Genomic DNA, 111,594 nt, shown 5'->3' with positions numbered 1-111,594 from the left:
GCACCCACTACCGCTGCTGCTGCTTCCATGTTCACTTTTCACCAGGTCCACCATTTTTCAAACGCAGCCACTGCCACCCACTCTAGTTGCTTCCATGTCCACATGCACCCACACGCACCCACTCTTGCTACTTCCATGTTCACTTTTCACCAAGTCCACCATTTTTCACATGCACCCACTCCTGCTGCTTCCATGTTCACTTTTCACCAGGTCTACCATTTTTCACATGCGCCCACTCCAGTTGGTTCCATGTCCACATGCACCCACATGCGCCCACTACTGCTGCTTCCATGTTCACTTTTCATAAGGTTTACCATTTTTCACATGCACCCACTCCAGTTGGTTCCATGTCCACATGCACCCACATGCGCCCACTACTGCTGCTTCCATGTTCACTTTTCAAAAGGTCTACCATTTTTCAAATTCACCCATTGCCACCCACTCCAGTTGCTTCCATGTCCACATGCACCCACTCCTGCTGCTTTCGTGTTCACTTATCGCCAGGTCCACCATTTTTCACATGCACCCACTACTGCTGCTTCCATGTTCACTTTTCACCAGGTCTACCATTTTTCACAGGCGCCCACTGCCACCCACTCCAGTTGCTTCCTTGTCCACATGCACCCACTCCTGCTGTTTCGTGTTCACTTATCACCAGGTCCACCATTTTTCACATGCACCCACTCCTGCTGCTGCTGCTTCCTTGTTCACTTTTCACCATGTCCACCATTTTTCACATGCACCTACTGCCACCCACTCCAGTTGCTTCCGTGTCCCCATGCACCCACTCCTGCTGCTTCCATGTTCACTTTTCACCAGGTCTACCATTTTTCACAGGCGCCCACTGCCACCCACTCCAGTTGCTTCGATGTCCACATGAACCCACTACTGCTGCTTCCTTGTTCACTCTTCAACATGTCAACCATTTTTCACATGCACCCACATGCACCCACTACTGCTGCTTCCATGTTCACTTTTCACCAGGTCCAAAATTTTTCACATGCACCCACTGCCACCCACATGCACCCACTACTGCTGCTTCCCTAATCACTTTTCAGCAGGTCCACCATTTTACACATGCACCCACATGCGCCCACTCCAGTTGCTTCCTTGTCCACATGCACCCACTACTGCTGCTTCCATGTTCACTTTTCACCATGTCCACCATTTTTCACATGCACCCACTCCTGCTGCTCCCATGTTCACTTTTCACCAGGTCTACCATTTTTCACATGCACCCACTCCAGTTGATTCCATGTCCACATGCACCCACATGCGCCCACTACTGCTGCTTCCATGTTCACTTTTCAAAAGGTTTACCATTTTTCACATGCACCCACTCCTGCTGCTTTCGTGTTCACTTATCACCAGGTCCACCATTTTTCACTTGCACCCACTGCCACCAACTCCTGTTTCTTCCATGTCCACATGCACCCACTCCTGCTGCTGCCGCTTCCATGTTCACTTTTCACCAGGTCCACCATTTTTCACATGCACCCACTCCTGCAGCTTCCATGTTCACTTTTCAACATGTCCACCATTTTTCCCATGCACCTACTGCCACCCACTCCAGTTGCTTCCATGTCCACATGCACCCACTACTGCTGCTTCCTTGTTCACTTTTGACCAGGTCCACCATTTTTCACATGCACCCACTACTACTGCTGCTGCTTCCACGTTCACTTTTCACCAGGTCCAAAATTTTTCACATGCATCCACTGCCACCCACATGCACCCACTACTGCTGCTTCCATAATCACTTTTCACCAGGTCCACCATTTTTCACATGCACCCACTGCCGCCCACTCCAGTTGCTTCCATGTCCACATGCACCCACTCCTGCTGCTTTCGTGTTCACTTTTCACCAGGTCTACCATTTCTCACATGCACCCACTGGCCCCCACTCCTATTGCGTCTATATTCACATGCACCCACTACTGCTGCTTCCATGTTCACTTTTCACCAGGTCTATCATTTTTCACATGCACCCACTGCCACCCACATGCACCCGCTACTGCTGCTGCTGCTTCCATGTTCACTTTTCACCAGGTCCACCATTTTTCACATGCACCCACTACTACTGCTGCTGCTTCCACGTTCACTTTTCACCAGGTCCACCATTTTTCACATGCACCCACTGCCACCCACTACAGTTGCTTCCATGTCCACATGCACCCACTGCTGCTGCTTCCATGTACACTTTTCACCAGGTCCACCATTGTTCACACGCATCACTGCCACCCAATGCCACTCACTCCAGTTGCATCCATATCAACATGCACCCACTCCTGCTGCTGCTGCTTCCATGTTCACTTTTCACCAGGTCCACCATTTTTCACATGCACCCACTCCAGCTGCTTCCATATCCACATGCACCCACTACTGCTGCTTCCATGTTCACTTTTCACCAGGTCCGCCATTTTTCGCATGCATCCACTCCAGTTGCTTCCATATCCACATGCACCCAATACTGCTGCTTCCATGTTCACTTTAACCAGGTCCACCATTTTTCACATGCACCCACTGCCACCCACATGCACCCACTACTGCTGCTTCCATGTTCACTTTTCACCAGGTCCGCCATTTTTCCCATGCATCCACTGCCACTTACTCCAGTTGCTTCCATGTCCACATACACCCACTACTGCGGCTGCTGCTTACATGTTCACTTGTCACCAGGTCCACCATTTTTCACATTCACCCATTGCCACCCAATCCAGTTGCTTCCATGTCCACAAACACCCACTCCTGCTGCTTCCATGTTCACTCTTCAACATGTCAACCATTTTTCACATGCGCCCACTGCCACCCACATGCACCCACTACTGCTGCTTCCATGTTCACTTTTCACCAGGTCCAAAATTTTTCACATGCACCCACGGCCAGCCACATGCACCCACTACTGCTGCTTCCCTAATCACTTTTCAGCAGGTCCACCATTTTACACATGCACCCACATGCGCCCACTACTGCTGCTTCCATAATCACTTTTCCCCAGGTCCACCATTTTTCACATGCACCCACTGCCGCCCACTCCAGTTGCTTCCATGTCCACATGCACCCACTACTGCTGCGTCCATGCTCACTTTTCACCATGTCCACCATTTTTCACATGCATCCACTGCCACCCAATGCCACCCATTCCAGTTGCTTCCATGTCCATATGCACCCACTCCTGCAGCTTCCATGTTCACATTTCACCAGGTCTACCATTTTTCACATGCACCCACTACTGCTGCTGCTGCTTCCATGTTCACTTTTCACCAGGTCCAAAATTTTTCACATGCACCCACTGCCACCCACATGCACCCACTACTGCTGCTTCCATAATCACTTTTCACCAGGTCCGCCATTTTTCACATGCATCCACTGCCATCTACTCCAGTTGCTTCCATGTCCACATACACCCACTACTGCGGCTGCTGCTTACATGTTCACTTGTCACCAGGTCCACCATTTTTCACATGCACCCACTACTGCTGCTTCCATGCTCACTTTTCTCCATGTCCACCATTTTTCAAATTCACCCATTGCCACCCACTCCAGTTGCTTCCATGTCCACATGCACCCACTACTGCTGCTTCCATGTTCACTTTTCACCATGTCCACCTTTTTCACAAGCATCCACTGCCACCCAATGCCACCCACTCCAGTTGCTTCCATGTCCATATGCAGCCACTCCTGCAGCTTCCATGTTCACATTTCACCAGGTCTACCATTTTTCACATGCACCCACTACTGCTGCTTCCATGTTCACTTTTCACCAGGTCCAAAATTTTTCACATGCATCCACTGCCACCCACATGCACCCACTACTGCTGCTTCCATAATCACTTTTCACCAGGTCCACCATTTTTCACATGCACCCACTGCCGCCCGCTCCAGTTGCTTCCATGTCCACATGCACCCACTACTGCTGCTTTCGTGTTCACTTTTCACCAGGTCTACCATTTTTCACATGCAGCCACTGCTACCCACTCCAGTTGCTTCCATGTCCACATGCGCCCACTACTGCTGTTGCTACTTCCATGTTCACTTTTCAAAAGGAGTACCTTTTTCACATGCACCCACTGCGGCCCACTCCAGTTGCTTCCATATCCACATGCACCCACTCCTGCTGCTTTCGTGTTCCCTTTTCACCAGGTCTACCATTTTTCACATGCAGCCACTGCTACCCACTCCAGTTGCTTCCATGTCCACATGCGCCCACTACTGCTGTTGCTACTTCCATGTTCACTTTTCAAAAGGGGTACCTTTTTACACATGCACCCACTGCCACCCACTCCAGTTGCTTCCATGTCCACATGTTCCCATATGAACCCACTAATGCTGCGTCCATGTTCACTTTTCACCATGTCCACCATTTTTCACATGCATCCACTGCCACCCAATGCCACGCACTCCAGTTGCTTCCATGTCCACATGCACCCACTCCTACAGCTTCCATGTCCACTTTTCAACATGTCAACCATTTTTCACATGCACCCACTGCTACCCACATGCACCCACTACTGCTGCTTCCATGTTCACTTTTCACCAGGTCCACCATTTTTCACATGCACCCACTCCTGCAGCTTCCATGTTCACTTTTCAACATGTCCACCATTTTTCCCATGCACCTACTGCCACCCACTCCAGTTGCTTCCATGTCCACATGCACCCACTACTGCTGCTTCCTTGTTCACTTTTGAACAGGTCCACCATTTTTCACATGCACCCACTACTACTGCTGCTGCTTCCACGTTCACTTTTCACCAGGTCCACCATTTTTCACATGCACCCACTACTGCTGCTTCCATGCTCACTTTTCTCCATGTCCACCATTTTTCAAATTCACCCATTGCCACCCACTCCAGTTGCTTCCATGTCCACATGCACCCACTACTGCTGCTTCCATGTTCACTTTTCACCATGTCCACCTTTTTCACAAGCATCCACTGCCACCCAATGCCACCCACTCCAGTTGCTTCCATGTCCATATGCAGCCACTTCTGCAGCTTCCATGTTCACATTTCACCAGGTCTACCATTTTTCACATGCACCCACTACTGCTGCTTCCATGTTCACTTTTCACCAGGTCCAAAATTTTTCACATGCATCCACTGCCACCCACATGCACCCACTACTGCTGCTTCCATAATCACTTTTCACCAGGTCCACCATTTTTCACATGCACCCACTGCCGCCCGCTCCAGTTGCTTCCATGTCCACATGCACCCACTCCTGCTGCTTTCGTGTTCACTTTTCACCAGGTCTACCATTTTTCACATGCAGCCACTGCTACCCACTCCAGTTGCTTCCATGTCCACATGCGCCCACTACTGCTGTTGCTACTTCCACGTTCACTTTTCAAAAGGAGTACCTTTTTCACATGCACCCACTGCGGCCCACTCCAGTTGCTTCCATATCCACATGCACCCACTCCTGCTGCTTTCGTGTTCCCTTTTCACCAGGTCTACCATTTTTCACATGCAGCCACTGCTACCCACTCCAGTTGCTTCCATGTCCACATGCGCCCACTACTGCTGTTGCTACTTCCATGTTCACTTTTCAAAAGGGGTACCTTTTTCACATGCACCCACTGCGGCCCACTCCAGTTGCTTCCATATCCACATGCACCCACTCCTGCTGCTTTCGTGTTCACTTTTCACCAGGTCTACCATTTTTCACATGCAGCCACTGCTACCCACTCCAGTTGCTTCCATGTCCACATGCGCCCACTACTGCTGTTGCTACTTCCATGTTCACTTTTCAAAAGGGGTACCTTTTTCACATGCACCCATTGCCACCCACTCCAGTTGCTTCCATGTCCACATGCACCCACTCCTGCTGCTTCCATGTTCACTTTTCACCAGGTCCTCCATTTATCACATGCATCGAGTGCCACCCTCTCCAGTTGCTTCCATGTCCACATGCACCCACTGCTGCTGCTTCCATGTACACTTTTCACCAGGTCCACCATTGTTCACACGCATCACTGCCTCCCAATGCCACTCCCTCCAGTTGCTTCCATATCAACATGCACCCACTCCTGCTGCTGCTGCTTCCATGTTCACTTTTCACCAGGTCCACCATTTTTCACAAGCACCCACTGCCACCCACATGCACCCACTACTGCTGCTTCCATGTTCACTTTTCACCAGGTCCGCCATTTTTCACATGTACCCACATGCACCCACTACTGCTGCATCCACTGCCACCCACATGCACCCACATGCACCCACTACTGCTGCTTCCATAATCACTTTTCACCAGGTCCACCTTTTTTCACATGCACCCACTGCCACCAACTCCAATTTTTCCATGCCCACATGCACCCACTACTGCTGCTTCCATGTTCACTTTTCACCAGGTCCACCATTTTTCACATGCACCCACATGCACCCACTACTGCTGCTTCCATAAGCACTTTTCCCCAGGTCCACCATTTTCACTAGCACCCACTGCCGCCCGCTCCAGTTGCTTCCATGTCCACATGCACCCACTCCTGCTGCTTTCGTGTTCACTTTTCACCAGGTCTACCATTTTTCACATGCACCCACTGCTACCCACTCCAGTTGCTTCCTTGTCCACATGCACCCACTCCTGCTGCTTTCGTGTTCACTTTTCACCAGGTCTACCATTTTTCACATGCAGCCAGTGCCACCCACTCCAGTTTCTTCCTTGTCCACATGCACCCACTACCGCTGCTGCTGCTTCCATGTTCACTTTTCACCAGGTCCACCATTTTTCAAACGCAGCCACTGCCACCCACTCTAGTTGCTTCCATGTCCACATGCACCCACACGCACCCACTCTTGCTACTTCCATGTTCACTTTTCACCAAGTCCACCATTTTTCACATGCACCCACTCCTGCTGCTTCCATGTTCACTTTTCACCAGGTCTACCATTTTTCACATGCGCCCACTCCAGTTGGTTCCATGTCCACATGCACCCACATGCGCCCACTACTGCTGCTTCCATGTTCACTTTTCATAAGGTTTACCATTTTTCACATGCACCCACTCCAGTTGGTTCCATGTCCACATGCACCCACTACCGCTGCTGCTGCTTCCATGTTCACTTTTCACCAGGTCCACCATTTTTCAAACGCAGCCACTGCCACCCACTCTAGTTGCTTCCATGTCCACATGCACCCACACGCACCCACTCTTGCTACTTCCATGTTCACTTTTCACCAAGTCCACCATTTTTCACATGCACCCACTCCTGCTGCTTCCATGTTCACTTTTCACCAGGTCCACCATTTTTCACATGTACCCACATGCACCCACTACTGCTGCTTCCATAATCACTTTTCACCAGGTCCACCTTTTTTCACATGCACCCACTGCCACCAACTCCAATTTTTCCATGCCCACATGCACCCACTACTGCTGCTTCCATGTTCACTTTTCACCAGGTCCACCATTTTTCACATGCACCCACTACTGCTGCTTCCATAAGCACTTTTCCCCAGGTCCACCATTTTCACATGCACCCACTGCCGCCCGCTCCAGTTGCTTCCATGTCCACATGCACCCACTCCTGCTGCTTTCGTGTTCACTTTTCACCAGGTCTACCATTTTTCACATGCACCCACTGCTACCCACTCCAGTTGCTTCCTTGTCCACATGCACCCAATCCTGCTGCTTTCGTGTTCACTTTTCACCAGGTCTACCATTTTTCACATGCAGCCAGAGCCACCCACTCCAGTTTCTTCCTTGTCCACATGCACCCACTACCGCTGCTGCTGCTTCCGTGTTCACTTTTCACCAGGTCCACCATTTTTCAAACGCAGCCACTGCCACCCACTCTAGTTGCTTCCATGTCCACATGCACCCACATGCACCCACTCTTGCTACTTCCATGTTCACTTTTCAAAAAGTCCACCATTTTTCACATGCACCCACTCCTGCTGCTTCCATGTTCACTTTTCACCAGGTCCACCATTTTTCAAATTCACCCATTGCCACCCACTCCAGTTGCTTCCATGTCCACATGCACCCACTCCTGCTGCTTTCGTGTTCACTTATCACCAGGTCCACCATTTTTCACATGCACCCACTACTGCTGCTTCCATGTTCACTTTTCACCAGGTCTACCATTTTTCACAGGCGCCCACTGCCACCCACACCAGTTGCTTCCTTGTCCACATGCACCCACTCCTGCTGTTTCGTGTTCACTTATCACCAGGTCCACCATTTTTCACATGCACCCACTCCTGCTGCTGCTGCTTCCTTGTTCACTTTTCACCATGTCCACCATTTTTCACATGCACCTACTGCCACCCACTCCAGTTGCTTCCGTGTCCACATGCACCCACTCCTGCTTCTTCCATGTTCACTTTTCACCAGGTCCACCATTTTTCACATGCACCCACTGCCACCAACTCCTGTTTCTTCCATGTCCACATGCACCCACTCCTGCTTCTGCTGCTTCCATGTTCACTTTTCACCAGGTCCACCATTTTTCAGATGAACCCACTGGCTCCCACTCCTATTGCGTCTATATTCACATGCACCAACTACTGCTGCTTCCATGTTCACTTTTCACCAGGTCTATCATTTTTCACATGCACCCACTGCCACCCACATGCACCCGCTACTGCTGCTGCTGCTTCCATGTTCACTTTTCACCAGGTCCACCATTTTTCACATGCACCCACTACTACTGCTGCTGCTTCCACGTTCACTTTTCACCAGGTCCACCATTTTTCACATGCTCCCACTACTGCTGCTTCCATGCTCACTTTTCTCCATGTCCACCATTTTTCAAATTCACCCATTGCCACCCACTCCAGTTGCTTCCATGTCCACATGCACCCACTACTGCTGCTTCCATGTTCACTTTTCACCAGGTCTACAATTATTCACATGCATCTACTGCCTCCCACTATAGTTGCTTCCATGTCCACATGCACCCACTCCTGCTGCTTCCATGTTCACTTTTCACCAGGTCCTCCATTTATCACATGCATCGAGTGCCACCCTCTCCAGTTGCTTCCATGTCCACATGCACCCACTCCTGCTGCTTCCATGTACACTTTTCACCAGGTCCACCATTGTTCACACGCATCACTGCCACCCAATGCCACTCACTCCAGTTGCTTCCATATCAACATGCACCCACTCCTGCTGCTGCTGCTTCCATGTTCACTTTTCACCAGGTCCACCATTTTTCACAAGCACCCACTGCCACCCACATGCACCCACTACTGCTGCTTCCATGTTCACTTTTCACCAGGTCCACCATTTTTCACATGCACCCACATGCACCCACTACTGCTGCATCCACTGCCACCCACATGCACCCACTACTGCTGCTTCCATGTTCACTTCTCACCAGGTCCACCACCATGCACCCACATGCACCCACTACTGCTGCTTCCATAATCACTTTTCACCAGGTCTACCATTTTTCACATGCACCCACTGCTACCCACTCCAGTTGCTTCCTTGTCCACATGCACCCACTCCTGCTGCTTTCGTGTTCACTCTTCACCATGTCCACCATTTTTCACATGCACCCACATGCACCCACTACTGCTGCATCCACTGCCACCCACATGCACCCACTACTGCTGCTTCCATGTTCACTTCTCACCAGGTCCACCACCATGCACCCACATGCACCCACTACTGCTGCTTCCATAATCACTTTTCACCAGGTCTACCATTTTTCACATGCACCCACTGCCGCCCACTCCAGTTGCTTCCATGTCCACATGCACCCACTCCTGCTGCTTTCGTGTTCACTTTTCACCAGGTCTACCATTTCTCACATGCACCCACTGCTACCCACTCCAGTTGCTTCCTTGTCCACATGCACCCACTCCTGCTGCTTTCGTGTTCACTCTTCACCATGTCCACCATTTTTCACGTGTACCCACTGCCACCCAAATGCACCCACTACTGCTGCTTCCATGTTCACTTTTCACCAGGTCCACCATTTTTCACATGCACCCACTACTGCTGCTTCCATAATCACTTTTCCCCAGGTCCACCATTTTTCACATGCACCCACTGCCGCCAGCTCCAGTTGCTTCCATGTCCACATGCACCCACTCCTGCTGCTTTCGTGTTCACTTTTCACCAGGTCTACCATTTTTCACATGCACCCACTTCTACCCACTCCAGTTTCTTCCTTGTCCACATGCACCCACTACTGCTGCTTCCATGTTCACTTTTCACCAGGTCTACCATTTTCCACGTGCACCTACTGCCACCCACTCCAGTTGCTTCCATGTCCATATGTATCCACTCCTGCTGCTGCTGCTTCCGTGTTCAGTTTTCACCAGGTCCACCATTTTTCACATGCGCCCACTGCCACCCTCTCCAGTTGCTTCCATGTCCACATGCACCCACTACTGCTGCTTCCCTGTTCACTTTTCACCATGTCCACCATTTTTCACATGCAACTACTGCCACCCACTCCAGTTGCTTCCATGTCCATATGCACCCACTCCTGCTGCTTCCATGTTCACTTTTCACCAGGTCCACCTTTTTTCACATGCACCCACTGCCACCAACTCCAATTTTTCCATGTCCCCATGCACCCACTACTGCTGCTTCCATGTTCACTTTTCACCAGGTCCTCCATTTAGCACATGCATCGACTGCTACCCTCTCCAGTTGCTTCCATGTCCACACGCACCCACTCCTGCTGCTTCCATGTACACTTTTCACCAGGTCCACCATTGTTCACATGCATCACTGCCACCCAATGCCACTCACTCCAGTTGCTTCCATATCCACATGCACCCACTCCTGCTGCTGCTGCTTCCATGTTCACTTTAACCAGGTCCACCATTTTTCACATGCACCCACTGCCACCCACATGCACCCACTACTGCTGCTTCCATGTTCACTTTTCACCAGGTCCGCCATTTTTCGCATGCATCCACTGCCACCTACTCCAGTTGCTTCCATGTCCACATGCACCCACTACTGCGGCTGCTGCTTCCATGTTCACTTGTCACCAGGTCCACCATTTTTCACATTCACCCATTGCCACCCAATCCAGTTGCTTCCATGTCTACAAACACCCACTCCTGCTGCTTCCATGTTCACTTTTCAACATGTCAACCATTTTGCACATGCTCCCACTGCCACCCACATGCACCCACTACTGCTGCGTCCATGTTCACTTTTCACCAGGTCCAAAATTTTTCACAAGCACCCACTGCCATCCACATGCACCCACTACTGCTGCTTCCATAATCACTTTTCCCCAGGTCCACCATTTTTCACATGCACCCACTCCAGTTGCTTCTATGTCCACATGCACCCACTACTGCTACTTTCATGTTCACTTTTCAAAAGGTGTACCTTTTTACACATGCACCCACTGCCACCCACTCCAGTTGCTTCCATGTCCACATGTTCCCATATGAACCCACTAATGCTGCGTCCATGTTCACTTTTCACCATGTCCACCATTTTTCACATGCATCCACTGCCACCCAATGCCACGCACTCCAGTTGCTTCCATGTCCACATGCACCCACTCCTGCAGCTTCCATGTCCACTTTTCAACATGTCAACCATTTTTCACATGCACCCACTGCTACCCACATGCACCCACTACTGCTGCTTCCATGTTCACTTTTCACCAGGTCCACCATTTTTCACATGCACCCACTCCTGCAGCTTCCATGTTCACTTTTCAACATGTCAACCTTTTTTCACATGCACCCACTTCCACCCACATGCACCCACTACTGCTGCTTCCATGTTCACTTTTCACCAGGTCCACCATTTTTCACATGCACCCACATGCACCCACTACTGCTGCTTCCATAAGCACTTTTCCCCAGGTCCACCATTTTCACATGCACCCACTGCCGCCCGCTCCAGTTGCTTCCATGTCCACATGCACCCACTCCTGCTGCTTTCGTGTTCACTTTTCACCAGGTCTACCATTTTTCACATGCACCCACTGCTACCCACTCCAGTTGCTTCCTTGTCCACAGGCACCCACTACTGCTGCTTCCATGTTCACTTTTCACCAGGTCCACCATTGTTCACATGCATCACTGCCACCCAATGACACTCACTCCAGTTGCTTCCATATCCACATGCACCCACTCCTGCTGCTGCTGCTTCCATGTTCACTTTTCACCAGGTCCACCATTTTTCACATGCACCCACTGCCGCCCACTCCAGTTGCTTCTATGTCCACATGCACCCACTACTGCTACTTTCATGTTCACTTTTCAAAAGGTGTACCTTTTTACACATGCACCCACTGCCACCCACTCCAGTTGCTTCCATGTCCACATGTTCCCATATGAACCCACTAATGCTGCGTCCATGTTCACTTTTCACCATGTCCACCATTTTTCACATGCATCCACTGCCACCCAATGCCACGCACTCCAGTTGCTTCCATGTCCACATGCACCCACTCCTGCAGCTTCCATGTCCACTTTTCAACATGTCAACCATTTTTCACATGCACCCACTGCTACCCACATGCACCCACTACTGCTGCTTCCATGTTCACTTTTCCCCAGGTCCACCATTTTTCACATGCACCCACTGCCGCCCGCTCCAGTTGCTTCCATGTCCACATGCACCCACTCCTGCTGCTTCCATAAGCACTTTTCACCAGGTCTACCATTTTTCACATGCACCCACTGCTACCCACTCCAGTTGCCTCCGTGTCCACAGGCACCCACTACTGCTGCTTCCATGTTCACTTTTCACCATGTCCACCATTTTTCACGTGCACCTACTGCCACCCACTCCAGTTGCTTCCATGTCCACATGCACCCACTACTGCTGCTTCAATGTTCACTTTTCACCAGGTCTACCGTTTTCCACGTGCACCTACTGCCACCCACTCCAGTTGCTTCCATGTCCATATGTATCCATTCCTGCTGCTGCTGCTTCCGTGTTCATTTTTCACCAGGTCCACCATTTTTCACATGCGCCCACTGCTTCCCACTCCAGTTGCTTCCATGTCCACATGCACCCACTACTGCTGCTTCCATGTTCACTTTTCACCATGTCCACTATTTTTCACGTGCACCTACTGCCACCCACTCCAGTTGCTTCCAGGTCCACATGCACCCACTACTGCTGCTTCAATGTTCACTTTTCACCAGGTCTACCATTTTCCACGTGCAGCTACTGCCACCCACTCCAGTTGCTTCCATGTCCACATGCACCCACTACTGCTGCTGCTGCTTCCATGTTCACTTTTCACCAGGTCGACCATTTTTCACATGCGCCCACTGCCACCCACTCCAGTTGCTTCCATGTCCACATGCGCCCACTACTGCTGCTTCCATGTTCACTTTAACCAGGTCCACCATTTTTCACGTGCACCTACTGCCACCCACTCCAGTTGCTTCCAGGTCCACATGCACCCACTACTGCTGCTTCAATGTTCACTTTTCACCAGGTCTACCATTTTCCACGTGCAGCTACTGCCACCCACTCCAGTTGCTTCCATGTCCACATGCACCCACTACTGCTGCTGCTGCTTCCATGTTCACTTTTCACCAGGTCCACCATTTTTCACATGCGCCCACTGCTTCCCACTCCAGTTGCTTCCATGTCCACATGCACCCACTACTGCTGCTTCCATGTTCACTTTTCACCATGTCCACTATTTTTCACGTGCACCTACTGCCACCCACTCCAGTTGCTTCCAGGTCCACATGCACCCACTACTGCTTCTTCAATGTTCACTTTTCACCAGGTCCACCATTTTTCACATGCGCCCACTGCCACCCACTCCAGTTGCTTCCATGTCCACATGCACCCACTACTGCTGCTTCCATGTTCACTTTTCACCATGTCCACTATTTTTCACGTGCACCTACTGCCACCCACTCCAGTTGCTTCCAGGTCCACATGCACCCTCTACTGCTGCTTCAATGTTCACTTTTCACCAGGTCTACCATTTTCCACGTGCAGCTACTGCCACCCACTCCAGTTGCTTCCATGTCCACATGCACCCACTACTGCTGCTGCTGCTTCCATGTTCACTTTTCACCAGGTCCACCATTTTTCACATGCGCCCACTGCCACCAACTCCAGTTTCTTCCATGTCCACATGCACCCACTACTGCTGCTTCCATGTTCACTTTTCAACATGTCTACCATTTTTCACATACACCCACTCCTGCTGCATCCATGTTCACTTTTCACCAGGTCGACCATTTTTCACATGCACCCACTCCAGTTGCTTCCATGTCCACATGCACCCACACCTGCTGCTTCCATGTTCACTTTTCACCAGGTCCACCTTTTTTCACATGCACCCACTGCCACCCACTCCTGCTGCTTCCATGTTCACTTTTCAGCCTGTCCACCATTTTTCACAAGCACCCACTCCCGTATCTCCATGTTCACATGCACCTACTTCCATGTCCACTTTTCATCACCTTCATCATCTATGTCCACCATTTTTAAGTTGCAGTTTTCACCAGGTTCCAATGAACATTCTTTTGGATTTGTCATGGGATGTCGTACTCATAAGTCACAGTTTCATATATATATATATGATTGTGTTTATTGATTTATATATAGAATCAATTTGTGTTTAATATCAAATAATCAAATAAAATCAAATAATGTTTTTAATATATTTATAAAAATTATAATGATATAGGCAGTCGTCGACTACACTTCGTACCGAATAGTTGTTTTAATTTTCGCTGCGTTGCTTCTCTCTCAGAGTGTTCTTACTCTCCACGTGCTTAGTGCAATTGACTTTCCTATAATTTTCTTGTGGTGAAGTGCAAAAATACAAAAAAAAAGCCTGAAGTGTTGATTTCTAATGGAAAATAATATTCCGTTCCCCTCGGGGAACCGATTTGACATACTATTTATATACATATAGTATTTCAATTCCCCCCCAAATCGAAACGAAAAAAAACAGCCAGTGCAAATAAAGACCTTTACCCATCCCTACCATCGCCAATCACCAAAACTGTTAACCAAAATGATCCAAAATGCATCATTATAAAATCCTCTGAAGAAAACAACAAAATTTCCAAGTATAGTGTGTTCGCTAAAAACAAAGCCCTTGACGGAATAAGTACAGAGTACAGCTCCGTAAGCATTCTCAAGATTTATTAGTACTTACAAAATCGAAAAAGGTGGCTGAAAAGTTCATGAAATGTAAAAATCTTGGTGGCTTATGCCCAATATCGGTGTCCCTCCACGAATCCCTTAACACGTGTAAAGGTACCATTTATGACAAAAACCTAGCCGAAACCGATGAAAAAGAAATTATTGAAGGCCTTAAATCGCAAGGAGTCGTAGGTGTCTACAAGTTTACCAAAAAAGTGAATGGAAATCCAATGCCAACAGGGCGAATGGTTCTTACATTTGACCTTTATAAAGTCCCCCAAGATATCGACGTTGCATGGTATTCCTTAAAAGTAGAAGAACATTTCCCAACACCAATGCGTTGTCGTAATTGTCAGCTTCTCGGTCATACCACTAAAAAATGCAACAACAACACCACCTGTGAGGTCTGCAATCTCCCTCCTCATACCCTTGAACTATGCCAACGCAAAATGTGCGCCAACAGCTTTGGTCCACACCCCGCGTCAGCTAGAGACTGTCCTAAATACCTTGAGCAAAAACAAATATTCAAAATTAAAACTCAAAATAAGTGTAACTTCTACGAAGCCAAGCGGCTATTCAAGATACAAAACCCGTTTTCTCTCAATGGAAAACAAACGTATGCATCCGCAATAACCTCCGAACCTTCCCCTGTCCTACTACCCAGTACAACCGCTGAAAATTCACCATCTCATCCTATCTCAAAAACAACAACTTCTGACACTTCTCAAAACACGGCAAATAACATAAACACGAATAAGCCACACGCACTCCCTTTACCCAAGCACTCACTCAACTCAGAAGATAATACCACAACACACTTCGCATCTCTCTCCCCCAACTTTCTTATAAATAACAAAACCACTACAGTACAAGAATCATCGTCTCTCGTAACACAGCCGAACACAACTAGCTCACTTACTCCAACATCTCACAGCATACCATCACATAACTTGAGCTCGTTTACAATAAATAACTTAGATATGAGTGCCCGGGCACTCACAGAGCATACGCCTCACCAATGCAAACTCGTTTAATAACTCAATCGAAAATCCAACTAACCAATGAAGTTGTCGAAGTTTTTCTTTTATTTGTTTGACCTTTTGCTTTATGTGGTGATTCCAATTTAGTTTGGAGTCCAAGTGAATTCCCAGATATTTAGTAGTTGATTCTATTGTAATTGCTTTATCATTTATTTTAATTGGAACTGCGGTAAATTTTGTTCTGTTAGTAAATATAACCTGTACGGTTTTGTCTTCATTTATTTTTAGGCACCAGTTATCAAACCATTCCTTAACTGCGTTTGTGTATCGCTGCAGTTTTTCAGTAGCGATAATTAAGCTTTTGTCTGACGCTAATAGTATTGTACCTATCGTCTGCGAACGTAGCAATTGAAGAATTAGTTTCGTCAGGAGGTGGTATATCTGCGGTGAATAAAACATATAGTAGAGGGCCAAGAACGCTTCCCTGCGGAACTCCAGCAGTTATTTGATGAATACCTGAACATTGATGGTCATATTTAATATAGAAGCTTCGGACGGTTAGATAGCTTTTTATGATGAGATAGTAGTCAAAAGGTAGCATTATTTTTATTTTGTGGAGTAAGCCTTCATGCCACACTTTGTCAAACGTTTTAGCTACGTCCAAAAATACTGCGGCACAGTATCGATTGTTTTCAAGGTCTGCTTGGATTTTATTTGTAATTCTATGGATCTGTTCAAAAGTCGAATGTTTTTTTCTAAATCCAAATTGACGATCCGGTATTATACGTTTTTGGTCTAGAAGTTGGCTTATCCGATCATGCAGTAATTTTTCAGCAATTTTAGATATTGTCGGTAATAAGCTTATTGGTCTATATGATGACACGGTAGTTGGATCTTTACCCGGTTTTGGCAATGCAATAATCTCTGCCACTTTCCAGAGCTTCGGAAAGTATTGTAAGCGAAACATTGCATTAAAAACGTTTCGCAAGTATATATATGCCTTGGTTGGTAGCTCCGCTAATGCTTTTCGTGTTATCATGTCATATCCGGGAGCTTTTTTATGTTTTATTCCTTTTTTGATGCAAGCTATTATTTCGTGTGTATTCGTCCTTTTTATTTTTGTAAAGTCATAGTGGAAATTGTTTTGGTTGTTGATTTTCTTTTCTTCGTCATTTGATAGAACTTTTTCGAAGTAAATTGCCAATGTTTTCGCTTTTTCCTCTTTTGGAACAGCCTCTTGTCATCTTTTTTTAGTGGTGGTTGATGTTTTATATGAGTTTTTAATTTTTTAGTACATTTCCATAAAGAGTAGTTTGTATCTTGATAGGGAGTCAGATTCTTCAAATAGTTTTCGATTTCTTTGTTATTTCTCTTATTTAAAGTATCCTTAAGAATTTTTATAGCTAGGTTTAGTTTTCTCTTGTCGTCAGGTGATCTAGTTTTTTGCCATCTTTTCCTTAACTTTCTTTTTTCTATAATTTGCTTTTTAATAGTAATGTCAGTTGCTGGTGTATTTGTTCTATTTGCTTGCTTTGGTGCCGATCTGATCCCTACTTCTAGTTGCGTTTTTAATATCACATTTGGTATAAGTTGATCGTCAATATGGTGGCGGAATTTTTCCCAGTTGGTTCTGTCATTAAGTATGCGAAAAGATGTATCTATAGATTTTATATGACTTACATATTCAAGTAATATCGGCGAGTGGTCAGAAGAAAGTTCATAGCACGACTGAATTGTCAATTGGTTATGGCTTATGTTTTTGGTTATGCAGAAATCGATCAAGTCTGAAATTTTCTTTACGTCAGTTGGCCAATAGGTAGGTTCTCCGGTACTTATAAAGCTGCAATTGTTTTTATTAATTGCGTTAATAAGAATACGCCCCTTTTTGTTGGAGAGTCTTGAGCCCAAATCAATGTGTTTTGCATTGAGATCTCCAGCTGCAATAAATCTATTGTTAAGCGTCTTTATGTATTTGTCATATTGATCCGAGTTTATTATGTGTCTAGGTGGACAGTATGTGGAGGAGATAAATACTGGTCCATTTTTGTCATAGATTTGTACTGTCGTGGATTGAAGATAAGGCGTCGAATATTGGAGTTGTTCATTGTGCGTTATGCTTGATTTAATAATTACACAGGCCTGCGAAATTTAACTTTTTTCAGTTTCTAGAATGGCTGTACTTGTTTCCTGTAGTTTTTTATGCGCTGAAAACGAATCTGACCTTCAAAGTGCTCCATCACGTCAGGATTTTTGGTAAATGAAGCCTAAAAGGTCAAAAAATGGCCATTTTAGCCATTTTTGATAATTTTTTTTGGGATAGAAAATTTTTTTTTTTCAATTTTCGACGAAAAGGACTCACACTATCTAACCCACGGGTACCGAGTCAGACACAGCCCTAACCCCTAGAAACCACCCCTACCATACCGCAAGCAAGTGTAGGGGTGTGGTGAGTCAGCACACTTATGGTGTGAGGCAAAATGTTAAGAAAAATAATACTCAATTCAAGAAAATTAGTAATCGACTATATCATGTCCATGCCATCTCAATCGATTTTCAGGTGTAGGAAAATTTAGAAACATGAAAATTTCAAAAAGCGATATCTCAGCGAAAAAAAAATGATATTTGAGCAAACTCAACGCCGTTTGAAAAAAGAAGGCTTGTATTTAAAGATGTCATCCTTTAATTTTGGTGAGAGAAAACATCTGCAAGGCTACATTACCTCAAATATTGGCAAAAACGGTGTTTTTTGCACTTTTAGGTTAGGATATCTCGAAAACCAGAGCTGATAGAGCAATTCTGAGGCCAGATTTGGATTCAGCGCATCATAAACCTTCGGAAATATATAGTCTGGTTTCTGGGTCTGAATGTTGGTTAAATTTTGTCGGCCTGTGTAATCATGTACGCGCTTCGCTAATGTAATGGTTGCTCCGCTTAGCAGCTCAAAATCATAAGACTAAATAAAGATAGCGAAAAAAACTTTTGGACAAAAATGTTTACAAAAGAATGCTCTATAAAAAAGCTCTAATGTATATTTTCCATAAAATCAATAAAAAAAAAGTTATTACGCTTGAAAAAAATGCATCCCTTCATTTTTCGCGTAATTTTGTTTATAACTTTTTTATGATTAATTTTACAATAAAAAGTTTTGAATGAAAGTTGTAGATAATATTATTATCTACAAAAAAGTATTTTACAAAATTTTCGTAACTTTCGAAATTCACGAGATAATCGCAAAAACCAGTTGCACCCTTATTTCCAAGATGGCGGCCGCGGGACACAACCCCCGACCCCGAAAACTCAAATTTAAGTTCACAGTGATGGGTTTTACATAATAAAACCATAAACTCGCATACTCCTAAAATTACTTAGTTGGCTATTTTTTTTGTCTCTTTTGACTGGACTAATAGATATCATATATGGTTGACACCTTTGTGGGTGAGTTTCGTGCTCTTTTAACCACAGGTTGCTTTTTTAGTGCAGCTGATTGTGTAGACGCTGACAAATGGGTCGCTAGCAGTAGTTCTGTTGATGCAGTTGTTGTTGTTGTAGAATTTAAAGAGACGGTTGAGCAAGTTGTAGATGTATTTGTAAGTCGTAGTTGTAGGCATACCAGTTGTGCTCATGCATGATGCAGAGAATACGGGACTGCTGATATGAGAACTTATGCTCTCTGCGCTCCATGGCGATAATGTAGAGCGCATATTGTTGTTGCAGCTTATGGGAGCTGACTGTGTTGACCCGTTTGCGTTTGATCCGCTCTGTGCTAAATTCGAGCGCGGCATTGAGAACTTTGGCAGTTTTTGGTATGTAGCGGCATTTTTTGCGGAGTAAGAACTTTCGTCTCACTTTTGGATTATATTCTCTCCCAAGGGGGAGAACGTAACACACTCATATTTATTTTGCCAGCTGCTTGGCTTGGTTTTAGTTTTTCTTTTTTTTTTAATTATCCAAATCCAATTGATCACACGATTACAAATACTATCAATCCCTCAGAAACTCTCTCCAATTACCAACTGCCCGATGACTACATGAATTATGTACATTACCAACCACTCTACATCTCTCAGGTTCAAGTTGATGATATAGAAATAGATCACGACGAGCCTACACTATGAGCTGTTTTCATTTAACAGCTTTTATAATGAATTATATTTAATATTATACATTATGGTACTTAATATTATACAATGGAATATTAAAGGATATCAAAACAACTACCAAGAATTAGAACTCTTAATAAAAAATAGCAGACCCCACGTTATATGTATCCAGGAAACTCACCTTAAACACAATTACCTTCCACATCCACCAATACAATACTCAGCGCATTTTCATAATTTCCCTCATATAACTAACGCTAAGCAAGGCTGTGGCATACTAGTGCACAATAGTATCCCACATAAAATCTTAAATATCACCTCTAACATCTCAGCAGTCGCCGTAGAAGTTAATCTTCAATATCCGGTAACCATTGTATCTATATACATTCCACCACTCCAAAAGTTTTCGGTCTCCGACATGGAGGCAATCACCTCATCAATTAACACACCTGTAGCTCTAGCCGGAGATTACAATAGCTGGAACCCCTATGGGGCTCACCTAAAGCCAATCCCAGAGGTATAGTAATAGAAGACTTTATACTGAGTTCAAACCTATATGTACTTAACAACAATAGCCCAACACACTTCTCTACACACAATACTTTCACATACGTAGACATAACTTTGTCGTCACCCCAATTACTCCCACTTACAACTTGGTACACGCTAAAAGATTTACACAACAGCGACCATTACCCAATAATATGCTTGATTTCATTCCCTTCAAACAATTCTTACAAAAACCCTAAGCCAGCTAGATTCAATACAGCTAAGGCTAACTGGGATAAATACCAAGTCGCTTAGCTCCAACCATCTATCAGAATTTACGCAAAGGAACAGTAATAAAGAAGTAGCGATTATCTCAAAAGCAATTAGAAATGCAGCAAATGTAGCTATACCAGCAACCTTCCACCCATATAGATCAAGGCAAGTCCCATGGTGGAGTCCCGCTTTAAGCGATCTCCATAAAGAAAAAGTTAAAGCCTGGAGGGAATATCAACAAATAAGAACTCTCGATTCTTTGATTAATTTAAAAAAAACAACGCCCTATTCAATAGGGAAAAGAAATCGGCCAAACGTAGAAGCTTTGAAAATTTCACGAAAGAAATTAGCCCAAACTCCGCAACGGCAACTATTTGGAAAAGAATGAAAACTCTCACAGGTACATATAACCCCACTAGCATTTCATCTATAAATATAAATAGTTCAAACATAACAAATAGAAGCGACGTATCTTTCGAATTCGCCTAACATTTTTCAAAATCTTCTGAAAATTCCAACTTCCCACCGCAATTCATCGCTTCTGCCCGAAACGTTACCACCACGCGCGCAAACGATAATACCGACAATCTAGCAAAACATCTCGAGACCGATATCAATTTCAGTGAACTGGAGTATGCTCCAAAATCGGTGAAAGGTACCACTCCGGGATTTGACAAAATTAATTACGAAATGCTAAAAAAAATACCGAAACCCACAAAGCTAAGACTACTCCAGCTCTACAATTCCATTTTCGACTCCGGAGTGATTCTACAAAGTTTTAAGACAGCCACAGTCATCCCAATACTCAAACCAAATAAAGAACCAAACGACTTAAGAAACTATAGGCCCATTTCACTAATTCCGTGCATGAGCAAAATCATGGAAAAAATAATCGCTACAAGGTTGATGTGGTATTTAAGTACCAAAAAGCTTCTATCTCCATTCCAAGTAGGATTTTAGTCCGGGAAAAGCACCTTAGATGCACTTCTCTTTCTCGATCATCCCATATGTAAAAATCTCTCAAAAAAGAATCATATTTCTATCCTTTCCGTAGATTTTGCCAAAGCATTTGACAACATCGGTTGTCACGTGGTCTTGCAAAAACTACAGGAATGGCAAATCGGCCCAAAAATTTTTGAATATGTGAAATCATTTCTGACAAAGAGAAAATTTTGTTGTAAAACAAATGACACCTTTTCCAAAACATTCCCTCTCCACAACGGAATTCCCCAAGGCTCGCCATTGTCGGTCACACTTTTCTTGGTGGCATTCGACGACATAAGCAGACTTATGAGTAAACACCGTAACATCAAGCACTGCTTATATGCCGACGACCTTTACCTCATTTCCACCCAAACAAAAACCTCAGACATTGAAGAGTCTTTCAATAAGGCCTTAAATGCCATAAACAACTGGTCACTACCATCAGGCGCCCCAATCTCCCTAAATAAATGCAAACATTTGCATATTTGTAAAAAACGAAATTGTAGCAAAAATAACGACTATACTATACCTAACGATAATAATATGAAAATATTAGGTGTAACATTTGATTCCAAATATAACTTTAAGTATCATTATTCTAATATAATATAAGGAACACACTAGCTACCAGGCTGAATATTATAAAATATCTATCCTCAAAAAAAAGTTATGTAATATACATACTAACACCTTAATCGATATCACCAAACTAACAATTCTGAGTAAAATTGACTATGGATTACAAATCTATGGCACCACCTCTAAAAATCACCTCAAGATGATCAAAGGCCCTTACCATTCTGCTGTGAGAAGAAGCCTAAGAGCATTTAGAACTACAATAATAAAGAACTTGCTAACCGAAGGGGGCTTTCAGACAATCGAATCCAGAATAAAATATCTCAGAAGCCGTATAATTTACAAACTCTACTCCTACTCACCAAACGTACTAAGTCGTGAAATCCAACTACTTAACAAACGAAAAACGGCCATAAAAAGAAAATCCGCCTTGTGTTAGATAAAGGAACTTGCAGAATTTCTCAAATTAAGTTTTTCCCCACCAAAACTTACGCCAGCAAAAATCCCACCATGGGAACTTGACAGCAAGATATTTATCAATGAGTTGACACTCCACCACAAAGACAAGACATGTCAATCTAATTTTCAAAAGCTATACACTAGCATCGTTACTCCACTAAAGCAGGGAGGATGGAGTTTTCTGTTTACCGACGGGCCAAAACAAAAAGACGGTGTATCATTTGCTGTTACAGACGAGAATGGTCTAACTCAGTCCCACGGATTACTACCACAATATGCAAACATATTTGACGCAGAACTACAGGCATTAATCTCAGCACTACAAATGGCCAAAGAAACCAACAAATGCAACGTGATATGTACAGACAGTAAATCGGTATTCCTAGCTTCCCAAAAATTTCACATAAGAGACAGCCCATTACAATCGGTGCAACAACTATAGGGTTTTTCAGTAAGAGCGCTTCAACTTTTGAACTTTTTTGAATAAAACACAAACGGTTTGACTTTTTTAACTAATTTTTTTTTTATTATCGAGTTTGAACATATACATTTAAGTATGAAATTCGATTTCTTTTGCATGACCACCGCGTGCACGTTTTACGAAGTCCAATCGTTGAACCCAATTTTCGACCACTCTTTTGCATAAATCGGCCGAAATTCCAGCAATTTCGCGTTCAATATTGGCTCTGAGCTCACAAATCGTCGCCGGCTTGTTACTGTAGACCAATGACTTCACATAACCCCAAAACGGGACGGCTTGTTAAATGGACCGTAAAATGGACGTAATGCTCTTAAAGTAGCAGCAACAGAACGATTATTTTCATAAAAAATTTGCACGATTTGTAATCGTTGCTCAAGTGTGTAGCGTTCCATGATGAAATGTATACTAATGAAGTTTACAAATGACAAGCGAAAAATAAAAAATATTGTGTCGTTCGTCCTCCCTATCGGAAAAAAGTTGAAGCGCACCTATTGAATAACCCATTACTTATGAGCGCATCACCAAAAATAAAACTGATGTGGATCCCATCTCACTCAGGCATTTTGGGCAATGAACAAGCAGACCTAGCTGCAAAATCCTCGTTAAAAGACTGTCTTCACGTCTTCATACCATTTGATGTGATGTCACTAAAAACCTATTACTCTAACGCTCTACGTAAACATCTTAATGAGGAATGGTCAACTTACACACATCCATACAAAGATATAAACCCTCTCGATGCACAGATCAAACTTCCAACCAACACTTCAACATGGGCCAACAGATGCTTCATACGCCTCAGATTGGGGCACACACTTATAACGCATGAATATATTTTGCAATCGAAATCTCAACCCAAGTGCCACTTCTGCAACAATAACAACCTAACAATTTAGCATATTTTATCAGATTTCCCAAATCTTCACGCTCAACGCTGTCAAGCATTTCAAACACAGAACACACTCCCGCTAATCCTACGACACCCCTTAGAATCTAATATAAGACTAATTGATAACTTTCTAAAAGATATTAAAATGGTTCACTTAATTTAAACCTTTAGAAATAAGTATTATAACCATATGACTAAGCCGATAGCCTTGGTAGCTTATGCTAAAAAGTTATTTTGTAATTTTAATTATAGATAACAAATAAATAATAAAAAAACTAGGGTCTGTCAGACTCGCGCACGGTAGAAGTGAAACTTCTAAGTTGGTTGTTCCATGCATGGGAGCCCCGGTTTAGATCTCTCCCCCCTCTCTCGTGTTAAATTCAGGTTTTAATTTTTTTTTTTTTCTATATCACTCCACATAAATTTGTACTATTTATTTTTGTCCTTATTAGCTTCAAATTTGACACTTGGGTGCAGTGTTGCACTTGACGCTGACATTTCTTTGCACTTCCAATGGTATTTTTTGCCTACTTTTGGCGCGTTAATCAATTTGCTTTGATCACCGAAACGGTTGAAATGTCATTTTACAACCTACTACTTCAACTATCGTCACTCGTTTGGCAAACGCACTCATTGTATCGCTTCGTATCCTCCATACCTACCATCTATTTACTTCACAGCAGTTTCTTATTGCTTTCCCGCTTACGCACATTCAATCGGCGCTTTATCTGATACTCACACACAGCACTCATTTGCACGGGCTATGGCTATCTATAATACCCGTTGTCGGTTGTCGATTGTCGGTTGCCTGCATGTCGCTAGTCTACTTCAATGCTTACTTGTGTGCTATATACATTTCAGTTCATATTATTTCGGGAGAGACGGCGTGTCTCGGTGGCTCCCTCACATCGTTCAGCGCTTGCGATGCGAGAGAGCGACAGAGAGAGCGAATAGGCGAGAGTGGGAAGGAGCAGCTGCTCCTTGACCCCGCCCATTTGACGGATTTCGGTAACGCTCCGAACTTACCGTTTCACTCGCCTATTTTCAATCTGCCTTGGGGCCCCCGACGCGCCTAAAGAAGTTTCACTTCAATAATATAATCATATATAATATTGATCTATTTATGATAGCAGGAGGATTTGAACTGAGATATTTGTTTCAAATGATTTTATGAATGAGCGTTTATACCATCTCGGCTATCATTGATATATTGTAAGGGGGGGGGTATCCAAATGTGTACTTAAGTATAATCGTTTCGAAAAAAGAATCTTCGAATTATGAATATTAATAGTGGTCAATTAATGTTAAATTCAATTAATGCAAACAGAAAAATGTTAAAATTTATGTAAGCGAACAGATAAATTCAAGTCAGTCAGGATAAAGAAACCCTGCAACATTTTGAAATCATTTCTTTGCTATTCATTTACATTTCAAAACGTTTAAAGTAGGCACAAATTATCAAATAATAAGAGGTGCGTAAAAAGAATACTTGTTAACTTCCACACCAAGAATACAAATATATGCTAATCAGAGACTTAATAATTCGTGCGAAATTTGGCTTGAATTCGCTAAAATTATGAAATGCATAAATCCTCGCTGGATTATTCTTTTTAATTGCCGATATCTAATGATAATTTATGTTAGCACGTCAATATACATACGCAAAAATACGCATCTGCATACGTACATATGGCAAATCAAATGAATATGCGTACAATAACAGAATGCAGATGCTTTAGAACTTTGCTGAAAGTCTTTCCTACCTTTGTATTTCTTAAAAAAAAAGTCTTCTCTGCTTTGCGTAGCTATTAAAATATACATATGTATGTACATATGTGATTATATAAAAAGAAAAATACACATCGGTTTTCTTAATATAGGGTTTTTCAGTAAGAGCGCTTCAACTTTTGAACTTTTTTGAATAAAACACAAACGGTTTGACTTTTTTAACTAATTTTTTTTTATTATCGAGTTTGAACATATACATTTAAGTATGAAATTCGATTTCTTTTGCATGACCACCGCGTGCACGTTTTACGAAGTCCAATCGTTGAACCCAATTTTCGACCACTCTTTTGCATAAATCGGCCGAAATTCCAGCAATTTCGCGTTCAATATTGGCTCTGAGCTCACAAATCGTCGCCGGCTTGTTACTGTAGACCAGTGGTCGCCAACCCGTCGATCGCGAGCTACCGGTAGCTCGCAAAGGCAATTCTGGGAGCTCGCACTGCTCACGTTGCAAAAAATCCAAAAGTCTGAAAATCATACCAGTATTAGCAAATTTCAGAAATTTTCATAATAAATAGATAAACAGCGGCAACACTGCGGTAAGCGATTTCGCGCCGACAAACACGACGCGAAGTCGCGTCTTCGTTCTAGGATCGGCTGGAACAGATTAGCGTGTTCGAGGATTTTTTGGCTTTATATATACGCAATGCACGTCGACATTGCGCTCAGTTTAATACTGAACGGCATTATCAACGTTCTGCGTGCAGCGGTTGGGTTAGAGTTCGAAACATTATGGCAAGCAGTAGTAAGAAGGCGAAGACTTACCATTTCCATTCGGAATGGGAAGAACAATACTTCTTCACAGAAGCTAAAGGCAAAAGTGTTTGTTTGTTATGTAATACATCTGTGTCAGTTCCTAAAAAAGGAAATATTGAGAGGCATCATAAAACTGTACATCCAGTTAATTGGACAACAGTCAATATTTTTGAAAACAATCGACAAAAATAAGGCTGCAACTGAAGCATCTTATCATGTTTCCCAGATAATTGCACAAAAGAAAATACCTTATGAAGACGGGGAAATCATAAAACAAGCATTTTTGGAAGCTGCAGATTCTTTATTCGCCAACTTTAGGAATAAAGACGAAATAGTGTCTGCTATAAAATCTATGCAACTTTCTGCTAATACAGTGATAAGGCGAGTAGAAGTAATGAGCAATGATATTTTTTTACTGTTAAGAAGTGACTTAGATAACTGTATTTATTTTTCACTGCAACTGGGTGAATCAATAGATGTAGTTGACACCTCACAGATGGCCATATTTGTCAGGATGGCTTTTAGTGATTTTACAATTAAAGAAGATCTTTTGAAGTTTATTCCACTCAAAGGACATACTACTGGGCTAGAGCTTTTTTCTCATTTAAAAAATCTCATCTCTTGTGAGAAAATTCCAATATCAAAAATGGTAGGCCTGACAACTGACGGTGCTCCAGCTATGGTGGGTTGTGATAAGGGGGTCGTGGCGCTATGTCATAAGGATGAAAGTTTTCCACAATTTCTTAGTTACCACTGTATTATACATCAGCAAGCATTATGTGGAAATTTTCTAAACTTGAACAACGTTATGAAACTGGTGGTGAAAATTGTGAACAAGATTAGAGCTCAAGCGTTACAAAGAAGATTATTTAAAACCTTGGCTGATGAAATTGACTGTCAATATGGAGATCAGAGGACGAGTGCTCAAACGTTTCAATGATGTCCTGCCTGCTATACTCCAATTTTTCAAAGAACGCGATGAACCGATTCCTGAGCTGGAAAATTCGACTTGGCTCAGAGATTTTGGTTTTCTTGTGGACATTACAGAGAAATTAAATGAGCTTAACCTGCAGCTTCAAGGCAGGGATAAAGAATTAGCGGAAATGATTTCTGATATAAATGCATTTATTACAAAACTTGAATTTTGGGAACAAAACCTAAAAAACCGCGATACTAAGCATTTTCCTATTCTTTCCAAAAAGATATCCAAAAATCTATTAGAGCCCTATGACAGTAAATATCATATGGAAATAGTTTCTAACTTGAAGGAAAACTTCAAAAATCGTTTCAAGGATTTCAGCAAAATTGCTTTAGTGACGCAATTTGTTGTTTCACCCTTCATGGATATTGATATACAACAGTTTGCAACTTGTGTTATGAACAACTTTGGCAGACATTGCAGACATTGCTGTGACAGAAATGGGACTGATTGCTTTTTAAAGCGAGTTGACTTTAAAATCTTTAGGTTCAAATACAAAATGTATATGGACTTTAGTAAGTAAATATAAGTATTCAGTTTTATGTCGTGTTGCGTTGAAAGTGAAAGCGTTATTCAGTTCAACTTATTTGTGTGAATCTTCTTTTTCCAATATGACAAATTACTTTGCCAGGTGCCAAAACCATAACGCCATAAATTTGCTGATCGAACTAACATATGGGTAACACTGTAATCGATTAGAAGTGTCATGCCGCAATTCCGTAGTCAGAATCATAACCATAGAGACCAATTGAATTTTGGTTTTTCGTCGTAACCATAACCAGTTGTATGGTGTTGCGTTGTGTTGCATTGTTGTTATCTTTTCTTTAGTTTCTGCACTTCGATCTGCACAAATGTGATAGTACTTATATGTAAATATCAGCTGCTTATGGCTATGGCACCAATAATTGATAACATAAATATCGTTATGGTTAAGGTTATGGCGCGTTTTACGTTGATTTATGTAATATATATTTCTTTGAACCTTTGAAATGAACCGAAGACCAAGCCTCTCGATCAACTATGTTAGGCTTATTATTATATAATACTCACTTAACATCGGTTACATCCCAATAGGAAGCACCATTTGATGTTTCATCCCAATGGATTTCGAGCCCGTGCATTCTTTGCCAACAACAACTAAACCAAACCTCCCCTGAAATAATACAATTGGATTCATTTGCATAACAAATTCAATTAAGGTCAATTTTATTTGTTCCTCCTTTTTACAATTTATTAAGCTAAAGTGTGAAAAAAATTTCGCTTTATTATACGTATGTATATGTATATTTTAAGTTACAATTATTATTAATGTTTTTGTTTTTGGTTTGTGAAAATTATATAGAAATGTAAATACGCAACTCTCAAAAACTAAAAAAGCGTTAATTATTTATATAAATTTAAATAAAAAATCTCCTATTTTTTATATAACTTTATATTTTTCCATTTCTAATTCTCTTCTGCTTTCAATTTTTTTTATTTCAGAAACTATTGCTAATATTTTAATTTTTTTAATTTTAAATACTAAATGACATTTAAAATGTTATTGTGCACGGTTATGATTTTTTTCCTCTTATGAGGTTCATAAATCACCTACGAATTTTATTGTGTTCAATGCTATTTGATATTAGTATTATTTTGCATTTTTATTAATGCACCATACAAATGTAGATTTTGAAGTTTTTCGATGATGATATTTTCTCGTCTATTTCCTTTGTGGTAATTAAAAAAATATTTTGCTAATATCAGTGATTTTGGGATCATTAGCCTTCATTAGTTTCAAACGCTTTTATTTCTGTGTATAACTTATGAAATGATAAAATCAGATCGAGCTCTTTATTGTCGTTAATATTTTGCCCTGAACTTTTATGCAATATATTCGATAAATAGAAAATTATGAAAAACTTGCCAAATATAATATATCGAATAACGAGCTGCATACGACAATAACGATCTCAGTCTGGATCCTATATATGATTTATGTAACATGCTCTAATTTTAATTGTTTTTAAAATAACAGTACTATTTGTATGTAAGTATGTATATGCCGGACACATATATATATACAGATACAGTATATCTGCTTATGGGATCGGATAAAGCATATCGGATAAATGAGCAATTAATGATGTTGAAATGTATGTATTTTCAAGTAAGGATGTCAAGTACAATTTAGTTCTTCGCATTTACGGCTATTAAATAAGAAAATGGGAAGTCAAAGATTGTAGTTAATATTTTGCGGTAGTTTTATGAAGGTAAAAAATTTAGCTTAGATATTGTTAAGAATATTCGTAAACTCTAGTACATATAGCCGGGGAAGTTGCTATTGAATAGAGTTTCTCCTTCCAACAAAAATTTCGAAAGATAAATAAAATAAAATTGGTATTTTCACACCTAAAACAATCAGCTCTAAGTTTTCTTGATATCAACATTTGTGAACATTTGAAAAACTAACTTGTTGCAGTTTCCGATAAAACGAATTATGATTAAAGGCACTCATACGTTTTGTAAGAAATATGTTTAGATATGAATTTCTTTCTGAAATACAATTTTTGTACGAAATTAAATTCAAGACTGGTGAAATTCGATAAACGTATATTTGGAATGATAATAAATCAACGGCTCCCTTCGAATTTGTATAGATAAGGACGCTGTATGAGTTCTTATTTATTTTAACAATTTTAAGTACTGGTGCAACTTTAATAAATCTATCTTCAGTAACCTGAAATATATCATACATTGAACAATTGAAAGATTACTCAATTCGAATGTTGGTGTATATTAAAATTGAAATGAATTATACAACCTGATATCGTTGTCAATTGTTTGACAAGATTACACATAAATTAAAATAGAGAAATGTACGTCATCAAAATTTACATTTCGGACTTGGAAGAAAGTTACCAAACCTGCCAGCTTAAGGGTAAACAAAATATCGAAATGAGCTTTACAATATTATATCTTTCGGTACGGTTATTCATAATCTATTTTGCGTGGTTAACTATTTATAAATGCCATTGCTAGAAATAAATTTATTTAACCTGCTTCAATATGCATACATTTGCACTCAATTTAGCTAATTTAATAGTATGTAACTGTTTTTGCGAGTGATAGAGTTTAGAAAGGATAATTTCATGGTAATTTTAAAAGTACTCATCTAAGAAGACATATTATCAGCTTTAGAAAATCGATAATGCGTGTAGCACTCCTAAATACAGTATATAAATGGGCAAATTTATAATTTTCGAATGGGCTGGAAAAGTGTTAAATCTTGCTCGATAGCTTTGTTGCTGCTTTTACAAGCAATTTTTTCGTCAAGTGAGCCGAGCAGAGGGATAGCGAACAGAGAAGTGGCGAAGAGAAGAGGGATTATATAATCAATAATGAATAACTGAATGTGACACGAAAATTAGAAACAACGTTTTTTTCAGCTACCAAAAACTTTAGTATGTGTGCTTGTTATAATGAAAAATATGTATTTAAATTATAAGATTATATATGTATATATATAATATATAATTCGCATGTACACCCTTTTTGGGTGTTTGGCTGAGCTCCTCCTCCTATTTGTGGCGTGCGTCTTGATGTTGTTCCATAAATGGAGCGACCTACGGTTTCAAGCTGACTCCGAACGGCAGATATTTTTTATGAGGAGCTTTTTCGTGGCAGAAAAACACTCGGAGGCCTGCCATTGCCTGCCGAGAGGCGACCGCTATTAGAAAAAAACGTTTTACCGATTTCCGAATGGTACTCACGCACCAACCCATTCAGATACGGTGGCCGCCATATTAAGATGAACTTTATATAAATTTATCAAATAGATTTTGCATCATTACAATTGAATAAATTTGTCATAAGTAAAAGTAATTTCCAGTTTAGATGAGTACCACTCATTTGTTCGTTTTTTCAAATGGTTGAGCCAAGTAAAGCACATAGTGTGTTTTGTAACTAAGTAGATTCTAGCTTGTTTTACTCAGTCGGCATCATATTATTATGCTTTTTGGTTTTGAAAGATACAAAACTAATGAAATAATTAAACTTTTTTATTTTTCTAATATTTACTAGTAGCGTGACGTTTGTGGTAAAATGAAAAGGCAATCTAAACCAAACATATGAACAATAGTGAAAGCAATTAACTATTATTCGTTTACGATGTTAAGATACATTCAAACAGATTCTATTTGATTATTATATGTATGTTCATTTTAATGCCGGGATTTTTCAATTTCTGTACTTGTGTTCTCGGTTTTGTTTGTTCGAAACTGGTGTTTTGTATTCACTTGTTGTATACAGGTGTATTTGTATGCAGTTCTTACATATTTATAACTTTACTTTTGTTAATTTTTATTTGCTTTTTTCATTTGCATATAATTTTTAAATTATAGTTTAAAGTTATTGAATTGCATTACAAAAATATATATACATATCTAGACGTTATAATTCATACGTCATTATAAGTTTTTACACAAATATGTATTTGGATTGGTACATACATATGTTCATCTGCTTATGCTTACACTGAGTATGAATGCAACATTTGCATCCCCCAAATACACAGATTGTGTGAGGGTTTATTTTAAATTGTTGCAGATAACGGTTGATATCGAGCAGTAAGGCATAATATTGAGCCGCTGCAGTTTTGTTAAAAAAAAAGTAATGAAAAGTAAGCACATACATATATTAATTCTTTTAAACCATTTAGCACACATAGTACAAGAGAAATGAGCGTATTTTATGCAGCTTTGTCAACGTATTTTATTGCCGAAATCTGTAACAATATCTTTTTCTTAGAAATAAAGCTTTTTATTTTCCTATTCAACGAATTTTTATTATAATAATTTTTTGTTGCTAGTTTTATTAGAATATCTAACGCGGTTTTATAGCTATAGCTAATTACAGTTTGCTGCCATTACACTTACAATCGCTTAAATACATAAATTATGGTTTTTGGGTTTAATCTTCATATGCACGAATAAGTTAATGTAAATAATTTTTTAGTGTATGAGTGTCTTGTTTTGGACTATTCTCTCGAATGTACATGCTTTTTATGCCCCTATGGTATTTTACAAATATATAAAGCTTAATGTTTTTGTGAAATAGCATTTTGTATTCAGCTTGATTTAGTTCTGCTTTACTTATTTACGAGTTGATGTTAGTAGTTTTAACGATTTTAACTACAAATAGTAGTTCATTTATTTTTAAATATATCTTTTTCGTCTCTATGCTATATAAATTATCGATTTATATAACTGTAATTCTCATTGTATTTTGTTTTTTTTTATTGCACTCAATACGCCGTTGCACAGATATTGATTTCGTTACCATTGCTAGTTAAGACTGCCAAAATTGTATGGTTCGTATCCTCTAGTTTTGAATTTCATATACTTGGAGAGAAGTAATATATTTACAAGTATGTTATCATCGAAAATATATTTGATTTTGACTAATCATTCGGTTGACGTTTTGATTTAATTTTTGGTGGTCGCAATGAGAATTATATGCTCGGCTGTATACTTTATCCAATTAAACGGACAAGTTTATTATTTGTATTTGCAGTTTTGCAAATAAATTACGGCTTTTAGTCGCGTTTAAGTCATCTCAGTTTTCACGATCCTTTTTAATATATATGTACATTTATTAACGAAATTTTACTAGTTTTTACACGTTTTTCTATTCCCTCTACTCATTTATTAATATTCGTTATTATTTTAGCAAAGTCTCCTTAGTGTGGTACTGCTAATATACGTGTTTATTAATTAAAGTTTTTAATATATTTTCATCCCACATTTAGTTTAATCTCGCCCGCCCCTCGAATTAAAATATTTTGCACCCGGTTGGTAGATTTTGGTTTACTTAATGAACTTATTTTCTGTATGTAGCGATTCGTAAACAGCTTAAAAATAATCAGTGAAGCAGTTTGGCGTTTGGGCTTGAATTGGCAGTAGCCGCAGTAGCCGTAATGCTCCTGCTTTTTTGGTAATTTATGATGCATATTGTTTACGCTGCAGTCGCAATAAAAAACAACGAAGGCTTTCTTATTTAAGCTCAACAAATGGCAAGTTGTTCGAATAAAAACAAGAAAATAAGAAAGAAATATGGTTAAGCAGTTTCAATTGTGAATAGCAATAACAAAGCTTTACTTGGTTGTTAATTATTTGCTTAAGTTAAGGAAATTAATAAAACTTGTCTGAAAGCGTCATAAATTAGAGTTGATTCGTGTTCTTCAAAATAAGCCATATCACGAGTTATTCCAGTCTGAATCCTTGAAAAAGAAATATACTTACATACATATATGGCATTTATATGGTAGTAAATATCGATTATAGTTTTTAGCTCACTATGTGGCGACTTTAAACAAAAAAGGCATAACCATTGCTAATGTGATGCCTTACTTTTTTATGTTTGCAGAACATGTATTCAAATGAATACATATACAAACTGAAGTATGCATTCATGAATAATGTTAATTTATTCTCTCATATCTCCTTAGAAATTGAAGTGATCACTGCAGTGATAAAATATGAAAATATCATAATGTAATAGTTGTTTAAGTAGCTATAAGCTATATGTTAATATAATTCCTTTCAGCTGGTTAAGCTACAAATGTTTATTTGAGCCACTAAAATACCTATGTAAATAAAAATCACACATATAAAGCAATGAAATGTACGTAGCGCTTAAGTTGTTAGCAACAAACTAAAAAAAAGGTTTTATGTATACCACATTTTTATTTGGGCGAATATTGCAGTCAAATATACAAATGTGTTTAGATTGGTACATCCATGTGTAGGAGTATATATGCATAAATCCCGATTTTATCAGTTTAAATATGATGCATTGGTTCTCGCTTCATTTGTACATACTTACATATGTACATTTGTATGTACATATTTATGCCAAAATAGAATATTATTGAATTGTTAAATATTATTTCGCGTAATTTTTCTTTGTTTTCATTGCATAAATACCGGATATGGGGAATTAATAGTTCTATATAACTTCCAAAATTTAGCAGTTTTGAATCGTCTGTTTATTTTTGTTGCAGTTTATAACTGTATTCCCACTAGAATTTCGTACTAAAAAATTGCTCGCACTTGCACATGTCTTGATGATAATCTACTACTTTATAGATATGCACCGCACAGAATGAAGGTGATTTGTCTTTATAACTTGTAGTTATTTACTCCTGTCAGTATTGTTCACATTCCATTTATTCTTCACCATGATGTCAGAAAGAAACTCGGGGATGTTTGTTTTCCTATTGTTATAATTTTAATTTTATCATTTTTTTGAATTAAGTTTGCTGTTTTCAACTTCTTATGTTCACCTGTAGATTTCTACTAATGTTATCATAACTCACTGTGTATCTCAGAATTCTTGATATATAACATTTTATAGAAGTTTTATTTTATTTTATTTTAATAGAAGTTTATGTCGACGCCTTTACATACATATGTAGGTTCTCTGGTTATAGAATTCTTTATTTTGCAAAATCACTTTTTATACAAATTTAACCTCAGTCGTTAATAGATTTTTAGATTAGCTCTTAATAACTGACCGCTTCATTACAAAAACATTATAATTTCAAATGTTTATCATTGCAGTAGTATTTTAATCCTTTCATTTCCGTTTTCATTTTCCATGCGCCCCAGCTCCAAGTCATGCTAGATGTTTGAATGAACGTGCTTGAATATTTTGTTTGCCATGCAGTTTTGTGTGGGACGTAAACTTCCTTGGTATTGTATTGGACAGTGTTTTATTTTCTTTTTAATTTAGAAATTGATAACAGTATGTGCAAGTATGTAAATATTTCTCTTGTTTCAAATTGAAGTGCATTTGATTTCAGAGATATGGCAGTAGGCTTTTTATTATAAGTTAATTATGCAAGTTTTTGTTTTCCGTTTCTTTTGCTTTAAAATTATAAAATCGAATGCTTCATATCGCTGTTGAACTTAAACAGAAACTTATTGAAAACTCTTTCTGTGCCAATATTAGATACATACATATATGCACAAATCTATTTATAAATCAGTTATCATAGTATAGTATTGTAATTAATGTTTTACAGTGAATCCTGGCAAATAAAATTATACTTACAACAATAAATAATTTTAAGGAATTAGAGTATTTAAAAGTTTACTTCTTATAGTAAATAATTTTTTAGAAATCTTAGAGTGATGAAACAGTCGTAGACTAAACACTTAAAAATTTAAATAAAACAATTTTTTCATTCATTTTACTTCCATTTGTGATTATAATGTAGTCGCAGTGGAGATGTTGAGTATTTGTATTGTTCTGCTTCCCACTTTTGGTTTTCGAAACATTAATTTTTGAACTGAAAGTACAAAAACTGCAGCTGTTTATAGTGATGCTGGTTCTTGTAGCTTTTATTGCAATTGAGGTTTCTTTTGCTGTACGCTGTCGTTGTTGTTGAATGTGGCAGAAAATTATTTTTGTTGATTTAGGTCAGTTCGATTAAGGTGCATCTTGGAGGGGGGGGCGAGGCCTGGCTCAGACGTCCGCCGTTCTCGACGTTATACTCGGTGAGCGCGAGTGTATTACAACCTTATGTCCGTTTTTAGTCACAAAGCCATCACTTTCGACCAATACGGCCGTTTGGCGGCCATTTTTACCGCTTGATCCGCTACCAGCTCCGTCACTCGCAAGGCCCGGACTTATTTCACTGCCATTGAGGCCCCTTTCTGGGCTGTTTACAGCGCTTATATTTCTATCCTGCGCCCCATCGCCTATGTCTCCACCAGTACCAGTATTTGTTCCATCACCATCACCATCACTATCACCATCACTATTACCATCACCATCAGCACCGTCACTTTTGGGAGTAAAGGTGTTTTCGACGTTTCCCTCAGTTTCGCCAGATGTACGTGATTTATATTTACGCCAGGCGTTTTGTATCAGGCGTGTACAATACTCTTCACGTTGTCGCCATAAAGTTGATGATACAGGTTCGTGCCCCTCGGCATCTGCCCTCGGTGCGATTTCGCCGATTTCACCTGTATCCTCTATAGGATTGCCTTTCCGTGCGAAAAAGTCTTTGGTAAGCGCATCCAAAATATCTACACAATACATCATATCTCCTCTGCAGATAGGTATATCCATAGATATGATTTTGTACTTGTTCGGTTTATGTATTTGAAGTGGCGGTTCCAAGACGTCCAAAAATTCAGAAAGCTGATCATAACGTATATATTGCGTACCTTCGGGGTCGAACTGCTGCCAAATTTCATAATACATGTCGTAATCATCATCGGTGAGACCTTCCTGTACGTCCTCGGTGGCCTGACTATAGTTTTCGAGAATGACAGCAATATACATATTAATAACTATCAAAAAGCTTATGACTAAGTATGAGAGAAGAAACGTTATTCCAACTGTTGCTGAACCACAATTCCCCGGATAGCCCTTGTCGTTGTCGGGTGGATCGCAATTTTCCTCATTGATAATAGCATCTAAAACGCCATCCCAACCGGCTGAGGTAGACATCTGTGTTCCGCAATACATAAAGCGGTTACAGAGTCCAATTAGTTGGTCCGATTGGGTGATTTTATTCAAATATGGGTTGACGAGGCGGGAAAAAAAGTTTAGAAATAAGTGAGTTTCATTAGTTAAATAGGTGCTTGAAGCTAACAGAACAAGATGGCAGCAAAATTCAATCAACTAATTTTAATTGTCCTAATTAAATATGTTTTCTTACTGCATTCTAGCTTTGGTTACACATATGTATGTAGGCTATTTATATTTATGTACGCAACAACACAATATATTTTATTTTAATATTGAAAACTACTTCAATTGAAGCTCTCGGAAGGTATGTCTATGTGCGAAAGCTAAATAGGCGAAAGGCTAGCATTTGTTCTATAACAACAGTTGGTATATTTGTACAATAGGTGTTAGCATAAAATCCAATTCAACGAAATTTCAATTTGCCTGTTTTGAGTATACATATCTACATACATATGTATGTAATTTGTTGATTTTTACTACGAATGCAGGAAAGCATTCAAAAGCAAAGGTGTATAGAAGATTGCCCCAGGGCTGAAGAAAATTTTAATATACATATATTTTGTAAAAATCTAATATTGAGCTATAATTGAAGCAACAAAAACAAACAATTGCTTAGAAAGCAAATATTATCAAAATAAAACTCATATCTATGTAATATATCAATAGCGTGTCAATTCAAGTACGAATAATGAGAACAGAATCTTTGCGTTCAGTAAATATTGGCGTATACAAGTACATATATCTATGTAATTTATTTGACACTTGGAAGCCTATAATTTTCACGCATTAATGAGGATTTTTTCATAAATAATATATTTGGCACTTGTTGAAAGAGCTTAATTAGACTAAAATGAAAGAGGTGCATGATGTATACAAAAAAAGAACAAACATACTAATTTATTATATAAAAACCATAAGAAACGAAGAGTAAAAATAAAGATTTTACAACTTTTTTACGCACTATATTCACATATGCAATTCTTAATAAAGTCAGGATATTATATTGAGACACATTATGTACTAACAATATCCCTTTTATAAAATGTAGCTATTTTGAAATTGTGGGATATTTATTTTGAGTGAAAGATATCCGAGAAAGCCAAGCTATGTTACGTAAATATATTTATATAATATAATGAAAATGTAAGACATTTTAGTTCACCACCGACATATTTTATACCTATGAGAAGCTCCTGACCTATAATTTGCGAAAAAACTCACGAATAGAAACTGGACAGCAGGCTATTCTGACAGCCTGGCTGCTCTGTTATCATATATAATTTTTTGTAACCACATATAAGCTGGCATGGAAATGTAAAGTTTAACCATGTTCAGTCGATTAATATTTCTTTTATCTAGGTCCTCGGTCATACGAGCATGGAAGAAATTAAAAAAATGGATGTATTTGATAAGAGCCTACTTGATTAAATGCGTAGCGCAAACACTGGGGTGCCTTTTTGGTCTAATACAAAGGGGAATTCAATTGTACTTTCTGGGACTAGCTAGCACCGGGGTGATACTTAGACATCACAACCTACTATATAAAACTGTAAATTAACCTTATTGGCCTAAATACTACAGAAGAGATACCTTTTTGCTATACAAATCATATTTGGAATTATAGCAACTATTATAAGGCAATGTTCATAATTTCCTGAGTGAATACTGGAGCTTAGTATAGGGCTTTCCAATAACAGGTGTTACAGGTCGTTAACGATTTGTATTGGCCGGAATTGGATAGTATTTATCTGGACAACGTTTATTTTCAACAAGATGGCGCTACGTGCCACACAAGCAACGAAACCATTGACTTTTTACGGGAAAAGTTTCCGGACCGTGTTATCTCTCGAAGAGGTGATCACAATTGGCCACCGAGATCTTGTGATTTAACACCTTGTGACTTTTTTCTTTGGGGCCACGTGATCAAAGATGGAATTCGTGAGGCTGTCGAGGACATAGGACAGCCACTTTGTAATTCGGTTATGGAAAATTTCATAAAAAGGATATTGTCCTGTTAGCGTGGCCGTGGTGGTCATTTTCCTGATGTTATTTTCCACTATTAACGGCATACCTTCCTCTTTATAATGAAATAAACATCCGATCATTTATATTAAAAAATAGCACTTTTCTTTGAATATCAAAATAACACCTCTTATTCATCATCTTCTTTTGGCTTTACAGGTCTTTGTGAGCTTTGGCCTGCTGCACATGGGACCTCCATACGTCTCGAACGTTTGCGACTTTTTTCCAGTTCGTTATCCTAAATTTCTTGATATCGCCCTCTTGTTCGTCGGTCCATCTTGTTCTCGGCCTTCCTCTTGTTCTAGTGTTGAACGCTCTGGCTTCTACGATTTTCTTCTGAGCCCTCGTACCGTTCATTCTTGTAATGTGACCCAGCCATCTTAATTCGCCCTTTATCAGTTGATCTAGCTTGTCACTCCATCTTATCCGCCACTCGCTGTGATCTTTGATTGCTCCGATTGCTTTGATTGTGAAGGGGTGTTAATGGAGTAGTGAAGGGGGTGTTAATGGAGTAGTAAAGCGATTATAACGCCTCTCCTATTCAACAATCAATCTCTCCTACACGCTGGTACATCCTGTCGGTATAACCCTATAACCACTTGGCTGAACTCCAGCACCACTGACGTAGGGCTGACAACCCACTCAGCGGAAACTTATTGTCATGAAAGCTACACAAAAGCCTCCGATAACAATACCTTTATTAAAAAACCCTATATATGGTCCGACAATCAACAAACTTTTGGTTTTCACAGTAATTGATTTGTGTAATTTTGGAATTCACTTATTTGGCTGTGACTATAATCGATGAGAAGTGCATTAAATGGTGTATGCACACATATTTAACACTCCCAACATGTTAATTTAGTATTTTTGTATAATGGCTAATAATATACAGTCAAAAAAAAGTTTTAATAAATAAATTACTTTTATTACCAGAGTATTCAAAGAAGGAAATTAAGATAATTTAAATAAAATAACCATATTAAGCGATTAAACAATAAATAAATGTGGATAAATTGAATGAGAATTTTTTTTAATGTTGCTAATTTAGCTTTTATCAACAACTACCATAGCTTAATCAACAATGTAACATTCCCCCTTTTGGGTGAGCGGATCAGTAGGGCAATGCACCAATTGCATTTCCAGGTTCTAATATACAAATTTATATCGGTGCACCACCATCATAACCGCACTCAGTTTTCCGCCAGTGAGAATATTACCCAACGACAACAACAACAGACAACATGAACGGAACATGAATTGTGGCGGCTTACCTGGAACAGCAATATCATACTCTGGCCAAATGTCTTAAAATTATAAACGTCGTTAATGCCACTTTTTTCCCGCACATGCATAAAAAATGACATCCCAAAAATAGCAAAGATGAACATGACGAGAAAGAGCAGCAGGCAAATGTTGAATAGAGCCGGCAAGGACATAGCTAGCGCGAACAACAATGTGCGGATACCTTTAGCACCTTTGACCAGACGCAGCACTCGGCCCACCTTTGCAACACGCACAACACGCAATAGCGTTGGAGATACGAAGTACTTTTCAATTATATCGCTAAGCACAAGACCTGTGGGAGAAGGAGTAAATGTTTTCGTCCAAAATAGAACGAAATGTAGAAAAAAAGTAGCAATATTAAGTGACATTAAGGCACATACGGCCGTGCCCAATCTTTTTTAATGCTAATACACAAAGGGAAGCTATATTAAATTTTAATACATAAAAAAATAATAAAAGCACCTACTTGCGATGTTTTCGCAACATTTAGAGTACAAAATAAAAATTTTGTGTATAGAGATATTTTTACACCATTTACGAGTATGACATTATTGCGAATAAAGAATAAAATACAGATCATATGTATATGTATAAATTTACTACAAATCGTTTACGGCTCAAAGACTAAAAGTAAAATATTATTAAATAAAAGACCGAAATATTCCTGTGAAAGCCATTAACTAAAGAAAGCGATATATGTACTAAAATATCATTACAACAACACTTAATGTAATCAGGATTTAAAAATAAATAAGTAATAACAAGTTTCGGCTTGGCTAAACACAACAAAATAAAAGTTCAACGCGTAAGCATAATACTCGCCGTGGTATACATACATATCAATGTATGTACATACATATGTATGTATTTAGCAGGTTGCTGTGTAAATAAGTTGAGAGCGATTTGTGAAGATGCGCGGTTACGCCAAGTGCAGTCATCTGATCGAACGATCGATGATTAATCGCATCAAGCCGATTAAAGTAGCGGCTTAAAAGAAAACGGATATAGTCCAGTGCCTTTGGCATTGGTTGGGTTAAGCCTGATTTGTGCATGGCGTTTAAGCATTTTTATCTTTAGATGTATTTTCGTTGAATGATACAACACTGAACATTTTCTGGCCTTCCTCAGCAATTATGTATTCCATTGAAACATTTTCATTACAGTTATTGGGAACGAGTACTTTTAAGGTTAAGCGATAATCCGCAGCATATATTTAGTGCCAAATATCATTATTAAATAGCTAAGCATTTAATTGAATAAGTGTGAGCATATATAATATTTTTATAACTACATTTTATTTATAATTTCTTCAGAAATTACTTATCAGAATGTCACACGTTGTTGAGCAAAAGGAAAGCTCTTCATTTAAATTATTGTATAAATTAACCATTTTTAGGTGCAAAACTCAAGGTAATTAAAATTTAATTTCAGCCTTTGCATAATTTCAATATTTTTGTTCACTGATTATATTATATATGGTTAACGGAATGAGTAGGTCTCGTATTATTGATCTAGTATTGAGGAGGGTAATTGTGGAAAAATTATGTCCACTAAATTTATCCAGCCTAAGTATATTGTGAGTAAATTGTAATATTATGAAATTACATATACAGTAGATTCTGTTTTTATGCGGTACATACGTTCCGCAAGAAACAGCATAAAAAAAGCTACCAGTTCTATAATAAAACTACGTTTCAAAAGTACTAAGAACCGCATAAATCTGAAATAATGTAATAAAATCGCATAAAAAAAGGGTACTAGTCCCATATTATAACTATAGACACGTTCCATAGACCGCATGAAACTGAAATAATTAAATAAAATCGCATAAGCAAAAAATTGTATTTTTGAAGATTATATCTTTATTTAAGAAACGTCAGAATCGAAAAACAAATTTACATCGTCAGAAATAGAATCAGACAATACCCGCTTGTTGCGCATTCGGTTAGGATTTGGCGTAAAATCCCTTCCGTCACTTGAGGAAATGTACACGTCTGATCTGGATGGTGATGCAGGTGGTTCCACACTTGTAGGGTTAGCATTTTTGATGTAATCTGTGATAAGTTTTTGCTTAGCTGGTTTAGAATCTTGTTTATATGTACAATTCGATAGGTCGACATGCATTTTTTAATTTAAAAAAAAACCGCACTATTTCAAACCCGCATAAAAACAGAATCTACTGTACTCGTATACCGAAAAGATAAAAAAAATAGCGGAACCTGAAATATTTTGGGTCTAAAAATTTTTAAGATGTTCTGCAAAGAATGAAATATTTTCGTAAATGCTACTAAGTATAAGCTCTCCCAATCATTGTATCACAAACTTCTTTATGTATGAGTGTAAAGAAGTATTAATAGTATCTTGAATCAAATGATGGAATCGTTTATTTTAAAATATTATAAGTTAAATTGGGGGCTTATATTTCGGGGATATTTTATTTGTACAGGAGTTACTATTTATATATGTATGTTACTAATATAAATGTACAAATATACATGTATGTGATTATATATTATCTTTTTATACGACGATATTACTATAACGCTCTATTCACTATTTTTGTGATTTATCCAAGGGGTCGCAAACTACTGACGTTGGGTGAATTTAAGTTTAGTTGCGACTTGCGTTCATAGTAAAGTACATAATTCCCATCGACAAAATGGACAAAAACCATTAAGAAGATTCAGCTAGCGCCCTATATTTGCAATATCTTACTTATTGGAGTATCACCATAAAAAATGGCTGGTTGGACTGCAAGGGCATACCAAAGTAGCTGTACTCTTATCGATGCACTTTCAGTAGAAAGGCTCAGTGCCTCTTTTAGTATGGGCCCTGCAATACCATTGCGACATACATAATTTTATATATGAATTATGTGTGCATTTATATATACATACATCCATTAGTCCAAAAATGCTGGACAAAAGCAAATAGAAGTAGAGCATCGTATTGGTATCTTTGGCTGAATCTGTATGTACCGCGTCCAAAGGTATCTTTCGCGGAATGCTAGCCATTTTTTTTTTACCTAAGATCCGAGATTTTTTCTTCGTTTATGGTTTCTTTCAACGTTTTAAGTTGACTACCCAGGTAGAACGAGACGTGTATTAATATATTCGACGATTTGATATCACTTTAGTTTCATTGTTTCCTTTCCATCAATATTCATATGCTTTACTCTTAAATAAACTCCTATAACTAATATATAACAACGGAAAAGTAAAATCAGCCAGCGGCGTCAAGCTATCTGCCTAATTTTTTTTAATGTACGTATTCTTTAATTTAGTGCAACATGAAAGCTAAAAATTTAATTTTAGAATTTAGCTAAGGGGCTTATGTATTAAGTCTGAATGGCGCAAAGCGCAAGTAATTTTATGATAGCTTTTTAGGTAATGCATATCACAATTTCTATATGCATATGTAATATGAATTCAAGCAGATAAAGTTAAGCTGGAAAGCTTTTAAAGCTTGCAAATAAAAAGGATCATACCACAACATATAAGCCAATTAACGTATTAAAGCTACTTAGGAAAATACAAATATTTCAGTTAAATGGTAAATATGTATGCTATTATCTTTAAATATTGGAAACGAGATTTTTATTTAAAGCTAAAAATAAACTCGTTTATGATTTTTAGCGAATAACGATTTGGTCCTACCGAAGTTATTGAAATAAGAAAATGTGCTATTTTAAAGCAAAAAAACTGTATTTTTCATAAACAACGCACAATAAGGTATTATTTTACATCAAGAAATGCTGTAATCAAAGTTTCATTCTTGCGAAGGTGTTATGAAAAAGAAGTTTTCTGTTTCACAATGTAGTAAAGCATATTTCAAGCCATCTTCTGTATAAGTAAACTCCATTAAATTTGGCATTTGAATTCGTCATCTATTTTATTTTAAATATTGATGAGTTGCCGTTTTATTCCGACAGTTTAAGCCATCAAATACCATAAACAATATAAATAAAAACAAAGCAAGTGGCCATTTGTGCTTTCGTATGTAATTTAATTTATGATTAAAAATTAAAGAAAATCATTTGGAAAGTAGTCAAAAAATGTAAAATAAAAAGAAAAAGCTTTAACTACCAACAACTACGGCCTTTAATTAAATCATAACTAATTTATAATTAAGGAATTAACTCACTATACTAATATAATATGCAGGTATAAATGCAAAAACTTTCACATCTTCAGCTTATTCGTTTATAGACTTCAATTGACTTAGAAATATTAGGAACATGATCATCTGCTTCGATATCGTTTTACTGTATGGACTATGTATCAGGTTGAAAATTTCGGAGGCTCTCCAAGAGGTGCATATCTCTTTTCAGGTATGGTGCAGTGTCATCTCGGCGGTTACGGTCATTTTCAAAACACTCAGAGTACGTTCGGGAATCTAAATATGACTGTGTGGTGTGGTTCCCTAAAAATTATTTTAGCAACACATTCAATAATTGGATATGCTCGAGCACTGTTTTGCGCAATAAGCTCGATAATTTTATTGACAGCCGATGTGGTGATGCAAGTTAGCTTCTATGGAGCTTCGATTCGATATCGTTAAACTCTTTTCGAGACCGATGCTATGCCCACAAACAATTGAGACACGAAATTGCCGAATTAGAGGCTGAAATGGTCGGAAATGTTGTGTAAAATTGGATCGAAAGGTTGGGTAACTGCAGGGCCAGACGAAGTAGCCACTTTAAGCAAATAGAAAGAAGTAAAAATCTTTGGAAAACATTGAACAGTTTTTGCAACAGCCCTGCTAATATGTTGTTCGTTCTCCTGCCGCTAGACATTTTTCCTCTTTTTAAATACGAACATTGATAATGGGAATAAAGTTCGTGCTTCTAGAAAAATGTATCAATTGAAGATAAGGGCATATTGTTTCTAAATATGTAAATTTTACATATGAGAAAGCTAGCTTGAACAAGTTTTTGTTAATTGATATAATTGAATACCATACAAATATTGTACATACATACAACTAAAATATAAAAATATCTATAAAATAACCACAACAAAAAGATAAACAGTTTATAAGCATGATTTGTTGTAATGTATTTAAACAAATTCAATGTTAAACAGTTACATTTGAAATCTGATATATTCAACACAACAGAAAAATAAACAAGTTGATGAAAAAATTATGAGGGATACTTAAGCACAACATTTAGCTTTCTGTACAATAGTACTCTTTTATATATTAATACAGTAAACAATTTACAACACTCGAATTCACGTAATTATGATAATACGGTACATAAAAAATAGCCAATGTGAATTTGAACGAAAATATACGTTTGTACATATGCGGACTATGGACGATCGGACAATGTATATTTATAGTTCGGTTGTTAGTAATTCGACATTTAAATTTTACATTTAACAGTTAAAATTTTAAATATTCAAAAGTAACAAATTACGAATTTACATATAAAACAAATATTTAAACCATAATTTTAGAATTACCACAAAGAAGACTTTTGGCTTTTACTTACCTAAGATGGATAAAATGACAACTACTACATCAAATAAATTCCATGGCTCTATAAAATAGTGATACCGTAAAGCGAATATTTTTAATAGACATTCGGAACTGAAAATAACTACGAATATCGCATTTAGATAGTCTAGGACAGCATTATATGTTTCGGACGCATCGTATCGATCGAGTGTCATGGTAAACATATTCAGGCCAATAAATAACATAATTATTATATCAAATTTTTTATCTGTAACTATTTCAAATACTATTGCTTGTGGACGCCACTGTAAGAGAAAAGAGAGAAACATAGAAAACAATGAATTCGCAATCATTTAGAATGATTTAAATTTTGGTATATTTGTATAAGCTTTTTGGTTAGCTTATACACACATGCGTGTGTTACAAATTTTTCATTTATATTTGTTATCTGTTATTGTTGATCTGTGCCAAATGCAACTTTTTTCTCAAGAATATAGTACGACTTGTATAATAATAAAAGTAAAAAAAATTCATTCGAAATGTTTTCATTATGCTTTTTTGTACTGCATAATTTTAAATACTAAAGAAAATATATTAAAACAACTGTGGAATATAAAGAATGATCGGTTGGCTTTCATTCCCAGGTTACATACGAGGGCGGGTCAATAAGTCCGTGACTTTTTGTATTTCTGACCTCTTTACTGAAAAAGAAATACTGCTGCTGTCAACAAGCATCTGTCAGTTGACTCCTGTCAAAATTTGAACGTGCTGCGTCAGTTAGTTTGTGTTTTACAGCTACCTTTATCAGACTAAGCAGTAATTTGAGGAGAAAATGGAAAAAACTGAATTTCGTGTGCTTATTAAGCCGATTCACCCTTAGAAACCCACTGTTTCGACTGTTTTTTGGTCTCTGGTGTGTGGTGATGGATCCATGCTTCGTCCACGGTTACAAAACAGCGCAAAAACTCCTCCATATTGCAATTAAACAACGCCAAACCTTCCTGTGAAGTTGTTACACGATTGCGTTTGTGGTCGACTGTGAATTACTGGGTAGTCTGATAAAGGTAGCTGTAAAACACAAACTAACTGACGCTGCACGTTCAAATTTTGGCAGGAGTCAACTAACAGATGCCTGTTGACAGGAGCAGTATTTATTTTTCAGTAAAGAGGTCAGAAATACAAAAAGTCACGGACTTATTGACCTGCCCTCGTACCTTCATCCAATCTATTGGTAATGTTTATTACGGAAATTGGATTTCTATAAAAATAAACGTGCATATATTTGCATTTTTATTATCTAGTGAAAAGTACAACTAGTTGTGAAAATTAGGAATAAACTATTCGATTCCCTTTCAAAATAATTAATTAATTCAGTTTACACATATTAAACAGAGTGTTTGTAAGAAAATGCATTTAAAAAAATTGCAATCGATATTTTTTAGGTGTTAAATTGTTTCACAAAACATGCATACAATAGTATAGTATTGTACATCTGTATCCATCTACTACGGTAGATAAGTTGGTTATCATGCTTGTACTTTTTATATTTCATTGATTTGAATTTGCAGTGCATGCAAATACATACATATCATATAAAATCTGTATTAAATATGTTGAGGAAATCTTTAAAATTTTAGTTTTTCGCTGGATTTATGTATGGCAGACATAAAAATGTTTAAGAACAGACAACCTCACAAGGAGTGCAGCTCTCAGATTGACATGTGTTTTGAATATACAGAATATGTACATTTTAAAGCAACTTTTTTAAATAACAGTGGAAGAATGGCATAACTTCTGATATATATTTATTATTATTTTTGTTTTTTTACTATACAATTCGACCACTTAACGCGGCTTGTGCACGCGCACATGCATCCGTTGCTATGGATGCAGATGTTTCGAAAATATTGCTAGATATATAGCTGGGCCCTCATTTGTTTGTCTTTAATTTTATTTCAATCTCAGCTACGCCATCAGTGTCTTAATTGAGGACGTACTGATTATTTTGTTCACGTTAAAAAAGGAAAACGAAAAATCATAATAAATCGCGCAACTTGGAAAAAAGTATTAACAATTGGCACAGATTTATGTATATAATTTATGGTCTCCTTCTTTTGAATTTATTGTATTTATCGATCGATATAACTCTATTTTAAAATTATTCTATTCTTCTTTTGTGTTAAAAATATGTAAGCCTTACCCTCGGTCTAGGAATGGCTTTTAATGGTTTTTTAGAGCCCATCTTTTTCATAGCATTATAGTACTTTTTCTGATCTTCTGTCATGAACATTTCTAATGATCCACCTGCTTTTTTCTTTTGCTCGTTAAAATTATCAATGATAACACCAATGAACAGATTGAGAGTGAAAAATGATCCAAATATAATGAAGAATACGAAATATAAATACATGTAGATATTCGTTTCACGGATTGGCTGCTTGCCCACCTGTTGAATGGTAACATATGTTTCATATCGGGTGTGCGTATGTTGGTAAAGGTGTTGGTATTGATGTATTTTTGGTGTTATGGTTTTTGTTGTTGATTTATTGATCGTGTTGTTGCAGGGGTTTTATAATTTTTTTTTAGTTTATTTGTTGGTTATTTAATTTCATAGTTTTTATGTTCGTTGCAGGTTTGTTTAAGACGTGCAGGTATGATGGGGAAATAGTGTAATAAGGTTGTTTGTTTTTGTAATTGTTAGCGGGAAAGAAAAAGAAAAAAAATAATATTAGTATTGTCTGAGATTAAAAAAGAAATAATTTTTGATTAATAAGCTAGCTCCGGAACATTTTTGAATTACCTCACGTGAGTCAATAGCGTCGTTCATAATAGGTATCCAGCCTTTAAACGTGGCCACTTGAAAAAGGCACAGATACGCATTACCTACATGATCAAAATTCATGGCTGAATTCACCCATGTGTAGTTCTCACTCTCGCAGGCATTGCGGTTTGGTATGATTTCGTGACTGAGTTTAGTGCCATTTTGGTCTTCGCACTGCAGTATAGTCGAGCCGTAGTTGGCAAAATAATAAACAGAGAATAATTATGTTAATATTTTATAAATTAAAATAACTATATTCACAATTTTATTCATACATGTACAGCACATTTTGATTTACTTTCGGCTTGACTTAATTAGGCAACATCTATGTATATATATACATACATACATATATATATATGTATCTTGAATTTAATAATAAACTATACTAAAATCAATTTCATTTTAGGTATTAATTTGTGCTAAAAAGAAAACGTTCGAGGTATATAAAACCGGCGGTTTTAGAAATAAAATACAAGTTCATATTGCTTTATTTTTCTTGTATCGGCTCCTAAATAAATTACTTTCAAGGTGAAAAATAAAAAAACATTTTTTTTTAAATGGTTATGTTGGTAGTGTTCACCCAAAAAGGGATACAAATGAATATAGGTTACGTAAGGAATTGAATATTTTTCATTTCGGAATTTAAAAAATATCTCCACTAACTTTTATTATAAGGTCTATAAAAAAAATTTGTTTTATGCATACTATAGCTATAGATAAAAATAATAGGGTTTTGGTGAAACCAATAACCAAAATTATTTGTCATTATTTAGTTGTACATATGTCTTTAGAGATCAATGGATGAAAATCAAGCATCAATTGCAATTTATAAATATTATACAAGGGTATATCTAATACGACACTTCCGTATATACTATGTATAATACTACTACAAAAATAGTAATAAGTATATCGAAGTATACGTTTTATTTATGAACGTTGGACAAAATTTGGGTAAAATTTAGTAGCCTTGTGATCCCGTCCTACCGAGTGCTACGTGTAACTTTAATTTAAACAAAAATTTAGGCTATAATTTCAATCATTAATCAAATAATAATGTATGTTTATGTTTATTAATTGCCAACCATTTACGAAAAATAGATGTAAAGATACGCTTTTTAACATGTTCATTTTTCTGGTATTCTGCCAAATCGTAATCGAATCAATGTATGGCCTGACTGATACAATCGTAGATCATAATTAAACATAACTGCTTCTGGGCTTTGATCTTACATTTATAGCAGCTATGCGCTTGTATGTTGTCGTAAATCAACCTAGTGGCTCTTCCACCACAAAGATGATTTAATAAAACATATGACAAATTTATAAATCATACTTTTTATGTTTTTTTTTATATTTTTTTCAAATTTGATTTCAACGTACCTTAAAATATTTTCCAGCAAAAAGCTGTACACCCATTATGGCAAAAATTAGCCAAAATATTAGACACACCAATAGCACATTGAAGATGGACGGTATAGCTTGAACCAATGCATTCACGACGACCTGTACATTCGAAACGATGGCAGCACCAGAGCCAATAATGGATACGTCGGCGGCCATATTTACGTAAGGTGATGTAAGAAATGGCAGTAATGAGATGGCGACGAATATATCGGTGCAGGGCATGAGTGGAATGGTTGAATGGCGATTGCATCCAGTTGAAAAATTTTGCGATAAATATATTGTGTTTATAATCGATACCATTTTGAATGTGAGAGAACACGAAGCGGGAATAAATTTAAACACATTTTAGTTTTAGAACTTCTGATCAACAATAAATATTGAGTAAACAATAATCCGGAAGAGTCGATGATGATAATGTTAATGATATTCATTCGACATTCAATATAATTGAATATATGTATGTATAATAATTCTGTTGATGGTAAAAGCATGCAGTGCTTATTTTCTTGTATTAACTAGGTTGGGTAACATGGACGCGAGAAATTTGGGTGCAGAGCCATAGCAAACACAACCATTTAGTAAATAAAAGCATGCATGAGAAACTTTCAATTTACATGTTGTAATAGGGTAAACCAACCTGCCAAATTATATCAGAAAGCAAATTCTTAAATTGTCTTCAGTAAAAAGCGTCTCTAACATAAATAATTAAACATATGTTATGAATGCAGAGAAAGCTCGATTACACATTTCAAAACCGCAGCAACAAAAAAAAACGAACTAAAATTCAATGAAACATACATACAATCAAATTATAAAACAAAATTGCAATACATATAGGAGTACTTTTTACAATCTGTGTTTAAAAAGGTCGAGTTTCTTTTATATTTAGTTTTGTGGAAAAGTTACGAAGTTTCGTTTACGTGTGGATGCACATCAAATCACGATAACTGATGGGATATTTATAGGACTAGCATTACATCTAGCAGATAGGAATATTAAATTGAACGAGCGTAATGATAGAATATGCGAAATTTCAATGAAATCCACTCTTGAAATGTAGGTATGTGTTGATGAAAGCAATGTTTTCTGTACTTATATATGTATGTATATCAAAATAAAAAGGTTTTAGGTACTTATTTGAGTTTGAATGTGCAGAAATGTATTCGTATATTATTTTATTAATGAGGGTTTATACATTGTAGTTGAATTTTGGGTGAGTTGTGAATTTAATTATTAAAACAAGAGAAAAACATGTGTAAAACATTGTTCTTGATAAAACCACTACCATTCTAATATTTTGCGATATATTTTGAAAATTAAAACCATACCAATTAAACAATCAATCAAATAGTTGATCAGTTAAATAATAAATAATTCGACTAACGTTAATGATGCATTTTTTCTTTTAAATGAGAGTTGACATTGTTTTGAATAATTTGATCTAAATTACTTAGTTTTGATGTTACTTTGTTTTCACTGTTTTTAAACGAATATAACGGTTGCATTAAAGAGAGAATATGATAATGAAAGTACGTACCCTCATGCCCTGCATTCGGGACATGGCACGTAGTGGTCTCAGTGCTCTTAACGTTCGCATAGTCTTGAAGGCTTGAATACCACCAGCTCCAGCAAGTGAAGCAACGAAGTTGATAAGCGACACCTAGTACCGGTTTTTCGAAAGTCATTATAAGCAAAGATTCTTTTCAAAACAAGGATCGGAAGTTGTATGTGTTTAAAGGGGTTATTTTTTTAATTTCAGTTATAGATTCTGTGGCTTGTGACATTGTGATTTTCGTATGCATTGGTAATCTGAAGCATTAATTTGTTTTTCTTATGGCTTCGTGTTTTTTGACTTTGGTGTAATTCGAACTGTCATTTCAAACGTCAACTGAATCTAAAAAGTTATTATTGTATAAGACGACACAAAAGAAAATAAAATAAACGGAACATAACGGAATGGCACAAAACAAATAGACATATAAAAACGAAGTCACAATCTTCTCAACCTTTATTTTTATTCAAAAACTGACTACGCCTTATAATTAGTTTCCTCTTGAAATAAATTAAATAAATTGTTGCGCATCCTGCTTATACTAATAAAGTTTACAAATTTAAAATAAGTACATTATCTTACAAAAAAGACATTAAGTCACATAAACAATTTATGAAAGCTATGCCTAAAAGAAATATATATGTAAAAAAAAGGTTGACGCCTTCCAACTCCCTCGTGGTGAGCATATATGTAGGTATTTGTAAGTACAAACTCAGCAATACTCTTTTTTAATGCCTTTGTGCTCAATCTGCAATGGTAATAAGGACTTATACGAAAATACTTACAGATTTATAATTTTCTAATTTCTTGTATGTTTAGAATTGAACTTTCCAATATAATCAAGGAAATTCTAACACATACATAATTGTCTAATTTCTTTTATGTTTAGAATTGCACTTTTCAAGATAATCAAGAAAGCTCATATATAAAATGAAGTTATTGTTTGTTTTTTGGATATTTTTTCCGAAATTGCTGTTAAACTCCACAATAGTCAAACACACATGCCAAATTTTGGAGAGATGGTGGTAAAGGGACTGGGACTGAAGATTGTAAGTAAAATGATTCGCATTTGCTAAAATTTGCATATTATTATTTACAAAGGGTTCCAGGGCAAATTAACCCAAATATTGGTTCCAACTTTTGCATATTAAGGGAAGCTAAGGAAGAACTAGTATAATCTTAGTCGTTTAAAAGATGGGCAAAAATACGAGTATCTATGTATATATATATATAATTATTTTTATAATGTGCATATGACATTGAATCGTATTTGTCTATTGTGGAGCAGTGAGCTCAGCGGTATGAGAAACTAGGCTGGCTTGTCGGAATTTTGACAAATTATTGCTCTAACTTTGCTGCCAGACTCAATGGAGAAGTGATTTGCATAGAATATGCCAAAACATGTGCACTATAGTAAAAGTTTTGATAGTCTATAACGCGAAATAACTTGCCCAAGACCAAGCGATTCTGAGAGTTAAAAATTTCGTGCTTAGGAGATATATTCTTTTAAGTAAAACACTGCCACCACTGCGTAGGCAAAGAAGCTTTTGTGCTTCCGGAAATATTTACAATTTAAACTACATACGTACATATATTAAATTCAGAAAGTAAAAACCAGGTATCCTATTTTACAAATAAATATATACTTGCGTATACATATGCACATTTACACTTGTGAAGTATAAGATATCTAGTTTTTGGCGAAGAAGATATCATACGTTTCGAAGAAAATTGTGATGGACGTAGAAACACTTACTACGAAATATCATGGTTGCAGTTAAGAAGTAGCCCGAATAAGCTTTATAGTACAGTGGATTTAAGTTACTTCAGTGCCTTGGTTTGCACAGCGATTGAATTTTGGTTTTTGGAACAGTGAGAGGAAGTAATGAACTGTGAAAATATTAATTACTTGTAGCAAGTTTTTTATGGGGCCGTGGCAGTACTATATTAATCTACAACTCTTAATGTGAAGGAAAGGCTTCTTTACGCAGGCAATTCTAATACACCAGACATTTAGTGATGGCTTTACAATATGAGCTTTAGAAACATCTTGAATTGTTTAACAATGCTTCTGTAAATATTTTACAACTATATTAATTACTACGTATCATCTAAATATTAGACAACTATATATTTTGAATACATTTCATTTCTCTGTTAACTCAAATAAAGAGGCGTATGTGGGAAAATTATGAACACTAAGGCATCTCGAGATACTATTGAGTATATATCTAATGCTATAGTTTTATGACTATCTATGTATAATATTGATGTACTTACATATCTATTCTATTTAGTATTTGTATGTGTAATAGTGCGGAAAATATCTTGATTAGTGTCAGCAAAGGGAAATAGCTATCTGACTAATTTTTTTTCATTTAGCAAACGATAGCACAAATAATAGAAAATAGTTTCAATTTGACGGTGGTCCGTAGCAGGCTACATGGATATTTTTTATTTCTAAAACTAATCTCTATTTTAAGTAATTTTAGCAATGTAGTTTGACACTGTACAAAAAAAATAATAATAACGGTTTAGTGTCTAATTTAATAATTATTTGAAAGTGTTATATATATTTATTTTCATGTTTCACACCCAAAGTTATATAACAACATCAAACAAAGAAAATGTTATTTGAAAAATGTGAATAGGACAAATTAAGTAAAATTACAATCGAAATAATTAAATGATGACTATGTGATTAGAAACAGGAAAATATAACTTTTGAATCTGGCCGAATATTTAACACATTAAATTACAACAAAAGCCCATATACATTTGACGTGATAGTGACACAGAGCATTTACAAGTACAATACAGTTAGTAGGTATGACAGTATCTTAGTCAGTTCGTTAAGAAAGAAATCGGCTAATCGAAGCTATTAATAAGAAGTTATATTCTTTTAAGAAATATAGCACCATTAAGCTTTAAATACTTTTTTAATATTTTTATATACAAAATGCAAGTTTTTTCAAAACTGAAACCCCAGGATAGGAAAAAGTTCCTTATCGTATATTGGGTTTATATAGATTAATAACACATAAGTTATAAGAAATTATTAATATTAAAATACTTGCTAAATGAGGAAGAAAAGAACATACATACATACATACATACATATATATGTAATGAACGTGTGTACATACATATGTATGTATAACCTATTCGTAGAGGTGCAAATGTATACGCCAGTGTGTGAACGATGCACAAAGAAGCTCTTAAGAATTGTATAGTATAATCATTGGATAACACTACCAATCTACGTATCAAATTTTCGAGATTTGGTATTTGCTGATTACGTTCTGTATGTTAGTACAAAAAAGAGTCTAACAAATTGGAAATTTCGACATGATTTAAATGAATGTAACATCGTTCATAACTTGCGCATATTTATTGAACGGAATTGACTAGTCAAAGCTTATGTAAAAGAACATAAACTATTTATCGTTGCTCCATTTCTTTCTAGTTATTACGTAACAATTCAAATACTTAAGTTTTGTAGTATAGCAAGTAAGTTAGTTTAAGTTAGAGTTGAACACGAAGAAGAAATTGTTGCAGCACAACACTCAATTAGGCGTAGTACGAAAGCACTGTTTGAAATGCATATTCAGCAACTACTTACTTTCATACCCTCCCAACGGGATACCGCACGCAACGGCCGAAGAGCACGCAACGTACGCATAGAGCGGAATGCCGGGACATCATCGGCTCCGGACCAAACCGCGGCCAAATTGATGAGTGAAAGCTAATTTACCGCATATTTAGCAAGGCGGAAGGGAGTGAAGGAAGAAGCATATACAATTTACTCTTAACATATCGTTGTATGAAGAAACAAAAAGGGAATTGCCTACTGTTATTATGTATAAACCAATACGTTAACCGAAGATCTAGGGGGCTTTAGAGGTTCAATTAAAATTCTAAGGCTAATATATTTCCGGCGATAAAAGCTTAACAAACTCCAATAAATAAAAACATGGTGGTAATAATTCAAAAGATAACTTGTAAAAGCACAACTTATATAAAACATATTTTAAATAAATAATTATAATTTAAATTTTTGTTTCATATTTATGTATTTCAAGTTCGTGTTTGGTTTTTGGATATTTTTCCTAACTAAAATGTATATTTGTACGTCTTTAGTGAAACAGTCTTAGTAAGAGTTATTCTGTATATCGACAAAATATAAGTATATTTGGTACATCGAAGCTCGTTTCTTTTGTAATTGTTTTAAAGTGATACAAATTTGAGTCCAAATCTGTAGTTTTATACAAAATTTTTGGAAAACGGTCTTACTTACCATTACGATGACGAAATCAAGCCAACACCACGCGTTCGTGAAGTAAACCTTGAAGCCGAGTGCCAACCATTTAATTAACATTTCTAAGAAAAATATAACCGTAAAAATTCTGTCCATGTAATAAAGAATATCCTGCAGTATAGGTCTTTGCGGGAGGTGGACATCTTCTAAGGCCTGTGTGGATTGAAACGTGGGATGAAAAGAGCAATCAGTTATATAATAAGATAGATTATGAAGTAGAATACACTTTATTACTATAATCCTATTATCCCAAGGATAATTTGATAAACAGATAATTTGGTTATTATAGCCAACTAAAATACAAGGCGTGGTGCACCAAACTAAGTTTTGTATCAATTATTCATATACTATTTAACATATAAACTTCAACGGAGTAATTGAAATGAATAATAAACGCAATTTACATATATATAACAATGATAAATGTTTATATTTATACATTAAACATGAGAAACTTACCAAAGCTAAGCTACTCATTAAAATCATAGTGATAACAGCTGTTTCAAAATATTTATTTTCAATTAATTGAAAAGTTTTCAGTCGTAAATTGCCCCATCCTTGCCAAAATGGCGAGTCCTCGTCACCAGCTAATATCGGAAACTTTTTATAATATGAGTCGGGGCAGCAATCTGCTGGGTATTCGTCCAGAATATCGGTTTCATTTGCTTGTATTATAATGTCTCCATCAAGTGGACCTTCTTCGCACTCTGCGTCCTCATCGAGTTCTTCATCAAGGCCAAGGTCCTCTTTGCTGGCATCACGTTTTTCTTCACCCTCCATTGTTTCGGCACTACCTTTATGGCTTTCATCTTTAAATGGGCGATTTTTATGGCTACCATATGAGTTAATGCTGGCAGTGTCGTCGTCCTGTAAGGACAAACCTCTATGGTTTAGCTCATGTTCCAGTCTATTGTCTTGGTGGTTAATTGAGTTGCCAATCATCTGCGGAAGAACAAGTATGATGGGTGTATATAGATATATGTTAAAGGTATTATTTTAATCAAGTTAGTTTAAATATTTACATTCTGGCATGACTTATGAACATTAGGGTGCATCACTCCCCATAAAAAAACAATATTTTTTTTCAATCGCAGTTATAAAATGTATTAAATTTTTAATACAATATAATATTTTGGAAAAATATTAGGACTTATGTGAGCTGAATCGATTTGAAAATATCTCCAAACATTGAGGTTTTTGTAAATAGCATCAGTTTTTAAAGCAGTTAATAGCAGAGTGTAAGCTCAAAAGAAAAGCATACAGAATTTTACCCACATAATTAAAAAAGCTCCTTATTTTGATTCCGTTGATATACAATAATTTTTAAACATTTTATACAGCGAACCTTCCATCTTCTTCTATTACCTGAAGTTATTTTTTGGACGAAATACTTTTAAATATTAATTGTATTTATAAAGAAGTAGAGGACGGAGTATTTTCCGATGAAGTAACCAAAATTTTCTTTGGGAGACACCCTATGTTCATATTTAGCACTGCATTCACCTACATACCTATGTACATATTTGACTGCATATAACAGATCAAGCCATCAAGTAAGGATATTTTTATTAAAGAATTACCGTTGCGTTATTCAAATATTTCGATTTTTTCGGCTTGTTGTTCTTCATATCGCCGTGTATGGTAAATTCCATGCCATCGCCAATTGCGACTTCTAGCTGGTTTTGCTCTTTCATTCCCTTCTTGATCAGACCGTCGGCAATAATTTCATCTTGACCCAACTCCAGCTCGTTGTCACCATGTTCTGTAGATATACAACGACAAACCCCTTTGCCTTCGTTTCCATTGATAGTATTCAATCGTTTAATTTCAAGTAAATTAATGGCAATACAGTTTTGTGTAAAAATGTTGGGTGTTGATTAACGATCGATCGACGGTAGATAGTGTGAAGCGAGTGACGAATGGCAGTAACCGATGGCAAACGAAAGCATATTCATATGATGATTGTGCAGATTGAATGAGAAGTTAAGGTTCAGGCATTAAAAATGTATTATATGTTAAATCCCAATTTGGAAAGATTTTCATCAGTGTAATTTTTTTATTGTTTTTCGTCGAAGAGCACATTCGTTCGTACAATGAAGCGTCGACATCCGTGTGCAATTGATTTTTATTTTTAGTTAAAGTTTTCAAATGAAATAAAATTTTATTGAATCTTATAAATTTGAATACATCGTTTTTGATACAACACAACACCTCAAAACTATAACGAAAAACATCATCCAACAAAAAGCTTTCGAGCATTTAATTTAATGGAGTAATGGATCTGCGTGTGGAATAAATGGTTTATACTTGTTTTATTATGTATTTATAGTTGCCAAGTCATTGTGAAGACAACATTAAAGTTTTGAGTGTTTGATCATATATTAAAAGCTTAACATTTATAGCTAAATTCACTGACAAATTTAGCTCAACAAATTTTCTACTGTCAGTTTTGTTGCTTTATAAATTCCTTCTTAATATGAAGCAGTTTTGAATTCACTAGTTGATGGGAATTTGGCAAAAGGATCTTTCCGTTTGCATATACATATTTTGCTTTCGCCATGCGCATAGGCATGTGTATGAAAAGTATTAACCATATAATGTGATGAAATTATTGCTTTATAGAGGTGTAAATATGAAAGAGAACTAAGTATATATAAACATATATGTATATATTAGGGTCCTTATTACTTTACCTATTTTTTATTTAACGTGGGGCACGTGTCATAATTTTAACCCATTCTAAGACATAAAAGACGTTAAGCATTTTTTGTACATATTTAAAGTAATGTTTAGAGGTAGGTATCTACAAATTGTAAAAAGTTTTTATAAATTTGATTATTATATTATTTAATTAGTTGAAAAAGAAATGGATAATGTAACATAAAAGAAAAGGTAGCTACAAGAAGAGATAAGTACTTTGTTTTAATAAATTCCTAGTCAATAAAAGCAAATTATACGCGCATAATGAAAATTGAAAAATAAGAAGGACCCTAATACATATGTATATAAAAGAAAGTATAAACTAAACGAAAATATACTATGTATTTATGTATACCAAAAGTAATTAAATGTATGACATTTTTTCAAATACATATATGATTTAGTTTTACGCATATTATTTTTTGTTGAGTTTAAAAATGAGGTAAAGTATATATTTGTGTCTAATGTTCGAACATTTGCAAAGTTTAAAATACTGAAACAAAATATAAACAGTAACAATAAGAAGGGTAAAATCCACTGTTTTACTATCGATTTCTCTAAAACAATTCAATAAGGTTCAAGAAAATCCAGACTAACCTAAAACATTATTACATTCAAGCCTTAGCCACATTGTATTTACTTTTACATTGTGAGGATTGCTTATGCTGCTTTTTTCTATTTGTGGGCCGGTAGAGTTTGCCAATAGTGTGGAAGAAATATTTGGAAGAGATACATGTAAGGGAATGAATTGTAGTGAATTCAAATGAAATACAAAGAGGACATACATACATATGTACGCAGTACGAAAGAAACAGATGTTGAAAATATTCATGACAAAGGCATTAAAAGAGGAACACTTAGAACGGCTAACCACGATTAAAGAAAAGCATTTAAAGTAATGCTGAAGTGCATTTAAAAACAAGCTACCATTACCAAATTGTACTCATACGAACTTCAGGCTCTGCACACTAAATCAATATAAAATTTAAGGAACAAATAGATTTTCTAAAGTCGAAGCACATATATAGATATTGTTTTTATGCTTTTTTAATTTGGAAAGAGGAAAACTGTCTTCAAATAGTTACACTCATATACATACATATATGTTTGAGAAGGAACGGAAAAGATTTTAAAGATAATCCAATTTATTTCATAATTATGATTTTTCGGAAATACAGTTTTTTTCTTTCCAAACAATAATTACAAAAAAAATGATTTTAGTCTTATTTTTAGTATTAACTTATTTCATTTACTCAGTATGTTGTAAAATAATCTAAAATGTTTACACAAATAGTATTAAGAAAGCTACGACAAAAAATAGGATGAATGTATATAAGTATACTAAAAATCGGGTGAGATTTGTACAATTTGCAAATCTTCAACTATTGGCCTTTAATAACGTTTTGAATGTTAATTCGGATATGACCGTTACTCTTTTATATTTTATCTATATGTTATTGCTTTATTATACGAATGCAAGTATATGTAGATAATTAAGAGTAGTAGAAAACAAGTGGATAAAAACCTTCGCTCCAAATCCAACTGATCTGGTTGATCCTCTCACCTGATGGTTGATCACTAATTTGATTTGTCAACTTGTTACGAATATAATTGAAACAACTGGAAAAATTACGCTTTATCCATGCTTTGAAACGTGATATCCTGTTAAATGCTTCGACGATTTTGTTCGTATCATTGTCGGCTGTCGGCGCCGATAGACTAGAGGAACCGAAATTAGACAAAAGCAGAGCTAAGAAAAGATTAAGCACCTGCCAATAAAACGTAAAATATAAATATTAACCGTTTGATGGTACTTGTCAAATATCAAAAAATACTTGAACCAAAGCACACTGAATAAGTAGTAGCAGTAGGGCAAAAGCAACAAGAGCTATATAGGTAAATACATATTTTGTTTTTTTCCTTTTGATCCCTAGAATGTCAAAATCTATAATTTCTACATGAATCATCTATATTTACATTTGGCAATTTAGACAATCGCAAAAAAAACAATGTGCCTTGTCTTTTACATATAATTTTTAATATAAAAAGGTATATACTATTTTCTTTTATACGTACGACCAAATTTCCAATTACGACCGTGGCCAGAAAGAACGGAATACAAGAGACATCACCGACATACATGCAGTCCCACATGGACTCGATCCACTCACCACATAATACGCGAAAAACGATCATAAATGAATGCATGAAATCAGTAAAATTCCAGCGTGGCAAATCACCATCTGGAAACCGATCCTGATTGTCTATGGATTTGAAAAAAAAATGTATTTTTTTATTAAACAGATAAATTTTGCATTAAATAATAAAAAAAAATAATGTACTGAAGCATACAAAGCGAGAAGGAACAAATTTAATCTAGATAAAAATAATCTAAGCAAGAGTGCAAAAAGTTGTATAAAGTTAATCTCTACAAAAAATGTATACGTAAAGAAAACGTAATCAAGTGTTGGCAAAATAACACTTAAAAAAATATGATTATACATACATATATATACGCTCATAGAATAATAGAAATATATCTTTATGTTTACGTTTTTTACTATATATACAATGTATTTTATAAAAGTAAAAAAGTATTTAAGATAACACAAGGGAGAAAGTACTTACGGGTGTTACAGGCATTTTCATTAATTGAATTAATGTACGAGATATTTCAAAGTAAATTGTAGAGTGACATTGAAAACCATAATATGTTTCAATACGTTTTGAAACTATCAGCTTAGATTTAGTGGAAATATTTTACTTTCCTTTAGTTTGAAGTAGTACTAATGCTAATAATCGGAAAGTTTGTTTGAAAGCAGCAATTGCATATTACAGATATTCATTTCAGAATTATGGATATTGTATCGACTCCATGGAAGTGACAGTCTTCTTTAACAAAAAATGTAACATTGTTATCTAAAATTTTGAAAATATGTAGCTTTTGGAGATCTAATATAAATTTGTTTTTATCTTTTTATTATTTGTTTTTATCTTTTAATAATAATATATTATAGGGTTTTTGCTTCTTGTTATTTTTACAGCGACAGCTCTTTCCCGCTGAAATTTATGACAGAAAGTCAGTACTAACTATATCACCCCAGAACGAAATGATTCGTTTTACACGTGAAAAACGTTTAGAAATATTGGAAAAATATTTTGTCAAGGTCAATGTTATGCAGCCCAAATGGGCGTTTCTTGAAAAGAAGACAAAATCATCTTTTCTGCACATTTTCATTCCGGTGGCTACTTTAACAAGCAAAACTGCTACATTTGGGGATCGGAAAACACGTGCGAGATAGTCGTAAAGCCAATTCATGCTCAGAGAGGGACAGTGGATTTTTTCTTTGAAAATGCTGCTGAAAATACCATTTCGGGATAGGCATTAGTGGGATGGGCTACCGAAAAAAATTGTTTTTGCTAAATTTTTAGAATAAAAATCAAGACACCATATGGATCACCTCAAAGTTTCTAAACGAAAAGCTCAAAATCTAATATTAAAAAAAAAATGTTGGTATAGTACTTGAGAAGAATTGTACGCTTTCGTATTATGAGACACATTGAATCTATTTTCATTAAAAAATTAATAGGTGTATGAGAGGAACAACATCATTGAGTGCGAAAAAATCATAGAGTAGATATGCATAAACACCTACGTCACAAGATTACTATAACAACAACATGGCTATTGTGCGCAGTAGCAACCTCATTTTGATCTACTTACCCGTATAGTTTTTTCCGAATAGTTGCATTCCCATTACAGCAAAGATGAAGATGATAATACAAAGGACAAATGTTAAGTTACCCAATGCACCCATTGTACGACCCATAATTGAAATTAGTAAATTTAAAGTTGGCCACGATTTAGCAAGTTTAAAAACACGAAGCTGTCATTTCGAAAATAGTAAATCCGATTCAGTTAAATTCGAGTTAGTTCAGGTTGGGGTGGCACATAGATTTGAATCAAATTTTGCGCATCAAAATGTCATATTTTTCCAATGCGATTAGTGTGATTAATTGTGCGGTTTATTGTTGTCAAAATGTGCCAGGATGGTTTCATGGTAATGGTTAGCATGAAATTTAGTAGTAAGCCGGGCAAAGCATTAGGAAAAAACGTTATAGAGTAAAAGTTAGGAAAATTATTAACAAATAGTTCAATTGTATAATTTTTCTTAAAAGTAGCAAGTGTTGGAATAAATTAATTTCGTATTATACAAGTACCTACTTGTTACAATATTTAATATAGAAACAAAATGCAGTATGTATTTAAGCAGTTTGCGATGTTTTCTTTCGGGCTTTGTATATTTTTGTTGAAATACTTGGGAGTGGAGTATAAATTGATACAGGTATGAGCATTTCAAGTGAGTTATTTTAAAATCTCTTGAAATTAAAAATATTTAATTTAAGCTTAAAGAAAAACGTGCTCAAAGCTTAAATATTAAAATGCTCGTAAATACATTAATGTATAAGACATATTAAATTGTTGGATTATTTTATATTCTTTGAATTTAATGTACATATATATGTACATATAAAAATTGTAATTAATACAGCAGACAAGGTGATTCTAATGCAATATTTGTAATTAAAGAACTGCAATTGAAAATTGAAATTATTGCGATTGCTTTCTCATATTCAGAAAATCTCTTTATAATTTACACGAGCTCCTAATACCTGTATAGTTCTTGCCAAATAATTGCATTCCCATTACAGCGAATATGAAGATAATGATACATAATACGAATGTTAAGTTGCCTAGGGCACCAACTGTGCGACCCATGATGGATATAAGCAAATTTAACGTTGGCCACGATTTGGCTAATTTAAAAACGCGCAACTGCAATTTATGGATCATAGTATGATTTAGATATGGAAATTAAAATTATATATCTTTAAATCGTTTATAGAAGATTCAGAAGTGTATAAAACTAGGTTAATAAATATAAAATTTAAGTACATACTTATTGGTACACAAATATTTAACAATAAATGTTGTAAGTATAGTATAGTATAGTATGAAGTATTTGCTTCATTGAAATTGTTTAAACTGACATTGAAATATAATCTTACCAATCGAAATGATCTCAAAACTGAAAGGCCTTGCACACCTTCCAGACCTAGTTCAAGAAGTGAAAGTGCGACGATAATAAAATCAAAGATATTCCAACCCTCTTGAAAGTAATATTTCGGACTCATTGCCATTAATTTCATAGTGGCCTCGATGGCAAAAGTCGCAGTAAAGAACTGAAATATTTATATTTAAGTAGAATGTTATTCATTGCAGTTACTCCCAGAAACTAACTAAAACTCACATAATTGCCGCTTTTTAATATTCTCTCCATCTCCTTGTTCATATCGTGGTGATCCATCGCCATAAACATTGTGTTCACAACAATACATAACGTAATAAAGAGCTCAACGAAGGGATCAAAAACGATTAGCGACACCCATTCTTGAAATTTCAACCACACCCAGCAACAATCCCATACACAAAAAATGTCAATCCCTCTAAGTATAGCCTCAAGAGCCTTTTCCTTGAATGTTGGGCCGTCCTCGTCATCGTCCTCTGTTGGGAAATAGTAAACGGAGACTGAACCATAAAGTTACAGATTAGTTAATTTTGACCAGCTTTGACTTCGTCGATTTTAAGTTTTATTTATTGGCACAGCTCCTTTCGCTTTTCGATATTTATTTATATTTATTTTATTCCTGTGCGCTTTTTGCGTCATTAACGTGAAATAGGGTTAAATAAAATGGTTAAAGTATTTTCTTTTTTTTTTAATTATTATTTGGCTTAAGCTTTGAACTAAATAATTCCATTAAAATTTATTTGCCAAATGTGCAACTACAAATCGTATAAAAATAATACTTTAGTTAACGATTTATGTAGGACTACGATTAAAGGTAAAATGAAAGCAATTTAAAGCTATCCAGTTTATGGAATTATATGTGCCTATATATATATATATATATATACAGTCTGTCTAATAGAAGCGTGCCCGCCATAATTAAGATACTATTTGACCAATTCTATTTTAGCAAACTGCATTGTATGGGCTTATAATATTCATTGTATGCAATACGATCGTTTTTATAAAGGTGATAATACAATAAGTAATAATTCTTTGTATTAATTTCCACTCTTCACACTTTCAGCTTTGATACTAGAGATCGTTGTGTTCTTGTAAAATCCACGGCTTGCTGGTTCTTCCAAACATCTTCGTAGCTGACATTAATAATGCCTTTAGGTAAATTTAAATTTATATTTTATGAACGTCTTCGACTTCCTCAAATATTTTTCTGCATTTTTGCATCTTTAGGGTGTGTACATAGCGACGCTGCTCCAAATCGTTTTTTATACGCGGAACCCACTTTGTAAAAACGACGTGCGCTTTTTAAATTTCTCACAAAACTAATAGATCGCACAACACTTATTGCGAAAAAGATACGCCTACTTGCAGCATTTTTTTTTTTTAAACGGAGCTTTAATTTTTATTTTTGCCGGTCACACTTCTATTATAAAGACTGTATATTGGGGTTGTTCACGCTTGCCTTTGTTCAATGGTATGATTATGTTATAATAACGAGATACATTAATATATGTTTGACCTCTTCTCTGCTTGCTATCTCTCTGCTCGGCTTACTTGTCGAAAAATTTGCATGTGAAAGCAATAACAAAGTTATCGAGTAGGATTCGCTACCAGCGAGTATGGTTTTATCTCATAAATCTGGTATAACTCACTATTTTACAAACAAATGTAATTTTAAGCAGCTCTATTCCAGCGCCCCCAAGATATGTTTAGCTATACCAGTTACTTCATCTACTATTCGCCACTTGCAATCACTTGGTTTGTTACAAAACGCGAATGTTCACGAACCAATTGTGGCAATATCGCGCGAATGAGGTACCGAAACAAAAGCATCAACACACCAGGTGGCGAAGCAAATAACAATTAAGACGGCTAGACCAATATCAATTTAGATGGCGCCTACATGTGACGGAACAAATAACAATTTTAATGATAAAGGATAAATCTTCTCAGAATACATAAACACTTTCCTTCAGTACCTTTGTAATTTACATTAAGCACCTAAGGAAAAGATTACACATCTGGTGCGGAATAGGTGCGCGCTTTTTGAAATCTTTTTGTTTTATAGCTCCGGCGCACGCTCGTGCATGCATGTCCAGCAGTTTATATGTGTGCGTGTCGGGTGACACACGTACTTGCTTCGTGTCACACATACTTGTTGTCGTCTTTTGCATGATGAAAATCAAAAATTTTAGAATTTTTCGCTTTGTATGACCGTGTCGCAGACTGCATAATAGCAGTAGTGACTCAGTTTGTGCTGACATTCGAGATGAGTAAGTGTGCGGAAGAAATTCAAGTTACAACAACAACAAATAATCTTCCGAAGACGACATATTTACGTGCGCACGCTACGAAAACTCAATTCAAATGGCGTATGACATTTTTTGCATGAATGTTTGAGGGCAAGCGTCATGCACCCGACAGTGTTGCCAGTAAAACATACCAAATTCGTAGCAGTATGATAAAAGGACATAGTATTTTTTCTCTAGGTGGAGTTTCTGCATGTGGTTGTTGCACGATATATTAATCCCATTTTACACAGGCAAGTTAGAACTTCTGCACTGCAATACAATACATTTTTTCTAAATTTTCTTCTGTAGCTTTCATTACACTATTAATTTCTTTAAAAATTAAGAAATGGTTGAAGAACAATCCCGATTGTTTTAATTGGTTCGTTGGTATAAAACACGTTAAATCAAGTATAATGACTAAAAAATGATTCAATCAATTAATAATGCCTTCGCTATAAGTTTTACTTTGTAATTGTTATTAGGCCAAACATATAGTATACAAGTTCAATATAATTATCGACTAATAGATTTTAACTCAAACTTCAAATCTGAAGAAAGGAAATTCATTAACTGTACTTAAGTTTCTATCCTTAAGATATAAGTTAGAAAACTGTATAAATTAGCACTAAATATATACAAATCAAAAATAGTTTCAAGCAAAAAAAATGACTCTGTTCAAGCTGATAAAACTGCAAGTGCGCGAAAAAAACTGTACGCTTGTAAAAGTAATATTGATAAAGCGTTTTCGGTAATATATTTTCATACTATTGATTAAAATTGGGAACTGGTAAAATGTTCCTACTTCGTTGAGGCGTCAAAATAAATTAAAAATTCATGCGAGGCAAAATTCTTAAGTAAGCAAAATTCGTAGCAAAAATTTAGACAAACATTTTAACTATAAGGCAATAATAGTTTTCATCATAGAAAAGCATGCAACTAATCCATAACAAATGGATAAAACTACATAAACCAAATCTACACTACAAAATTGACTAATTGCAATTTTCTTTATGAGAACGTTTTGCTTTTTGGTTTATTTAGATACATTTACTAAGTAAATCGAAAATTTAAAAATTAGTATGTTTTAAAACGATCGCATAAAGAATTCAAAAGAGAAGACTTTGAAAAGTTAAAGCCACATTCAAAATCGAAGTTCAAATCGTAGTTAGAGAGTAAAAAAATCAAAAAGTGCAAGTGACTGTGATCTGGCGTATCTGAGTTTTTTCATTACAAAAAGTATCTATGCTTTGCTTTAAAAGTGTGTTGTTTCAATTAAGTTGCTGATAGCATCACCGTAGTAGGTAAAATGGACGAGTCAAAGAAGTCATATAGTTGGCAGAAGACTTATACATATTTTTAAAAAATAAATAAAAATTGGTTAAATTAATTAGACATATAGATATTAATTAAATGCAAATGACAGAACAGCGATCACGGTGATTTGATAGCTTTACTCCTCTACTGAATCCTCTACTGTCATTTTTGAATGGATGAACTTCATAACGATGCCTTTCTTTTCGAGATGATAATAACTGCTCAAAGAACCCATATACTCATATGTATATGTATGTAAAGTAATTTCAGCTTCAAGTTCATAGATTTTTTTTAGTTCATAAAAACGTTGCAACATAGAAATGATATACATACATGTTCTTAATTGTGACATGAGTTTCAATTTTGTTCTGAATATTCTTTTACATTAGGAAAGATATTTAAGCAGGTAACAAACAACATATGCATAGCAGGAAATGGTCAAGGTTTCTGCGCCAGACATCTGGTAACAGTTTTTTCGTCAGTCTTTTTGCTGTTATGATCATTAAAGATTAACACAAATACACGAAAACCAACTCCATACTTTACATATGTATATGCATATAGATATTTCCCAATTATGATGTTTATCTGAGCATTATTTTGTACCGTTACCAGGTGTCTAAAATTGCAAATTTTGATGATATCAAAAGGGAATTGAAAACAGCATGCCCTGAAAAGATTTTTCTTTATCAAAACATATGCAAAACATTTATTACACTCATTATCCTGTTATGTGCCTGTTTGTTAAAGTGCTTCGTTTATTATTTAGAAATTTGTAGGATTTTAAATTAATAGCAACACGTTAATTGAAATTTTCCAACTAAATGTTACAAAAATAATTGTTTTGAAAAAACATTAAATTAACTGACTATATTTACATATACACAAATACATATATGTAAATACGTATGAATGAAATATAGGTACATATGTATGTATATTGATTATTAATTCTTCCAACATTAATAAACAAAACAAACATTAATTATAATTTAGTACTAGCTGTAGGCGGGCTTTATTTTGAAAGTAGCTCAAAGCATTTTTAATATTAAAATATGCACATTTCTAAAAATATGTCTTTAAAAATTTTCTGCAAAAATAAACCTATGTATGTATGTATTTACACTAAATTCCAGTCCTGAAGTTTTAATTATACAGTATGTAAATTACAATTAACCTCATATATACATACATACATACATTTTAAAAATGAGGCGTAGTAATTTGTTGCAATTACCGATAACATAAATTGTATTTACAGGTAAATGGTTTTCAAATGCAAGTTATATGTAAATTGAAAACAAACAAAAAATATATTCAAAAATAACAACTGCCGACATAAAACAATATGCAATTATTTTCTTACCACCACGATCACTAGCTCGACTATGCCGCCCAGCGGCTTGCTCTATTATGTCATTCAAAACCATTACATCTGTAATTTTAGTTAATTTTATAAGTTAAGTCGCGCAAATCTTTTGAATCTTGTTATTTTACCTTTCATGTCAACCACGGTTTGTGTTTGGACGGGCTCGATAAAAGGATTGTCGTTTTGTTTTATCTTTCCAGCTTCGTCAGTACATTCAAGGCCCATTTCCTGCTTAAAAAAGTGAAAAAATTATTAATTGTATTTAGTCATGCTTAAGCAATGGTACTTACGTAGTCCCGGTGATGTTCCTTATGATTTGTATCGGCATAGCTGGTGCCATTCGATACACCCACTGACTGGTTGCGGGTATTACGACTTCTCAATTTGCTCTCCTTGGTCATCGTGCTGACTCCCATAGCAACCATACCCCCTAACAGATCACCATGTGATGTGTAAGAGATGCGAGATTGATGCGAGGTATATGAGGAGTGTCTGGAACCTAAAAAATTTATTAATTCACATAAGCTCATGTTGCTACATCTTCATAAATTATATATGTATCCGTATCCGAATGGTTGGTGCGTGACTATCATTCAGAAGTGCGTAGGTTCAATTCTCCGTGCATAAAACACTAAAATGGAAAGGTTTATTCTAATAGCGGTCGCCCCTCGTCAGGCAATGTTAAGCCACCGAGTGCATTTCTGCTATGAAAAAGCTCCTCATAAAATATCTTCATATCTGCTGTTCGGACCGGCTCAAAACTGTAGGTCCCTCCATTTGTGGAACAACAACAAGACACACGCTACAAATAGGAGCACTAGTTCGTATATATATATATATATAATAGGTCTATTTATAAGTTCGTGCGGTTTTACAACAGATGGCGTAACTTGATTATTATTTCATCGATCCACATTTCCAAACATTCATTGGAGAGCTACTGTCGTAAGGCACAAACGTCAGTATAAGTTTTTTATTTGAAGCGTAAACAACAATATTTTTACCACACTTGAAAATGTCGAATTTCGTGCCAAATAATGTGTTTTTGCGGGGAATTCTTCTTCATTATTTTAATATGAAGAAAAAAGCAGCCGAAAGTCATCGTATCTTGGTGGAAGTTTATGGTGAGCATGCTCTATCTGAGCGAACGTACCAGAAGTGGTTTGCACGCTTTAAAAGTGGTGATTTTGGCTTGGAAGACGAAGAACGCGAGGGTGCGCCGCCAAAGTTCATGGATACCGAATTGGAGGAATTGCTCGATCAAGATCCGGCTCAAACGCAAGAAGAGGTTGCAAAAACTTTGGGAGTTGATCAATCAACCATTTCCAAACGTTTAAAAGCCATGGGAATGATCCGAAAGGTAGGCCATTGGGTGCCGTATGAATTGAAGCCAAGAGACGTTGAACGCCGTTTTATGGCATGCGAACAACTGCTTCAACGGCACAAAAGAAAGGGTTTTTTGCATCGAATTGTGACTGGCGATGAAAAGTGGGTCCATTACGACAATCCAAAACGTCGGGCAACGTATGGATACCCTGGCCATGCTTCAACATCGACGTCGGCGCAGAATATTCATGGCCTGAAGGTTATGCTGTGTATCTGGTGGGACCAGCTGGGTGTTGTGTATTATGAGCTACTGAAACCGAATGAAACGATTACGGGGGATGTCTACCGACGACAATTGATGCGTTTGAGCCGAGCACTGCGAGAAAAACGGCCGCAATACGCCGATAGACACGACAAAGTTATTTTGCAACATGACAATGCTCGGCCACATGTTGCACAAGTGGTCAAAACATACTTAGAAACGCTCAAATGGGATGTCCTACCCCACCCGCCGTATAGTCCAGACCTTGCGCCATCCGATTACTATCTCTTCCGATCGATGCAACATGGCCTGGCTGACCAGCACTTCCGTAATTACGATGAAGTCAAAAAATGGATCGATTCGTGGATTGCGGCAAAACCGACCGAATTTTTCACAAAGGGAATCCGTGAATTGCCAGAAAGATGGGAAAAAGTAGTAGTAAGCGATGGACAATATTTTGAATATTAAATTTGTAACCATTTTACGTCAATAAAGTTTCAAATTTCGAAAAAAAACCGCACGAACTTATTCATAGTCCTATTATATATATATGTATGTATACAAATCAATTGTTATTTATATAAATGTAATTGTACATATATCAAACTTCAAATATATAAAAATGTGTACAAATATTTACATATATGAAATGGTACAAACCTAAATTGCCATAGTATACCGGTACGATAATAGCACCATTCTCTTCGGACATTGGCGTAACTGCGTTTGAGTCATCGGCGTATGGCAAATGCTGCTGCGCATCCTGATATGTTGACAGTACAAGCGGTTTTCGATCGCTTCCCGGAATACCGAACCGGCCACGCCCATTTCGAATTGTGTACTACATATTAAGGGCGACATTTTGATAGCAAGTAAACACACGTTAATATTTTTAAATGAAGTTTACTATTGTACATAAACACAGTATTTAGAATTGTGATAAAAAAAGGTTTTATAAAAAAACTTAAAAACATGGTGATTGTGGAAAACGATGTAAGCAAATTATATATCAAGAAATTAGATTTGATAATTATAAATATTTCAAATTCAAAAAATTATTTTAAAAACAACTGATACGACTTAATTTGGTTAAAATCGAAATACATATAAACCAACTTGAAAAATTATGTCCATACAAAGGATATTTATTAAAATATTTGACGAAAGCAAATTAGCTGGTCAAGAGTGGAAGTTTAAATATTATATTTCCAAATTTATTTGGCCTTCTAACTCGCTGTAAAAATAGCATGACTGATATGGACTTAATACATACAATATATTGTATATAACATGAATACGACAAACATATTTATGTAAACACTATATTATTGAGATAAATATGTACATACGAGTATAATATTGCATAATTAATAACAATATACATGTACGTACAAGGTACATTGTTATTTAAAAAATAAGTTTATGAACGTTTTTTGATGGTAATTATTCGATTTGATGGTACTTCACCATGGCCATAGCACCATGGGCAATGTATGCTATATTTACGTATCTACATACATAAGTGTTTTATGTGATGTGTTTGTATGTAACATAGCAAATAGTTATTGGTGGCAGTGCACTTAACATAAAAACAGAAGTGTTCCTTCTGTACATTGAAACATGTACGGTAAGGTGAAGAGGTGCATCTGTTATTTCATACTCAAGATCTGACATGGCGAATGATTAATGCTGGGTGTTGTACTTGTGTTGCTTAATAGCACTTACCTTATGTGAGCTACGTGATCCCCTGCGTATGTTAAACGGTGAACCAGGTAAGGATAAGGATGTCTATTTTTTTTTTTTAATAAAAAAATATATAGAGAAGAAATAGAAAAGAATATGTAAATAAAAAATCCATATCCAAAACATCTATAATACAATATCCGTGTTTTATTCCAAAATGGTCATTGTATTGTGTTTGCAAAAGTGCGTTTTAGTTTTGTAAAGAAAGTATGAGGAAACTACTTATTGTAATATGTATGACATACTATATGTACGACTTTGCCATGTTTGGTCTAGTTGGTATACATATGTATTTTGGGAATACAAACTGGATATACGAATAAAACCACAGTAAAATTATTTAGGAATAAATGTCTGCACCTTTAATAGAGAAACCAGCATTCCTAGAACGCGGCAAAAGCATAGCAAGACAGGTACAAAAGTATAAAACTATTTAATATCAAGTAGAACTTTAAAATCATTTTAAATTGATTTACAGAAAATGCCCATAAACATAGTTTTCTATATTAGTTTCATAGTTATAGCTATTTTCTCTTTTTATATAAATAAATAAATAAATAATTGGCGCGTACACTTCTGTTAGGTGTTTGGCCGAGCTCCTCCTCCTATTTGTGGTGTGCGTATTGATGTTGTTCCACAAATGGAGGGACCTACAGTTTCAAGCCGACTCCGAACGGCAGATATTTTTATGAGGAGCTTTTTCATGGCAGAAATTGCCTGCCGAGGGGCGACCGCTATTAGAAAAATGTTTTTATTAATTTTGCTTTCACCGAGATTCGAACCAACGACCTCTCTGTGAATTCCGAATGGTAATCACGCACCAATCCGTTCGGCTACGGCGGCCGCTTTTTATATTAGTTTCATTAAAATATCTCTCTAAACTTTGCTATTAAACACTTTAATACAAATTATAAGTAGAAATATGTACATGACGAGAGATTCTTTTTAAAATCGAATAACAATTGAAAACAAGTTTGCAGGAAGTTTCTGCAAAGTACTGAGAGAAAGGGATGATTCTAAATAAAACAACTTCGAAATCTTCAGTGTTAGGAATGGCTTTATGTAAGTGTGTTGATTGAAAGTTATTGTGTTGTTTGTTTGCTTTGAGTGTCATACGTGTGTGTGTATAATTACATATGTGCTTCAGTAACATTGTTCCGATTAGGTACATTTTCCTTTAAAAACTTTTTGTATTATTGTAGATTATTGGATGTATGTTTATACAATAAAAAGAACACCTACCTTCAAAACTGATGGACCGAAATTAATTTAACTTTTTTCAATTATAACATTCAAAAGTTTCAAATTGTTTAATTTTTGTTCGGGTTTCCTAAAACTTCCGTGAATTCAGTACAATTGAATATATCGTAGCCGAAAAGTTAAATCAATTTAATTGTGACTCGAATTCATACAAAAGCTAATTTTTATAAGAAAAATTACTTCATATTACCAATCAGGTAAAGAAATAGAACAATTCGACGTAATGCAAAAATATTTATAGCAAAAATATTAAATTTTGGAGAATACAAAATCAAATAATGTACCAAACCAAATAAAGCAGATATAATTTGTGGTTGCAATTTAGTAAGGAAAATGGGGTGAGGAAAATTTTTGGAAGCGTTTAGATAAGAATATACAGATTAAATTTATGATGACTGGACTCAAAAGCAGCTTTCACTTAAATGGATAAATTACGGGCTGCTTTAGAAACTACCAAACGGCAGTGCAAACTTTTGTAAAACATAAATTAAAATAAAAATGATTAAGAAAAATGCAAACATATTGAAATAAATGTAGCTAGTAGATTAACAAAATAAATGAAATATTGATATACCTATAACAATAATGGCATGAACAATAGGAGGACAATGAATTTCTTTCCAGAATAAAAGAATCAAAAGTAATAATTGAAACTCTGCAGACATAGATGGTACTCCAACTTAGACTTAGGCAGACTTATATGAATCTAAGTTTTTCCAATTTTCTATTATTTCATTTACAGCTTTATAAGCATATATGCAACATTTCATTGAAGTTAGAGAACCATTTCGGAAAATCGCCAGGTGTAGATGGAAGCCCTGAGTAATAAAAATTTATAGTTTGGTATCGCAAACAATTTTTCTAAAATTGTCATATAAAATTCTAGACGAAATCTATTTCGAGATGCTATATCCACGATATCATTTATTCAGATTTCATTTCTATATATTATTTTTGAATGTATAAATAAACATAAGTAAGTGTGTGGATAAATAATAAGAGTTATTGAGTTTTCTGATTTAACATTTTCAATAACGTCGATATCATCAAAAACAAAGAACTTTAAGTGTTCGCGCTTGCATTCCATGTTTGAATGGAAACATTCTTTTGAATTAATGTTGTCACAAGTTCATTATTTCTTTCGTTTTTTCTTGACATTTTTTGGTAATTTTAAGAGTATTTAACCGTTTGAGTGCTAAGCGATTTTCTTTAATACATACGAAAATTGCGAAGCAAAATTTGGTCTAAGAAAACTGAAATATGATGGCTTTACAAATATAAGCATAGAGAACACAAAAAATTACATAATATATTTCAATAATTTTATTTTTATTTTGTAGACTAAACTATTAGTTATGATTATAAGAAAAACTGATTTACATTTTTTTAATATCATCTTTTTTTTTTTTTTACAACAAGTTCCGGCATTATTATTCAAATTTTGGCACATTTGTGGTTCCCCACACATGTACCATGCACACCTTTTTTGCAAATGTTGCATATTAGCCGGGAACGCTTTGGATTTTTAGATCCTTCTACACTACATACTACACATTTGCGCAATTTATTTTCAAAATATCGATATTGAACGAAAAATAAAAATTGTTTTTAACGGTCTCAACTAATTTATACTTTTATATGACATAAATTTTTTATAAATATCGCAAAATAATATTCAACACGTTCCTAGCCGAACGCCAAATGCACAGTGATGCAATCGTCGCTATAGCAACGCGCCGCAAATTTGGAGTAATTTGTTATCGTCGCTATATCGACGAATCGCACTCAAACGGTTAAGTATATTTACATATAAATCGGTATACATATATGCAATTAGCTTGAGTCCAAGGAAGATATCATGTCCAAAGGGGTAACTGAGTTATGAAAAAAATTTAGGAACAAGCAGGCCGGTGCGCAGACCCTCAGATTTAGGGGGGGTTTCCGAAAAATGTTACAATAAGCGTTACATTGTGTCATTTCTTAAAGTAATTATAAACAATGAGATTTTGCATAATTTTTTCTTCTCTGCGCAGGGAGCAATACTAGAAAAAAATTCAATAAATATTATATATTGATCGAAATTAAATATTTTTCGGGATTGTTAGCAATACAGATTTGTATAATCTAATTAAAATTGCATTGTTATGTGGATTAACTCGAGATTACAACACAACGGAAGTCAAGGATATATATTTGTATCTTGAAGTCAAACAGGCTTTTTCAGAAATGCCTATTTTTTATCATATCGATTATCGATTCATGTCAATAAATTTTTTAAAACTTCGTCTGGGTGCGTTGCAGGGTTCAACCCCGCCCCCCGTGCGCACCGGCCTGGGGGCAAGAATCAAAACAACAAGCATTCCAAACCATGCAATAACACAAAAACCTTTTTGAAATAACTAATAAAATTGATGCTATTACGGTACAAAATGTTAAACAACAAATTAAATTGAACAAATGTTGGGTACAAACTTATCAACTCAATAAAGTGATACATTTTTAAGTGTCTTAACTGAGCAAGAAAACAGTTAAATTAAATTGAGATTTAATTAAGTTGAAAATAAAAGGATAAAAGTTTAACTAAAATATATAAAAGTAAACAAATAGAGTGCGAAAGATCTGGAAAATAAATTAACGAAAGGTCAGGAAAATAAATTGTAACTAAACCATATACCATAATTAAATTGAAATTAATTATGTGATCATAAGGTGGCCAAGCAGAAAAAATAAAATACCAACTTGAAAGCACATCAGCCAGCTGCAATATACTTACCGTGCTCACTTTTCTGACTTTAGTAGCGGGTGCTGTGGTAGGTGCTGGTTGTCTTTGAATAACGCTCACCGACTCCGAAACAACTTCAACGCTGCGTATTGACATTTTCTCCTTATTGTTGTCATCGTTTCCCTTCTCGGCTCCCACAAAGAGCTCATAGCTAATGCACGAATAAGTAGGACTCTTTGCCAATTCCGGATGTAGAGCTGCTTCGGCTGCTTCAGCTGCATCTGCTGCCGCCTGGGCTGCCGCATTTGCTCGTTCCTCCAATTTGGCAGCTTTTGCTGCTGCCGCTTCTTCCGCTTCCTACAAGAACATATTAATTGAGGAAGAGGGATTTAAACCGAAAGTGCGTTCGAACTCGTCAAATTGCGCACTACGCAAATAAAAATTTAAAGCCACCAAAGCGATCAAAAATGGTCCATTTAACGAAGCTCAGGAAGCATTGAAAAAACATTTAACCGTTAGAGAGTTGTGACTAATTTTTTGGTCAGAGTTTGGCAATAATTAATGTTTTTTGAAATTTCATGTCAGGCTGGCATTCGTCGTTTCGATGTATTTTTTTGGACCGTGCGTGTCATGCATATTATTGTTATAAGTAAAAATAACTCGAAACACAACAAACTAAGAAGCAAGGTAATTATTTTTAGCATCGCCATCATGACGGATCGTCGTAGATGCGTTACATACACATGTAACCTCTGCTAAGGTTTATTTCACTATGAATTAGTAATACTCAGTTATCCAGTAGTTGGTAAATTACAAATATATAATTAAATAAAAACCACTTGTAAATTATTAACAATAGTAGCAGTTGTTATAGTCAAGACAAAAGAAACGACTCAACACTCATTGGGTTGAGTAAATATTTCCACTCTAATCGGCCTGCTCGAGCCTGGCTGCTCGGTGCCAAATTAAAATTGAAAATATTTACTCGCATGCATAGTACTACTTACACGAATCGCCTCCTCTTCGGCAGCCTCTTCTTCTTCGGCCTTCTTTTGTAATTCGTCATAAGACATGGCAACAATGGCCAAAATCAAATTCACAAGATAGAATGAACCTAGGAAGATGATGACTATAAAGAACAGCATGTGCCAGGGACCAGCCGCTCTAAGAACGAGCTGGTACAAATCTTCCCAAAAGTCCTGTGTCATTAGACGGAACGCCGAGAGGAAAGCCCAACCGAATGAATCGAAACTGGTATATCCATAGTTTGGATTTGGGCCAAAGCCCTGCAGACAAACGTACTCATCACTACATTGCCTATACATGAACAGATAAAAATGTTTAAAAACAAGAACATGATCGGGTACATATTATTTATATTTTTAAATATTTTGCAAAGCTTTTCTGATTATTTTTTCATACGATATTTCAAAGTTCGTAAGTAAGTAACTCACCCAGCTCCCGAAATATTCCCGCAGAGAGGAAAGGAATATCCATCGTCCTCTGAATACCAATTTGAACTGTTACGGTTATGATAGTCCCAGTTTTCATCAGTCAGATTTCCCCATGAACCGTCTAAGGGAAATTTTTTAATGCACTTCTGTGTTAGAACACCCATGTAAATTTGTAGCCCCATCAGCGCGAAAACTGACAGCGAGAACATTGTTAAAATTATCACATCACGCAGATTTTTTACTGATTCTATGACAGCTCCGACAATTGTCTTCAAGCCTGCAAGGATGAGAATAATAAGCGTAAGAGGTGGCTCGTTTATGGAATGTAAAGACTTGCCAATGTAATATATATTCCTATTGGAGATCGAAACAAGTTAATTTATTTACCTGGCACTATGGCTACGGTTTTAAGTGCTCGCAGGACCCTAAACGTTCGCAATGCTGCGAGGTTACCTAAGTCAATACCCATAGTCACATAACTATAGAAGAACATTCAATGCGAAAGATATATCACACAAAGGAAGGAATAAAATACAAACGTTTTGTTAGTTAATTTGCAAATAATTCTCTTTTTTTTTGCATAAAATAATTGTGAGCAGTTGTAAATATCTCATCCTGATGAAAGTCACTTAAAAAATAATCGGGGAGGTCACAAAACGCTAAGCGTTGGTCTTACTCAAAAACTAGTTGGCTTTACTTTACTTTACTCAATGAATATACATGTTCAATGCGTAAGACAATGTGTATGTATTTTCACTTAAAAATGTGTGTAAAATTTTTAGAAGATATGCACATTCTCACGTCTATAGTTTATGTACAGTCAAATTTTGGAAATATACATATTTACATAAAATAGCTTTAAACAAAATGCTTTTGAGTGAGTATATGTGAGCATATTATTAGTGTAATGAACATTAACTCCACAATTGGTTATAGTAATTTAGTAATAATTTTCTAAAACGCTGAAAGAGGAAGGGAAGTAGGTATGTCAAGTTGATATGAATTCGGTTTAAATGTGAGGATACATGTATAAAAATATTGATTCTACGTTTCTTGCTCCCATACCTTGAATTATATTGAGCTATATTGATTCAATATAGAATTTTTGTTAATATTTTAATTTTTATTTTTGTTTTTATTTTTTAAATGAGGAATAGCTATTTAGGAGTATAGTTATGGGAGAGTAAATGATAGGATTTTTACTAAAACATTATGTGATCGTTACAAATTACAGACGATTTAGAACTAGACCAATGCATATACATATGTAATCATAGATAATGTAAAAATTCCGTCAATTTACGAAAAATGTTAAATAAGTATAGCTAATGTAAATGCATGGCTTACGAAATAAAAGTGATTTGAAATATGTAAAGAAGGACGCTCTATAAAATGGTAACTGAAAATTAGTAAAATATTATTTATTATAAACTCACGCTAAAGCTATTACTACGAAGTCCAGCCAATTCCATGCATCTCTAAGATACGTAAACGGGCATAAAATGAAACCTCGTGCCATCACTTTAACAGCTGATTCAAATGTGTAGATTCCGGTGAATATCACCCTAAAAACGAATTTTTAAATTTTTCTGTAGCTTCACGTTGAACTTTTTCACCTGTGTTATTTTATAAGCATTATTAATTATAATAACTTTTTATTTTTAGAATGTGTTTATAGTTTTACCTTAAAATTATTTTCAAATATATATAGTTTTATTTATTAGAAAATTATTTTGATATAAAATATTACTGTTTGCTTCCTTAATGTTATGATCGGTAACGAAAATACTTTCTGATATGTTCTACATAAATTAATTAAGTTAACAATATGATTTGCTCCTAAAATAAATGTTTTCTAGCAAAAACTAGTTGGCTTTCAATAACATTGAAATGTCAAAATATTTATTCCCTCGCACACCACTTATATATTACAAATTTGATGTATTTCCGTCTCATTTTACTATGCATAGGCTACTTATGACCTTACTACTGAACACATTGACTTTAATAATTAAATGGTACTCGATTGCTCCTTCCTGTAGCATATCATCGCTATCCATGAGCTCCGGTTCATGATGTTGGTTTCCGACTGTGGATGTTGTTCCTGACGCTCAAAACTCAGCAGCCGCTCAGTTTCATATATTATGAGCAAGTTTTAACTTATTTTACTAAACATTTTTTTATAGGTACGTGTTTATATTTCTGTAGTCAATGGCGACAATGCAATATTTGTCTTAGATTTATTGGTTCATTTGCTTTTTTCCGCTGCTAGGGTACTCATTCAATAACCAAATCTACGATGACAATATTGACATCAGCTAAAAAAATGACGTTACTTTTTCCGTCGCTAGATTACTGCTGATTTACATCAAAAGTGAATTTTAATTCTACATACATAATTTATATTAATATTTTTCTACTGAAAATGTTTAGTCCGTTAACTTCAAATGATAATATGTACATACATTTAATGATTATATTCTCCTTTCTACGATATATGTATGTATATAGGTATTCCTATTCGCTATTGTAAACTATACGTATATACATATATATTTACACATTACTAATAAGATTGGGGAAACTTTATCTGAAATTTATCGCACGATTCGGAGGCTACATTTAACAATTTAATTTATTTCTTATTATTATCTAATCATCATTACAAATTGTTTAAACCTATCATTCTTTGGTAACAATGAATTTTTAATTTACTTTTTTAACTGTTTTACAGCAGATTTTTGGCAATGGAACAAATATAAAATACATATGGGGATAGGTTTGTTTTTGTACATGGTGTAACGTTACTTCTCACACATGAGAAAATCCATATGTACGTATCGTAGGACCCAGCGTGAAAAAATATCCCAATTGTATAAAATTACATGGCATGACGAATATATATCAAATCAAAAAAGTCTAGAGAATTCATGAATACTTGTTTAATAATAGTCATAGAAAAACAGCTATTTTTAAATATTGGTTATCTAATGGATGCACAGTCAACCAATAGAAAAAATTAATAATGTGAAATTTCAATAAAATTGGTTCATTAGTTTTGAAGTTTGTGAGCACTTTTTTTTCATTTGATACTGTTCAAATATTCCTGTGAAATATGCGGGACAATGATTTCACGACTACTAACATTTATTAGAGAATAACGAAGAAGAGAAGGAAAGGAATGTGTAAGAATGAGGTTGCCACATTGCATGAATAAGGCTGATGACAAATTTGATAGGTAATTTCTAACACTTCCTCTCAAATCTGGCATCATTCACAAAATGGTAGCTAAATTATAATATACGTTTTACATATCATAGAATGGTCAAAGAATTGTTTATTTTTTTATTTCCGGGAGTCCTAAATGGTGTGAGAGCCCACTTGTCATTGCTTAGGAACAACACCTTCTTACTGATTGGAGCGCCATCTGTGTTTCACATTTTTCTGCCAGAAGGATTGCACAGATGGTTGAAGACTTCACTAAACTTGATGTGTCTGCGCTATTACCGCGGTTGACCGCTTCCTCTTGCTAGTGCCACTGATGCAATGTGAAACTGTGTGTTTTTCTTTGGTTTTTGCTTGTTTTAGCAGACACAATACAAATAATGCGCTGACTATTTTGCGGGAGTAGAAGAATACGTTTTTGGGTTTAAGGAATAATACTTTTTTTTAGAAAGTAGGTAAATTTGGAAAAGTGCGAGCCGCAACCTCTGGGAGGGCAGGCTAGTGCACTTACCCTAGACTACCGAGGCCGCAAATTGATGATCAAACAATACTAAATTCAAAATTGATTCGAGATGGAGCTCAATCCGAGTAGCCCGGCACACTTCTCATGCTTTTCTTCCGTTAGGTTCTTGGTAAATATAACCGCCAACATATCTTCAGTTCACTGGTATTCGATTTGTATGTCTCCTATGTCAATTGTTTCACGAATGAAGTGATGATGTATGTCGATATGTTTCGTTCGGTTGTGGACAACTGGATTTCTGCATAATTTCTAGGCACTTTGATTGTCGTTGTAGATTAACACGGATCCGCCCAGCACGTCACAGAAAAATCGCTTCAAATATATGGCTTCCTTTGCTGAGTCGGACAAAGCCATATATTCGGCTGGATGCATCCACAGTTTTTTGTTTACGGAACTTCCAACTAATACAGGCTTTCGCATATTTGATTGCAAATCCGGTGTAAGACTTTCGATCAGCGTCCGCGTAGCCCTTCAAGTTTTCTTGAAATGACTCGAATACTAGACTCAAATCTTTCGTGTGTTTAAGATATCGAAAAACCCACTTCGCTGTCACCTAATGCTCTTTGCCATAGCTGGTATTGAACTAGCTTAATACGCTAAGTACATAAGCGCTCTGATAAGATTCTGGTACGGAAGTGTTTTGACTTCTACAATAACTGTTCTTCTTTGGTGGTCGGAAGCATGCACTTCCTCAATTTGAGTCCTGAATTCGCTGGAGTACTTACATGTTTGCATTCAATCATGTTGAATTTTTCGATACATACTTCGATTGAGACAGCGAGATGGTGGTCGTTTGCTGGAAAAATTCGATCCCGATGCAATACATTAACTTCCCCAAGTCCTTCATTTCAAAGGTTGATGCTAGTTTTCCTTCTATTCGGTTTAAAGAACTTCGGTTGCTTGATGATATGATGAGACGATAAATGTTAAATTGCCATTATATTTCGATATGTACACGCACGGATCGCATTTCGATGAAATCATATTCATTTCTTTCTTCAATTTTTCATCAAGACGCTTGTACCATCAACGCAGTGGTTTTCTTAGTAAGCATACTTTATTGTCGGCATATCTCTTTGCTTGGGTCGTGCTTAGTACATTTTTGATGTCAACTGGCATTTCCATTCAGATCTCTGTGTCGATTCTCTCGTTCAAGTACGCGCTCACAAAATCTTGTTGATGCACCTGAAAACCCAGCTTACTAGGTATGGCCATCAGTATTCGAATCGAACTCAAACGTGCAACTGGCGCGAAAAATTCGTCGTAACCGACTTCGGCTCTTTGAGTCAACCCTTTTGCAACCAATTGGGCTTTTCGAAAGTCTATAGTGCCATCAAATCGTAGTTTCGTTTTTAGGGTCCATTTGAGGTTCGATAATTTTCTTACCACAGGGGCGTTCGACATTCTGCCATGTGCCATTTTTCAATAGCATGTTGTATTCCTTAAGCATAACTTGCTTCCATTTGTTTGCTTCGGAGCACCTCAACGCATGTGTGTAGTTTTCTGGATCTTGAATGAAATTCTTCGCCACTTGACGTGGTATGGGCACTGGTTGCCGCAACTGTGTATGAATGTATTTTTCGTGGTCTACCCTTCTTTCCAGTTTTCAACTTTTGCGAACGCCCTCTGCATCTCTTCAGTAGAACTTCAGTATTGTCATCATCGTCGCTTTCGGTTTTCGTATTTATTGATTCAATTTCTTCTACCTCAAGCTCAGTCCACGTCTTAAACGATGTTTGACCACCCATGCTCTGAGTTGGGCAACGATTTCGTATGTAATTTGCCCAAAACATGGAGGAAAGGCCGGACTGGATCAAAATATAGCATACCATTTCTAAGAGCGTTCGGTTTTTCCTTTGGGGCATGTAGCGGTGTATATTCGAGGGTAAATTCGTGACGTATGCCTTCAGACTTCATAAAGTTTTCATTTCATTACAGGTCGCATACGTTGCTACTCACTAATTCGAGTAGCTCTTCGCTTCTTCGTTCAGACTTCGAAAAAGATTTTGTGTTTATTTCCCTCAATGCATACTTTCCACGATTTTAAATCTATGGATGCATTCGTTTATATGCCTATTGCTTGTTAACGTAAAGTGCACCTTCTGCCTCCGGCGTGGTGTTACGTTTACGCGCTTCAAATTCTTCCAAGATTTTCACTTTTGACGCCTCGATCTTCGACCAACGCCGCCGTCAGTTATTTTGTGCAGAATGAGTGAATTCAATAGCATTGCTTGTTGTGCATGTTGTGCTTGACATGCCAAATTTACTCAATGGTAGTTAGTCGCGCACATATCTATTTTCTCATGAGTGAGAAAAAAGATTTAAATTTGTTTATTACTGTACGTATTTATGTACATAGTACTCGTATATAGTAAATATGTTGTAGTATGCGATGTTCACTATATATTAAAATCTACATGTTACTAATATTGACTTTAGTACCCTTATAAAATGAATACCGTATGGAATTTATATTAAAACGAATAAAAATAATCTAGATACTAATGTTACTAATTAAAGTATTCACCTCAAATTGAATTTGGACATTAATCTCAACATGAATGGTATTATCTAAAAACAAAATAATGGCGTTTGAGTACACACATTTAAGTAATTCAAGAAATATAAACACAGATGTACTATAGTTTATGTATTCAAATGATAGTATTTCGTAGGTTCTTTTTTCTTATTGTCTAAACACTACTAATGAAACTGTAATGTATTTATCGGTAAATAATTTTCACTACCAAAAAGTTCTAAATTAAATACTGTACATATATTGTAATATATTCGTACCGTACTATTTTTTCGATATTTACTTTGATTTAAAAATTTGTACTGAGTATTTTACAAAACTACCTAAGTACTTAGAACCATCATTCGAGTATTAAAATAATTATTCATACATAATCGAAGGATAAATATTTTCGATTCAAAGACTAAAAATGTATAAAAATTACTTTAAAATAATTATATTATGTATGAGTATATATTTATTTCTTAACCTATGGATAACCATTTATGTATAAGTGTTTACAATTTTACTTGATAAATAAATGCGTACAACTCAACTACAAGTACAATTTTCGCTAATAAAAGTGGTTAAGTAATCTAAAAACTTGTAGTTTAAGTAAATAATTACGTACGTATCTAAACATACACATACGAGTATAATTAAAGTTCATTATTAAGTACATAATTATATGTTCTTTGTAAGTATGCGAGTATATATTAAAACGTGTCCTAGTTGGCAAAACTATTATAAAGGGAAATTTACACCAGTGCATGTACATATGTGTGTCAGCCTACAAATACTATGATGTATTTATATATGTACATTTGTCGGCATTTGAGACAAGAATAAATTTTATAAACTCACGTGAAGGAACAATATTGGAAGGTTATACTTACTCAGTGGATTCGACTGTTGGCGTTGTCGGCATGATCATCAGAATACAGTTAACCAGAATAGTTGTAATTATAAATAACGAAAATAACGGATGTACTAAAATGTAAATGGCTACGCGACGTATGGGATTGAACGGGTCGAGCAACCACATTGCTTTGGATGCAGAAAAGCGGAAAATATCTTTTCCCTTACTTACAACTACAAAGGTCTGCAAGAAGAATACACGATAGTTGTACACACGTACTTGTAAACTCCATTTAATATTTAATGTTTTGTGGGAAATTGTTATTAGACTTACCAGTACGTTGTTATAGTACGGGTCAATATCCTCGAGAGGAGTGGAGGCCAGTTCCGGTGGGAAGCTGCCCTGCAATCGAACAGGTATTGGCACGCCCTGTTCAAGTGTAGGATCCGGTTGTGGACCTTCATCCTCATCCTCGTCATCATATCGGATCTGAATGTTGTCGCGCAGTTATTTTTCATTATATGTAGTAGGAAGTTTTGTAAGGTAGTACGAAAAATATATTTGAAAAGATAGGTTAGTAAAGTCTCATAAGATAATTCTGACAATAAATACTGCTATGCATGAATATCAAATGTACATAAATGATATAAGATTTAATAGAAATTATAAACAAATAATTATGTGATTAAATAGAAACATATGGTGGGTATTTGTGGGACAGAATTTAGCTTTCAACCGAATTTTTTTAATTTTGAATTCAAATATTGTGTGGATTTTCATTGATTTGCCTTTTATTTCCAAAACTATTGTTCTTGATTTTTGGTCCAAATTACGCATTTTATATAAGGATCAAAGCGAGATTACTCAAAATATATATGACTAATGCCAAACTTATTTATAAACTATGGTGCTATTTATAAAAAATGCGGAGTAGAAGTGTGATGTGAATAATAATAAGTCATAAATAAATAATGCCAGTTCAACAGAAAAATTATAATTTTATAGAAACTATAAACAAATAATTATGTGATTAAATAGAAACATATGGTGGGTATTTGTGGGACAGAATTTAGCTTTATATTTTAATATACGTATACACGTGTCGTTTAAGTGATAATAACAATTAAAGCAGTTATAGATACATATTAGAAATAAAAATGTAAAATATGTTAAAATAATATTGGAAAGCTGTAGCTTAAAGTAAAGTATTATAAAAAGTAATCTTATGTATAACAATAAACTATCACAATTTAAATGAATGCTTGCAAAGTGATTGAAAAATATACACACAATTGACTAATATGTATTTAACAAAAGACACACATAATCCGTTAAGCTGTTGCCTATGGAAGAAGAACTTCCAGAACTGGAAACTGTTATTTACTATGTATGTACAATATATTAGATTAAGAGTTATAAAAGACTGCAGTTCCGATTTGAACGTATGTGGGCGATAAGGATAATATATAAAGATATGCATATATCTTGGTTCTTCCTTATAGCCGATTTACCAACGTATTGGAACCAGAATCTTTTATATTTTTTAATCATATATGTAATGTGTGTATAGTCATATATGCTCGTATTTCCAAAGGGAAAGGTTTTGTTCCCAGTTTTGTTATTCAACTTTATACATCTATTAAAACATATGTCTTTTGAGTGGGAATTTATGAAAATAAAAATCTACACAGGTATATCTACGCGACAGTAACATTTACAAGCAATAGTTTTCTTATAACTATAAGTTTCAGTTAAGGTTGTAGTTGCTAACCTAAATCAGTCCATGTCATTAAATTAAAAAAGATGACAATACTATATATAGTACAACAAAATTATATTCACTACAAATAATGACTAATATAGATAGCATGGCATTTGACAGTTACCTTTTACTCATTGACGTTATGGTTTTAGGGTTTTCTCAAAATGTTACCTTTATGTTAATTTTACTTATAGTTTCCCAAACGAAAGAAATGAAAATCGTTAATGTGGCTTGTTGGTGAATGCAATATTACCCATTTTACATAAGCTTATGTGTGGATATGAAAGCATGCAGATACATATGTACCAGCGATACATTCGGTACATATGTATGCACATAATAATGTGTAATGTGTATTATATTACACATGCATACATATGTACATATGTTTGGCTGGAATTTCGAGGGTAAATGTACAGCCCAACACCAAATCATCAGACATCTGCGTAGTATGGTCAAAAGAAAATTGCTCCTGATTTCCTATTAAACTATAATTAAGGAGTAATAAACTCAAGCCTATTTTTGTAAAAATGTTTGGTTTTGTTGTATTCAAATTTTGATGTCCCATCAGATATCAATGTCTAAGACAATGAATTTAGTGAGTGCTATCTAGATGCCAAATTATAAAATTGTCCCCCTCATTTATCCTGAAGTAAAAGGGAGAATAAACTCATAATGTAAATACTTGTGTTTGAGTAAATATATACATGTATTTGAGGTTATATATTTGCTTTCACATGCATTTAAACCATGTGACCTCTTGCAAAATGTTCAATTATTATGGTACGCGTGTCAGTATAAATGCATGTAAATGTGTATGTATGTGTTAAACATGTCTATTTGTGAAATGAAAATATTTAACCGTCAATTAAGTTTAAAGCTCTGGAATGTAGCTATTAAATACACATATAGCATAATGAAGGTAAAATTTAAGGATTTAAATAGCATTCATAGAATTGTATAGAATTTATCACTGCCAAAAATACGTACATATGTTTTGTGATGCAATTATACTTCAAAACAATTGTAGCATGTACTCACACTTAGACAATGATTACAAGTTAAAAACATAAGGATAATAAAAAAACATATACATATATAAGATGTACGGCAACTGAACATTTTTGGGAGTCATGCTTTTGTAAGTAGTCCTTGGAGGAGATTGTGTACAAAATGCATGGCTTGCTATTATTGAAACACCAATAATAGTTGAAAACAAAAAACAAACTTATTTTGGATCCAAATATTAATAGCAGTATGGCAATTTAAGCTTCAGAAAATTTGAAAAGTGAATGAAAGGCAAGGTGTGAGGTTTTTAGTTCATACTAAAAGCGAAGTAACTAAAATGTAAGCATTTAGAACAAAAGATATAATTGAGCTTTTAAACGAAATATCACAGCCGTGGTATTCAAGCCATGCATGTATGTATGACCCGATTTACACGAGGAGACATCTGGAAGGGAAACATTTTGTTCAAGGGTGAAGGACGGTCGGGGAAGAGAGAAGGGATTTTGTCTCCCGTACTCGGCGACACGCTTTGCTCTTCTTATTCGTATTTCTTATCTTAAAGCAATTTTTGACAGTTGCTTCATTCGTTCTCTTCTTTTGTGGAAGAAAGTTCTAAGTTATGTGTTGGTTTTCAATCAAACGGAAGATAACAACGATGACAAACATCCGAACGCTGCTTGGGAAATGCACGATTATTTTTGCTAGTAAAGTATGTAGGTATAATTTAAAATAGTTATGGGACATGTTTACGTTGATTTCTAATTTTTCCCTGCATTTCTAGATACTCAGGTTAATTTTAAGTTAATTATTTACATATCAAGTATTTTTAATTTAATTTTTTTTATTCAAGTATAAAAACAAAAAATTATTTATTATTTAACCAGTTTGCATTTTTCATTCATATATTTAAGAAACTGTTGTCGAACGCTCTCTGCTTTACATGTAAGCGCGTGTTAGAATACATCCGAACCAGACGATGCTAAAGTATTAAATGTCAAAATGTCGCTGAAACATTTTTGCCCGTGTGTACGCGAATGAAACATCAAAAGAGAATTTCCAGTGTCTCCCTTCCAGATGTCTCCTCGTGTAAATCGGGACTATGTTTGTATAAGCATAATATTTGTTATATCTGTTACAAAACTCCCTTAATTAGGTGATAGTGAAACAGGGTGAACACGAAAGTATCGGATTGAAATTAGTTTCAGAAGACTAAACTATTTAAAAGCTCATTTTAAAGATCATTTCATTTTAAGATTGTAAATAAAAATTAAATTAAAGCTTATCTGAGTAGGTAATAAAGTGCTTAGATGTATGTATGTAAGAATAAAGTAGAATAGATCAAAGAAGCTGCTTTAATAAAATTGTAGATTCGCTATTTTTGGAAAGTCTTACTTCTTTTTGTTTTTTCTTGCGACCATATTGCGGCTGAATGAAGATTTTTACGATATTTTTAATTATATTTGAAAATTAATAGTATGCATACAGTTATGGAAAATATATTAAAAAAAAATTGCAGGCAGATGCTCAGCCACGCGATGGTGATTTATTTGGAAGCGATGGCGTTTCGATAATGTATGTGGCCGACATCAATAACGTAGCATTTTAATTATGTTTTTTTTATTAGAGACATTAGGGAACCCCGAAAAATAAAATGTACATAAAAATAGGGAAAGTTTATTTGTTTATAATTTTAGGAAGAAAAAGATAGAGAAAAAGAGAGATAGAAACAAAACGATATGTATAACTTTCACCACCATCCTTTTATTGTTTATAATGATACTAAACTAATAAACAATTCGTATTATAAGTTTATTATATTGGTGTTTGGTTACTTTATCGAACAAAGTGATCGGTACTAAATTTTGAAAATGAATTATGGAACAATTGCTTACAAGGACTTAAGTGAAAGCGAAATCTGCAACTCCGATATTAAATAATGATTTATTCTATTCTAAATGTCCTATAAATTTTTAATTGTGAAATAGTCATATGGATGTATAAGTATGATGTGATATTTTTGGAAAAACTTAAATATAGTACAGTTTATAATAAAGTCATTTACACACCTATATTAATTATGTATGTACGGCAACAATTTAACTAATGAGGATGTTAAGAAATACAATATACAATATCTTCGTAAGATACAAAATAAAGTTATTATGAAACAATAAAGTCTAAGTAAAATAAGCTTCTTCCTATTGACCGAAACAATATACAATTTAACGTAAAATGATGCTGAAGCTAATAGCTGAAACACATAAGCAACGATAGATGTTCAAATATATACTAAATACATACATATTGTATATTAATTAAAATAAATGAAAGAAATGTTGAAAACATTCGAGAGATGTTGCGTATTAAAATGCAAACATATAACGATTAAGATAAAAAGAAGAGTTGAATGAAAATGAAATTTTTCTTATAAACGCATAATAAATCATAATTGTATGAAGTATCAAATACACTTATGCATGTATTTACATGGATATTTTTGATTCAATATTATGATATTACGTGTTAGTAAAGAATTACCAAATTATTATTTGTTAGCTATTAACTAATAATTATTACAAAAATAAGGCGGCTTATGGAGAGAATAAGGTACATAGGCTTGTATTGTAGGATTTAAATTCTAAATTATATAGTATGATACGACATGGGATAGGGTAATTTTATATTACAAGAAACGGTTTTATACATTTATACTACACGTACATTTATATTACTAGTATGTATTAGTAGGTGATTAGTAGAAAAAATGTTAGAACACTCAAATAGAAAATGTATTGTATAATATAGTTAAATATACAGAGAAGCCTTGTTAAATATTTTCGAACATTTTAAAATTCAATGCAAGCATCAGAAATTTACGAAAATCCATATTGTGCCACGTTTGATTAAATAATAAAACAGGAAGCTTATGATAATGAAAACATCTAGTTAATACTTCCGCTTTTTTCTACAAATATTTTAAAATTTGTGAAAGTATGCAAGGTTAACGCAAACACATATATACATACAATGATCATGTATATATGTCTGTCAGTTGTTCTATTACTAAGGTTTTTCGCATCTGGAATAATTACAGCAAATCATTTCATACAAGCCTTTTGTGGCTTTAGGTAATGTTTTGAGAACATTGTGGACGTTTTCACAAAATGCGAAGAAATAGTGACGAACACACAATACTATGTAATGGTAAACGTGATCTAGGCGTTGATGGAACGAAAGTTAACTGAGACAAAGAGGTGAAGCATAAATTGTTTTATGGGTAATGGAACAAAAGTTTGTATGTAAACAGGGGGATTAGGGTACTAACTGCTACAGATTTGCAAGTTTTCGTTTGTAAGTAGACGGAAGTATATATAAGACGGGATCTAATTAAGTACTTAAAGGATAGTATTCCAAGTATTCAGACATAAAATACTAAATTTACAAATATTTAGACGGCAATAATTTACAATTATATTAAAATTGTACAACTCAAATCAAATTAAAGTATTTACCACCTCGCCCTCGGCTCTCTTTCTTTCAAACTCCTTCTGTTTTTCATGTTCAGCGGCTATGCGTTTTTCAATTTGAATCAATGATTCGCGGGTAAAGGGACGGAACAAGCTACGTTCTTCCTCAGATATCGAGTCGGAATCTTCTGTCATTGTCTATACGGCCAGCGATGAGAGCCTCAGATTTCCAAGGCCTACCAAAATTAGTTTAATTTCATAAAAACATATAAATTAATATTTAACCAGAAATTCTTACATGAGGCACATGGATGTCGCGATTTAGCTTTGGATTACAGCTATATCCGAGGCGCCATCTTCAACTAGCGCCCTCCGCTTTTATAAATCTGCAATTAGAAAATTTGGTACAAAAAAAAACGCAATATATTCAAATAAAATATTAGTTTGTTCCACTTTAGCTTTACACAAACTTTGAAAATATTCCGATTAATATTTTTTACATAATTTAATAAGCTTCCGTGACCGTTTCAAGTGCTTTGCATCATTGTTAATTAAGAAAGAAAAAAGTTGTAAATCGGTAAAAACTGAAAGGCGTCACACAAACAAAGTACAAATAAAGATTTATGGTTTTTATACTTTACTATTGCAAAATGAGACACAATTATAAAAACTTTAAATAAATAAAAAAAGCTTTGTATGGGAAAGAGATTCGTTTGTTTTTATCAAGATTTTCTCTCTATTTTTTTCAATTGCTTTGTCATGCTAAATTCGCGGCAGTCCGAAAACTTAACGAAACGTGAGAGGATGCCTGTTGTTCAATGAGAGTTGACTGTTAAAATTCCGGCTTGTATAAATGTGTATGAGAGTTTATGTTTACTTTCATACACCTGTATAATATATCAGTTCCAGTAAATTGGAAATTTTTCCAGTAAAATAAATAAGCATACAAAGGAATAAATGAAAGCAAAAATGTAAAAGCAATTATTTGTTGCTCTGAATTTATTATGAAAATCTTTATTTTTAAAACTTTTATGTTTTAAATGCCATGTAAACCGCAGATTATACTTCGATAAGAAATTTTGTTTGAGAATCAACTTGGAATACAAATATCAAAATAATAAGTAAATTTGAAGGGGTATATCTACCTTTGATTTTAGCAGAAACAATTGTTTTTGGCTTTCCTTTTGCTTGTTGAGACCACGTTGCTGGGATTATCCTTGATGTGATTTGTTCGCTTAGATTGGCCTATTATTCTTCTGCAGGTCGAGACAATGAATGTGGTGCTTATATATGAATATGCTGCGTATAATATTTGTACTAAATGCTCCCTTACTGTTGGAAACTGTTTACACTTGACATTATACGCATTGGCTTACCGAAAAAAGAGTGTATTAATAATATTAGCGAAAGAAAAGCGGAAATGCTTTTATAATTTTCGACTCGAGAGAAATGAAGTCGAATTGCGACCAATTAAAACTCCGTTGTCGTTGGTAACATTTTAAAATGTTTTTCTGTTTTAATTTTGTTGCTGCTGTTGCTACTGCTGTTACGAGCGTTTATTCTCCTTGTTGTGAAATAACTTTCGTGTATTACGCCTTTCGGTGATGTTAAAATATTTTGTTGTGTTTTTATTACCATTCAATTTATAACTATATACATATATATTAATTGATTTATCACTTTTAATTATTTGGGATTTCCTTTCGTTTTTTCTAATCTTTCACATTTCATTTTAGTGATTTGTTATTGAGCTGAGATACTTCATTTGCGCCATTATTTGCATAACTTTCCCCTGGGTGGCTTACATTTTTTGCTAATTGATATCGGGGTTTAAGAACAAGCATATATGTATGTAATATAAATCTGTGATACTTCTTAAATTTAGCCTTTTTACACAACATTTAAAAGTTTAAAGAATTATAGCATAGCCTCTTTCTGGATTCTTATATGAAAATAGAACACAGATTAACTTCAAATATTTTCGACGTTTATACACAAGTGCACAAATTTCATGCTGGAACAAAGTGTTATAACTCACAAAAATATACATATAAATGTATGCAGCATTTGTTAAATAAATTCGCGCCGCTCATTTTTTATTTCACCAATTTTTATTGATTACTGTCACATGCGTACATTCAATGAGTTTATGTGATGTGTTTAAAAGCATTTGGAGTTGTGGTAGTCATCGAGGCGAAGTCTTTATATTATTTACAACTTACAACAAATCTCAAACTTTTATGCAATGTGTTGCGATGGGTTTTCCTTATTATCATTCCAATACTCTTTCCAACGTTTAATAAACTTCCAATTTATCTCACAATCTTATATTCTCACCAATCACACTTTTCACTGTTACTCTTCTCTCGCTTCAAGGTTCTAACCAGCTGTTTATAGATACCTCCCAATGACTTTGCCCCACATGCAAAGAGAATAAAATTGAGAAAGAAAAGAAAGATTGGGACTGGGAAAATTGACTTGCCAGTGAATATAAATAATTGGTTGCACGAGAAGTTCTCTAATGATCTGAGGTAATTTTAGATTTGCCAGACTTTGTTATGAAATTTCTTATTCTGCTATTTCATTATTTCACTGAATCTATGTATATACCCAAATAAAATTGATAGTGATTAAAGATATATGCATACATAAACACCTACACCTTTTTTTGCAAAGACGTCTAAATTGTTTGTAAAGGAAAAAACTTAAATACTATAAGAGCTTTTGCTGCGAGAATGAAAACATGAGAGTGGGGATGCTACTTTTTCTCCGACACATGTATCGAAGAAATTAAATACAAGACAATGAGTGCGTTTAGCAAACTTGATATGTACAAATTGGATAGAGAAATTACGCATATGTAGACAGACACAAAATACTAATTTCAATTAAAAAAGCTATGAATAACTATCTACAACTCTTGCTATATACATAACATACATACGTACAAGTATATGACGTAAGCCCAGACTAAACTGGAATTATTTTAGACATTTCTTTATTTGTGTATTGCGCACAAGTAATTTCAGCATTCAGTCCGAAACGACTTACTTTAAAAGCCACAGAAACTGAAATATTCAATCAGATCACAAATATCGATTTTCATCACATTCTGTGTAGGCCTAGTAATGAATATATCTTGTTGTTGATTTAATTTTTCTCCATTCGAAATACATAAGGTTAAATGTATGTTGTATGTAGTTATTTTGTGCATGTATTTTAATTATGTAAAAAGTTTACCAGCTGAAAACTGACTCTCGTCTCAGAAAGGTATGCCCTATTGACCGCATTCTCCTTTACGTTCACATTATTGTAAGGAAAAGTTCTCGCTATTGCAATGAAAAAGCACATTTACCAGTAATGATACTATTTACAATATAGTCATTGTTACAGGCGCAGAAATCGACACACTGCCCAATATAGTAAGTATTTATGTTACTTTTCACTTGTATGCGAATGTTTTCTCAATAATATAAGGATCGCATTAATAACGAAGCGGACCGAGACAGCTTTTAAACAACCATCCGCCTCAGCGGTAGCAACAGCAGTGCCAAATATGGCAGCGTTGGCAACAATGACATCGTTGGTGACAAGGCGAACGAGAAAAAATAACTAGCAAAAACAAATGCACATTAGTGCGATGAAGTAATGAATCAGCAAAGTCCTGAATATTATATATAACGATGTGGCATAAGAAAATTTAAAAGTACTCGTTGAAATCGACCTTAAAACCACAAATTAAGTTAACACCGTTGATAGTACAATAAATATATGAATAAATTGTACATGTTTTAAAAAGAAATTTTTGAAAGCATGTACATAAAGTTAACCATTTTAGAAGATATATGTATACTGAAAAGGCTTAAGGTTTGCTTATAGTGGGCACTTTGCCCTTCGTCCTGCATTCATGAAACTTCGTCCTTCTTGTTATTAAAAAAAGCACGAGTGACAACCAGTTTTACTAATGGCAATGTGTTCGGGCTGCTGACATAAGTGACTCGTGAATACACATACATGCACTCTTATGTATCCACACGTACTCACTTACACACGTTGTGTGCATATATTCAAAAGAGGACACTCATACATACACAAAATACATTGCTATTATGGGTGGTGGTATAGCTCTATATCCTTGTGCTTTGCATGCTTTTTTCTTGCGCGGGTAGGCCATCGTTGCCTTTTCTTCATTTAAACTCACGCCCTCTTTCTACCCACTTCACCTAAACTTCTTCGTTTGCTTCGTGCTCACACCGCTTTGCTAGATACATAACCCCGGATAGAAAAAATCGAAAGTAAAATTTTTCCCATACAAATTTTCAGTTGTGTCATATATTATTAAGAAATTTTTTGATTAAAAATCACTTTTTATAGAGATGCACACTCTTTTTTAACGATTTAAAATTTTCTATTTTTTTTTTTATTTCACAAGGTTTGCACGAAAAATCGTAGTTTTTATTTAAAAATATTCGTTTCCTAATTAATACGAACCGAATCAGGAAAGGTTTAATGTTTGCAGCTATTAAATTTTACTTTTTAGCCAGTTGGAAAATAAAAATCCTTATAGTATATTTTCTATGTATTGACTTAGGGAAGTGAACAGTTAGTTAGTGTTGCAAGCGCTGCTTTTCACCCGAAATCCGTTCGTCTCTGTGGTTCGCTTAAACTGTCGTCTTGGACTTGTAGTGAATACCATTAAAGTCTGTATTTCGTTAAGTTTGACACAAAAACACGAAAAAATTTTTGATTGTGTGCTGGTATTTGACGAAGCAATATGTTGGCGCCCAAGAAATACGTTGCATGCCACACGCCATACTCTACACACCATGCACCACGCGCCATTCGCCACACAGCACGGAAAGCATACAATCTGCCTTTAGCGGCCACTCATTGACCCTACTCGTTGTTGTTTGCATGCCTGCACCAACCCTTTTATACTCGGTCATTAGGACACCCGAACGGAAACCGAACTACTTCGTTTTATTTTGCGTTCAGTTTTTATCGAACCGTCGACCATTTTTCGTCAAATTTTGGCAGAAGATTATGAAGACGTCAGACAATAAAGTCGTCACATGCAACTGACTCACTTTTATATGAATATAAAAAATAGAAACACAAATAAAAATGTACAAGGAAAAGGAAATGTATTTAAAAACAACACCAAACTCGTTCTCAGCACAGCATGCTTGGCTGTAGTAGAGGTGAAGGAAGAGTTGCGATGCGTAACACACACACTCACATAAAGTTCCCATTCATAAGAGCATTTAAAGCGTAGCGGGTGCAGGAAAAAGGAAGTGCAGTGGCTTTTGATAGTGAAAGCCGAATATTAAATCGGAGTAGAACGAAACTTCCATGCAACTGCACTTCATTTCAGCCGAGGCATGAAATTTCAAAATAAATACCTCATATTATTCAAAACCAAAAATAATCTTCGTAGACAAGTATACATACATATGTACCTTGTATTTAGCTCCCTTTTTTAGAGACTGGTGAGCCACGACGTGTACATAATCTTTGTGAACGACGTATACATAATCTAGAGAACGAATGAACTTCGATTTTTAAGGCCGAATCGAAAATTTTAAAGACTCCAACTAATAAACAAGCAATGTTGTAAAAAACAGTATTTTGTGGCGCCTTCGACTCAAATGCACATAATTTATTTTGCTGTTTGTCAACAGACGAAACGGACCCATTGTGACAGGCTTATAATGCATATACGTAATTTGAGTAAAAGGGAAGTATTTTTGTGCATTACCTATGAACTGAAAGTATAAGCGGTATACGTAAGCTAACAAAATGAAATGCAAAGGCATGTATGTAAATATAATTTGCTGGTATAACGAGTACATTTGTTCTGTACCCTCTTTTAATGCACGTCACAGTCATTGCCGCATCGATATATCGCTTAACCTCTACATCGCGGCTGTCGCCGCTATTGTTCACAAGTATTCTTTTTATAGCTCCACCGTACTATTGAGCTTTCCACCTTCAACGTTGCGATGGCAACAGTTTGGCCACATACAAAGCAAAGTCCCCAGCAACTACTAAAAGAATAAAGGATTGCAACCAACATCATATCTTGCAACAAACCACAAAAGCTTCAAGTGTACTGCCATAATCATCAGAGTTTAGGCATTTGTTTTTTTAGTGGCTCATGTGTATTTACCCTCTAAATAGTATAGAAATGTCACCTTACGTAGAATACATGGTTGCTGATTAAGGCGACAGATACCTGTAAAATTTTTTTTTTTATAAATGCTAATATAATCCTTTAAGAATATGTCAAAAAATTTTTAGAACGTAAATTTAAGTATTTCTTATATTATAGATCATCAAGCGTGACGACTCTATTCTTTGCGTTCGAGCGCTGGGAGAGGTATATTTACGTTGTATTCAAACTTTAGACGCGCTTTTTTTCTCAAAACTATATTTTTCAAATTGGCATACACGATAACTCGAAAAGTTATTGATCGATCTCCCTGAAATGTTGCACATATCATTTTTATGATATTAATTTCTATGTGTTTCAAGTTACGATATTAAATTCTATGTGTTTCAATTCGAAAATTTTTCGAAAAATAATTTTATCGAAGCAAAAATAGTAGGAAAATTCGCCCCAAAACTCCTTTTTTTTAAGCATTTTATTCCGTGAACTTATTTTTTTTTTTATTGTTAATTCATATAGAAATTATGACATTAGTAAACAAAAAAATGTTTGGTTTTTTGTATTCAGGTCACTGACGCCGATGCTACAATGCCCGCCGATTGAGAAGCCCCACTGCGACCTTCCTAGAAGAATTGAGTGTACATCCGTCATTTTAAATGATTAAAATAAAAAAAAATATTGTATATTATTTTAATGTGAAAAATATATTGACTTCTTCATTTTAAATAATTTTAATGAAAATCAGGGAAAATATGGCCCTTTACAGGTATCTGTCCTCTTAATAGAGGCAAATAGTGTAGTCCATATACATATGTATATTAGGCATAATTGTATGGACATATGTATATCAACTCGCACTATGACATAAAGTTTGATGACTGCGGTATATAGGGCAGGACCGTTACGTTTTTTTTTCTAAGTAATCGAATGCAGTGAGTGCACCAAAGCGGGGCGACTGACATTACTTCTTCCAATATGGGTTTGTTTAACATACACACAAACTCAAAAAAAGACATTCTTTGAAGTACAAGTATTCAAAAAGTCGATATTTAACAAATATGCATTTTTAAAGGAAAACAGAAGCCTTCAATCAATATCTGGCACTGCATGTACAATAGTAGGAAATATTTGCAAGTATCTTAAATTTATTAATTTATTGAGAAAGTAATTTTAAATATCAACAAAGATATATGTACATACATACATATACATATTTTCATTTATATTCGTAAAGTGTTGCTTTGGAGTATTGTTAAGGATTTTCTGGTGAAGAAGGGAAGGTGATTATTTTTATGCACATATGTATATGTATTTGTATGTGCCTGTATACTTACATATATATTTACTATGTTTTGATGACATCATACAATGGACACAATACTACGGACTTTGCTTTTGTTATTGATGTTTTTTGTTTGAAGTTATGGTACGAATGACAGAAAATACACAAGCAAAGGATAAATGTAAATGCGCATGTGTCTGCCTTTAACACAAATTTTAAAAACGTTCGCCATTGACAGACATTTCTGTTTAAAAAGTACGTATGTATGTCGCTTGTTTAAAGTAGTTATAAATATATTATATTTCACCCTCTCCATGCGCATGGAATACAGTCAGCTGTTTCCTTAGAAGCTTCTTGGAATTTCAAAAGCGATGGCCGTTTCCAGTTTTATTCTCTAACAGCTGCTACCCTTTTACTCTACTCATCTCCCTAATATGATATAAACATTGAAAACATCGCAATCTTATCAAAATGAGGAATTTTTGAGTGCGTCTTTAAGAATACCACCTATTGTTTACACGTGCGTAAATAATTGTTTTTTTTATATACATACGTTTTAAGATTGCGAACTAATTTTGCCTATCAAATAAGATACTTATTCGTACATATATTTTTAAACATATGGCATTATGATAAATAAATATTTGTTCGGTTAATTAAAGCTCATTTTTATTACACCTAGGAACATTTTACGCTAACATTAGAATAGTGTTAGTGTTAGTTAGTAATAGGAATAATGCAAGTGACTGAAACTTTTTAAATAAAAAAATGTAATTGCAAAATAAAAAATATGTGTCAAGGATATTAATTGAGAGGTTTTAATGTGTTTAAGTACATCTTTAAGTTTTTACTATTTGTGTTTTCAATATCTAAATTCTCTTCACAAACATTTGTGGCTAAAAATGCTTTCACAGGGTGTCAGACAGCTGACACTAATTACGATAATAGTTCATAAATTTATGTTGTTCGCCATAGACCCAATTTACACGAGAGACATCTGGAAGGGAGACACTGGAAATTCTCTTTTGATGTTTCATTCGCGTACACACGGGCAAAAATGTTTCCGCGACATTTTGACATTTAATACTTTAGCATCGTCTGGTTCGGATGTATTCTAGCACGCGCTTACATGTAAAGCAGAGAGCGTTCGACAACAGTTTCTTAAATATATGAATGAAAAATGCAAACTGGTTAAATAATAAATAATTTGTTGTTTTGACGTGATAATGTCTTATAATTCGATTTAACAGGCTGCACGCACGAAAAAATGTGTCGTTACCTTGCTCATTTGTCGTTACCTTGCTTATTTATCGTTACCTTGCTCATTTGTCGTTACCTTGCTCATTGCCGTTACCTTGCTCATTTGTCGTTACCTTGCTTATTGTCGTTACCTTGAATGAACTGCAAGCGAAAGCGCGGAACGAACGACAAAGCAAACGAAAGGCAACGTTCGACATCTTGCTCTCTCCTATTTAAGTGAGCGTATATATGTATGTATATGCGCATATGTACATATATAAATTCACGTATTTGTATTTGCATATGCCTTCTTATTGATTATTATTAATTTGATTTACTTGAAGAACTTAAAATAAAACCAAGTTTGTTAATAATACCTGTTGTTTTAATGTTATTATTATAAATTTTTTTTATTATATATGAAGGAAAAAATGTATGGTAATATTTACCACATACCTTATAAGATATGTTGTATACTAATATATGTATATAAACATGCATATACATATACAATTTCGCGCAATTTTCAAAAAGAACAAATCTATATGTAAAGATGCATACAAGTCATATGGACATATCAAATATATGAATTTGTTCCGTACGCAAGCAAATGTAAGCTAATGTGCTTGAAATGCAAGCGAGAGCGCGGAACGAACGACAAAGAGCACAATCGGTCCCCGCGTTCGGCAACGTTCGACATCTGGCGCTGTCCTACTTGAGTGAGCATATATATGTATGTATATGCGCATTTGTATATAAATTCACATACTTGTATTTGCATATGCCTTCTTCCTGTGTGCATGGTAACGAACCAATTCTCTGTTAAGAATAAACGATGATAGGAAAAATAGGAAATGAAAGGGAGTGTTTCAAGTGTAATGTGTCTTGAGAAAGTCAAATCGATGATGATGCCTCTAAGTGTTGTTGACTTATTAACGTCTGATGCACAATCGAAATTGAAGATATCTTTCATGAGTTTGTTAAATGTTTCGTCATTTTTCACGTTTGTGTAAATGTAACTTGACCTATTCCATTGCAATTCCATTTACCTCCTCCTCTATATCCATACAAAATATCTATCAAACAAATAAAATTAAAATTTTGTTTAGAAAATTGCAACCACTCCATCGATATTTTCTTATGACGTTGTCACGTTAAACTATCGTCAGTAAACCGACTTTACAGACAACCTCTTTTTTTTTTATTGAAATCTAATATATATATATAAAAAGAAGTTACATTTCCTTGGTAATCTTATAACTCAAGAACGGGCTAACCTATCCAAACCAAATTTTTAGGCTTTGTTTGGACTATTCAGTAGATGGTTTGTGTTTTAAAATTTTAAGAATCGGATACCAGGGTCTCGAGAAATAGGCCAAAACGTGAACCCGGGTAACCCTAGGATGTGTTTGTACAATATGGGTAGCAAATGGAAGCTGTTGATGATTCTATAGTACAGAGTATTTTTGATGCCGCTCCGTGACTAGGGTCTCGAGATATCGCCCAAAATGTGGACCCTAATAACTTAAGGATGTGTTCGTACAATATGGGTAGCAAATGGGGGCTGTTGATGATTTCTATAGTATAGAGTATTTTTCATACCGTTCCGTGACTAGGGTCTCGAGATATAATCCAAAACGTGGATGTTTGTACAATATGGGTAGGAAATGGAAGCTGTTGATGATTCTATAGTATAGAGTATTTTTGATGCCGCTCCGTGACTAGGGTCTCGAGATATCGCCCAAAATGTGGACCCCGATAACTTAAGGATGTGTTCGTACAATATGGGTAGCAAATGATAGCTGTTGATGATTTCTATAGTATAGAGTATTTTTCATACCGTTCCGTGACTAGGGTCTCGAGATATAATCCAAAACGTGGACCCGGGTAACCCTAGGATGTGTTTGTACAATATGGGTAGCAAATGGAAGCTGCTGATGATTCTATAGTATAGAATATTTTTGATGCCGCTCCGTGACTAGGGTCTCGAGATATCGCCCAAAATGTGGACCCCGATAACTTAAGGATGCGTTCGTACAATATGGGTAGCAAATGGAAGCTGTTGATGATTTCTATAGTATAGAGTATTTTTCATACCGTTCCGTGACTAGGGTCTCGAGATATAATCCAAAACGTGGACACGGGTAACCCTAGGATGTGTTTGTACAATATGGGTAGCAAATGGAAGCTGCTGATGGTTCTATAGTATAGAGTATTTTTGATGCCGCTCCGTGACTAGGGTCTCGAGATATCGCCCAAAATGTGGACCCCGATAACTTAAGGATATGTTTGTACAATATGGGTAGCAAATGGAAGCTGCTGATTATTCTATAGTATAGAGTATTTTTAATGCCCCTCCGTAAGTAGGGTATCGAGATATCGCCCAAAATGTGGACCCCGATAACTTAAGGATGTGTTCGTACAATACGGGTAGCAAATAGAAGCTGTTGATGATTTCTATAGTATAGAGTATTTTTCATACCATTCCGTGACTAGGGTACCTCGAGATATAATCCAAAACGTGGACCCGGGTAACCCTAGGATGTGTTTGTACAATATGGGTAGCAAATGGAAGCTGCTGATGATTCTATAGTATAGAGTATTTTTAATGCCCCTCCGTAACTAGGGTCTCGAGATATAGACCAAAACGTGGGCCTGGATAACCCTAGGATGTGTTTGAACCACATGAGTATCCATTTCGGCAAAAATGTAAAGCACTTCTGGATTTAATTGTGAAATTATATGTATTTGGGGAGGTGCGTTGCCATATGTACTCCATCGAATGGCAGAAAAGGGGATTGCCGCACGCGCATATACTAATTTGGCTGGTACATAAAATAACTCCGGATCAAATCGATAGCCTTATATCAGCTGAAATTCTTAACCACACTGCTGATCCTGGGTTATTTCAAGTTGTCGTTATATATTACATTTCCTTGGTAATCTTATAACTCAAGAACCGCCGAACCGATTGACACAAAAATTTTAGAGTTCTTTTCTATCCTTGAGGAGGGGGTTTGTGTGAAGTTTGATTGAAATCGGTGCAGCCGTTCCTGAGTTATGATATTTTATGTGAGTAATGGTTTCCTCTCATACGAAATGCCTGTATGGGAAAAACAATAACAAATACACAGCCGCTTATGAGCATTTCTGTTGTACTGTTGTGGTTGTAAGTGTATTATGTTAATATTAATTTTGGGCGAAAATATAATAAAAACTGGAGCATTCAAGGAACTGGAAAAACATTTTTAACTTTATTTATTTTAGCATAATTTATTTAGCGTAAAAAATTGAAATGGAAATTAAAGAATCAAAGTTTAATTACAAGTTTTTATCGGCTCTTTCACCTTACCTGTATATAGGTGACCACCACAATCAAATTTTAAAAAAGTACAGAAAAGGCTATTGTGACATCTTTAGAAAGTATGTAGAATGAAAAAAATCAACTAATTCAACTGTTTAAGTTCTATAAAGAAAACTTAATATGAAAAATTTCTTGCGATATAAAAAAACATTTTATGTATGGTGGTGCGAAGCCCACTGGGTGATGATGAATAAAAAAAATTAAATTAAAAATACTTCTTATGTAAATAATTAACTTAAAATTAACTTGAGTATCTAGAAATGCAGGGAAAAATTAGAAATCAACATAAACATGTCCCATAACTATTTTAAATTATACCTACTTTACTAGCAAAAAAAATCGTGCATTTCCCAAGCAGCGTTCGGATGTTTGTCATCGTTGTTATCTTCCGTTTGATTGAAAACCAACACATAACTTAGAACTTTCTTCCACAAAAGAAGAAAACGAATGAAGCAACTGTCAAAAATTGCTTTAAGATAAGAAATACGAATAAGAAGAGCAAAGCGTGTCGCCGAGTACGGGAGACAAAATCCCTTCTCTCTTCCCCGACCGTCCTTCGCCCTTGAACAAAATGTTTCCCTTCCAGATGTCTCCTCGTGTAAATCGGGTCATAGTCTTCCAATAAATGTCGTAACGTATTTGAGGAGACGAAAGCAACGTTGCAATATTGACCAAATTCCATTTACTTACTGAAATTTTCCGATAGATGTCACACGAAACCAACTGTCATTGTACTTTCATGTGCGACTATGTGATGCCTTAACGGCCGCAGTTTTGTTGTTTATTACACTAGAAACCAAATTAGATACTTTAAAATAAATCACTTCAGTGATATATTTTTGCACGTACATTTTTTTCCGAAACAGTTTGGTTTACCAATTAGCATAAGAGGCTTCTACAGTCATAGGTGACTTTTTATTTTCGTGTAAAAATATTTATTTATTCATCAATGTCTTTTTTGCCTCTTTGAAAACGCTCCCCTCAGATATAAAATTTCTGTCCGTCCTTTTTCCAATCCTCGAAGACTTCGGTTCTTATTTCTTCAATCGTGGTAAATCTCTATCCTTTCATGGAATCTCTTAAGTTTTGAAATCAGAAAACTGTTACAGAGGGCCAAGTGGGGTGAGTACGGGTTGTTGTTGTTGTAGCAGAACTTTGCCCTGTCAGTGTAGTATAATCACCGATCGTCTTCGTCTAGCGTATCTAACGGTAGACCCAGGAAACTAGCTGTTTCGACAGGTTGGGTCCAGAGGGAGAGGGGTGTTAGATGAGTGGGTTTGATGGGGCATGTGAAAAGGTGGTTAGTGTCGTGCGGGGTGCCTTCACATGCCGGACATATGTTTAGTATGTCGGGATCGGTTCTGGATAAGTAGAAGTTTAACCTGCTACAGTATCCAGAACGTAATTGTGCCAAGGTTACACGGGACTCTCGAGGAAGTTGGAGCTCTTCGTCTGCGATGGGTGGGCGATGGACTCCGATAACGGCATTCGGGGGTCGGGAGCTTAAGAAGGTGGTAAGGGTCTCCCGATGAATGTCGTTGATCGTCTGTCTGTACACTGTCCGATCCAGTAGCTGTCTGTCTGTTTTGTCTTGGACCTCGTCCGCATAGTTGAGGAAGTGCCTCCTTACATGCCTGGGAGGTGGCTCAGGCTCAAGCAGATGTCTGCATGGGTGAAGCCTGCAGTAACATCCTAGCCGGAACTGCTTGCTGAGCACTTTGTTATGCTCCTTCATCAGCAGGCAGCATATTAGCCTCGTCGTGTAGGTGTTGTATCGGGACATCATGAGACATCCTGCGAATCACTGGTTCCAGTCGACAAGACAGGCGCAGCATAGTTTAGAACCGGTAGGCCTATTGCCTTGAAAGTCGACAGCAACATTTCCTTGTCTTTGCCCGAAGTGCTGCCGACAAGCGGCTTGAGGACCTTGTTGCTATTCTGAACTTTAGTTGCAATAGCGGTTGTATGCGCTGAGAAGGAGAGCAAGCTGTCAAAGGTATCTCCCAATATTCTGGGGTTGTTTACCGTCGGAATTGATGTGTCATCGACTTTCACCTTAAGTTGCAGCTTGACCTCCTGTGTCCAGGTGGTGAAGAGGGTCGCCGTGGATTTAGTGTGGGAAAGTTGCAAATTCCTCGCAGTGAAGAAGCGAGAAAGGCAGAAGAGATAGTTTACCTTGGAGCATAGGCCATCAATGTAATTTCCCGACGCCATTATCGTACAGTCTTCCGCGAAGGAGACCAGGGAGATTCCCTCTGGTGGCTAGGGGAGTTTCGAGATGTAGAAGTTAAAAGGCAAGGGCGAAAGAACACCACCCTGCGGTACTCCTTGCCCTGGCGGGAGAGTCGACTGTAAAATGTCATCTAGTAGCGTGGCGTGGCTGACTGTATCGAAAGCCATTTTCAGGTCCAACGCTACTATGTCCTCTCGCAGGGGCGGTTTTGGTTAAGTCCGCGGTTTACCTGGGTGTTAATGACGGTGAGTGCCGTGGTGGTGCTATCCACTGCGCACCCACCCGTTGCACTTATTACACCTAACCGAGGTGGAGTTCGGGTGGAGCCGTTTGTGGCAGATGCAGCAGTAAAATACCTCTGGTCCAGGGCTTGTTTACTAGGGTGGTAGCCCTTGGTCGGGAAGAACCCGAGTCATTCCGGTAACGTAGAACCGGCTGCCATGGTGAGTACGGGTGCTACACCCTAATTATAGTATTTTTCTTGGCCAAAAAATCTCTTTATTAACAGACTAATTAAGAATGCTCGATACACCATATCACTGTAATCGAAAGATATAGAAAAACAAGTATGTCCTTTTTCGAGTTCGGTGCCTTACTTTTTCACTTTCGGCTCTCGTGGTTGCTTCCATTGGTATGATTTTGCATAAATGAACATTTCGCTAAATGAATTATTATATCAGCTTATATTGAGGACGAAATCGAAAGAACGTAATTGGTGAAATTTGAAAAGTCATGTTGGGTTTGTGCAAGCTTCGTATACATACTCATATATAATATTTGTACATACGACTACAATAGGTATGGTATGAACACCGAATAAAGATTTCCGTTTAATTTTCGCGAAAGATCGTACATAGAAAAGAATTACGCTAATATTTGGGCAACATCGTAATTCAAACGAATATCTATAATCACCATTAGTGAACCTGCTGTTTAAATATGGGTGTAAATTTCCATATACGATCAATATTTGTGGAAAGACATACTAATTTGTTTAAGAAAAATATTAATATGAGAAAAACATGGGAACAAAAACATTACATATTTTAATACAATAATGTGTGCTCTGGAAATAGTGGTATAAAGCTATGTTGTTTACCGTAAGCTTCCAATTGACGTCGGTTCATATTATGGGAAACGGAAGCGGTGTTAAGCTTTTGGTTGTGGTATTGGTAAAGTTCTAATTGTTTACACAAATTTCCTCGACAGATGTCGCTCTATACTAGCGGTCATTTTATGTTCGATGTGCGCAGTCTTCATAAGGGCGTAGGCGGGGCCCACCTACACCTGGAGGCCCATTGTAATACCCTCTAACTTCCGATGTGGTAAAGCTATTTCGACTCTCGGATAAACGGTAAAATAATATAGATGGCTGCCCATTCCAAGTCTGCCAGACATCCAAAGAAGTAAGAGTTTACCCAGCATTTTTGCCTGCATGTACAATATTTTGCATTCTGCATTTTTTACTGGAAAATGTATTTTTTACAATCTAGTAAAATACCCGTAATCCAAAAATCATAATATTGTCATTGAGTTATACACATTCCATTTGGTTCATCACATAACCTGCTTACCAGTTATTTTTTCAAAGTTTCGATTGTCTTTTTCGCCAGTTCATTGTTGAATTATTTGAAAAATTATAGTAAATTATTAAACTAAATAAAATTAAATATATTGAACTATGTTTTATGGAGTTAATATGTACCTCCCAATATACAATATTTCTAGTAAAAACTCTTTCATCTTTACTCATATGACTATGATTTTTTGCATTTGAAATATAAAATCGTAAGCCTGCAAACTCATTTTGTATTAATGGTTGGAAACGTATTTGCTATTACTTCCAAAAAATATTACACGTGTCTATATGTCAGTAAGTAAGTTGTTTTACAGATATGTATTAGGAAAGTTAAGGGATCCTGCAAGGCCGTTGCAGTATGTTCAAATTGGATTTAGAAGCATGCCCCAAACTTCAACACCACTCTTTTAAATTGGTACGATTTTCAATAAATAACCATAAAATCAATTATTGAATTGAAATAAATAATTATAGACATTTTTTAAACTGTCTATAAGAATAGCTTAGGTGTGCATAATAGAAGAAAAAAAAACAGGTTGTCTGTAAAGTCGGTTTACTGACGATAGTTTAACGTGACAACGTCATAAGAAAATACTGATGTAATGGTTGCAATTTTCAAAAAAAAATTTAATTTTATTTGTTTGATAGATATTTTGTATGGATATAGAGAAGGAGGTATATAGAATCGCAATGGAAGAGGTCAAGTTACATTTACACAAACGTGAAAAATGACGAAACATTTATCAAATTTATGAAAGATATCTTCAATTTCGATTGTTCATCAGACGTTAATAAGTAAACAACACTAAGAGGCAACATCACCGATTTGCCGTTTTCAAGACACATTACACTCGAAACACCCCCTTTCATTACCTACTTTTCCTATCATCGTCCTATTCTCAACAGAGAAATGTTTCGTTACCATGCACACAGGAAGAAGGCATATGCAAATACAAATATGTGAATTTATATACACATGCGCATATACATACATATACATACATATATATGCTCACTCAAGTAGGACAGAGCCAGATGTCGAACGTTGCCGAACGCGGGGGCCGATTGTGCTCTTTGTCGTTCGTTCTGCGCTCTCGCTTGCAGTTCAAGCACTCAGCTTACATTTGCTTGCGTACAGAATAGATTCGTACATTTGATATGTCCATATGTTTTTTGTATGCATCTTCACATATAAATTTATTCTTTTTGGTTGAAAATTGCGCGAAATTGTATATGTATATGCATGTTTATATGTTTTCGCATAGGACATTTGTATATGAGACTATGAAAATTGAACCAAATGTATGCATGTTTATATATGTACATATCTATATATGTAAAAATTAAGCCGAAAAAAAGTGTGCATTTGTCCGGGGTAATCTCAGCAACGCGTGTAAGCAAAACAATGAAAGTTTCACACATTGTTGGTGTTGCTTTGGCAGAAGTTTCTGTGAAGTTTGGTTGAAATCCGATAACGCGTGTGTGTGCGGTGCGTCGGTTAAGTGAGTGTGTTGTTGCTATTTGCCGCACGTATTTTTTGTACCGCACATAGTATTCATTAGAATTGAATACATTTTGGTCGTGTGTGTCTGGGCCGATTAATATGAAATTTGGTATATATATATAATTTTCCACGGTGAACGTTAGTATAATATGCTTATTGATTCCACTCGCCACCAGGTGGCGCTGCCGAAGGCCAAAACGAGGACCCGGGTAACCCTAGGATGTGTTTTTACATTGTGGGTATCAAATCAAAGCTACTGATGAGTGCTTTAATACAGAGTATTTTTTAGATCTCTGAGTGACCAGGGTCTCGAGATATAGCCGAAAAGGTGGACCAAGGTACCCTTGGATGTGTTTGTACAATATGGGTATCAGATGGAAGCTGTTTATGAAAGCTTTTAAGTGAAGTAATTTTTACTGCCCGTTTCCGGGATAAAGAAAGGAGATGGAGCTGGAGGTGGAAGAGGAAGAGGAAAAGGAATAGCTACAGGAAGAGGGAGAGGAAGAGGATGACCACTTATTATTAAAAATTAAAAAAAAAAATCTAAAAAATGTTTAAAATGTTACATATACGCTTATTAATATATATAAACGTTAATCTGAAGTCAGTTATAATGAAAAATTCTTTGTATCATTGCCGGCGTGATTGGTGATCGTTTCCTTAATTTTTTGCAGAAAGGTTATGCTAATATGAGATATTACCTATATCATTCATATATTTTCGTATTACCTGTGTACTCACAAATATACGGTTGAAGCAAATATATGTCAGTTTTTTTACTTCGCCTGGAAAAGTTTATATAAATTTAAGAAGAGTAAATAGAACTTATTTTATATAAGACTTCACGCAAAAAAGTCATTTGCACCTGAACACATAGCTGGGTTAAAGCGGGGGGGAATAGAACAGTTCTCTTATCCTTCTCCGCTCACATAAAAAGTCACTGGAAGCGCTTGATAGGACATTACGAGATTTACGTAGTAAAAATGAAATGTTTGGTCGTGCCTTAGTGCTGCTGGCAGGTGATTTTAGACAAACACTGCTTGTTGTTCCTCGAGCAACTGTAGCAGATGAATTGGTTGCATGTTTGAAATCTTCATATTTGTGAAGACATGTTCAAACACTCAAACTAACTACAAATGTACGTGTTCTTATGCAAAATGATCCATCAGCTGCTGAATTTTCACAGCAATTATTGGATATTGGAAATGGCAAAGTTCCTGTCGATAATTTAACTCGCTTAATAACTTTACAACCAAACTTTTTTCAAATAAGTCAAACGAAAGAACAGTTAATTCAAAGTATTTTCCCAAATTTGCCTCAAAATTACAAAAATCATGATTGGCTTAGTGAACGAGCCATCATGGCTGGCAAAAATAAAGATGTGAATGAAATGAATGCGGCTATTTTGGCTAACATTCCAAGTCCAGAACAAACATATCGATCCGTTGACACTGTTACAAATCAAGATGATATTGTAAATTATCCCACTGAATTTTTGAATTCCCTTGATTTACCTGGATTACCGCCACACATGCTAAACTTGAAAATAGGAGCACCGATTATTATGTTGAGAAACATAAATCAACCACGACTATGTAATGTCACTCGATTAACAGTTAAGAGATTGATGAATAACGTCATTGAAGCAACAATTTTGAATGGAAAATACTCTGGTGAAGAGGTTTTAATACCGCGAATACCAATGATACCATCGGATATGCCGTTTGAATTCAAACGTCTTCAATTTCCTGTTCGCCTTGCATTCGCGATTACTATTAATAAGTCACAAGGCCAAACTTTATCAATTTGTGGTATTGATTTAGAATACCCATGTTTTTCTCATGGCCAACTTTATGTTTCATGCTCAAGAGTTGGTAAGCCATCGGTATTGTTCATTTATTCAACAACGCATGGAAAAACGAAGAATATTGTATACCAGAGAGCATTACAATAAAAAAAGTAATAAAGTAAATCACATCAAACGTTTTTTAATTGCTACTACTATTCAAAACTTCTTTCATTACTATTCATGCGCGAGAATTTTTATAAAAAACACACAGTATTTTTCGGCTTAATTTAATGAATTAATCTAGATTTTTTTAAAGACGACCAGCGGAACGGGCAGGTTTTCGCTAGTATTGGTATACAACATATCTTATAAGGTATGTGGTAAATATTACCATACATTTTTTCCTTCATACATAATAATAAAGTAATAATAAAAATATTAAAACAACAGGTATTATTAACAACTAGTCGTCACTAATTATAAATTCGGTAAGGATGATGATGATACACTTGGTTTTATTTTAAATTCTTCAAGCAAATCAAATTAATAATAATCAATAAGAAAGCATATGCAAATACAAATATGTGAATTTATATACATACAGTCGATAAACGGTGCTCATTGAGAACAGTCATTGTCGATCGTTTGCGCATTAACAGATTAAATGTTGTTATCTTCTTTCTGTATTCTCGTAATACTTAACCTACACGTGTTTTTCTTTGGTGTAAGATGGCGTCCTCCTCTGGAGGGAACTACTACGAGCTGTTTGATCCAGGAGACAGCGCTCGGAAATCTCCTAATCAGAAACGGAAAAAAAGTGAAGTGAATATCAACAGCACTACTTCTTTTCCACTATTAGGACATAAAACCCCCCAATTTAAAGTACAGTGCCCAAAATTTGTAATAATTAAAAGTACAGTGCCGGAAAAGCCAATTAACAACTTCAATATATTTCTTGTGTCGAAAGCACTTGAAAATATTTGTGCTGAACCGCCACAACAAATCTCCTTTACTCGTGACGGGAATTTGTTAGTGCTTACAAAAAACGACATGCAAACAAATAAATTCCTTAAAGCAAAAAACTTAGCTAACGTCTGTCCGATAATATCAGAATTACATCCAACCTTAAACACTGTCAAAGGTGTCATTTTTGCACCTTCACTAAGGCAACTATCCGATAAAGAAATTGTAGAAGGCCTTAGAGATCAAGCAGTAACAGACTGTCAAAAGATTAAAAAATTTGTTGATGGGGAGCTTGTGAACACCTCACTGCATATCATCTCATTCCAGAAATATGAAATTCCTAAGGAAATAAAAATTGGTTTT

General features: G+C 35.6%; 1 protein-coding gene across 46 annotated transcripts; it reads right to left on the bottom strand.

Annotated features, from left to right (window-relative positions):
• Window positions 1-33,087: 33,087 nt before the first annotated feature.
• LOC128859375 (sodium channel protein para) lies at window positions 33,088-98,945 on the bottom strand. Of its 46 annotated transcripts, none has more exons than XM_054096369.1 (33): window positions 98,613-98,945; window positions 98,479-98,541; window positions 92,255-92,922; window positions 91,408-91,495; window positions 91,155-91,345; window positions 89,035-89,067; window positions 85,206-85,361; window positions 84,910-85,115; window positions 79,187-79,315; window positions 78,138-78,229; window positions 77,751-78,027; window positions 77,304-77,613; window positions 76,348-76,653; window positions 72,297-72,359; window positions 71,232-71,412; window positions 69,274-69,482; window positions 69,112-69,211; window positions 68,981-69,049; window positions 64,232-64,509; window positions 63,990-64,163; window positions 62,644-62,806; window positions 60,996-61,183; window positions 60,445-60,688; window positions 57,800-57,981; window positions 56,679-57,161; window positions 56,199-56,372; window positions 51,887-52,009; window positions 50,326-50,448; window positions 48,919-49,113; window positions 48,319-48,564; window positions 46,153-46,423; window positions 40,643-40,947; window positions 33,088-37,325 (listed from the first exon to the last, which is right to left on the bottom strand). In XM_054096369.1, the coding sequence occupies exons 5-33, from the start codon at window positions 91,302-91,304 to the stop codon at window positions 36,333-36,335; spliced, it is 6,423 nt and encodes a 2,140-aa protein (XP_053952344.1). In that variant the 5' UTR covers window positions 91,305-91,345; window positions 91,408-91,495; window positions 92,255-92,922; window positions 98,479-98,541; window positions 98,613-98,945; the 3' UTR covers window positions 33,088-36,332. The 46 variants fall into 46 exon arrangements, with proteins under 46 accessions (XP_053952344.1, XP_053952341.1, XP_053952346.1 ...); XM_054096366.1 differs by having other exon boundaries at window positions 98,483-98,541; XM_054096371.1 differs by lacking the exons at window positions 98,479-98,541; window positions 98,613-98,945 and adding an exon at window positions 95,601-95,756.
• Between the last annotated feature and the right edge of the window lie 12,649 nt (window positions 98,946-111,594).

The sequence above is a fragment of the Anastrepha ludens genome, chromosome 3 (genome assembly GCF_028408465.1).
Source record: "Anastrepha ludens isolate Willacy chromosome 3, idAnaLude1.1, whole genome shotgun sequence".
NCBI classification, from domain to species: Eukaryota; Metazoa; Arthropoda; class Insecta; order Diptera; family Tephritidae; genus Anastrepha; species Anastrepha ludens.
Note: the sequence above shows the minus strand (reverse complement) of the source record. Positions and strands in the feature narration are given on the sequence as shown.

Coding starts and splice junctions, on each gene's coding strand:
- LOC128859375 (XM_054096369.1), bottom strand. CDS start 91,304: ATGACAGAAGATTCCGACTCGATATCTGAGGAAGAACGTAGCTTGTTC. Junction 79,316..84,909: donor CCAACAGTCGAATCCACTGA/GTAAGTATAACC, acceptor ATTCGTTTTTAG/GGTGATATTCACCGGAATCT. Junction 64,510..68,980: donor TCGAGCTAGTGATCGTGGTG/GTAAGAAAATAA, acceptor TTTATGGTTCAG/TCTCCGTTTACTATTTCCCA.